Below are 144179 nucleotides of genomic sequence, written 5' to 3'. Positions count from 1 at the left end.
TAACATGCTGCATTCATCTTGCCATCAATTTTCACAAGATTCCCCGTGCCTTTAGAGCTCACACACCTCCAAAACATCAGTGACCCACCACCATGCATAACAGTGGGGATGGTATTCTTTTCACTATAGGCCTTGTTGACCCCTCTCCAAACATAGCCCTTTGGTTGTGACCATAAAGCTCTATTTTGGTCTCATCAAAATGTGCTGTGAGGCGTGTCAAGGTGTTGTCGGGCATAATGTAACCAGGTTTTTTTGTGGCACTGGCGCAGTAAAGGCTTCTTTCTGGCAACTCGACCATGCAGCTCATTTTTGTTCAAGTATTTGCATATTGTGCTCCTTGAAACATCCACACCATATTTTTCAAGAGCAGCCTGTATTTCTCCTGAGGTTACCTGTGGGTTTTTCTTTGTATCCTGAACAATTCTTCTGGCAGTTGCGGCTGAAATCTTTCTTGGTCTGCCTGACCTTGGCTTGGTATCAAGAGATCCCCGAATTTTCCACTTCTTGATAAGTGATTGAACAGTACTGACTGACATTTTCAAGGCTTTGGATATCTTTTTATATCCTTTTCCATCTTTATAAAGTTCTATTACCTTGTTACGCAGGTCTTTTGACAGTTCTTTTCTGCTCCACATGGCTCAGTATCTCGCCTGCTCAGTGCATCCATGTGAGAGCTAACAAACTCATTGACTATTTATACACAGACACTAATTGCAATTTAAAAAGCCACAGTGTGGGAAATTAACCTTCAATTGCCATTTAAACCTGTGTGTGTCACCTTGTGTATCTGTAACAAGGCCAAACATTCAAGGGTATGTAAACTTTTGATCAGGGCCATTTGGGTGATTTCTGTTATCATTATGACATAATAAATGGCTTCATATGATCACTATCCTTAAATAAAATAATTTCTTTTTTTTTTGCATGATCAGTCATATTTTCAAAATCAATGCCAAAATTTCAAAATTTCTGCCAGGGTATGCAAACTTTTGAGCACCACTGTATCTGATCATGTAATAATGGCAACAGGCCTAATTATTGAATCCTTATTTGTGTTTTTAGTTTACAGATTTATTGTACATCTATTTTAACCTTAGATACGTTTTCTTGCATTCTCTTAAGCAGAAACGTTTAATACAAAATTAATTAAGGGTCTTCCAATATCCACAGGTTTCACCTAAATGTATGGTATTTTTGTGTGCATTTTTTATTTATTTTTTGGTTGCTAACTGCATATTTGGTTATTATGCACTAAAATATTTTCATGTAATTGCATTTACAATGTAATTAACACAATTACAGAGGTATATAATGATTATTTGTGAGTTTTCACTGCAAAACAACCCCAGAAAACTGCACCATAATTTGATGACCAAACTTTCATTGTGGCAATGTAACTGAATATATTGTGACAACTGAAAAAGTGAATTTCCTGGATTCATTGTAACTTTGGAATGGTGCCAGTCCATCATGATGACGTTGTGGCAATGTCGCGGATCAATAGTTGTTTGTTGGTAACCAGTTGGTAATTTTTGCTTTTAATAATTATTCTATGTGTGGACATGCAGTATTCTAACCTATTTTATGTCCTCATTTGCCCAACTTTAATTTAGAGGCTATATAAACAGTTGTGCATATGAATAACGAATGCAGACTCAAAGTTAATGTACTTCATTTATTTTGACAGTGAACAGAGAAAAAAATGAAACAATAAAATAAATTGAAACCTATTGCCACAGAACTGCAATGAATTTACAAGCCTAAATGTCTTCTGTGCTCATATTAAAATCTACTTAGACTATCTTAACCCCTAATGCCTTGAATTACACTTGTTAATTTAATTTAAAGCCATTTTAAGGATAAATAAAAATGGTAAATGACTTCATTACAATATAATCTTTAGATCTACATATTTTTCAATAAATAATTATATAAAATTATAGCAAAAAATGTCAAATTAACCAGTTAGCAAAATAATTAAAAATTAACAATTAAAAATTGATAGATTGTTGTTGCTGTGTCCATCATGCATTGTTTTCTGAAATGGTGCTTGGGCCCAGCATTGCTGCTTGCAGCTATATTTATTATTATTATTATTCTTTTCAAGGTTTTTTGTGCTTTTGGGGTACTTAACATGTGTGAAATCTCTTGAAATTTTTCACACACATCAGAGTTGTCTGCCATTACAGCTGGGCAAAGTTGCAGGGGGGCTCTGTAGCACCACCTTGAAAATGGGCATGTAAGGGGGGTTCTGTAGTACTCCCATTTTCACCTACGGTCACCAAAATTGGTACATACAGTACTGTGCAAATCTCTTAGGCACATAAGATGCTTCACAAAAACATTAGTCTTAAGATGGTTATTTATATTTTCAGCTTTAGTGTGTCAATAGGAAATATACATTTTAGACTCCCAGACATTTCTTTTGCAAATAGAATAGAATAGGAGAACAGGGAGCCCTGCAACAGATGGCATGGTCCCCACAGAGCCTCCCACTGAATATTGAGTCAGTCTGGGATTACAAGTAGAGACAGAAGCAATTGAGACAGCCAAAATAGATAGAAGAACTGTGGCAAATTCTCCAAGAAGCTTGGAACATCCTATCTGCCAACAACCAAGAAAAACTGTATCCAGGTGTACCTAGGAGAATTGGTGCTGTTTTGAAGACAAAGGTGGTCACACCAAATATTGATTTAGCTTTTTTATGTTAAATGGACTTTGTATGACATTAATTGATAAATGAAAACTATTTATGGCATTATTTTTGAAGACATCCTCACTATGTAAATTTTTTTTGAAGTGCCTAAAACTTGCACAGTACTGTATATAGTTCTCATAAAGCCGAACAACTTTCATACTGACAGTCATTAGCTCTGCCCAACAGGAAGTCGGCCATTTTGGATTTTCTGAAAATTGCAGGCTCTGAACTTTTAAATACTCCTAGGTGATTCATAAGACTGTCACCACATTTAGACAACATTATGCCAAGACATCGAAGATGCTAAATTGCAAACAGATTTTTAAATATCGAACAGTGTTGCCATGGTGATGCACTAAATTATTGGTAAAAATAGGGAAACAGGAAGTGTCTCATATCTTCTGTGTGCATTTTGTGATTTAGATCAAAATTGAGTTGTATGTTTTTTCTTTGGGGGCTAATCACATGGATGGGGCTATTGTGGGTCACGGTCATAGCTCCACCAACTGGCAGCAGGAAGTGTGGCACTTACAATAGAGTTTGAAATAGTCCTCTTACATATACCCAAATCGCTTCAAAATTGTTTAGACACTGCTGATCAAAAATTTTGAAGGGATGCTTGATAGCTTTAATAGTGTTGTCATGGCAACGGATTAAATTACATGAAGTTGTAGTCAACCTGGAATGGTGGCATATATCTATTACACATAGAATGATTAGGGTCAAAGTTTACATGAATGTTGAGTTGTTGCTGTGTCCATCATGCATTGTTTTCTGAAATGGTGCTTGGGCCCATCATCGTTGCTTGCAGCTATATTTATTATTATTATTATTCTTTTCAAGGTTTTTTGTACTTTTGGGGTACTTAACATGTGTGAAATCTCTTGAAATTTTTCACACACATCAGAGTTGTCTGCCATTACAGCTGGGCAAAGTTGCAGGGGGGCTCTGTAGCACCACCTTGAAAATGGGCATGTAAGGGGGGTTCTGTAGTACTCCCATTTTCACCTACGGTCACCAAAATTGGTACATACAGTACTGTGCAAACCTCTTAGGCACATAAGATGCTTCACAAAAACATTAGTCTTAAGATGGTTATTTATATTTTCAGCTTTAGTGTGTCAATAGGAAATATACATTTTAGACTCCCAGACATTTCTTTTGCAAATAGAATAGAATAGAAGAACAGGGAGCCCTGCAACAGATGGCATGGTCCCCACAGGGCCTCCCACTGAATATTGAGTCAGTCTGGGATTACAAGTAGAGACAGAAGCAATTGAGACAGCTAAAATAGATAGAAGAACTGTGGCAAATTCTCCAAGAAGCTTGGAACATCCTATCTGCCAACAACCAAGAAAAACTTTATCCAGGTGTATCCTAAGAGAATTGGTGCTGTTTTGAAGACAAAGGTGGTCACACCAAATATTGATTTAGCTTTTTTATGTTTAATGGACTTTGTATGACACTAATTGATAAATGAAAATATTTATGGCATTATTTTTGAAGACATCCTCACTATGCAATTTTTTTCGAAGTGCCTAAAACTTGCACAGTACTGTATATAGTTCTCATAAAGCCGAACAACTTTCATACTGACAAGCATTAGCTCTGCCCGACAGGAAGTCGGCCATTTTGGATTTTCTGAAAATCACAGGCTCTGAACTTTTAAATACTCCTCCTAGGGGATTCATGTGACTGACACCAAATTTGTGCAACATCATGCCAAGAAATTGCAGATGCTAAATTGTGAATGGATTTTTGATATTTTTATAATGGTGTCGCCATGGCAAAGCAATAAATTTATAGCAAATAATGAAAAACAGGAAGTGCCTTATATCTTCTGTGTGCATTGTATGATTTTGATGAAAATTCAGCTGTATGTTTTGTAATGGGGGCTTATCACATTTATGTGGCTATTATGGGTCATTTTATAGCGCCACCAACTGGCAGCAGGAGGTATGGCACTTTTAACAGACTTTGAAGTAGCCCTCTTATGTTAACAAGAATTGCTTCAAAACTCTTTAGAATAATGTCAAGACACTGTTGATGTAAATTTGTAAAGGGATATTTGGTATCTTAAATAGTGTTGCTATGGCAATGCATTAATTGTTATTATTTCTTTCTTCCTATATTTGGGTGATTTTAAGGCACTTGGCATGCTTAAAATTTCATGAAATTTTGCACACACATCAGAGCTGTCGGCCATTAGGACTGGGCAAAAGTTTCAGGGGGGGTGTGTGCAGGGGGGGGCTCTGTAGCGCCCCCTTTAAAATGGGCATGTAAGATGGCTTCTGTATACCCCCATTTTCACCTACAGTCACCAACCTTGGTACATATATAGTTCTCACCAAGCCAGACAACTTTCATAATTATAGTCATTAGCTCTGGCCAATAGGAAGTCGGCCATTTTGGATTTTCTGAAAATCGCAAGGCTCTGAACTTTTAAATACTCCTCCTAGGTGATTCATGAGACTGTCACCACATTTAGACAACATTATGCCAAGACATTGAAGATGCTAAATTGAGAATAGATTTTGATATATCAAACGGTGTTGCCATGGCGAGGCATTAAATTATTGGCAATAAATGGGAAACAGGAAGTGTCTCATATTGTCTGTGTGAAATGTGTGATTTAGATCAAAACAGAGATGTATGTTTAGTCTTGGGGGCTAATCACATGGATTTGACTATTTTGGGTCACGGTCATAGCACCACCACCTGGCAGCAGGAAGTGTGACTCTTACAACAGACTTTAAAATAGTCTTCTTATATTTACCCAAATTGCTTCAGAATTGTTTAGAATAATGTTAAATGCCAAATGCATGTGTCCACCTAGCATTGTTTTCTGAAAGCCACCGGGTGGAAATGGACCAGTTGTGCTTGGGCCCGTCATTGCTGCTTGCAGCTATATTTTTTAATATTATTATAAATAGTACTAAATGAAAGATTAATATGGAGATAGGAAATAGGATGGGAAAAAGGCGGAATTGAACCTTGGAAGTCTACATGAAAAAAAGCAGAGTTTTACCATCATTACACCCCACCCCACTGTGACTACACAAGGGGCACAGTTTGTCTTCAGTTTCTGTTTTTCCACCAGCCTATTGGAGTGCAAATAGCTGCGCTGTGTGGCAGATACTATTTACACCTAGTGCAAATAGTCACTCTGTCAGCTCTTTTTCAATGAGAGGTTGCAAGCCAAATGGACAACGGGCGCAATCTGTGTATCTACCTGAATATGGAGTGTGCAACTTTCTCTTTTCTCAGTCTGCACATAGCGACTCATGCCACCCTAGAGAACATGTGGATCTCCAAGAGCTTGAAGCAGACTCATTTATAGATTTATTCATTTCATATTGGAGTTGCAGATTGTGGGTATTGAACAGGAACACATGGGAAAAATATAATTGGTAGGCTTGGGATCGATGCCGTTTCATGTATTGATAATCAGAGGATTTTCCTGATGATTATCAATACATATCAGACATTTTTCAGATATAAATATGGCTTCTCATTGCACGATAGCCTTTGTCTTTTCAAACATATTTCTCAACACAACTTTGGTAAAGTGTAAGCAGCAGGGGTAATTAAAATGGGTCATGCACCGGACACGTCTGGCGGACGTCATGACGCGTTCTAAAATTCAAAACATTTTCTACGAAGGGTATGTAAGCACACACCGCAGGCTTGCCATCTCCGGAGGCTGTTAAAAATTCTGCAGTGCCACGGAGCTCAACTCACATAGTTTTCCATTAAATTCAACCCAAATCATTATTAAAAGACAGATTATTTACTATAGTCTTTACTGGATTATATACTGTGTATAAGCATCGTTCATAGAGCCTACACAATGTATTTTCAGTTACAAGTATGTCTTTTTGTGGTTTGAGTGCTTGAATGAAAGACCTAAGGCTACATACAGAGAAATTTCATAATCAACGTCACCATTTCTAATCGTTCAGTTTGCACAGTTAGACCAGTTTCATACACTAACCTGCAAACTCATCAACGTCACTTTATTCATTCTTAAAGAAATACAAAAACGGAAGTGTGAAATTTCTGCGCCACTGAACGGAATTGAAAAAATAGCCGTTTGTTTTAAAAAAAAATATCTGAATGAGTCCCCCGTCTTGTTTTGGACAAACAAACAGATAGTGCCACCCCAACTCACGCCATTGGTTGAATCAATGTTATTGTGTCAGCATGGACGGTCACTCAAAACAAAAAGAGGTATTTTATAGCGCCACAGAGATACAGTTTAAAGTGTTAGAAAAAAATGTACCTACAAATTGCTTGCTTACACTTGTTTCTTGGAAAAATAAGCTGAGATAAGAGAACATATTTTAACATACTTATTGAACATACACATTGAAATCATCCAAAGCAATCTACAAAAAATCATTTCAAAAACACCTTCAATGAACATGAAGGACTGGAAAAGTAACTGACATTTGTATTTCCTCTATACATTGCATACTGTCATGTTCTAATGTCACACAATGTCCTTCCACACAATATAATTAATTGTCTTTGGTAAGTACAGCAACAGGGCCTGTTGAAGGAACCTCATTTTCTTTACCCATATACACAATGATTGAACGGCAATAACATTTTATTCGACTTGACTTCATTTATTAATGAATTATAAATAAAACATGCTTTTGAGCAAATTCCCCAATAGATAACTGATGCATACTCCATCAATCAGAATGTGAGAACAGAGAGTGTTGTGAAAACAGAGCTGAACAATAAGGTAGTGCTAACACAAACAACAACACTCATGGAGTAAGACACCTTACGTCCATTCCGGGGCTGAACGGGTCGGTACGTGTCCACCATGGCAGTTTCATTGTCAAACAGCAGACTTGAAAATGCAGTGAGCTGTAAGACAAAAATGAGACAACACATTTGGTCAACTGTGTGATATTCTTGCATGCTCAAGATGTGTTTAAATCCTTTATTTGTATCATAAACTACCTGTTCCTTGCTGAGTGGTATGGGTTCTTCAAATATAGTCCAGACAACAGCTTCAGAACAGTTTGGTGTGGTGAGGGACCCCTGGTAGCGAAAGTACCGCCCCAAGGTATCATGAGAGGGAATCAGCATGTCTAATGACATTGCTTCAAGTGTTGCATTGGTGCCTGAAAATAGAGGTTTCATAGTTTGTTATAAAGTTCTTTAATACAGTCTGTCTAAATAGCCTGTCTGAGTAATACTACATCTTAAAACTTGTCCTCCCATATATTAGACATATTATGACCTTTTTTTGACTATGTTTAGCACTGCTATATGTCATAAAAAAAACTTTACCCAGAACAAATAAAATAAAAAATGTATTAACCTTTGTATGTAGGTAAATAAAAATCTTACCAGGGAGTGTAATACTGATAAGAGAATTTATGATGGACTCATATTTCTTATTGGCTCTTTCTGATTCCTGTAAAATATGACCAAACAATGAGAAGCGGTTGTAGCTGTATCAAACTGAACCTGCCATTTAACAATAAAATAATTGTGTGCGTCTGTGCACGTTTATCAGTGTTGGGTGTAACCTGATTACAAAGTAATAAATTAATCGTATTACTTTTTATTCAAACAGTAGTGTAAGTCATTGCATTTTAAATTTGTTTAATCATATTACAGTTTCTGACTTTCAATTAAGTTAATTGCATTTAAGTACTTGGGTAACACATTTCTTAAATAATATTATTTAAGAAGAATACATGGAAAATATGAATTATGCTCATATTTACGTCTGTTTGCTTTTCTGTGAACTGAAGGGTCACTAAAACGTCATTGGTTTAAATGTGTGGTGCTGAGTATATGACTTGAGTGCAACAATGAACAAGGACAAAATATAGACATTTTGTATTCGTTTAGCAGAAAAACAAAAACTTTAAAAAGTAACGCAAAAGTAAAGTAAATAGAAATGTAATTACTTTTCCCATGAACAATAAGTTTTGTAATCCGATTACAATTTTAAAGAAGTAATTTGTAATGGATTACTTTTATGAGGAACTAAGCCAACGGTCTTTGCTTTTTGAATGGCCGAAGTGCCCCTAGTGGCTGAAGCCGGAACTACAGTTATGTGCTTGTGCAACAGTACTGAGACCCAAACTGTGTTCTTTCACTTCTTTTATTCATGCAATTATCTAATCAGCCAATCGTGTAGCAGCAATGCAATGCATAAAATCATTCAGAGACTGGTCAGGAGCTTCAGGTAATGTTCACATCAACCATTAGAATGGGGAAAAAATTTGATCTCAGTGATTTCGACCATGGCATGATTGTTGGTGCCAGACGGGCTGGTCTGAGTATTTCTGTAACTGCTGATCTCCTTGGATTTTCACGCACAACAGTCTCTAGAGATCACTCAGAATGTTGCCAAAAACTAAAAACATCCAGTGAGCGGCAGTTCTGCAGATGGAAATGCCTTGTTGATGAGACAGGTCAACGGAGAATGGCCAGACTGCTTCGAGCTGACAGAAAGGCTAAGGTAACTCTGTACAATTGTAGTGAGCAGAATAGCATCTCAGAATGCAAAACATGTTGAACCTTGAGGCGGACTGGCTACAACAACAGAAGACCACGTAAAATGAGTATATGTTGAATTTGTTTTTACCTTGTAAAAAAATCCAAGAACAGCCACTCCAAAAGGGTCCCCAATTGCCTCTTGCAGAGAATTAAACTGTTCTTTTATATGGACAATGTGAAGCTGTGGAAGTTAGATGCATGCTTAGCGCCTTACTGATTCACAATTGTATGAATACTGTATAACCTGTCAGAATCTCTAATACAGTGGTCTAATACCTCCATAGGATATCGCTCTCCATCTAAAGTATGTTCTGATCCAGGTCCACCATTCTTGCCCCAGTGCAGGTGAAATTGCTGGGCTTTGTAAGTGGTTCCTAAGTCGGCCTCAGTGATTACTGCAGTGTTTGGCAGATCAACTTGCACTAAAGACGGTAAATCATGCTTAAACTTCATTACACTGCTCTACAAAAAAAACAACAACTTGAAAATATTGTCTATAAAATTAAATTAATATCCAGCTTCCCAATTGGGTAAAAGTCCTTTACCAGGCATAGTTTTAATATGGAACATCATCATATTGAGCATTAGTAAACTTACCTGTATGCCCATTGTTCTTAATGACTCCACTGAATGCCTGTTGGTAGCCTGTAAACTGAACTGGGGTCAGGCGATTGTCTGGGAGAACTTGCTTTGTTACAATGTTAATGGGTGACTGTTTTCTGTCTCCACAGGTTATAACTACTGTTGCCCATTCATCCGGTCCTATACAAAAAATTGCTTATGTTATTTCTGCATGCATCATATTTTTCATGTAATTTTGTATATATTGTATTAAATGATGCACAATACATACCTTTGCATGTGTTGTTGCAAGTTACCTGGGACTGATAGCACCAGTCTGAAAACAAGTTTATGACCAGGTTACTAACTGGAAACTCTAATTTGTTGTCACAAAGCATTATTAATAAACAGTGTTAGGTGTAATGCATTACTAATTAATTAATTACTGTAATAAAATGACTTTTTCATTGAAAAAATTAAAGTAAGGATTACTCTTAATTTTTCAGTAATTTAATTAGTTACTTCTGATGTAATTGTGTTAAATACTGTATAGGCTATAGGACAATTCTATATAAAACAATAGTGAATTTAAAATTGAAATGTAACGTCTAATGTTAAAATATATGTTTTCTAATTTAACGCTGCCCCCTTAATTTCTTTGGCCAGTTCATGAATAATTTATTTGATTTTATAATATTTATTTGAAAGAATTAAAAGAACAGTTTCATGTCTATCCTTGTATTTTTCATCTGGTCGAGGTTGATAAGGGTTTTAGAAAGTAATCAGTAATAAGTAATGCAATTACTTTTCAGACAGAGTAATTAGTACAATAATATAATTACACTGTAGATGTCATTAGTAATTAATTACTTTTTTTAGTATAAATTACCCAACACTGTTAATAAAGACCTATGATCACACGTGTATATAATTCCGATTAAGATAAAGATATTTTTAATGCAGACACAGATCATTTGAAAGACCAAAAGCTATGTTTGCTGAAACAATACTTCCAAGATTTGCAGGTTGTGCTCTCAGGACAGGGATTTGACCTACTTCAACAGTAAAAGGTTTTATAACAGTAAATCTGTGTTTCTTATTTGAAATAATACAACATTTTAAGCAAAACATTTTGTCCACCTACCTGCGCTTGTAGCAACCCTGCAAAAAATAAGGAGTAGAATGGAAAGACAGAACATGTTCATCCTTAATGGTTTATCTGCAATGAAAAATTCCACCTGACTTATCACTAGTTCAGCTGAAAAATATGTGAATGTAATTTATGATTGTATACCTTGGTGGCACATTTTATAACAGCACTTACTCAGTGACCCCTCCTTTCACATTTTATAGACAAGTGCAATGGCGCGCAAAACCTGGTGATCATTGAACTTATGTTTGTATAAGAACGTGCCATGAAGATATTGGTTAATTGTGTTTTCAACGTATTCATGGAAATATATAAGTCAGGTTAAAAATCACAGAACAGAACATTAACTATGTAGAATTTACTCACACAGTACTATTTTAAATAGCTTAAGATCTTCACTACACTGTACAGATGGAAAAGGAAGAAATATTAAACACAAACATTTACCAATTGTCTTACTTTGGTTGAACTTACCTTAGCCTATGCTTTACAATTTAAAGCCAAACTTGTTTCAGGGTCTAAGAACAATGTGATATGTGGCAGGGGACACATTAAGGCATTAGTACTAATTACATATTGATTATATATTAAAAAATATAATAGTTGATATACACCTTCTTGTGATATGATGTCCGGGAACCAACCTGTAACCTTTATGAGCATCCTAGACCCACTGGTCATGGTAACCATATTACTGAGATGGTATTATTCAAATGCAAAGCTTCAAACACTATGTGAGGAGTGTGATATCTTGCTAATATAATTTGTCATGTCTGTGTTATAAAAGTTAATGTGTCATGCATAGACTCTGGAATACTTTAATCTAGTACCCATTATTAAAAAGATCTCCACCCAGAGCAAACTTTATTTTTTGTTTTCAGCTACCATCTTCCAAATCATTTCTCTTACATTAATGGTTAACATCGTTGCCAACATGGTAGAAGTATGCATTAAAAACAGTCAAATTAAATAGAAAATGTGGTAACATTTACAATAAGGTTCCATTTATTAACATTAGTTTACAAAATTAGTTAACATGAACTAACAATGAACAATAAACATTCATACATCTTAGTAAATGTTCATTTCAACATATAGTAATAAAAAACATTTTTAATCAAAAGTTGTATTCGTTAACATTAGTTAATGCACTATAAACTAACATGAACTAACAATGAACAACTGTATTTTGTTTTATTAACTAACATTTACAAAGATTAATAAATGCTGAGAAAAAATATTGTCCATTGTTATTTAATGATATCTAATGCATTAACTCATTTTAACAAATGGAACCTTATTGTAAAGTGTTACCGAAAATGTAGTAAACAAAGTTACATTTATACATTTATGTCTTCATAAATGTATTGTTACATGGATATGCAGCATAATGTAACACACACTCAAAAAATAAATGTATGATTTACGCATTTCAGTTTCAGTAATCTTTAATAATATACATTTAAAAAATGAAATATATTATGTTTTAGTAATTACATTTTGTTTTAAAATTACACAATGGAATTTTGTTATGAAATTGAAATGCGTGTATCTTAAAAGTAGGCTAAAATATTTTTTGAGTGCACTTGTAGGTTATCTTTCCATATGTCAGATGGGATAGTTACAGGCTCTAATCTGTCCAATTTACAGTTAGTAACCGTAAGTATCATAGTTGTTAGTTACAAAACTTGTGCCACCTAGTGGCAACTCTAGGTTAAAATATCTAGGGGGTCACACAACTTAAAAAAAAAAAAAAAATCTGAACATGCTGCTACAAAAGAGATTATATACTAAATACAAAAGCAAATATATAATTAAAATAATAATATAGTTTAAATATACTTATTTACTTATGGGATTGTCAAGATTGGTATGTTGTTTGTCTTTGAAATGTCTGAAATCATATGCTGACAATGGTTGAAAACAAAAAAAGATCATAAAATGTGTTCTTTATCATTCGAATGTGTGCATATTTTCCATTATGCTGGCACAATATGTTTTGATGTCTCTAGAAAGTGATTTAGGAACAATAAAAGTGTTTAATCAGTTCTTCCTGCATCTTAAAGCAAAATAAGATAATTGAATTAACCCTAATCTAAACATGTCTGTATAATACCCATCATTTCAAAAATAAGTGTAGGCCTATTACACAAGTCCAGACTCAACCCCTCCCTTATGCTTCATTGGTTAAAGTGTGAGAAAAAGTTTTACAGGACTGACACTGACACAGTTGTACAGGACAATAAAGTTCATGGTAGAGCTGATAACTAATTCATTCACACCAGTGGATTACTCAATGAGGGTTTTGTGTCTCTGATTAAAAGGAAGCAATCAACATCCTTTAGATTTGACCTTTAGATACAGCCTCCATCTTTCACAAGCTCTGACGCCAATGCATCAGAGACATTTGACGAATATGCAAATGTAGACTTTATTGAAGCTTTGAAACAAAGTTATTAATTTACCTAGTTACATTTCTCTGCATGGGATATCTCTTGATAGGATGTCCGTAAATTATGTTTGACTTGCTTAATAAGTATTTTTTCTAAGAATATTATCTTTGTACATCACAGAGATGTCTCCGCACAGCCCCCACTTCTGTTGGACAAACAAGAGTTTGAGATTTGTGTTGTCTAGACAACCAAGTCCATCTCGTGTACATCGTGTTCGGGGAAATTCTGCCGAGACGAGACAGTTGCCTCCTGTTTATGAAGTCCCATAAACTCAGGGGAGTCTGACAAGTGTCTGAATTCTAGCTTCTAAGAAAAGTGGGACCAAAAAAAGAGAGGCTCTTCTCAGCTTGTCTTTAATTGCATTTTGATATACATTGGATTTCACAGTCTCACAGTTGATAGTTTCAGTGCTATATTAATGCTTTAAAAGGTCTGTAATTTGGGCCAGCCGGCGGGCCCAACGAGAAAAAATAATGATCAAAATATTTAAAACTACAGTCTTGACCAACACAAAATAGATATTATTTTACAGCTTAGAAGATGTACTTTACAATGCATGTAGGTATTGTTACAAAAACTGAATAAATGCTTTGAAATTCGCAGACAAATCAAGAAGTGTAAAGTGCAAAGTTTTACTCAGATACCGTTGACATGATTGGAAACAAAACAAAAGCAGTTTTTTGGAGCTACCTCATTTACACCCTGAGATATGATGTAAAATCATAAAAATAAGAAAAAAGGACATTTTTGTCTCAAGGTTTTGGTGATTTTTCAGCAGTTTCTTAGGATAAGAGACTCATAATTTAACATGACCTATATCTTTAAAAAATGCAAATTTCTTCTTTTAAATGATACTAAACACTTGACACTTCATGTATTTTTATTTATTTATTGTTATTATTATTATTATTATTTTGTTTTTATATTTTTTGTCGAGTTATAAGCCTTTAATTTTGGGCACATTCAGAGCTTAAAGGGTTAAATAGCATCACACTGTTTACAATAAATCGGTAACACTTAACAATAACATTAACATTAGTTAACATTTCTTAGTGCATTAGGTATCAAGAATTAACAATGAACAATGCATTTTTGTAGCATTTCTTTACAGCAATATTCCAGGCTCAATACAAGTTATGCTCGATCGACAGTTCTTGTGGCATAATGCCACATAGGCATTTTATGCGCTTGTGGCATAAAAATCAAAATTACAGGGAGGCACTTATATGAAAGTGAATCAGGCCAATAATTGGAGGATTTAAATGAAAAAAATGTGAAACTTATAATTTTATAAAAGCACTTACATTATTTCTTCTGTTAAAACTCATGTATTTTTGAGCTGTAAAGTTGTTTAAATCATAACTTTTACAGTGATTTTAGGATTTTAGGGATTGTTAACATTACATCATAATCGTTGTAAAACTGGCTAGAACTTTACACAGAAAAGGTTAGTCAGTGATTTTATCACACTAAAATCATGTTAACACACATATTGTTTATGTAGTGTGCCTATATTAATGTTTACAGATTGGCGCCATTCACTGCTATTGTAAGTGCCTCACTGGAACCCAGATTTTTGCATCTTTTTAAAGAAAAGGAAGGGCAAGTCAAAATTATTTTTTGTGGTGATCAATATTATGCCACAATGCTGTTGATTGAGCTTTACTTGTATTGAGCCCGGAACATTAATATTCCGGGTTCAATACAAGTTAAGCTCAATCAACAACATTTGTAGCATAATGTTGATTACCACAAAAATTATTTAGTTGCATTAAGGCACTTACTTTGGAAATGAATGTGGTTAGTCCATAAACACTCAAATACACCATTTCAGAAGTATAGCCAAAATACGTAAACATTATACATGTTAACATGCCTAGCCTTATCCATGTAAAGGTATATCTAATACTGTGATTACAGGGTTTTTTGTCATGATAATAAAGCTGTAAAACTGGATATAACTTTACCCAGATAAAGTTAGTAAGTGATTGTATTACACTAAAATCATGTTAACATTTACGTCTTGTGGCCGTATTTTAGCATTTATGCACTGGCCCCATTCACTTACGTTGTAAGCATCTCACTATAACTGTGATTTTTGCTTTTTTGTAAGTAAAAGAGGGACGAGTCAAAATAATTTTTTGTGGAAATCAACATTATGCTACAAATGCTGTTAATTGAGCTTAACTGGTTTTAAACTTGGATCATACCTTTAACCAATAAAGAAATGGGAAGTTAGCAAGGCACTAATTTAAATGACAGCATAAACATGAATATACAAATCATATACACACATTAGTAGCACACTACACTCTCATATTTGAAAAAAAGTACACCTAATGTGCTGATGAAACTGTGGTTTTGCACAACATAGCAACTACCCCTCCCCCCAGGAACTAAAGAGCTCTACAAGTGGTGCCAACATAAATGTGCTACATCAATTTTAGCCAATGTGATGCAACTAATGCATACAAATTTTTATTTTAACATCTGTAATTGATGAGATTTTCTTAAAGCACTCTTTAGCTCTTTTGTAAGCAAATGAAATGTTAACTTAACAGACCCAGTGTCAGTCTACAGTATGTGGAAGCCAGATGCAACCTGATCACATGTTTACTAGACTTCCTCTTTATTTTTCTGTCTGATTTTTATGAATGCTAAAGACCAAGGGGGATATTCTGTCATTTCTGATGTACCTTTTTATCGGTTAGGATGCCCTTAAAAGGAATTGCTTTCGGTCTATCTTAGAACGAAATCTGCTGTAGCCCAATAGGCATGCTTTTTTGCTTCTTTAAGTCAGAGACTGCAGGGCCTCTTCCTGTGGTTTGCACCATGTGGCTTAAAAAGTGTTAAAAGGCCACAACTTCTTTGTCATTTCTCTGTTGTTTCCGGGATCAAGTAGGCAGAGATCTGGTAAGTCACTGCTCTTCGGTTTAATCTCAAATATTGCACTAATATTACTATTTACTGATATTTTTTATTAATATGAGTTGCATAGTATACTGTATGATAAAACCTGCTGAGAGTGATTTAAATACAATGATGCCTTGGTTGAATTTGGTAGAATGCAAATTAAAAAGTTATATACACACACACATATATATATATATATATATATATATCCAAAAGCACCTAAATATGGCACAATCAAATGTAAATTTTTCCATACATCTTGTCTTATATTCTTCTTATCCATGTTAATTGCATCATTTTTGATTGGGAACAGCAAATTGGAGGTAAATTACATTATTCCAGGTTCAGTTACGTCAGAATAGGACAATTCAGATGTAATGTTTAACTTTTACCTACTGCCAGACTATAAAAATGGGTGATTCTAAACTTCATTGTGGTTGACTGTGACGCACTTTGAACAAGTTGAAAATGTTTGAAGCTCATGCAGTTGAACATCCAATCATATTTAAGCATGACTTGACCGTTGAATTAACACCAATTCAATTGCTTTGCTTCAAAAAACAGGTTGAATAAATTGCCGTAAAATGAATAGTTGGACCACATGGAGAGAGAGGAAGTACGATTAGAGCACAAAGAGAAGAGGCGGGAACTTCAGAGGTACAGTGCAGTCACTCATAAAGTAGACAGCACTACTAAAGGTTTTTACACGGTGTAGTGTTTCCTACTTTATGGATGAGTGTACTGTTGGCTGCGATGGACAATCATGATCTTGTGGAGCTCCACTGATGCTGAATATGTACTTGAAATGTCCCATTTATTGCATAAATATTAATAAAGATTGTGAAACTGCAGTGATTGTAATGGTTTTTGTTTTTTTTATGTTAACCCGCATGCACAGTATGTAAATTACAACTTTAATGTATATTGAACAACTTTTAAATCATGACATAGGTGTAATATCTTGAGATTAAAAATGAAAGGAAATAGAAATAAGAGTAAAGAACAGGAAAATGTCAGAGTGGAATGCTTATAATTGGTTTTAGCTATTCTCATAAAAGTTACTTCAAAACAAGTGATACAAAATTGTTAAAATAATTCCAATGCAGTAACTTCATATAGGAAGTAATTACAAAATAGCTTAAAATCATAAAAAGCAACACAGTATGTACTGTAGTAAAAAATAAAAATAAAAAATAAAAAGACACGTACAATTAAAACTGATAATCATATAAATACCATTATCAATCATTTAAGGCTATAAAACACTAGCTTCCAGAAGCTCCAGTGTTAATCAGAATTAAATTCCTTGGAATTAATGTAATTAAATTATGATAAAAGTAGTGCATTAGGTGAGGAGCACACAACTGTCATGTCATATTACAGGCAACAAGACACTTAATTTAATATAAACAATAAAAAAAAAAAATGTAAAAAAAAGAAAAAGAAATGTACAAGTGAGAACTGGATTCAGTGAGGTCCCAGGACCTGATTACTCATTTCCTTTAATCCCAAGGCAATGCTTGTGATGGCACGAGTACTCGATAACCATGCTGATCTCCCTGGAATAAACACAAGACATGTATTCTTTCATTCATGAGCTGAACTCACAATTCACAACATGCATGCATGTTACTATGAGTCATAATACTTAATAAAATCCGTCTGTAACGAGTGCTGGCAATGGCAATGACGAAGACGAAGTGTAGAGAGAACCCAAGTGCAGTTTATTTACAAATGTGATAATCCAAAAAACCCTAACTACAAACGTGAAAGAAAACATAAAACATGAACATGGACATGGACTTGACTATGGCTTGACTTGACTACAAAGTTACATTCAATACTTGACAAAGACACAATGGAAAACATGAGGCTTAAATACATGGACATGGGGGTACATAAACCAATGAAAAAAACAGAACTGATAACAAGATAATTAAACAATAAACCAATGAAAACATGACACATGAACATGGAGGGAAAACATGAAATCACATGACAAGGGAACAGGAATTAAATTTTTCTAAATAAAAGACATGAATCAACAAAATACACATGACACCGTCACTGTCCATGTCTCCAAAAACATATATAATGTCTCCTGCGCGGAAGGGAAGCTTATCCTGCAGAAGATTTCAGCAGTGATTCAATGGCAACAATTCACTATTTGATATGATACGTAAAGATACGTAAAAGGTACAAACGGTATTGTATGCAGTACAGGTATTGCAATTAACCAGTTATTATTTTTGTATAGTAATAAGTACAATAAAATCAAGATTTGTAATTTTCTGAAGAAAGTGGTATGCGTTTGCAAGGGTGTTTTGGGTGGCTGCCAGAGAATGTTAAGCCTAAGACAGAGCACTTGTATTAAAATGAATTTGAGAAATTGGAACGCCTAATATGGTGATTGTAGAATAGGAATTCCCGCCTTACAGGTAAAAAAGCCAATCAACTCTTTGATAGAGACATCAGCTGTCAGTTAACTCAAGAATGTCCATGCGCTGGACCAGCCATTTTTCTGCGTGATCTGAGCTAAAGAAGCACAGATTATTCTACAATTGTTGTCAGATTTTACTGCTGATTTATGTTAAACTATGTTATTTTATCTACATTGGCCAACCATTCTGGAGATTTCAGTCTTTCCACATTCAAGCAGATAGGAGCTGTACTTGTATGCCGCTTGTATCAAAGTCTTTCTTGCAAGTCAGTCCAACGGCGGCCATCTTAGGAAGCTATTTCCAGTCATGAAAGTGCAGCTCTGATCTACTTGAATGGGAAAAGACCGAAATCTCCAAAACAGTCGGTCAAAATTACGATCAAAGAACATATTTCAAATCAGCAGTAAAATCTGACAACATTGGTTTTATAAATTGTGTTTCTTTAGCTCAGATCACGCAGACAAATTGCTTGTCCAGCTAATGTGCATGGACATTCTCAAGTTAAAGGTGCAGTAAACTTTTTTTTTCATGGAAAGATATGCAAAAAATGTTCCTTCTCCCTGAATGATATAACTGAAATAAGTGTCGTGAGATATCTCACCAGTCTCTGTTACATCACTAAACTGTGTAAACAAAATGTGACCGCGGGCCACGGTCTCTGACGCTTTCTGCCTGTCAATCATTTTGCGTGTTCTAATAGTGTTGTAGCTGCAGCAAATTATTGAGGCTTAATGCCATATTTTGATCCATATTTTGTCAGATGAGGTACTGTTGTGTTTGAAAACCATGGAAGCATGATTTGTGTTTGTCTCAACGGTATCGGTGCGGTGTTTTGGAAAGAGTGGGCATGGCTAAATCAATGGCTCAGTCTCGTGGAAGTTAGAACAGCTAAAATCGCTTACAGCACCACAGCTGATGTCTCCATCAAAGAGTTGAATGGCTCTTTTACCTGTAAGATGGGACTTCCTTTTCTACGCTAAAATGAAATTTTCCCAGATTGTATAGCTCGTATTGTATTGCACGTTCTCAAGTTGATTGACAGGCGCTGTCTGTATATAAAAGGTGATCGGCTCATTTACCTGTAAGGCAGTATTTTTTTTCTACATCCATTGACCGTTGGGCATTCCAGTTTCTCCCATTCAGTTTCTCTCATTCATCACTGCTAAATAGTCTCTGCTTGTATCCTTGGAAAATAGCTGCCAGGGAGTGTTCTTAAGATGGCCACCGAGTGGACTGACTTGTATTGAAAGGAATTTTGATGGATGCTAGGGTATTGCTATTTGGTTGCTAGGGTGTTCTAGGGTTTCCAGGTGGTTGCTTATAAGGCTAATGTCAAAAGAGCACACCCCCATGTCTCTATGACTTAATGGGTCCCTCCATAAATGTAAGCACAGCGTAGTTCTAGCGGGAAGACTAGCAATTGTACATCATCGCAACATTAGCTAGGTAACTCCTAGCCAATCACATGTAAGCCATTGCTTTATAAGTCTGCTCACATTCTATCACATTGCTGTTTCAGTTGTGCCAACACGTCAACCTCCACCACCCCACCACCACCAGTCGAGTCCCGTCCTGCACAGGGGTAGGCTCCTCGCCCCTGCCTCCTATCTCTGGCAGGATATGACGGTTCCGAGTACAACTTCTTCGGACCACCAGACGGAGTTTACGCCAAAGAGAGACATAACATTTTCTGTTTTATATTCATCAAATAAATGTCATCCTGAATTTCACTCAAGTCTGCAAGTCTTCCTGATAGAAATGTAAGTCTATGGAATTTTGGGAATTTGATTTGCTAGAAAAGTAATAGCACACCTCTCCACATCATGCTGCATGATTTGAGGTATCATCAGTAATAGTGATGCTTGAACATTCTAGTTATTTGGCAATCAATGTAATCTATATATTAATTATTGTAATATATTATTTATAATGTTAATCACCTCAATATCCATGTTTGGAGAACTTTCCCAAGGTTCATGATCAAAGATGGCCACCATCCTATGGACCTTCACACCATCTGACACACTAGAAGATTCGCTAGATGCTAAAATTAATAGTAGTCAAGGGTCAGATAAAATTCATACACACGTGACTTTTTTATTTTTAAGACACAAAAGACTTTTATTGTTCACATGAAACATCATGAGAGAACAAAATGGAATACTTGCTTATAGAGGGAGTCTCCTCTGGTAAAAACCCCTGTTGCAACAAATTAAGTTAATCTCTCTGTCTTCCACAGGAATCTCAGTTACCATGTTACTTGGCACAAAACCAAAGTGACCACCCAACTCTGCACTATAGAAGCCATCAGCATCTTTATCTCCATACACCTACAAGACAACATATCTCACTGTCTTTATGGGTTCCCATTACTGCATGAAGTGTAGGTCAACAATGATCTGCAGATTAAGTGTTTAAAAGATTACGAATAAGATCAAAAAGCTCACTATTCTAAATTCACTTATGGTACATTTCAGAATAACTGAGAAATAAGATGTGAAAAGAAAATAAGAAAAACAAATCTTCTTGAAATCTTCTTTACTTTGATGATCTGCCTTGTTCAAAAGGCAATTCCTCCTCCATTGTTTCAGGGTTTGGTGACATCACAGCAGGATTGTAGGAGAAATGAGCCACAAAGAGGCGCACATTTGGGTCATACATTTCCCTCTCGGAATCCCACCTCTTTATGTCTTCCAGTGTAGCAACCCTAAGACCATCAGGATATAGATACACATCGAGCCCAACCATTCCTGTTGTCTTCCTCTATGTCTGAGACTGTCCGAGTTCCAATTGATATCCCTTAAGTAAGCAGACAATTGGTTAGCAAACACCGTATGCTCACTGAACAGCTTTTGCACAAAGAGAGGTAAACAAGCTAATCTGCCTTGGACAAATCTCTTGAAGGAAATGGATAACCAAAGATGTGTGCCCATCTGGAAACTTGACATGTCAAACAGTTTTCAAGTTTTAAGGAATGGTCCACAAATATCTTTATTGTGTGGACAAATTCCACATTATGGACAAGATTTGGTGATACAGGAGGGGCTTTAAACAAATACTGAGGAGAAGGTATAATAATCTGATGTTGGATTTGGCCCAGTTCTGTCGATAAACTGAGGCATCCGTTCTGAACTGTGCCAAGTAGAGCTTGCTGTTAACTGTATTGCCATCAAGGATTACTCCTTGTATGCCCTTTTCACCTTTTCAGGACAGTCAATTGTGGACAACAAAAGTTTTGCAGCAGGGTGCAACTAAGGAGAACCATGTTTGTGGCTGTATCATATAAACAAGATGTCTTGGTCATCATGGGAGAGTCTTGACTCATTATTCTGCTACTGACTGGTAAGGTAAAACAGCAACTATGTGCACATTAACGCTGTAATCTAATTGTATTGTGTCATAAAATCATATGAAAGTGAATGGCGTTCCACTGAAGTAAGAAAGTCATACTGTTTCGAATCAATATGAGAGTGAGCAAAGGATGACAGAATTTGCATATAATTATGGGTGAATTATCCCTTTAAGTGTCCAAACTCTTTTTGGAGCCATTCCCTGATACAGTAGCACATGTACATCACCCAGAAGTCTATTTGATGTGTGTGGGGTTTTTTTTTTTTTTTTAAGTTGTTTGCTCATATGCAATACGTCTATAAGATGTTTGTCAATGAGTATGTCTCGGATGTCAATAAGACGTTCAGCAGTTATCTTCGAGACGTTTAGATTGTAAATTTGATCTTTTTAAAGGGATATTTCACCCAAAAATGAAAATGATCTCATAATTTAAAGTCATGCCATCCCAAATGTGAATGACTTTCTTTCTTCAGATGAATGCAAACAAAGATTTTTAGAACAATGTCTCAGCTCTGTAGGTCCATACAATGCAAGTGAATGGTGATCAGAACTTTGAATGTCCAAAAAGCAAATAAAGGCAGCACAAAAGTAATCCATACAACTCCAGTGGTTAAATCTATATCTTCAGAAGCTATATGATAGGTGTGGGTGAGAATCAGATCAATATTTAAGTCCTTTTTTTACTATATATTCTCCCCCTGCCCAGTAGGTGGTGATATCCACACAGAATGTTAATCACCAAAAACAAAAGAAGAAGAATGTGAAAGTGGAGCTTTATAGTAAAAAAAGAACGTAAATATTGATCTGTTTTCTGAAGACATGGATTAAACCTCTGGAGTCATATAGATTACTTTTATGCTGCATTTATATGCTTTTTAGACCTTCAAAGTTCTGGCCAGCATTCACTTGCATTGTATGGACCTACAGAGCTGAGATATTCTTCTAAAAATCTTTGTTTGTGTTCAGCAAAAGATAGAAAGTCATACACATCTGGGATGGCATGAGGGTGAGTAAATGATGAGAGAATTTTCATTTTGGGGTGAACTATCCCTTTAAGATGTTTAGCAGATGTTAATTCGATTGTGATGCTTTCCAGATAAAAAGATCTAAAACAGACATCTCGGAGATGTACGTGTGCTATCTGGGTTGTTTGTGTATGAAGGACACCAATGAGCCTTTCGAACTGTACCCATTTTGTAGAATGGCCCATAACAACATTCAAGTTGTTTATTATTGTCTCATGGGTCATGTAACCTTTCTAAGCATGGCTAAATTACCCATCATGAGCATGGACAGAACTACCCTGAGCATGGACAAAACATATTCATAATCCTACAATTTAAACATCACTAACACCCCCAAAAGCCACCCCTACATTCAGTAGTGAGAGAAGCAGTTATAGGGGTGACTCATTCTCCCATACTGTATTTGTTCTTTAAAGACCACTGATATGTGCAACCATCTTCCCTGATATATGGGCCTCTGGACTCCCTTATAAGGATTGTTACATCATAAATGAGGCACCCACGTTTATAGAAAAGTGACGTAGCCCTGTAGCGCTTGAGGAGGGGCGAGGGTGGCCCGTCGGCACGAGCGCAGACAGCGAGGAACAGCTGCAGAGAAGCTCTCGTTCATTGAATTGCACAGCATAGCTCATACAATATAACCATTCCCCCCAAAAACAAAACAAATTATATCGTATAAAACATAACCATCCAACATGGTTGACCGCGAGCAGCTGGTTCAAAAAGCCAGGCTGGCAGAGCAGGCAGAGAGATATGACGATATGGCAGCAGCCATGAAATCGGTAAGCCATTCTTTTGAATTTATTTCATTTTATTTGTGGGATATTATAGTTTGACCAGCGGTCGCTAAAATGATTATTTAAATGTAAAAGTGTTTTATTACGCAGACTAGATCATCTATGCCGCTTGAAAGTGAAATGGTGACTGATCATAGGTTGATTTGTAGTATAATAGGGCATAGAACGGGTCGAATATGTTCATATAGTGTCGTATAATGGATTTTTTGTGGTGTTGATCTATGAGAAATCAGTGCTTTATTAATGAGAATGCAGACTGTCTGGATCTTGGGCGGTGCCTCCTGTCTTTCCCGAACCAGCACTGAAATGAATGAGACGACATTATAAGGCATCAAAATCTGTTTCAGCATAGCTATTCACCATTAATTTCAGTTAAATGAATAGAAATGCAATTTATTCTTTAATTAAATTGTTGCTTTGCAAAACACAATGCATACTAAATCTCACAAATTCAATCTGTAGTCTATTATTTGAGTTAATTCTGTAAATACGCGTTTTATCGCTACTGTTCATTACCCAACCATGGTGTACTGTCGTAAATGCATTACATGTCCATTTTTTTATTTATCAGTAGCTATATGTAAATTCAGCTGTCTCTATTTTTTCTCACGCATCCTCATAATTTACTTAAGTTTTAACCACATTCCTTGTCCTCAAATGGGAGTTATTCAGATATTTCCTCTAAACCAACGTTAGAGGCAGCAGAATTCCTTCCAGAACCTTCCATCCTTGTCATATTGCAGTAAGGTCCAGGATTCAGACTGGATATTGCTCTCTGGTTTTAAACCCTCAACCTTATGTATTTTTAAGGTTTGTACTATAGGGTTTATATATATATATATATATATATATAGTGTGTATTACTTTGAATATTTTAACAGTATTCAAGGATTGGACATACAGGACAACATTATGAAATCATTCAAGGCCTTTAGGGCTTCTTGTGGAGGAAAAGGAAAACATCTGCATCTAAAGCTCCATTGCACCTTCACCGTAGGTATTAAGGAGGCTCCAACCCAGGCTTAGGGAGATTAAGGAGGGCCCCTCCATTTTTGCTTTGTCAAGAGCTGACATCACGCTTTTTTGCTCTGGAAGGGTGTCATCTTTCTCTTCTCTTATGTCTTGTTCAATTTAATGTTTTTTACGCATGGCGATACCTTGCTGACTTTATTACAAATGACAAGTAGACACACTCGCCTTAATACAATATACTTTTAAGTGGATTAAGCAGTAATCAAGTAACTGGAAATATATTACAAAGATCTACAGTGATTTGGAAATAAATCACGGTGATCTAGTTGTTTTCAGTCAGATAAGCTTTATATAACATACATGGTGTACATTGGTGTAAATGACATAGATTAGTAATTTATAACGTGGATCTGATGTGTTAGCTGGGATTAACCACTTATTTCCTGACAGTTTCATGGAGGACCATACATTAAAAAGCACCCTGACACAAGATTGTTTGGGTGTATTGATTGGAAAGTCTGATTAAAATAAATTAGTGTAGTGACAGACGCAATCCACAAGATCAATTTAGCTGAAATGGATGTATTATGTTACATCCATATTACCTTGGTCTAAATCCCAACTGACTGTTAAAAGGGAAAGTTCACATCCTTGCGGGGATTGTTTTATATCTAAATGCTAGACAGGCCCTTTTAGCTTCATGGATCAGTGGGGGAGATTTAAAAGCAGTTTGACTCTAAAGTTGCTTCGGTCTCGTAGATAAAAGCCCCTCCATTATTGATATGTTTGGCCAAAGAGACAAGCAGCCATGGCCAAGCTGAAAACTTCAGAATGGAGTGACATCATCAAGCTAGTTAGCTGGATTACAATGCGTGTCAATAAATGTTAAGGGCTGTATAGGTGAGGTAAGCCTTAAATAATCTTTAAATATTTGCATCTTATTGCAACATGGCTATTCATTTTCTCCATTAACCAACATCTTATGGAGTTTTGTGTTCCTTGACACAGTCGCCTTCGGCTTGCTCACTGGGGTTCTAAATACAATTATTATTTAATTACTTATTTTTATTTACAATCATATTTAATCAAACTACACAATGATGACTCTAAGAATTTATATACATTACAGTTTCATTTTCTGTTAATGCATTATTTTCTGTAAAGCTGCTTTGAAATGATGTGTGTTGTGAAAAGCGCTATACAAATAAAAATTACTTGACTTGACTATCAAGGAAACAAGGTTTCAGTGCCCACCACCACTGTCACTTTCTGTCTCAAACAGAGTGCCAATCAGTGTTAGACAGAACTAAGACCTGTGAATCTGGACATAAATAGTTATGAGTTCAGTATTTCCTCTTTTTAATAAACTTACCCTTTTTCTTTTCTGGGATTTCTACCAGTGTTCCACTTTTCCACTCTGATCTTTATTGATCTTTCTAAGCTGTCTTCGAATCAGCTTGTCTTTTGTATTCTCAGGAGATGGGGGCTTTATTTCACCAACTGATGCAATACATCTGGCTTTTGTGACCAAAATCGAAAATCAGAACTCTTGATCCGAGGCACATAGCAGCTGTGGTCTGTAAAGTGTTTATGACAGCATTGTAATTGCACATGGGTACATATAGTTTTCTATATCATGAACCATTGCATAAAAAACATAGTAACGTCTGACAATATGTAATCACACCACAAGGAGGGGTTGACATTGTGGCCTTAAAAACCAAAGTGAAGACCATGAGCGATCTCTAATATCTTTTTATATCTGATATATAAAATAGGGAATCAAAATGTAATTTCTTTAACGATAAGCAAATGCGTAGTATGATCTTTCCAGCTTGGCAAGTGAGAAAGGTCAGGGAGAAGGCCACTGTAACACATGAACTGCCACACAGAGATCATCTTAACTTACACTGCAGCTGCCCTGGGGTGTATGTGGGAACATTTTGCCTCCCGCCCCCTTTACCCTGCCCCCACCCTCAGTATCGCTGAAGTGATTTCTGCTCTTGTGTATTCTGTAGCGGTGCTCTGTTAGTCTGCCGCACAGTAGCAGTGGTAGATAGAGTTGAACTACTGTACAAAATGAGACGATTGCCATGGAAACTGCACTTGGCATATAGCTCTTGCTCATCCCCATGGCTGCACAATGCATTCAGCCAGCTGATGAAGCTCTGTGTGGATATTAGCATTATGCAACTGAAAAAAGTAAGGCTCAGAAAGCAAGTCATCTGCATTGTATATTCTTTATATTTTTATTTTATTTGGAGGTGGCAGCTTTTGCCCCATTTTATGTATTATTGATAAACACAGTATTAAGAGTGAGACAGGTTGATAGGACATGACCCAGGCCGAACTCTAATCTATGTCCCCCGGGGGAACCACAGCTCAACATGTCACTTGCACAAACCACAAGTTTCCACCAATGTCTGTCTATAGTTTGACCAAGTAGAGCCTAATTAATACAATGGAAGAAGCTAAACATTTTGTCCTGAATGAACTTAAGCACCCTAGGTGAACGAATCCTGCGTTTATACTATGCTTTGCGTTGTTTTACAATTAGTTTGTTTAGGAAAATAAAGAAAGAACATCACGTCCAAACCATGATACGTTTTAACCAATCACCATAACCAGTCACCAACGCTCTTTGACTAGCTGAGTGTTCTAGGTCAAGAATTTCAGGGATGTGCATGAATAGGAGAAATATCACCAAATGAACACCTTAGCAGAACAAAAGCGTCAGTTCATTTTGTCATAATTTTTAGGTGAACTAAAAAAAAAGCCTGTTCGCCCAATAAGTATAAATTGGTCTTAAAGGGGAAATCATATTTGTAATTTTCTTGATCAGTGTTCTGTGTCCTTTTCTTCAACTTGCATTCTACTTGCCTTGTCTCCATTATAGGTAACTGAGCTGAACGAGGCCTTGTCGAATGAAGAGAGGAATCTCTTGTCCGTTGCTTATAAGAATGTTGTTGGCGCACGCCGTTCATCTTGGAGAGTCATCTCTAGCATTGAGCAGAAGACCTCTGCAGATGGCAACGAGAAGAAGATCGAGATGGTGAGGGCCTACCGTGAGAAGATCGAAAAAGAGCTTGAGGCGGTGTGCCAAGATGTTCTTAACCTGTTGGATAACTTCCTCATCAAGAACTGCAGCGACACCCAGCATGAGAGCAAGGTCTTCTACCTGAAGATGAAGGGAGACTACTACCGCTACTTGGCCGAGGTGGCCACCGGTGAGAAGAAGTCCACTGTGGTGGAATCTTCGGAGAAGGCCTACAATGAGGCTCATGAGATCAGCAAAGAGCACATGCAGCCCACCCATCCCATCCGACTGGGATTGGCCCTCAACTACTCGGTGTTCTACTACGAGATCCAGAATGCTCCGGAACAAGCCTGTCATCTGGCCAAGACCGCCTTCGATGACGCTATCGCAGAGCTCGACACGCTTAATGAGGACTCCTACAAAGACTCAACCCTCATCATGCAGCTCCTCCGAGACAACTTAACACTGTGGACGAGTGACCAGCAAGATGATGAGGGTGGGGAGGGCAACAATTAAAAGTAGACCTCCCTATGTAGAAACATAAAAAAATGGCTGATGGACTTTGGCAGCAGCTTTTGCCATGGTTTCCTCTGCAGCAGCAGTTCTTTATTTTTCCACAAGTTAAAAGAAAAAATATCAAGGGTGGAATGGGGGGGGGGATGGGGGGGGCTTAAGTCCTAGTTTGAATATATACAGAAATATATATAGTTGAATGGGCCTCCCTCTTCTTGGTTCTCTTTGACGTTTGCCAAAACCACTGAAATGTCAGTCAATCAGCCGGCAGTGGTCGTTGTTGGTTTGGAATGGCAGCCTCACACTGGCAAATGGACTGATGCATTTCAAAGGGATGCTGCTTATTTATCTTTTGGGTAGTAGTAAAGCATTTCAAAAAGAGGGTTTGGTGCAATGGCATTTGAAGGAGAAATGGTGTTTTAAATGGTTCCAGTATAAGTCATGAGTTGATTTGTTAAGAGTTGTCCTGTATGCAGTAATTAAACAAACTAAAAACTATATACTAAGGCTCATCACCCATTGTCATTTAGCTGTTAAATGGAAGTGTGGTGAATGAAATTAAGTATTCTTTGAATGCATAAAAATAAACAAAAATCAGTTGCTTAAATAAAAAGTCATTGTCATATAATCTTTGCAGTGTGATACTACTGGAACCATTCACTTTATTTTGAAGGACAGGTTAGGAAGAAGACAGAGACTTGTCTGATTTAAATTAAATAAAATAAAATAAAAAAGAAAGAAAAAAAAGAAAAGAAAATAGGAAAATATTGCAGCTTCAAAGTTTGTGGTTTACTTCTGTGTTTAACTTATTTTTGCACTTGCCAATTATACTGTTTTGTCAGTGTAAGATAATTACAATGATACTATCAGTGATTCAATATTGTGCATGCTGGTGATGTATTTATACAATAGCTTGACTTTATTAACTTATATCTTAGATGTTATGTATTCCTATAATTGAAAAGTAAACTGGCTTCATATTGTTTATTTATAATTTATTAGTTTTTGTTTTGATTTGCTATTCCAAAATTGTGATTGTTAACAATAAATCGATCTGTTATGGCCATTGCCGTGGTGACATGGAATGTTTATTTCTTTAGCTATAGGCTGACATTCGGAAAACACTACTGATCACTTAATTGTACCAGTGTTTTTCTTGGTAAACTATAACCATGACATTGTTGTGCAATGTTTTGCTCTCTGAACAATATATGAGTGCTCTTCTTGTCATATTATGCACATTGAACGTGTGTGGTTTAAACAACAGTGAAGTTACAGAATCAGTGTCTCCGTGACCGATTCAGAACATGAACCATTAATTGTCTTTGGCAGTATTTTTTGATTAATCTTAATTTCCCTTTCTTTCTTTCATTTTTCATTTCTTCTTGTTTTACTTTTAGCTGTCTCCTGGGTGACAAATATCTTGAATGTGAATAATTATGTAGCAGTTGCACAAGAGCCAAAAGAATAACAATAAATACAATAACAATAAAAAATAAAAATAAAAAAAGGGCCTCGATACTGTAGATGCATCTTGTCAATGTAGTTCATTTGTATTGTTCTTAATATTTGGCTTATCTAAAAAATAAAAAATAATAATTACTCAAGAAAGAAAATACTTAATTAAACAAAAGTCAGTTCAGTATTTGCAATGTGTGATAAAACCCAAGTCCTGTCTTTTTTGGCATTGTATCGGTAACATTTTACAATAAGGTTGTATTATACATAACATAAGTTAACTCAAACGTTACATGAACTAACAATTAACAATACTTTTACAGCATTTATTAATCTTGGTTAATGTTAATTTCTACATATACACTAATATTTTTTGAGTTGAATACGTTAAAATTCGTTCATGCAATATGAATTAACAATGAACAGTAGTATTTTAATAAATTAATATAATCCTAGATTATTAAATACAGACAAAAAAGTGTATTGTTAATTTATGAGACCTTATGCATTTACTAATGTTAACAAATATGACCTTATTGTATACTGTTGCCACATTAGTTAATGCATTATGAATTATAACAACAATGAACAGTATAACAGCAACGGACAGGATTAATAAATGCTGTAAAAAATATTGTGTGTTACCATTGGTGTAAAGTGTTACCATTTGCTGTTTTAATTGCACCTTGTCATCCAGCTTCCAAATCCCAGTGCAGATTTACTATAACGCACCAGTGTTTCTTTAAAAGTACATTATTGCAGCGAAAATGTCAACAGGTTCAAACACCCTGTGGTTAATCCACAACGAAATATAAGAAGACCAAATTATCTTTCTATGCAGCACACCTACTATCCGTGATTAGTGTTCACCACTGCATTGCAGAGCTCACCTGCTTTCCACAACATAATAAAGTGCTTGACAGATGAATATGCCTCAATAAGGACGAAAATGTTTTGCTCAGAATCATTATTTCACGTTTAGTATAGCAATTACAACTGCACAAAGAAATGGCTGACTTTCATCATTTGAAGGTCGCATAACAAATCTGTTTGCCTTTAAACATACAGTATTCATTCAAATTCATTATCAGCATGACTAATTTGAATAGCCTAATTATCATGTCTTACCAGTGCTAAACTCAAATTAGATCTTTCTAAATAAATGTGATATGTTATTACAGAAACGTTGTATGTAGAACATCTGAAGCTACAGTTTGCGTTCACTTAATTTAAAATTGTGCATTTATTGTTTTATTAGCTATTTCTTTTTATTTTGTATTTTAGAGATAGAATCTTACAAATGTAAACCCTGAAATGCTAGATCCCTCAGCATTCTTCTGCAGCATCCTTCACCAACCCACACCCAGTAGAGCAAGAGATGAATTTCTCAGTTCAAAATGGTCCACAATAACAGCCAATAGCAGGCACAGTGCGCTGTCATATCCACCAATCCAGTGCATGTTGCTATGGCTGGAGCAAAAATATCCCCTTTCCTACTGGCACTGTTCAGACATCTAGAGCAACCTGCAAAGAGATAAACATCAGAATATCAGAGAAACCATTAAAATTCAAGGGAAACCTGTCTCCATGCATGCATTCACAGTGAGACTCCTGTAGACACAAGGAGCAAGCCATCATTTTCTGCTGCATTCTGATCTGATATTTTAACACTTTTGCTCTGGTTAAATTGTTCAGATAACCTTATGTAGCTGAGGATTTGTCAGTGTAGATTATCTTGTAATATGTATTTGCAGCTATATTTATTTCTGTTATAATAAATGTAACATAACTGATGTTTAATTAAATTCGTACTTCATGATTTGATATGATAAACAAGGACAATTACTTTCAAATTCAGTAGTATGTAATATATCTCTCTCTGCCCCTCAAGGGTGTTCACATTTGAAATTTAATCAGAAGAAAGATAAGAGAAGAACATTCATTAACACATAGACAGTACCATTGTATAAAACAGAGTGCCAAGGATCTGTGAGGTGCCATGGTCTAAGATCCCATCTTTCTATTGTAGAAATAACTTCCAAAATCAATAAAAGAAGATGCATTAATTTCTGTATTGGGAACACAACCATCTGTACATTTTGTTGTAAGGTGTTGGTTAATGATTTGTGGCCCTAGCTAGATTAAATCCAAGTTAACTTAATATGGTTGAAATCATTATATGCACACACACCTAACAGATAGGAGAAACCACAGCATCACATGGGTTCTCTAACCACTGCTACATCGATGACACACAGCTCTACTTGTCTTTCCAGCCCAACGACACCACAGTGACTGCTCAAATCTCAGCCTGTTTGGCAGACGTCTTGGCCTGGATGAAGGAACACCACCTACACCTTTACCTAGCGAAGACTGAGCTCCTCGTCTTTCCAGCCAACCCTGCTGTTGAACACAACATCACCATTCAGCTGGGTTCAACTACAATAGCACCTTCCAAAATGGTCAGAAATCCAGGAGTAACCATCGATAACCAACTCAATTTCACAGACCACATCTCAAAGACAGCACGATCAAGTAGATTTACACTCTACAATATCAGGAAGATAAGACCCTTCCTCTCTGAACATGCCACACAACTTCTTGTTCAGTCACTTGTCATAACTAGACTGGACTACTGTAACGCTCTCATTGCAGGCCTCCCTGCATGCTCAATTAGGCCCCTGCAAATGATCCAGTATGCAGCAGCACGTCTGGTCTTTAATTAACCAAAGAGAGCACGTTACACCACTCTTTGTCTCACTTCACTGGCTGCCGGTTGATGCACGTATCAAATTTAAGGCTCTGATGCTGGCATGCAGAACATTCACTGGGTCTGCTCCAGCGTACCTAAAATCATTCCTGCAGAGCTACGTTCCCACCAGAAGCCTGCAGTCGGCTAATGAGCGGCGCCTTGTTGAACCAACACAAAACACTTTCCCAGACTTTTGGTTTCACTGTACCATGTTGGTGGATTGACCTTCCCAACTCCATCCATGAAGCAGACTTGCTCTCTGTCTTCACAAAATGGCTAAAAACACATCTTTTCCATGAGCACTTAAGCATGCACTCATAAATAAAATAAAAAAAGAAATAATATAGATAAAAAAAATTATATATATTCTTGTTGCACTCTAATCTGTCTTGGATACTACTATTCTTATGCTTGTGAAGCTTTGCAATGCAGCACTTTTCATACTGCTGTCTCCTTAATATGAATTGCTTATGATGTATTATTTCTCTTTTGTAAGTCGCTTTGAATAAAAGCATCTGCCAAATGAATAAATGTAACTGTAAATGTAAACCAGGGCTAGATGTCAAATGTTTTACTCCAGTGAATATTTTCCAGGTTAGGTTAATTTTTGAATTTCAATTTTATACACAACCTTAAAGTTTTGGCTGAAAAACACTATTGAACATTGTGGAGCGGGACGTGGTCATGTGTCTGTCAGTGGGGAGTAAGGAAGCGGTAAGAGCCATCACCTGGTGATTATTGATGCTAAACACCTGTGTCTCATTTCAGAGACGGCAGAGATGGGCTTTAAAAAGGCCAGCGGAACGCCAGAGAGACAGAAAGAGTCCGAGCCCTTCTTAGCAAAGAGTAGGACTTGTGTAAGAGTTGGAGCTTTTTATAAAGATGCTAAAAGCAACTTACAGCAAAGTCTAAGACTGATTCTTAAGTGCCAATAAGGCTGTGAAATGTTGTAAAATAAGGATTACAATGATGTCGACCCAAAATTGCCGACCTTAAACTCTGAGTGAGCCTGCAAGGGTAATATGTCTCAGCTGGTATGACACAATTAATTCATTCATTCATGATTTAATACTACACATTATAAAAAATATTTTGAAAATAGGTTATTTTCTGTTGATTAATTCTTTGATTAATCAAATGAGCAAGCCAAATTTAATTTCCTGTATTTTAAAACATTATTCCACATCTTGCTGAATGTCATCCTCAAACAATGTGCAAATTGAAGGCTACAAAAAAATCAAAATGCAAAATCTTGCAATATAAATTGCATATGCTTTTTACATTATCAAAACAACATTTCTTTTTAAGTTTTAAATCATGAAATGAAATGATAATAAAAAAGAACTGTTCTAATCCCGTTACAGGTACGTTTAAGATTTCAGTTAAACATGGTTCACTTTAGTGGTAAATTTTAGGTTCAATTGATCAACAGTATTTTATAGTAGCACTCTGTTTGATTTAGCGGCATTGGTGCACACCGTAATGAGAGCCTTTTTTTTTTTTTTTTTTGCCTATTTGAAGTAATAATGCCTCGGTTGCTGTTTTGGACAAATTGTTTTGCGAAATGGAAACTTGCACGACTTTGAATTTATAATATTTACACTAAGAGTATATCAGTAAAATGTAAGTTATAAGCTGGGGTTTAACATCTCTCAAGGAAACTGCAGAAGGAATCTGTCAAAGCACCTGATACCCCACACAAAAAAAACAATGAGCTTTTTAAATGTTTTATATGTTTTGGTTTGGAATGAAAAAAATGTGCTGCAATTTAAAAAGTGTATTGATGGATTTCATTTCGCTCAACTACAAAACACATTTGCCCAAATTCCTCTATCATAAGTTCAACCAGTGGCAAATTCTCAGGGCCAGCAAAGCCTTCTCTGCTGGCATAACATGCCAAATGAATAAATATTTTTCATCCTTTCATTCTCAATCACCTTTTTGCTGATGTATTTTTAATCGCTTTCCACTCTTAATTAATCTACAAACAAATAGAGAAAAACAAAAAGTTTATCCAGTCAGAATTTATTTCTTGATGCTTACAAGCAAAGCATGACAACTGTTTCACAAATCGCATGCCCAAAGCAGCGCGTGAGTCTGAGATCCACCCCATTAGGCCTTCAGAATTTCCACAGAGTCCCTCAACAATGCAAATGAATGGGCAACTAATGTCAGATTGTCAGATTCATCAGCCATTCGGATTGATTTATTTGTTCTTGGTGGGTGTGATCTTTAGGATATGTCCTGGTCGAGGCCTTCTAGCTGGCCTTGAGTGATGCAATCACGCTTTAAGTGACGTAATTTGAAGGCGAAGAGCGTGAGATCTTGCTGACGATCTCATTGAGAAAGAGATCCTTATGGATTTACAAACCTGAGATGTTCTGCATGACCGTGTGAATGCTTAATTTATTAAACAGGAAAGCAGGACTGATTTTCACTTCAAGTAAATTGGTAAGTGCTTTTTGCATTGTTATAGCAACATCAGGAGTTTTCTAAGTGTAAATTAGACTGCTTGAGCATTCAGTGTCGGATCAAGTTTTGAAAAGTAATGCTGCATTCCATTCAACTCGGAAAGTTGGATTTTCCAAATTCCTACTTGGAAAAGTGCAATGGAATGCATCTTTAAGTCAGAATTACAACTTGTAGGCTCCTGCAGAAATTCTCAACTCCGATTTCGCCGAGATGCAGGGGCATGATGTCACACAAATATGTCGACGCTCAGGGAGATATACAAAGTAAGTGATAAATATTCACTTTATTAAATAATATTGATAAATGAGTTCGTTTCCACATTACATGATATGAAAGCTTGTTTAACAAACGCCTGCAGAAACAGGTGTATAAAACATTATAATCTCTTTTGATAATCGTACACCTGAAGCACAAATGCAAGCACTGCAACATTGTTTAGCAGTTGGGTTGCTAGGAGACATCTCTAATGAGAGTCAAACCCCTGCTAAGCTAACGGGAGTGTTGCAGTTCCGAAAATTGGGGAATAGAATGCATTTATGGTCGGAGATATCAAGTAGGAACGCAGCATAACCGTGTACCCTGACGAAACGAAATTTATTGCAAGCAACATTTAAATCGCAAATATTATTAGATAGATTTTTCCAGGTAATATAGACCTCCTTGGTAGATTCATATGAAAAATTATGATTTTTAATGTCTATTCGGAAAACTTTCATTTCACAAACTGTCATGCTGCAGTTAAAATTAGGCTTGCTTGATCATTAAGTGTCGTTTAAAGTTCTGGCTTTCTTGAGTGGACGTGTTTTTAAAAAGTCATTTGGTATTATAAGTTAGCTGCGACATAATGTATGATGCCCAAAGGCATAGGGTGTCTTGTTCATTGTGAAACTGTGTTTTCTTAATGGCATGAATCACACTGAAGGCCTCTAGTTTTAATGCATGGCCCGCCACTAAGTTCAACACATTCTTTCTTTATTCTAGACTCTAGAATGTTGTCTCTGCGGAACTCGGTCATTGTGCTACTCCTAACTACGTTAGGATACCTCTCCAGCACTCTTAAACAATTTAGGAGCTGAGACCAAGTCTTAACACATAAGAACCTTAATGAATCACAATTATTCTTAAGTCTAGGAATGAGAGTAAAATTGTGTCATTCTTAGAATTTTGACACACTTAGGACTAAAATTTTACTCTAAGTGGCTTATATGGCCCCTGATGGCTACAGAGCCCCACTGAAAATTACAGTCCAGACAATACCTCCTCTCCTTTAATATATTATAAATGTAAGCAACACAGTATTGCATTTGCTGACACTGAAAAGCTACAACCAAACAATGTACAGATGTCTATGCCATATAAACAATTGATTTAAGTAGGGTAAAAATGTTCAATAAAACTGAGTGCTTGAGGAGAAAAATATAACCCTGACTCAATAGACAACTCTAAATGTGTCATGGCCATTTCCGGATGTGAATGGACTCACATTGAGCATTACTGAAACAGGTTCTGCTGTAGCGAGGTCCTCAAGTACCCATGCAAGCAGCCCAAGAGATATCACCATGAGATATCAGTTTTGCTGTAGGCCAAAATTTGACTATTTCACACTTAAGATGAGATAATTATCTTAATTCTTCACTAATGTGGCAAAATTAGAACAGATGCAAAAGATTACTGTAATGGTTTTACAACAATAATTGTTCTTTTGAATGACAGAACAAGACCATCTTTATTCAAATAAGAAAGGGCTCTTTTAAATTACTTTTTAATATCGTTTCATCCCAATTTTGTAGCATCCATTGAATTGAAACACTGATATGGGTTAAAAGTTGAATGGAAATATAGTGCATAGTGTAATAAAGTGTCTGATAAACAATCTAAACAGTCTAAAGAAGGAAGAGTGGGACTGCAACACGTCTTCTGGCTTGCTTCATTATTGTTACAATGGCCCCAAAAAGTATTTGGACACTTTTGTATGTATGAATTTCATTGTATTAGATCAGGGGTTCTCAAATTGGCATGTTAGTTCTGAATGTTCAAGCTTCAGCCTCTGGGAGGGAACAGTCAGACATTTGGAAAGCATACACTGATTTTAGCAGACAAAACATTGAACATTTTGATTTTTCGTGGGATCAGTCTGGACAAAATTTTATGAGAATGTACCCCCCATATATTTTTCCAACCTAGTCTCGTAGAATGAAAGTTACTATAACTACATTGCAGTTTCCTAGTGAAATGAACACTAGAGACTCTACAACAACTATGCATTTTATTAACTTTCACACAAATCAGGAGGACAATGGCTGATTATGACTTTATAAACACTTATTTTCTCTCTGTTACTGACACACTGCTATGTTATGATATTGAAACACTTTTACTCTAACGCATCATCTAAAAAACAATACATTTTAATGCTTGTATTATGGACCCACCTACATTTACACACTTATTCCACACACTTGGTGCCCCTCGCTGGACATTTCACTGGGAAACTGCACGAAACGTGTAATGAAGCACATCATTTCTTATTGCAAAAATTTTGCCACTGTCACATAATTTCACATATTGGCAGATGGAGCTTGACCCTTGTGCACCCCTGATACGCGTGTCAATGCAGGCACATAAATCGGAGCACGGTGCCATTTAATCAGAATTGTTCTCTTCAGGGTCGCGATAACATCTATTGTGCTCAAAGACGCCTGAATCTTCGCTTCGTCATTGAATCTGCACACTTTAACAGTGAGTGGATTATTTTCTACCTCCTTGCTTGTGCTACAAAAAACAACGTATCCTTTATCACTTCTGTGCGTGAAACGCTATTACATTGTGATTGTTATGTTTTTTATTGAGTGTAAAGCAGAACTGCTGCTTGGTGAGACTGATTATGTTCACTGTGAACACATGAAACTCAAGATGCTTTGCTCGTGACTTGCCTTCTTTCTCAAGAACAACACCTCTCCCTCCCACCATACTCCTTCTGTGGATCCCGAGGGCGCGTGAGATCGGGATAAAGAGTAGGGAGAGTTTGAGGAGGATAAGTTGCCGGCACAAGCCTTGAGTGCCTCCCCGCCTCTATTGAGTTTGGCCTTGACGTTCTGTGTCCCACTATCGGCGTGCATGGTGCGATCACATTTGGCAGTTTTGATGAAAACGGAGACGCTATATCGCATGCAGCATCTGAAGTCGAGATCTGAAGTTGAGGCCTGGTCTTACCCAGCCGATGAGCTTGCTGGTTTTTCCTTCTGCTGGGAGGAAAACCGTATGAAATTTTCTGGTGCTGAGCTGACGCAGGTTTTCTCTCAGGCGGTCGAGAAGCTCTGGTTTGAGTGGCCCACTCTAAGTAAGCCCGGGAATGACCAAATCGGTGCAGTCCGGTGCCATTTTTCCCTTCTGCATGACAAGCTGGTCAAAATGTGGTGTTCGCCCTTCTCTACACAAATGCACGTTTCCAGTGCAGCAGCCTTCCCGACGCTGGACTGCGCCACACAAAGGGGCTGTACTAAGATTCTTCCAGTTAAAGAGGCAGTAGGGGCACACTTATGCCCCTCCTCTGCACTGAGTTGGAAAGCCAAGCCTGTGTACCCGTCCAAGTCATGCCGGCTTACGTACTCATTCGTAGGCAAGGCCTATGCTCCAGCAGGTCAGGCTGGTTTGGTGCTTGCAGATCTACCAGGTTGACTGGCTCAAGGACATGAACGAGAACAGGTCAGACACAGAGTCTTTTAAAGCGTTGCGTTTCGCCACTTAACTGGCACTCTAGGCTACTAAGATCACTGGCCAAGCCATCGGCAGATCTATGGGTAGCCTGTTGTCCGTGGATTGTCATTTCTGGCTCAATTTGACTGATACATGACAGGGACAAAGCTGTCTTGCTAGACGCCCTGGTGAATGGCCATGAATGCCTTCACTGAGTGGTTCCAAGCAGCTAAAAAGCAGTCATAAATGAAAAAGCACATCTTTCCAAGGATGCGCCGGTTTTACACTGTTAAAATATCTCCTTGCCAAAGGTGCGATAGAGACAGTACCAGCATGCGATGCACAGGATGGCTTCTACAGCCGTTATTTTCTTGTCACCAAGAAGATTGGTGGGCTGCGGCCCATACTGGACTTGAGACACTTGAACCTGACACTTGCGAAGTCTCAAGGTGATTACTCAGAGACAGATTTTGTCTTATGACCATCCTCTGGACTGGTTCGTTTAGATCAACCTGAAAGAGGCCTTCTTTCAAGTGCAAATAGCCCTTCGCCTCAGGATAGGTCTAGAATCTTGAAATTCATGTTCAAGGGGACTGCATACCAGTTCAAGCCCTGCCATTTGACTTGTTCATAGCATGTGCAGGGACATTCATGAAATTAGTCGATGTGGTGCTCACTCCACTGAGACTGAGCGGGCTCCTTGTTTTGAATTACCTTGATGACTGGTGGCACAGTCAGAGGAGTAAGCGTGTGAGCACAGGGACCTGTTGCTCACACTTTTGGAGCATTTGGGCCTCAAAGTCAATTGGGCAAAAAGTGTGTTGGTGCCCAGTCGGCAAGTTTACTTCTTGGGAATGAAACTTGACATGGTGACCATGTTGGCACTTCTGACCTATGAGCACACTCATTCTATTCTCCACTGCTTGACAAACTTCAAGCCAGACACAGTCACTTACATCTTGTAGTGAGGTGCAGCTGTTTAGCTGTGCTAGCTAATCGCAAATGCCTGTGTTTTATCAGAAGGTGTTGCACTTGTCCAGGCGACCAGATGCAAAACTGTCATGACGAATACGTCCAATACAGGCTGGGGATCCCTGTGTGATGGCATCCAGCCTTCAGGACCTGGACAGGTGTATGGGTGGCATGGCACATAAATCGCATGGACTGCTAGTAATCTTCCTTCACAGCTTTTCAGTCAGTCGTGCAGGGCTTTTACGTACTAATATGACAGAGAACACTGCAGTTGTCACGTACATAAACCACCAGAGGGGAGTATGGTCATGTCCAGTGTTGAATGTGGCGTGCCAACTTATCCTGTGTTGCGAGAGGCATCTCCTGTCAATATTTGTGATGCATGTACCTGGTCACCTGAACTGCAGCACATATTTTCTCTCGCATCAGGGAGTCAGACGGGGGGGAATGGAGACTTCGCATTCAGACTGTTCTGAGGATTTGGGAGGTATTCGTGAAAGCCAGAGTGGAACTGTATTCCTCCCCGGAGACCATGCACTATCGCCTCTGGTACTCCATGACTCAGGCTCTGCTGGGCTTGGATGCCCTAGATCACATAGGGCCAAAAACATGCAAGTATGCATTTATTTGCTGCACCAAGTGCTGTGCAAAACCACCCTTGGTTCCCGGAGCTGGTAGAGCTTTTGGGTTGTTTTCATGACCATGTCATTCTTTGACTTTTCAAAACCAGTGTGAAGAGAAATGTTTTAAATGTTCTACTACCATGTCAGCTAGTGGCTTTGCATTGTTTTGTAAGTCAACAACCATTCTGAACTTTTATCCCCACTGCGGTGTGGACGGAAATGTTTGTACAGTGTTTCACTACCCAGTATGGCTAATGTCATTGTTATGTTACCTAACCATGAATGGTTATTAAGGTTTCTCTCTTTTCTATTCCTATTTTTCAATGCCTTTAACTACCCTACTGACTAGTAGGCACTGCCTCGTGTGTGTGATACATTTCTGATAGTGTCAGTGTAACGATGCTGGCAATGACAGGCAGATGAAGACAATGATGAAGTGAGAACCCAAGTGCAGTTTATTTACAAATCCTAAACGTGAATCCAAACAAATGTGAAAGTACAAAACAAAGCGACATAAACATTAACTTGACTTGAACAACATTACACCAAACAATACCTGACAAAAGACAATGGCAAACATGAGGGCTTAAATAAAAGGACATGGGCAAACACATGACAATGACAACCAATAACAAGACTACTAAAAAAATTAACCAATGAAAAGACAAGACTAATAAACAAGATACTCAAACAATGAACCAATGAAAACAAGACACATGAACAGGGGAAACACATGACAAGATCACATGAGGGAACAGGAAATCACATGACATGAACACATGACTATAAAACAGGAACTAAACTAAAAAAAAATAAAAGACATGAACACAAAACATGAACAAAAACACATTTAAACGTGACATATGGTTCACGTTTAAAGGGGCACAAGGGGCAGCTCCTGACACCCAAACACAAACAAACAATAGTGTTCAATAGGGAGCTGGGGGGGGGTCCTTGAAACATGGCCAAGGCACAGCCGGAGGATCGGAGAGCCAAGGCACAGCCGGAGGATCGGAGAGCCAAGACACAGCCGGAGGATCGGAGAGCCAAGACACAGCCGGAGGATCGGAGAGCCAAGGCGGAGCCAGGTGACCGACAGACCAAGGAGGAGCTGGAGGGATGAGGAACCCCAGTGAAGCCGATAGGCTGGAGGACCGCGGTGGAGCCAAGGAAACGTAGAGCCGAGGTGATGTCGAGGAATCGATGGGCCAAGGTGGAGTCTAGGGCTTGGAGGGTCCAGGTGGAGTTGGAGGGTTGGAAGTATCCCTTGTCTGAGATGTCACGGGAGTGATGGTCGAGCCGGTGTCTTGGGGGGAACCGGCAGATCAGGAGAACTCAGGGTGGGCACAAGGGCGGGAACCAACTCCAGGTCTAATAACCCAGTGAAAGCTGGCTCTGGGACGGATGAGGCTTGCAACGCTGGCTCTGGGACAGACAAGGCTTGCAACGCTGGTTCGTTGGCCGTGCCAGGCGTGGGCATTGGCTCATTGGCTGTGGCAGGCGTGGGTGTTGGCTCATGGACCGTGGCTGGCGTGGGCGTTGGCTCGTGGACAAGAGGCGAGCCTGTGACGTGGCATGGAGCAGACTGAAGCTTGGCTGTGACATGGCATGGAGCAGACTGAAGCTTGGCTGTGACATGGCATGGAGCAGACTCAGGCGTGGCTGTGACATAGCCTGGAGTAGACTCAGGCATGGCTGTGACATAGCATGGAGTAGACTCAGGTGTGGCTGTGACATGGCATGGAGCAGACTCAGGCGTGGCTGTGACATGGCATGGAGCAGACTTGGGATCCAGGGCAGAAGGTGGCACAAGCTCTGTGACCATGACGTGGCACTCTGGCTCGGCGACCATGACGTGGGACCCTGGCTCGGCGACCATGACGTGGGACCCTGGCTCGGCGACCATGACGTGGCACTCTGGCTCGGCGACCATGACGTGGTACTCTGGCTCGGCGACCATGACGTGGGACCCTGGCTCGGCGACAATGACGTGGGACCCTGGTTCGGCGACCATGACGTGGCACTCTGGCTCGGCGACCATGACGTGGCACTCTGGCTCGGCGACCATGACATGGGACCCTGGCTCGGCGAACATGACAGTGGACCCGGGTTCGGCGAACATGACGGTGGATGGCTGCAACATGGCAGTCACTGTAGGATAGCATAGTTCCTCATCAGCCACTCCTACATTGAAAGATGAACCGCTCAGTTGTAGGGCTAAAGCCATGTATTGAGCCAGACTGAGGGTAATCCGACCATCAGGCACCATGGAGGAGACTGGCTCATTTAGCCCAAAATGGAAACAGTCCTTGAGGGCAATATCATTAAAGTCCACCATGTAGCAAAGTCCACAAAACTCCTCGACATAATCCACCAGGGGACGATTCCCCTGACGTAGGCGCAGTAGCTGAACTGCTGGGTTCATAGTAGGTCAGGTATTCTGTAACATTGCTAGCAGGCTGGAGACAGGACACAGGAGCAGATGATGAAGTGAGAAACCAAGTGCAGTTTATTTACAAATCCTAAACATGAATCCAAACAAATGTGAAAGTACAAAACAAAGCTTGACTTGCCTTGCCTTGCCTTGCCTTGCCTTGCCTTGCCTTGCCCTGACCTGACCTGACCTGACTTGAACAAAATTTCACCAAACAATACCTGACAAAAGACAATGGCAAACATGAGGGCTTAAATACAAGGACATGGGCAAACACATGACAATGACAACCAATAACAAGACTAAACTTATAACAAGACTACTAAAACATGAACCAATATTACAAGACTAATAAACAAGATACTCAAACAATGAACCAATGAAAACAAGACACATGAACAGGGGAAACACATGACAAGATCACATGAGGGAACAGGAAATCACATTACATGAACACATGACTATAAAACAGGAACTAAACTAAAAAATAAAAGACATGAACACAAAACATGAACAAAAACACATTTAAACATGACAGTTAGCTACTGACACTGCATGAAAACCGCTGAATTTCGGATGTATTCAGAAATCTACTATCCCGGAGTCTATGATTCCACAGGCCTGTATACATCAGATTATATACCAATTAGGATGTATAGTGACTGACGATTCCTTCTATATTATGGCCATTTGTTGCCATGGTAAGTAATCCCCTTAAGTTTTCTGTCAGGAGACTTTTTCACACCTGAGTCACATTTGCATTTCTCACCTTCTAGATAAAATTGTTCCCCCTATTGGTAATTTATCTCAAACTTGATTGGCTGCCCTTAAACTTAACCTACCCTTAAATCTTGACAACCATTGGATCACTGCATACACTGACTTTCATTTTATTGGTTACAATTTATTTAGCGTATCCCTAAATCTTGACAGCTATTGGGCCATTGCATGCATTGGCTTTAATTTTATTGGTTAAACTTAAAATTTAGCCCACCCAGTCCCAAACAGCATTTAGGCCTTTAATCAATGTTGACACAACATAAATGCTGAGACAATAATTGGGTTTAAAGATCTTTATTAAAAGGAAAATGTGAAATATGCAAAATATAACAATAATAAAATATACAAACATCTGAAACACAGTGTGAAGCTTCAATTAGAATTCAGTAAGCTAACTGGCATTTGACTCTGTCACTTGCCATCACACCAAAGTGATTAGTTCCAGTATAATGTGGGTCTGCATCAAGTCTCTTCTGTAGCTCCTGGAACAGAGCTTCTCAAAGTTTTTTTACCTGGTCTCCAGCAACTGCAAAACGTAACAGTCATTTAACTGCTGAAAACACGCACTTAATGAACTCTAACTGTATAATAGATTTTAAACTTACTCTTCTCTCTCTTTGCCACAATCTTGATTGAGTCTCTCAGCTCTGCCTTTCCCGGGATGAAAGTAGGAAAACTTCATCCTCATAGTCTTATTATAAGTCTTGCAGGACGCTTAAAAGACATCAAATATTGTTAGTAACAGAAGACTGGATAGGGAAACCAACATAAAAATGTATATTAAAAGATTGCAACATCAGTTTAAATGTTAATTTTTATAATCTAAAATGATGAGTTGAGTCTGGTAGTGTGGAGAAAAAATATTCTGTAGAAAAGAGGAACTATTATGTGAGAGATTATAATGTAGTTAAAATAATATGAAGTTAAATATAGTATTGATATTTAATACAGTATAAATAATCTGTCTTTCCTGGTTAGTGGATTATTTTAATGAAGATTTTTCTTTGAATGTTGCAGTCTGACAGTCTGTCTGTAGCATCTGTAGGTATGTTTAAAATGGCTCAAGTCTGACCAGAGATCAGAACAACAAAATTCTGTGCAGGTGGGGTGTGAGGTGGAGGTGTGTATGTGGGGCTGGTGGGTGCAGTCAATCATGAATAGTCAACAATAGGGGAGACCAGAGCTAGTTGTTACACTTGTTTCTCCAGTAGATATTTCTCAGAGTAGGTTAATTTTTTTAAGTCTTTTCTGTATAGACACACTTTAAAGCCTTCCCAGCTGAAATAACCACCATTGCTGGTCACCAGCTTATGTTGTATTTTGGGTGCTTGTCAGCCAGCATGGGATGTTAGTGTGCTGGAGTCTGCACCAGACTTTTAAACTAGCTTAACCAGCTTCATCAGAATGACCATGCTGGTCAGGCAGCTTTACCAGCTAGTTTTTGAAGGTGAAAAGCATGAATATGCTGGTCCACTAACTAGACCAACACCAAACCAGCATAACCAGCCTAGACCAGCATGGGAATTGCTGACATACTGGTTAAGCTGGTCTTTTTAGCAGGGTTGGCCGCAAAAAAAGCTGTTGACCACCTTCACGTTATTGCCCAGGAAAAAGATACACGTTGCAGCACACATTGACCTAACAGCGTGTTGTTGTAAAGGTAACTTGGTTGCACCCTCACCCAGACAGACATTTTTTGGGGGCCCTGGGAGGTATGGATATTGCAGGGCACACAGAATGACTCAGCAGGCTCTGCTGGTCCTTTTCTTTTCTTTTTCTTTTTTTTTTTTTTTCTTCTTCTTTTACCTGTGGCAGATGTGTACTTAGTACTTCATCTGTGCAGTTAAGCCAGACAAAAGAGAAGGTATTAGTAGTAATATCACTGTGCAAAATGGTTGAGATTTAGGCCTATATGATTCCTAAAGTTTAAATATTGTTTTTTTTATTGATTGATTTATTTATTTTTTATGGACACAGATAATTTTTTTAACAACAGAAATGTTTAGGCAGTTATTATGAATGATTCATTAGCCATTTAAATTAACTATTATGTCAGCACAAGTAGGTGTTAAAAATAAATACAGATAAATAAATAATATATTTTTTTCTGTAATGTCTGTTAAAAATGTTACAAATCACCACTGTTTGGTTAACAATTTTTAATTTCATGGTGTTTATTTTAGCATGTTTGTCTGTACAGTAATATAGTTCTCTGTAGCCAACAATAAGCCAAACTTTCAGTTATGTGCCTTCCCCTGTACTCTGAAAACACAGCAAGCTTGAAGCACCTAATACCTTTCACTCACAATTGCCAGTCATTAACATATAAAAGGCCCTCACAGCAGGACTACCATCAGTCTTCACAACCAGCTGAATTTCCTCTGTAAATTTCCGTCAGACTTCACAGTCCCATAACATGTCCGCTGAACTGAGGAATGTGGCTTTTTGTGGATGTTAACAGTTACATGTTACTTATGTCCATTTTTTCCCTAATACATCTGACAAACTTGAAGTTAAGTGGGAGTTTACTATTCCTGCATTTTTCCAGATTTGACTCTTTTCATGCAGTGTGACACAGCATCAAAGTGACCTATTAAGGGAACGGTTTGTTTACGACTGTAACCTTGGTTTCCTGAAAGTGGGGAAGAATGCGCTATGTACACTTGCTGCACTACAAATTTTTCTACTAACTTTTTGTTGAGACAGAGAGATGCACTCTTTTCCCTTTAGTTGAAACATCCTGATGAAATGGCACTATGCTTTGGTTTATATACTTGCGATGGTGCGCGCATCAGGGGCGAAGCCTCATGAGCCATCTGCTAATAGATTGACGTGATTTTATAGGGCTTCAGAGATCGTCACTCCTGGTAGGAGTTTACCATAGCGTCAGCTACTGATGCAGCGTCTCATTTCCTCCTTTCAGGGAACCAGTGTTACAGTCATAACCAGACCTTTACAGTCATAACCGTACATTTATTACATGAACTAAAGAGGTTTTCTACAAATCTGACACCAAGAAATTGCCCAAACTTGTGTGATGTTGGATGTTGAAGTTTTGTATTTTGGTGGTTTTATTATTTGTATCTCAGCTAATTTGTTTTAGTTTTTCTTTTCAGGACAATAGATAAAAATCAAATTTATGAAGTGCAAAATATTTCAACATGGCAGTCAGATGTGTCAGTTGTTTTTGTGATTTCATTCAAAATTGTTTTAATTTTCATTTAACCACTGTTTTATGATGAGAATAATAGGTCAAAATCATTTTAATATTGTGACTCTGTATGTCTAGCTCTTAATGTATTTTAAAGGAATCTGGTTTCATACTAAGGTCTACTGCTAAATGAATTCTGTTGCTATTCTGCCATCTAGTGTTAGCTATGTGTTATAGGCTAAGTCTGAGAAGAGATACAACAGTCACAACATGCATATCAAGAACTTACATACAAACCCCTGATTTTATCTTACATTCACATAATGATAAAAACTTGTGAGCATTAATACATTTTCACAAGCTTTAACAACCATCTCAGTGCATCTTTATGAAACAGTATTATGTTTTGAATGCTAGTAAACTGGTTTGTCCCAAGCAGGCAACTGATCTGCTGATCATTCAATGTTCCTGGTAAACAGCATGGTGATCCCTGCTGGAACCAGCTTAAACCTAGTCTTTTGGCTGGTTTTACAGAGGTTTGGGGCATATGTCAGCTGGTTAGGCTCGGAGACCAGCTAGCTGACCAGCTAAACCAGCTAAGCAGAAGCTTGGACAAGCTGGGAGTCCATCTCAGAGCAGATGATAAACCATTTTAAACACTATTTTCAGCAAAATGGCCACAGTTACAACAGTTGCTCCTATACAAAGATGTACTGCGACAGAACAATGTTACAATGATGGTTTCACTTATAAATACCATGGAATGATTACCAATGATTCTGCTCTAGCTTCTGTAAATGCTTATTGTAAATTTTGAAATACATTCATGCATTAAGTGTGGCTAAAGTGTCGTAATACATCTTGTGGCCATTGTATATCAAGTCTGCAAAGAGCACTTACTAATGGACTTTATCACCCAGTCCTTGTTTTTCAAAATCAGCATGCACCGAAAGGCTGCCAGTCACAGAAAGGATCCCTGGTGAGTTTTTATACTATCACTAGAAGGATATTGTCTCTCAGCCATTAAGTCAGTAAAGTTGAGTGTTCACTGAAAGCAGGCCTCCTACCCAACCCACAGGTTATTTATAAGGTCTAAGATGGTGAGAAAACACCATTAACCTGGAATTAATGCAAGTGTAAGCACTGGTTTACTGTAGCTACATTATATGACAATGGTGATTTTCCTCAACATCATGTTTCTTGAATGAGGAACTTGTTTTTGATGTTTGTTCAATGTAATGTTACTGTATTATACAATTTCTTGGATTAGTAGCAGCAAGTACACAAGTAGTCTTAAACACTTCCATACACTCATAGGCCTTAAATAACTGTGCACTGTAATTTGCTAAAGTGTCAGCTATATGATAAATTAGCAATTGGACAGGTAAGCAGAGCCCACCTTGGAAAATATGACATCAGGAAGGCACATGAAGGTTTACCATGTTGGGTGCATTGTTTGGATAAATTGTTTTATCAGTGTTTTGTGACTGACAAGTAAACCTGTTAGTTAAACATTTACCAATATCAAGTCAATTGAGCTAATGGACTGCTTTCTCACGTATCACTCAGGAAGATATTTAAATACATTTAAAATGCAGCCTGATCGTTATCAAGTGGTTGAGAATATACATTTTGTAATGGGAAACGCTGTTCTAAATAGCTCATTTGACAATAGGTAAATTGGCTATTGTACACATCATAAACTTAAAACTGAGTATGGCTGAAGGTTTCATAATTTAAAGTGAGTCCTACAAAATGGCAAGCAGAAAACCACTATATTGCACAGTATCTGTTACCTCAGTGACCTCTGCTTGTGATCAAGCTTGCCAGGTTTATGTATAGAATACTTTGGAGAGGTACCACAAAGTGGGAATCTAAATATGAAATAAAGGAATACAGTATGTCTGCATTCTGTGTCCTGAATAACACAGGCGGAAGCTCTGATATAAAAAGCCACATGCTAAAATCCACTGGCCCATTTTCTTTAATTATCCAGTCCAGTATCAAAGTTCCTTACAGCTGCAGACAATTTCTTAGTATAGCCACTTACACCAGCCTGCTGCTTATCATGCAGGTCATAGTCAATAAAACATTCATTACTTTTCTGGGAATTTCAAGGTTAAGCACTGTACATAATTGTAGTGAACCAATTAAGGTAAGAAGTGAGTATATATCTGCAAGTCATTTAGAATTCATTTTCTTTAAATTCTGTGCCAATACACAATCTTCACTCTCTGCTATAGCCTTCAACACTAGGTCATGAAATCGGGTGTTGATGAAGACCAAGATCAACTTGACAATAAACAATAAAGTCATTTTAAACAGTTTCATCAGTTTTACATGCCAGTTTACTATGTGTGTCATCTTCTGTTTAAATGTACAACAGTATCTGAGTGAGGCATCTACAAGGTTGAACTTTAACCACTGAAAGTTTAGAGGTGAATTTGCAAAGCAAAATATAATGACCCGAATATTACCTTTTGAATAATAAAGATGACATTTAAAAACAAAAAAATTCAATTGAAATATTCACAGCTTAAATATACGACCATATGCAACTGTCATTAATATACTTACATACACAAAACATGAACCTAGTAGGAACATAGTTTGCCTAGCCACAAATTCCAGGCCATGCCATTAGTTTGGTTAAATACATTTGTTTTTGTATTATACTAATGGGCCATTTAGTCTTTATATCACTTTCATATGTCAGCTGAACGTTATACTGAGAAACAAATGCCTTGTGACATATAAAAACACATGTAATGCCTGGCATAATCAACTTTAATATAAGTAACTGTTAGCTCTATCTAACATGATGGGTTCTGTAATTCTATCTGAAGATGCATTTCTGAAGACTCATCCAATTAACAGTATTGAACACCCATGGATATTTGAAGAATAGAGTGAAACAACAGTGAACATGTCTGTCAGGGCCATTATGGACCTCTTATCCTGACATAAGATCTCTCTCAGAGAGTTATTTATTTAAAAAAAAAATAAATAAATAATAAAAAAGAGAGAGTATTGTTGTTGCTAACCATAGAGCAACCTCAAGGGGGCGCTAGTGTATATTTATATGTACTTCATACTAATAGCGTGCATTAAATGGGTCTAGGGCCATACACTCTGGTGGAAGTGCATACACTGATCTGAAGTGCTGGATGAAACCAAGGTCTTGAGTATGCTTCTCTCAGAAATAATTCTGCCCACACTTTCCCTTTAATTTAAATATTACAATTTTCTTTAATAAACATTTAAAAAAAAAAAAAAAAAAAAAAAATGCTTAGTCATTTCCTACAAGGTGTTGTTTGGTCAAGGAAGGAATGACAAACTTAGACAGGTTCAAAACAAAATATCCAGGGGCTCCAGCTACACAAACAATCATTCTGTTATCCAGAAGACCAAATAAGCTGTACAACAGCAAAACCTGAAAAGGAAAATGCATTTTATACAACACATCAACTTTTATACATCTCATGAACAATTATGCCGTTTATAAGTTTATGATCTCTAGTCTCATATCAGACACAAACTTGTTTAATATGCATTTAAATTGAACAATCTTAAAGTTGTTGACTACTGAATTCATGTTTTTACTGTGACACACTTTACATTTGGCACTTAAACTTAAAGGGATAGTTCACCCAAAAATGACAATTCTCTCATCATTTACTCACCGTCATGCCATCTCAGATGTGTATGACTTTCTTTCTTCTGCTGAACACAAACAAAGATTTTTAGAAGAATATCTCAGCTCTGTAGTTCCACACAATGCAAGTGAATGGGTACCAAAAATGTGAAGCTCCAAAAGCACATAAAGTCAACATAAAAGCAATCCATAAAACTTAAATATAGATCAATATTTAAGTCCTTTTTTACTATAAAATTCTCCTCCCTGCCCATTAGGTGGCGATATGCATGAAGAATACAAAAACAAAAGAAGAATGTGAATGTGAAAGTGGATATTTATAGTAAAAAGGACTTAAATATTGATCTGTTTCTCACCCACACCTATCATATCACTTCTGAAGACATGGATTTAACCACTGGAGTCGTATGGATTACTTTTATGCTGCCTTTGTGCTTTTTGGAGCTTCAAAGTTTTGGCCACCATTTACTGTTTGGACCTACAGAGCTGAAATATTCTTCTAAAAATCTTCGTTTGTGTTCAGCAGAAGATAGGAAGTCATACACATCTGAGATGGCATGAGGGTGAGTAAATGATGAGAGAATTGTCATTTTTGGGTGAACTATCCCTTTAAATGCTTTTACTCTAGTAAAAAATAATTATCACCAGATTACTGTGACAGACACCGGTTCCTTAAAGCTTTTTCTTATATCATGTCATACCTACAGTATATAGCATTTAATAGGTAAAAGGGCATGAAATTGTCCAAAGAAATTCCTTGCAGATGGGACATGCATCACAAAATTGGATGCTTTTTTTCTCCAGGCATTTGCAAATTCAAGTGAAAGTTTCTTAATAAGGTTCTCCAGTTCTCCTTCTCTGCTCCTGACACTATTACTCCCTCTGCTGTTGGGGAGAACCACATATAATTGTGAAATATTTATTAAGCTTGAAATACTTTGAAACTTATTGAGCAATAATAGTTTTTGAGATCTATTCTGGCTTTGTCACATCACAGTTGACAGATACCAACCTTTCAGTCTCGTGGAATTAGAATGGCTAAAATCGCTTTAACACTTACAATTAGTTTTGTTGGTGTAACCTAATTTATTCAGGTTGATTCAGTGAGGTAAAATAAAATTTTTGACTTTTTAATTTTGATGTTAACACAAAGCACATTTTTAGGTTAACATTTTTTCTTTGTATGTTTTCACGGGTTTATCTGTTTGTTTAAAAAAAAAAAAAACAGCATAACTTTGATTAAATTATTCCATAGTTTCAGTTTATAGAAAGATTATTCCAGATGAAAATTGTGGTAAAGAGTTTTATTTAAATTATATGTTTCTTTTTATCGTGACTCACTTGTATGGGAACTCCACTGGCATGGTCCTGATTTTATCACACAAGCCTAAGATGTATTCATCATAAAATGGACACTGCACAAAAGAGTATTAACAGATTTGCATTTGGTATGAACCACATTCTAATATTAGTGACACTTTACAATATGGTTGCATTTGTTGACATTAGTTAACATGAACTAACAATGAACAATACTTTTACTGCATTTATTAAAATTGGTTAATGTTAGTTACAACATCTACTAATACATTTTTAAAATCAAAAGTTGTATATGTTAACATTAGTTAATGCACTATGAACTAACATGAACAATTGTATTTTTTATTAACTAATAAATGCTGTAGAAAATGTATTGTTAATTATCAATGTTAGTTCATGATACCTAATGCATTAACTAATATTAATGAATTGAACCTTATTGTAAAGTGTTACCCTAATTTTAAAGACCTTACCTTTCCAAAGACAAAACAGAATAACTTCACTCCCATTGCCCATACATCTAGAGCCTGAAACCAATTACAGTTGAGAAATTTAAATGGGAATGCATCTTTAATGTTTGTAAACCCTTTCTGCTAAATCTCTGCTCTTGGTCAGTGAGAGTTTCAGGTGCCATGAAAGCTGGTGTTCCTGCACTGTCTGACAGGAGAGCATCATTCCCCTCAAACTCATTACTGACACTGAAATCTACTATCTTGATGTGTCCATCATCCCCCAGCAACAGATTTGAGGGTTTGATGTCTCTATGTATGATTTTCTGATAGTGTACTAAGAAAATCATTCATAAAACAAAGAATTAGCACCATATATTGAACCACTTTTCAAGATTATATATGTCATCGGCAAATACAGTCCTAGTTAAACACCATTGAACAGGGAAACTCACAGTATTCAATTCCTAAGATTACATCTCTGAAGTAGAAATGGGCCATCTCCTCAGTTAAGGGATTGTCTGTGGGGACCTCCATCACGGGACTATAGGGCCAGGTGAGAGTTAAAAGAGAAAAACTAATTAAAGAAAAGCAGATTCTGTATATGTGTGATAATGATCTATAGGGAAATACTCACCCTTTAGGTACCAACTCAAATACTAGGAAAAGGATAAACAAATGAATAAAAGAATAGATAAAAAAATAAAAAGTAAACATTAAAGTAATGTTTTCTATATCACAATTTACTGACTAATGGAATAACTCACCCATATCCAAGTTATCCTCAGCTGGGTCATCAAGAATAACTTCTTTTTGGATACCAACTTCATAGCCTGCAATAATAGAATATCTTAAGAAATTATGTTATACTAATATACAGTGCTGGGTAGTAACGGATTATACATATAATCTGGATTACATGATCAGATTACAAAATTACCTGTAGTTATATTAAATTACATATTAAAATACTTGTAATCAGATTACAGTTATTTTTATGGATTACATGATTACATACAGTTGTGCTCAAAAGTTTGCACACCCTGGCAGAAATTGTGAAATTTTGGCATTGATTTTGAAAATATGACTGATCATGCAAAAAAACTGTCTTTTATTTAATAAACATTTCTGAACAAGAAACATACTGTATATTGTAAAAACAGACAATTCTGAATGTAATAAAGCTGAAAGATCTAAAATAATGTTTGAATTTGTGGTCATATCTGAGTCATAGACTTTAATAAAATTCTGTGCAATTGCATTCAAAGATCAAACATTTTATTGGTGCAGAAATAATAAAACACTTAAATAATCAAAAACACTATATTTTGTGGTGAAAATAAAGTGGGAAAACTGAAGTGGGACACGTAATCTTAATAATCTATGTGTATTTTCTACCATTATTAAAAATCAGCATTGAGTTAATATTAAATTTGAGTGGAATGACATTGATGTAGCCATTTGGATCATATTTTTTTTAAACAACGGCAATGATAAATGATCAGAAATTGTCCCACTTTACCTGCATTCACACTGTGTTTGGTTGTATATGCCTATTTGAAATTGTTTTCAATATTTTACAACACACATTGCAGCGACCACAAAGCATAAAAAATAAAATAAAAAAAAAACTTGCATAAGTGGATGACCTTAAGCAAAAAAACAATATTTGTCTAAGTGTTAAGTTTTTCCTACAGTATGAGTAAGGGTTGTAATTACTTACATACAGCAGCAGAAGTTTGCATTGCCAGACATTGTGTTGTTGCATGATTTTTTCTTCTGCTCATGTTTTGGCTCATGGTATTGGATTAGTTTTAGACTGTTTTTGCTTTATCCCATATCCTAAATTGTTTTTTTCTCAATTTAGAAGATAAGCTCATGGGTCTCAGGGTTCATGTGCCTTTTCCATTTTTATAAGTTAATCTTTAATGTAAACATCTATAATTGTTTTAATATGTATATATATATATATATATATATATATATATATATATATATATATATAACTAAAATTACATTGTGCCATCTCAAATAAAATAAATAAATAAATAAAAATAAATGTTTGAATATTTATGCCTTTAGGAAAGTAACAGGGTGAATGTAGCAATTACTAGGCTTATACACTGAAAACAAAAATGATTTTGTGGTGAAGTAAATATAGCAGAAAAGATTAAGTACTTTCTACATTGAATAAGTTAGTTTAAGCCTAAACTTGAAAATAGTTCAAACATGTAAATTCTACATTCAAACATGTAAAAATTAATGCTCTAGCTTACAAGTAAATATTACTTATGACTGTTTGTTATATTATATTATAATATAAATATATTATATTTTATATTACAATGTGTCATCATGTATTAATCCTAAAGTACAAAACCTTGTCATACTTATTTGCTGATTTGAGTAAATAAAATAAGTATATTTTACTTCACTTTTCAAAGCAGGTTTTTCCAGCATGCACTGGGCTTGAATAATTAATGAGCTTGCATCGTTTTACTGTTTGCGAGTTAATTTACACAATTTTTATTTTTCAAGATCAAAAAAATATCTGTTGATTGTCACTGTCAGGGTGTTTTGAGCTTCAAGTGTTGAGGTTTGCGTGTGCAGCCTCAGGTCTTGTGTCTATATTCAGAATTGTGAGGTGATGTTGCCTCAAAGACTACATAGCATGCATAAAGTTTCCATGCAGGAGGCTTCCGTATGTCATGTAGTTCATAATTAAACATATGTTAGAAAGGAAAATTCAAAACATGGCATGTGCTAATAAGGTGTTTATTTAAATTTTACTAAGTTTATCTAAGCACTACTAAAATCATATTTTAAAGTAAAATTTACTGAATTTACTAAAATGTTCAGAAGAAAAAAATTATCTTTCAATTTATTCAATATTATGCTATAAACTTAAGTAGATTTTACTTAGACTTAGAAAAACTTAAGGAATACAAATTGATTAAACCTTACTAGTCTTTTTCCGCCCCAAGTGTGCTCATGGTCATGAGACTGCAAAATGTTAATTAGAAAGAGAATTTAATGCTGATATTTCTACAAATATCCAGTTGTCAATCATGAATTTTACTAAAGAATATCATGGTTACCATGTAAGATTGTCCCCTTCTGACAGACTTAACAAAATATTAGATAGAGTGATAAAAAAAGAGGAGACATTTACTTGATCTTGCAGTGTTAGCTTATATATAATTATTATATATAATAACACTAACAAAGTGCCCAACGTGATCTGCTGTTGTAGCCCATGTTGTGCATTCTGAGATGCTATTCTGCTCACTACAGTTGTACAGAGAATTTATCTGAGTTACCGTTGTCTTTCTGTCAGTTTGAACCAGTCTAGCCATTTTCCGTTGATCTCTCTTATCAACAAGGCCTTTCCATCCACAGAACTGCCGCTCACTGGATGTTTTTTGTTTTTAGCACCATTCTGAGTAAATTCTAGAGACTTGTGTGTGAAAATCCCAGGAGATCAACAGTTACAGAAATACTCAAACCAGCCCATCTGGCTCCAACAATCATGCCACGGTCGCAATCACTGAGATCAGTGGCGATTTTAGGGGGTGGCCTGGGCCACCCCTGAAATCTCATTGACCACCCTAGAACTGATTGGTAGTTCATCATGTTCATCAACACAAGAATGAAGAACCAATAGAAACACCTGTCAATCAAAAAATGACATTAATTAATTAATATTTGTTTTATTTATCACACATATACAGGGAAATTCTTTATTGTCCCCCCACATATCCCAGTCAGAGTGCAGGGTCAGCCCTGATACAGTGCCCCTGGAGCAGATAGGGTCAAGGGACTTGCTCAAGAGCCCAACAGTAGCATCTTGGCAGTGCTGGGGCTTGAACCCCCAACCTTCTGATCAGTAACCCAGAGCCTTAACTGCTGAGCCACCACTGCCCCTACAACTCAGGTCATTTGTTGATTTAGAGCCACACTGACCCAGGGTCAGTTTTATATTTCTGACCATTATAGTAGTGGTAGGACTGAAGCTGTGTGAGCTGATCTTTGATCAGTGGGGGGAGGGGCAGGCCGCGGGTGGCCAGGTCTGGAGTATAATGGTCAGTCAGAAGCACGAAGCTGACACGAGCTAGCATCTACTTCCCATGAGTTGACGACGTCGATTTGTGGTCAAAAAGAAAGCTGTTATTTGAGAGGTATGTTCATCTAATCTAATGTTTAATTTATCCCGAATTTCCATGTGAATGTGAAAACATTTTTTCATTGTTACAGTAGCTACGTTAAAGAGTAAGCTAGACCCTACACCACATTCAGCATGTTATCTTTATATTGACATGAAATATGAAATGCCATGTTTTCTGATTTAATGACGGAGGTGTGTAAAGCGTTTTACAGATGTATATGTTCAATAGCTAAAGTTATATATATGGCTAACCTGTGTGTTTGTGCTGTGACTGTACTTTAAATCTTTACATGAGGTATTTAAGAGCTCTTTATGTGTATTATTGGTCAGTCAGACCAATAAAATCTTCAAAGTTTTTATTATTTGACATTTTAAATATGCAGAGGCAGGGCAAATTGCACTTAAATGCTGCAAATGAGTTCACTAACTATTTTATTTGGTAATATTCAAAGTAATTGAAGCTATCAGAACATGTGGAAAATAAACCTGAGTAGACACTGTAAATAGAGTTTTGTTTTTTACTGTATTCAGAGCTCAATCTGCAATTTTGGGGTTTCCAGACAGACACCTATAAGCCCTCCTAGCCAATTTCACACACTGATTTGTACCCAATTTGACAATATTTCTGCTGGACAGTGCAGTTATAGCTAATAAATGAATGAATAATTGATTGAATGATTGATTGAATTGCGCCTCAATCAGTTATCACCTGTACTTGTATCTTTTTATGATTATACACTAGACCTGATGTTATACGCAGATTAATTCTCTAAAATGAGCTCGTTAAACAGGCTGAAAGAGGGTAAAGGAGAGCTTTTGTTGGCCTGTTGGCTTCTTTTTTCTCTGGATATTACTTTGGTTACATCACTGCCAGTATGTAACACTGTCTGCAGAAGCTCAAACTGGGCAATTTTCTCATCTGTCAGCCAAATGCTAAGAGCCTTTGGGCAGCTCGGTCTGACAGCCATTAACTTACCCAGACAACAAATGATATTGGTTTATAAACAGTATAACTAAACATTGACAGCACAATAGATAAGGAAATACAAAATTCTTTATTACAAAAATAGTTGATTACTGTAAATAAACAACTTTTTTAATGCTTTCATAATTCAAAATTCCTGTTCAATGTGTCATGTATCAAATAAATAACCATTTAAGAAGTCAAACAATGAACATATTTTACATATAAAAAGCGTGCACATCATTTTGAAGAGTGCACTAACTCCCTTCTGTAAACTTTGAAGCAAATATTTTTGCAATTCTTTTGGTCTCTTCACTCCTCTGTAACGGAGTGACGGTGGGTCTGGGTCGAGTCCTTCTTCGATATAGATTACCAGGATTTAAAGTCTCCTAAAAGAATGCATTGTGAATTAATAAGTCAGAATAGCTCTCAAGATGTAAGTTTTTACTTTACACATGAAAACAGCAATCTGTTAGACAGGATCATGGTAACACAGTTTCTCATAACAATAATATAGCACCAACAGATTTGAAAAGTGGAGAAAATGACCACGAATGTCACATTTGAAACAACAATTCTATGAATACAGAGATTCTGGTGGCAAATATCAACATCCTTGATCACAAGGTTGCAGTTTTAAAGACTTTTGGTTATAGCACCCCCTAGCAAAGGAAGAAACTTTGAGGGAAGAAGTTTGTGAAAGGAAATTTGTGAACTTTGGATATTGTGATCAGAAGAAGGTCCAAAAAAGTAAATTAGTCATTATGGGCCATGGCCGAAAAAATGCATTGACTCATATCAAATGATTCTATGAGGAAAAAATAGTTTTGATCAATTTTATCAGGAGTGTGATGATACATGCCAAATTATTAACAGCTACATTTATTAAAAGGGTCATGACATGCCCTTTTTATTATTTTATTATGTTCCCCTTAAGATTCACTTATGATATCAGTAACATTTTTTGCACAAAAAACATATTTTTGTAAAACATGATAATTTTACACCCTCATTCTCCTCTCTTTCAGAAACGCTCAGTTTTGGTGTTGCTTTTCCTTTAAGACTTGACAATAAATGCCCACTGTTATGATTGGGTCCCTGCTCTTGACTGACATGTTCTCTATTTGCCATCTCACCACTACTGGGCGGGCTACAGAAGTGATTAAAGGCAAAGTAGGTGTTGATGTGTTGTTGTGGAGGCAGTCAGATGCAAATGTCTACCACAGTGTTACATCACAATGTGGAGGAAGTAGAGAACAAGTTGTTTCAACAAATGCTCTTTTTGCAGAGAGGAAAAAGTTTTGAGTTCTGAAACTTACAGTGAGTTTTTAATAGTACAATGACCTCTTATATGTCAAAAGATCAAGGAAAATTTGGTTCCTCATGTCATAACTCCTTTAAGGAGAGAAAGTAGGTCTGAAAACTCAAAATGGTGGAAATATTTTCACAGGAAAAGAAATGGAAAACCATGAGTGAATTGTACCAAAAGCCTTGGATGCGCTTGATAAAGTGGCTTTCAGAAAATTTGAAATGATCAAACAGTAGCAGTAGCTCTAAAGTAATTCTAAAAAGAGGGAGAAAATACTCACAGATTCTGTGGATGAAGGAAACACAGGTGCCATCCTCAAAGCTCTCATGGATGCCTCCAGATGGTGAGCCGACAAGAAGAAATTTGGAATCTCTGCAGGCTCGTAACTGCTAGGATGTAGTTTAAGTAAAAATATCCCAGATTCCATACAATTAAAAGTGGTTGAAAAGAATATTCCTTTAAATGCAAGTTAAGCTCTATCAGCATTATCTGACATTGTACGCTTGCCCCACAGACTGTCAATGCATTTTTAAGCTTTTACAAACTGAGGCACGAGTCAAAATAATTTTCTGTGGTAATCAACAGCATGCAAATAGATACTGTCAATGGGGCTTGTATTTAACCTAGAATACTCATTTAGACTAAATATGGATCGTTTTGTGTCAGACATAGCTTGTAAGGATACGGTTTTGTTCTCTTCTCATCTGTTTCTGAGTCAGACTCTGTGGTAGGAGATAAGTTTGGTCTTTCATCTCTTTCTTCAGCCCCACTGTTCCTTTGGTCACAATCCTCAACCTCACTAATATTACAGAGAGCACAGTCTCTATCCAGACCATCTGGAGATTGCTGCTTCTCCCCATCATCTGCGACAATATCCACTTCACTCCTAAATGTATCAAGATCCGTTTCAGATCTTTCACCAAGGTCTGAATCAGAATCAATGCCATGCGATTCTGCAGTCAATGACTGTGATTTAATTCCTGGTAAGAGTTCTCTGGTGTTTCTCTTCTCTCCTTGAGCGTGATGCTCCACTAATTCTAGACTCTCCAGAGATCCCATATCTGGGTCAGACAGTAGGCTGGTCCAGGGGCTGGTTCTGTCTGTGACTGAGGTGACCTCATTGAGTGTTCGAGGCTGTATCAAGGTTTCCTCAAAGTCTTTATGGTCATCTTCCTCTTTATCCTCTTCTTCACACTCATCTTCATCTCCATCTTTATCAGATGGGCTGTGATGGAGTTTTTCTTCTTCTGGAGGTGCTTGTGACTGTCTGGTCTCTCTAAGAGTAAGAGAGCTGATAGGGGAAGCACCATCTTCCAAAACCATTTCGGAATGTTTATGAGAGTTAGGTTCTGTCTCACAGCTCTCAGATTCTGATAACATCAGTTGATCAACCCCAGAGTGTAAATGCTCTTCAATCACAGCAGGTGTATCTGAGGTTTTATGGACGGTTGCCGTTTCTTCAGTCTGGTGGTCACTTAAGCCTGATTTTAAAAGAGAGCCATAAAAATCAACGTACCAAAATAAACAGTAACACACATAATTCAGCAAAAGGTAACAGCTCACCTTTTATGATATTATTGACCTCTCCAACCAGTTGACTGGACTTCAGTAGCAGTTGCGTGGTGTCTGTCTCCAAGTCCCTGTGGTGCTCCTGCCTGGAGGTACCTCTCAGCTCGCTTAGCTTTGGGAATGCTGGAGTCGACAATTTACGGCTGAAATATCTTTGGATATCATCCAGCTCACTGAGGTTTTTCCTTTTGAAGACAACAAAAAAAACCTATGTTTACATGCAGCCTAGTAATCCATTAATAATCCGACTGATAGGCCAATCGGAATGAAAAGCCTTTGCATTAACACCTCAATTTGAGAATAAAAAAAATATTCAATAGAGCTTGATCCGAATTAAATATCTGATTGAAAGATGTGATGCAGATCTTAAATAATATGTATTTGCTATATAAAACTTTGAATCCTACAATCACAATCAGATTCAAAAGTACTTTCCTTCCTGCATAGTGCAATGCATAGTGCCTGCTTCCAAATACAGAGATGTCTAGTTATTGGAATAGCAATGGTCATGACACCAATATGTTTAGAAAAACACTTACAGACCACATACTAGCTTAACAATTTTACCTACAGCATGGTTCTCAGACCAAATCAGTGAACATATCTGTGAACGAATCAGTAAACAGATCAGTGAACAAAGCAATGAGTGAATCAGTGAAAAAATCTGAATCAATCTTTTTAGTAAACAGATTGAAATCACTGGGATGAATCAATATCCTCATTACTCTGCAGGAAGAGAGAGCGAGAGAAAATGAGAGAAGAAAAACAAACAACGCTGATGAGTGGGCAGATACAGGATGAGTGTAAAAAAGAAAAGATAAATGGAGGGTGAGTTAAGAGGTGTCAGCCTAAAAGTGAACAATAGCGTGTGCATGTTCATACAATAATGAATAAACACAAACCGTTTTAACTAATAACTAGTGCTGTCAGATGATTAACATTTTTAAAATCACAATTAATCACATCATTTTTTGTTAATTGTGATTGATCGCAGATTTTGAAAGTGCTGAAATTTGACACTATACACTGATGAGCCAAAACATTATAACATTCACTGACTGATATCCGGTTGGTCCTCAGAGTGCTGCCAAAACAGTGCCGACCTGCCGAGGAATGGACTCTACAAGACCCCTGAAGGTGTCCTGTGGTATCTGGCACCAAAACATAAGCAGCAGATCCTTCAATTCCTGTAAATTGCGAGGTGGAACCGCAGTGGATCAGACTTGTTGGTCCAGCACATCCCACATATGCTCAACTGGATTAAGATCTGGGGAATTTGGAGGCCTGGGCAATACTTTGAACTCTTAATCATGTTCCTGAAACCATTCCCGAACAATGTGTGCAGTGTGACAGGGCTCATTATCCTGCTGAAAGAGGCCACTGCAATCAGGGAATACCATTGCCATGAAGGGGTGTACCTGGTCTGCAACGATGTTTAGGTGGGTGGCATGTGTCACACTGACATCCACATGAACGACCAGACCCAGGAACGTTGCCCAGAGCATCACACTCCCTCCACCGGCTTGTTGTCTTCCCACAGTGCATCCTGGTGCCATTACTTCCGCAGGTAAACGGCGCACATGTACATGGCTGTCCACGTGATGTAAAAGAAAACGGGATTCATCGAACAAGGCAACCTTCTTCTACTGCTCCAAGGTCCAGTTCCGATGCTCGCGTGTTCATTGTAGACACTTTTGACGGTGGACAGGGGTCATCATGGGCACTCTGACCGGTCTGCGGCTATGCAGCCCCATATGCAGCAGGGTGCGATGCACTGTGTGTTGTGACACATTCCTCCCGTAACCATCATTAAAATGTTCTGTGACTTGTGCCATAGTAGATCTTCTGTCAGTTCGGACCAGACGGGATAGCCTTCATTGCCCTCGCGCATCTATGAGAATTGGGCGCCCAACACCCTGTCGCCGGTTTGTGGTTTGTCCCTTGATGGACCACTGTCGGTAGGTACTCAACGCTGCGGACCGGGAGCACCCCACAAACCTTGCTGTTTCAGAGATGCTCTGACCCAGTCATCTGGCCATAACAATTTAGCCCTTGTCAAAGTCGCTCACAATATTAATCTGCCGGTAGACTGTGGCTATTCACTTTGTTACAGCAATTGTGAAGTTGTGTTCATGATTCGCATCAGAGCGTCAACGAGCGCCACTTAGAACTCACCATGAAAAGCGCTTACAGACAAAAACTTCTCATTCTACATTTTGGTGATAGTTAAGATTTGGTGTTCTTCTGTGGTAATTAAAATGCAACTTACATAGGCTAAAAAAATACTTGATTTCTATCACAAGTCCCATCTGTGCTTGTTTTGTACATTAAATAGTGCTAAGAGTTCTCATTCATTTTATCACTTACAGGGAAGCGCTGTCAGATATTATTTATTTACTGAGATAGAGCCATGGAGGTTGTTATCACAGGAGAGAGCATAATGGTCAAATAGCGTGTTGAGACAGTACTGGCCATAGAATGTCTATGGGACTGCCGCGTTATCCTATTTTATGCTATGATTGTAGGCTCGTCTTGGTAGAAGGGCTCTGGGGCTGTTATGTGTGGGTGTTTGTGGTGTGTGCGTCAGTGTAATTACTCCAGGCAGACACATTACAAAGGTTCCACCCTTCACACCAGAGTTTATTCTGTATTTACGATAAATGCGTTAATAGCGATTAAGAAAAATTAACGCATTCAACTTTTTAAATTAATGGCATGCATTAATGCGTTAATTCTGACAGCTCTACTAATAACACACAAATTATTGTATTGTTCCTGTACATATTGAATACATCATTCAAACATTCACAGTGTAGATTGGAAAAAGTTTGTGAACCCCTAGGCTAATGACGTTAACAAAAGCTAATTAGAGTCAGGAGTTGGCAAACCTTGCAACCAATTAATGAAACAAGACTAGAGGTGTTGGTAAAAGCAATTTTGAATTATAAAAATGATTGCTATTTTAAAGAAGCGTCTGCTGGTGTGCACCATGCCTCACAAAAAAGAGATCTCAGAAGACCTACGATCAAAAATTGTTGCTTTGCATAAAGCTGGAAAAGGTTACAAAGTTATCTCAAAGAGCTTAGATATTCATCTGTCCAGAGTTAGACAAATTGTCTATAAATGGAGACAATTTAGTACTGTGGCTACTCCCCCTAGAAGTGGTCGTCTAGCCTCAAAGGTCACTCAGCAGAATGCTCAATGAGGTAAAAAAGAACCCTTTAGTGACAGCTAAACACTTGATGGAATCATTGGAACTGGTTAACATCTTTGTTCATGACTCTTATATAAAGGAAAACATTAAACAGGCATGGTGTCCATGGCAGGACCCCATGAAGGAAGCCGCTGATTTCCAACAAAAAACGTTTGCCAAAGACTACCTTGACATTCCACAATGCAACTGAGAAAATGTTTTGTGGACTGATGATACTAAGGTTGAATTGTTTGGGAATAACACACAGCACTAAGTATGGCGTAAAAAGGGCACTGCATATCAACATGAAAACATCATCCCAACGGTGAAGTACAGTAGAGGGATTGAATTGATTATGGTTGCCAAAAAATTTGCATGAAAACATACAATGAGAGTTAGATAATTCATTGATTAACAGGGGTGGGTACCTGAGGGCAGTGAAGAGTGTTGAACTGGAAGAGTGGGAGTCTCCATCCAAAGAGGAAAGAGAAGCTCTTTCGCCTTCGTGCAAAGTCTGATGGAACAACCTTACATTGTCCATGTGCTCGTCGTGACGATCTATAACACCGGACCTAACAATAGATCCCCATAGGCATTACTTTAGTAAATCTGATTGTAACACAGGCTCTTTATAATTTTACTTGTAATATATACCTATCAGAGAATGGTCTTTCAAGTTGATCAAGAGGTGTGCTGATCCTCTGCTCTGAGAATCGACTGATGTGGCTGGGGAAGTTGCTATAGGTTGCTGTGGTTTGATAGCAGAGTGGCAGAGCGCTAAACAGAGCCTGCAAAAGACACATACACATTACCATGTGAGAAAACTGCATTCACTTTTTCAGGTGAAAATACATATACATGTACTTTTGCAGCAGAGGCTTTTATCCAAAGCGAATTACACCACTGAAGGTAGTGATGTTACTAGTACCAGTACTTTGGTATTAGGGGTGGGAGAAAAAAAATAGACTCTCCGATGCATCGCAATTCACAAGAAGCATTGATCACAAGAAGCATCTGCTGGCGTGGACCATGCCATGCAAAAAACAGGTCAGAAGACCTACGATCAAGAATTGTTGCTTTGGAAGCTGGAAAGGATTACAAGGTTATCTCGAAGAGCTTAGATATTCAACTGTCCACAGTTAGACAAACTGTCTATAAATGGAGATGATTTAGTACTGTGGCTACTTTCTCTAGATCAGTGGTGTAATCCTACCAAAAAAAGTGGTTTACTATTGCCCAGTCCCTGTTCGTCTGACAAAACAAATTTGTAAATGGGGGTAAAATAGAAATTCAATGATTTAGCATTTATTTTTTCAAAGATGTTTGCCGTGCAGTTTTTGGGACATGAGAAAATGACAGTGCAATAGAAAAGGATTTCAATGATTTAAAACTTTACTTTTAAGCCCACAGAAGTGTGTAACATTATAAAAAGTCTTTATTCTTTTTAACAAGCCTATCAAAATTATAATCGGGTGAAATTAAACAATATAAATACCATACACACTTGTAATGGGGACTTAAATTACACAAAATTGTAGGAATGACCCATATTTACAGGCGTTCCTGTGCGACATGCTGCTTTACATTGAAAAACAGCTCGGACGGATGCAAAAACGCATTCAGTGTGAACGTCCCCTACAAAACTTAAAATGAAAAATGCTTTAATACAACGACCAGGAAGAAGAGAGAAAGGGAGAGAAAAGGCTTAACATGAAAACAGTGTTTTTCTCCTTGGATTAGTGTCGTTTTGGCAGTAAATAGTGTTTATCATAAAGGAAATGTAAGAAAATCACATTAAGTGTATTAACTACACCTGTACTACTGTGCTTTTATTTTGAATTAATGCAGTAATGAAGTTTTTCTTACCTCTCTCTCTTTCTCTCTCTCTCTACCAGAAAGAGCTCTGACATATGCAGTAAAATGTAATGGCATGTCATGAATAGGTGCATTTACTGGTGTTTTAAAATCCCAATGGTGGGAAACAATTAACATGCACTCAAATGCTACATGATTTTGACAAAATTATCTTGCTTCTGACAGAAAACACACGCTGATTGTCATTGATCATCCATGTAAAGCAACATCCGATATCTCACACAACTCACACAAAAGGTGCGTGCGTTTCAGGTCAATTTCTCTCGAACAAAGAATCTCCAGTTTCACAGAACAGCATCCAATACAGTTAAAGGGAAACTAACGACAGGAGATAATGGACCTCTGAAGCAGCAAAACAAGTGGCTATACGCAAATATTGATCCTTAGAAGTCGTTATACGCAAATAGCCCTGGGAAAAAAGTAAGCATACGGCTTATACGTGCGTATGGCCCCGACTACACCACTGCCCTAGACGTGGCCGTCTAGCCAAGATGACTCAAAGGGCACACCGCAGAATGCTCAATCAGGTAAAAAAAAACCCCTAGAGTGACAGCTAAAACTTAAAGGAATAATTGGAACTGGTTAACATCTCTGTTCATGACTCTACTGCCCACATAATCACATAATTTCAATGCAAATCAATATTTCATGTCCATTTATTTATTTGGAAGTAGCCATGTAATAAGCATGATAAATGTACAGTCATTCTGTTTTTTTATCAAAAATAAAATCCTTCAGGGTGATACTAGTCAGGGTTTATTTTGCGATAACAACCAGCTGACTTTGCAACATCCCTTAAGCAACCACCCTTGACATTAAGGTAGACATGTTCCCCACCAATATTTACAATAATAGTCGATCAGTATGGGGTTTTCAATTCAATTCTTAAACTTTGATGAATCTTGAGCATTTTGTTACCTCTTTGTTTCCTGGGAATTGAACCCATGGCCTTAGCATTGCTACAGTAGCACCATGCTCCACTTGAGCTAAAGGAACTTTATTAAATGCTGTTATTTATTCTCACAGATCATGGTGACAACTCATTGTAAATATAAAACACAATTTACTTACACTAGAGTCTGGGGCAGTGGTCTCGGGTACTGGTTGTCTCTGGCCGCGTAACTCCTGTACTGCCCTCAGAGGAGACACAGATACCTTCAGCTGTCCCTGACACTGCCCACTGAAATCTGTGATATTGTACCAGCCACACACTGACTGAAAACCCGATAGGAGTGGTGACAGGTCTACAGATGCAAATCCAATCACCCGCTCCACCTCTGCAAGGGAAAATAACAGATTTAAAACAGATACAAGGAAACGTGAGTGGTGGTTTTCAGAGCAAACCCACCGCCAGCATGCTACGGTGTTGTGGGTGGTTGCCAGTAGAGGTAGACTGATATATTGGTTTTACCGATTAATCAGTGACAAAGTCGCTTTTTGGAACTATCGATTATCTGCAAAAATCTATGGTGATAGTTGCTGATAGCTTTTTCATAATTTCATAATTTCAAAATAATAGTCCCTGGTGTGTTTCGGGCTTGTTTACACATAAAAGTTCTGTGTTATGCATCAAATCCAATTATTATTGGTATTTTGATTAAATAATAAACTGCATTTGGGATTTTATTCATTTTGGAAAGAATAAGATTTGTTTTTGGACATTCTATAAATCAATTTTAAAAACTATCGGCCGATTAATCGGTTATCGGCCTTTCCCACCACTTTAGTTATTTGTGTTGGCAAAATCTACTATCGGTTGACCTCTAGTTGCCAGGGTGTTGCTACGGAGTTGTTAAGGTGTTCTAGGGCACTATGAGTCTCTATATGGTCCCTAGATAGTAATTGTGATGCTTACCTTAGCAAACACCACAATTAAACTGAACCACGAAAGGGAATAATGACAGTGAGAAGTGGCTGGGTATGTGGTAGTGCTATTTGGAAATCTGTAACATTACCTCCTTTATGCCAAACTTTGAAAACCAGGGATTGCTGGGGATCCAAAAGAAGCTCCTTTGAAAGCCTGAAACACAGCAAAATTTAATTTGTTCTTAATATTATGTCTATTTCTAGGGGTCAGATGATGAATGTCATATAGATGAATGAATTTGCCTGCATTCTTGTTGATGGTCCCAAACAGGGCAGACACTGTCTTTAACCAGTGCTGTGGTCACTGTTCCAGAAGACTCAGCAGTGGCATAAGAGACACAGCAACTGGGTAAACCTCCATCCCGCTCAGCAAGAGGACAACCTGAAGATGAAAACAGTGCTAAAACCTTACAAATTTGATTATTCTCACTCCTGTATGTAACTTAATCTTGAGTAAATTGTTTAATAAAGTAGAACCAAAGATTCATAGCATACGCATTATAAGATTCCCACACTTTTTGACCGATTAATTTCCATTACTTTTCCATGACCTTTCCAGTCATTGTTAATTATTGGATTTTAAAAATCACTTTTATTCAACCTGATTCACTAATGAATCATTCAAACCAATTCATTGAAAAGATCATAACTACAATTATGTGTATTTACTATAGTAAATTCTATAACTTTTATTTTTAGTGGATATTTTTACCCCTTAGACTTAGATGCATTGCTCTGTCCACAGTAATGTTGGCTATGAATGTGTCCTCAGTGCTGACTTCTGTGGTGGAGGATGGTGGAGGCTCAGTGCTTATGGCTGATTTGATTAGCTGTCTGCTGGGAGATTGAGATGGTCTAGACAGCACTGTGGTGGGAATGCTTTCATCCCCTTCATCCTCTCCTGAGCTGTGAAGATCTTCAATGTGTGAAACAGCTTGAGATTCATGTGGTATGGAGTCTGTAGTCACAGTGATATGAACTCTGAGCGCGGCACCACTTAGGTTCACAGCAGAGCGTTTAAACAAAGGATACACACCTATCATGAGAGAAATGCATCCGTTAGTCAAACAGAAATTAATCAGTCCTGAGATGGAAGACATAATGTGTGTTGAAAGTATTTGGTCAAATGTAAGCAAAAAGTTTGAAATGTCCCTTTTAATGAAAAACAGGATTTTCCTTGCTTTTTTGAAACATCAAATTTAAGTAAACCTATTTAAGGAATCATAGGTTAATGATATATGCCAATGGATAAACAAATTTCCATAAATTTCAAGGATCAAATTTATTATAATAAATCTGGTAACAGGCTTGACTGGTTGAACTTGACGAATGCACTCAACACTAAATTGAATAAGTGTATTTACTTGTCATTAACCAGTGATAACAGCATTATGGATCACCGATCTGATGTCACAAACATAAGCATGTTGAAATTTCTGCCCATGTAAAATGACTGTTCTTAGTGCAATAAATCTTGATTAACATTCTAAGTAAACTTAAAGGGATAGTTCATCCAAAAATGAAATGCCATTATACCATGTCAGATGAATAGGACTTACTTTCTTCTGCAGAACACAAACAAAGATTTTTAGAAGAATATCTCAGATCTGTAGGTCCACATAACGCAAGTGAATGGTGACCAAAACTTTGTAGCTCCAAAAAGCACATAAAGGCAGCATAAAAGTAATCGATATGACTCCAGTGGTTTAATCCATGTCTTCTGAAGCGGTCCAGTTGGTTTTGGGTGAGAAAATACCAAAATATAACTCCTTTATCATTATAAATCTTGACATCAGCTCTTTGGTGATCATGATTTTAAGCTTGATTACACTTCCTAGTGCAATCTAGCCTGCATGCGTCAAGCACTAGGAAGTGCAATTGAGCTTGAAATCCTGATAGTGCCTAAAGACTGCAACAGCAAGATGTACAGTGAAAAAGGAGTTACATTTTGGTCTGTTCTCACTTTAGAAGACATGGATTAAACCACTGGAGTTTTATGGATTAATTTTATTCTGCCTTTATGAGCTGTTTGGAGCTTCAAAGTTTTGGTCACCATTCACTTGCATTATATGGACCTACAGAGCTGAGATATTCTTCTAAAAATCTTTGTTTGTGTTCAGCAGAAGACAAAAATTCATAAACATCTGGGATGGCATGAGGGTGAGTAAATGATGAGAGAATTTTCATTTTTGGGTGAACTATCCCTTTAAGGGGGAAAATGCTACAAAAGGTGTCAAATATGGCGCCTTAAAGAAGAATAAAAAATAACAAAAAAACAAATATCTCTACCGCTGATTGTTTGGTGGTGCTTCAAGCTCGTAGCAAGAGCAGAGAGGTCTACAAAGGCAGAGCCCAGCAGACGGTCTGCATTATGAGGTCGGACTCTCTTCTCCTTCCCAAAAGCCACCCACAACTGCACCTCCAGCCTTTCCTCCCTCAGGTACCAGTGCAGAGGCTGAGTCCTCCTCAGAACCACACTTCTGCTCCCCTGAAATGCAGCTGTGGCTAGACCTTCTTCTCCATCGTTCTCCTCCAGAACAGGATGTCTAAGTTCTGAGCAGAAGGTGTGCTGGTCGTACAGTTTGTATCTGTAGTAGCAGTAGGTGGAACGCTGTATGTCTTCATGACCTGGTAGCAGCAGGCAATGGATGGGCAGCCACGCTCTAGGCATGGAAATAGATAATGCCAGAGTCTTTGTGCTGGTTATCAGAGCATCTTCATCATCTATATCTGCCTCATCTTCACTGTCTTGCCCCACATCCCAGCCCAATCCACGGGCCGAACTGATTACACGCTCTCTATCTGCGTGATGGGAAAAGTTAATGGAGATTTCAAGCCCCCCTGCTGAAGACGGCTTTTGAGATGATGTCGTGTTCTGAGGTAGAGAGAGACCGTACCAGCCAGATATGCCTATAAAATAATAATAAACAACAAAAAAAACATTTAGCTGGTTATTTACTTCAACAACACAATCCAATAAAAGACATCTAAATCTTGTTTATTAAAAAGAAAAAACCACATACCAGTTCTTTTATGAATCAGATCTGCAAGCTTGATTTTCACAGTGCCCAAGACAGTGTCCTTGGATCTTGTTGCATCGACCACTAAAAGAAAGAGAAAGAGAAAGATAGTTTTTTATTTAATACTTATGGTCTTTTGTAATCCTAGTCCTATGTGTTAACATATAAAATAGTTTTTATTCTGCTGTGTCAGGGTAATAAGAAAGTGTGCACACTACTAAAAGTGTAATATATGGAATATATGATCAAGTTACTATGCAAATATCCATTTAAATGGATGGGTTTGCTTATGTTCTTTTTATTACACTTTATAATTTAAGTAGTGTTAAGATAATACACAAACTAACACATAATAATGTTTTTATCATTGTATATATCTTAAGTAATATTCATGTTATTATCAGTTAACTATATCTTAGTTATAACTATACATTAGTTATAACCAGTGTTGGGTAAGTTACTTAAAAAAAAAAAAATCCACTACAAATAATTTATTACTTCTCTAAAATTGTAATTGAATTACTTTACCATTTACTTCATGGGAAAGTAATCACATTACAAATTACTTTGCTTTTAAATTACTTTCTAAAAAAAAAAATTGCAGAATAGTTTGTTGTTCCGCTCAATGATTTTAAAAGAATGTCTATATTTCCTCCTTTTCATTGTCGTTGTCCCTTCAGCTGTCACAGAAACACAAACAGAAGTACGTATGAACATGATTTAAATAGTTACTATACTGTATAAATAATATTATTTTAGAAATATGTGTAACCCATGTGATTTACTTAAAAGTAATTAACTTTGAAAGTCAGTAATTGTAATCTGATTACAATAAATTAAAATGCCATATATTAAAATACGTTTTGACAACAAAATTAATTAGATAACTAATTACTTCATAATCAGATTACACCCAACACTGGTTATAACTATACATACTGTAAGTATTATTAAGTATTGTTTAAAAGAGGAAAAAGCACCACTGTCAAAAATTGACATTTTGACAATTGGCATTTGATAGAATTAAAGGACAGCTGGGTTAACTTGGCCAGCATCTGCGAAGAGCATCAAAACCTAGCATGGGTGCAGTCAATATTTTCCCAGTTTATTAACATAAGTTGTGTTTAAATGCATAAAAACTGTATGTTAAATATGTTCGAGTTTAGCAGCGAAGGATATTTTACAGAGCAGATAATGACTTGCGCTGTTCGCAGATCAGCATTTCCCTGTAAAACTGAAACAGTCTTGCCTCCTTCCTGAAATGGAAAAGATGACTAGTTAGAACATATCCCATGCTGGCTGAAACAAAAGTTTTGATTAGTTGTTTCTTTCTTGCCCGTGCCTTCAGGTCAACATTCCCAAATCTTGAATCCCATCGCTCTATGTGCTTGAAGGGAGAATCTTTGTATACATTTTAAAATAAAAAAAACACAATTCCCTCAATGGTGCTGCAACATAGACTCGATAGTTTAAGACGTTTTGGGTGAAAAGTCGGCTTGTTATCCTGGCGGCCTTTGATTACGAACATATAATTACTTATTTTAGGTGGGCATATGGCATATGCAAACTCTTTAAAAACAATTACACAGCAGTGGAGAAGAAAAGACTGACCGCCTTGCTGTTTTTGTCATTTATAGCTCTCACAAGATAAACAAACAAAAAAAAACACAAACACGAAAACGAAAACAAAACTAAACAAAACAAAGTAATGTTTTTGTGACAGAATTTATCTGATAGCATTACTGGAAGTCAATCCTAAAAAATGTTGACAATATAGGACTACAACAAGAGCCTTAAGGCCAGATTATACTTCCAGAATTCGGATTGCGCTCGGTCGACTACATTGCCTTTCAAAGTATACTCTTTTGACGGCGAGCGAATACAAACGAGTTTGATGCACATTAAGACTGCTTTGTGATAAGACTGCTCTTTTAGTACAGTCAATGGCAGGAACATGCGCAGATGATGCACACAGACGAGGACTGTCCATGTGTCCAGAAAATCTGGGCCGCACCCGGACAGTCCATGCAGATTGTTCTAATGACGAAATTTGCATCACACATACTACATGCGTCCCGATCAGCAACACGGACAACCGAAGTAAACTTTGGCCTTTGGTCTTCTTTTCCTGTCTGTTAACTCACCTTTGCGCGTGTCTCTGTTGTAAATGGTGAATACAGCCACTGCGTCTTGCAGCAGTTCAGCCAGACTGACGCTCTCCCCGCTGTCTCTTTGAACTACCAGGTTACAGCAGAACTCTGTATGATGCTCAAACTCTGGACAGAAACTTCTGGCTGCTACGCGTGTGCTTCGTACGTCACTGTCCGGCAGGAAGGACAACTGCATGGTGACAAAGGAGTTGACTCCTACTTCAGAGTAATACTGAAGTGCACTGTCTTTATCTGCAAGAACTCTGAAACACAGTAGATGTTGAAAATACAATATAGACACAAAATATGGGCCCTATTTTAAGAGCGCTAGCGCTAAGCGCAGCACTATGCTATAAGTCATATACGCAAAGTCAGTGGGTATGGCCAAGAAGTTTTGGTATTTTTGTGCAAGCATGAACTAAGTTTAGGAAAGAAAATAAAATAAATATGGACTTACGTTATTTTGTGCATTAACTGCGTTAACTTCCTGTTGAATGTCAGTCATATTTCTATGACATTGACATGCTCCTTTTGTATGCATGGAAAATGTGGTTCTCAATTGGATTTATGCTCCGTTAAATTATAGAGAAAGTATTATTAATCATTTTCATCTACTGACACAAATCATGGCTAGTATTAACAGTGATTGTATCGGAACGCACTTCACAAAACAGTGAAGCAGACCAGCATATAAATCTAGCAATGGAAAGTCATATTCTTTTTAGTGAATTGGTTTAATCTAACAGTTTATTTACAGGAACTGGTTCAAGATTCATCAATCAAAATTAAATGTTGCTTTTTCTCACTATATTTTCAACTCAGAGTAGCTAGTTGCTTTTTATTGGTAGTTTGTAGTGTAGCTTCATGTAACTACTTTTTCAAAAAGTGATAATAACTAGTTTAACTACTTTAATAAAAAGTAGCTTGTAGCTTGACAAGATACAGTTTCAAAGTAGCTTCCCCAAACCCAGGCTGACATGACAGTAGAGTGGGATACTCACTTTGCTGCAGCTTGCAGCCCGGCTGCTCTGTGTAACTGCATAACCAAAATCACTCTGCGGGATGGCAAGACCCCACTCTTCACTCCAACACTTTTCAATGGTCTGGACTTGTACTGAACGCTCACTTCAAGCAGTCCTACAGTCAAACAAAGATATGCAACAGTTTTCCTGTTTATTTAAATATGCCAAATGTCACTTTACATGTACTTAGTTTAAAAATAATGATACTACCTGAAGACTGTTGCTGTACGTCAGTTGGTCTGTCAGTTCTTGGTACCAACGGGAGGGAGAACAGCTGTGTATCGTTTTGACCCTGCTTCTGCATTGTGACCATGGCACACAGTTTGGACATTGGCAGCAGCCCCCTGGCTACCAGCTGGTCTCTGCCATTTGGGTAATAATACCTACAAATGTTTTTAACAATTAAATAAATACGTTTTTTTATATTTTATATATATATTTATTTATTTATTTAAATATTTTTTTTTTTTTTTTTTTTTAAGATAACTTTTAAATAGGGATGCTCCGATCGATCGGCCACCGACCGGTATCGGCAGATATTCACATCTTATGACTCGATCGGTAATCGGTAATTTGACGATCACATAAACCGATCTCTTATGCCGCAAAAGATGCGTGGCTCCTTGGCATCACGGATGTGGGGAATACTGGCGTAGTGTTGTAAGACAATAAACTTGATTTAGCAGTTAAGAACGATGTAGTGGGAGAGGTATGGCTAATATGAAAATGTTGTGTACTGTACTGTTAATGTGGCGTTTCACACTGACAAGACAAAGGGAAAACAGTGTGAGCTTTTCAACTTTTTTTGACAGCAAAAACTAAGCAAAGTGAAATTACTGGGAAGAGGAAAATTCAATTAATAGTGACAGTGTACAGAAAGCTTATATATAGCCAGTTTTGACTAAGTTCTTTTCAAAAGGTGAAATGATCGGGATCAGGTGATCAGATGACAAAAAGATCGGTATTGGCTATAAAAATCCTGATCGGAGCATCCCTACTTTTAAATAATAGTCCATTAGGGGTGGGCAAAATAAGCAAAGATATGGCCTATACCAAAATGTTTGTTTAAAAAAAGGTCAATAATGATATACATCACAATATATAAAAAAGATTTTAATGGAAAAGTTATTATATATAAACATAATAAATAAAATATATAAAAAATTTTTTAAAAAAAGTTAAACTATTTTTTTATACATTTCTAGCAGTGTATTTATTCCAACCGACAACGGCATCTTTAAAAATACATAAAAAACAAGGTTTGTGTTGGTTTACCTGCACCAAACCTCAAACTGCACTCCTCCTCCATTCCTTAGCCCTTGATTGGCCAGTGAGCCGAGCAGAATTCTCTGCACTGGGACATCTGGAGAAGCGAGCAGAATGTGGGTATCAATATGTCCAAACACTGGGTCAGGCACACAGAGAGTGGTCTCAGTGCGGAATGCCTTGAGATCCACATCTATGAAAAAACACATTTGGTTGCACAGAATTAAAAAAAGACATTATAAAAAGTCTGAATGCAGTCAACAAGAAAAACGCTTACTGCTTTCAACAACATTAGGATCCATGTCTTCTTGCGACTCTTCAGTTTGTGCAGGGAAGAAGTACTGGATGTAGCAGTCAGCTTCTCCCCACACTGTGGATTGTATAGGCATCAGACCCTTGACTCGATCTATTCGGACTATGAAAACATGCTCACGAAGAACATCTGCTGAAGCACTGCCACTTGCCTACAAGAACATTGCACACACATAGTGTCAGTCTGTGTTAAAAGACATTAATTTAAAGGAATAGTGGACCCAAAAGTGACACATTTTTACAAATGTGGTTGCGTGAAGATGTGTCGCAGCAGGTTTGACATCAAAAAATGGAGAAGAATGAAATTTGAGAGCTATAATGGAGCAAGATTCCAATTAATAACAACTTAAATTTGGTCTGTTCCTCATACAAAGCTATTGTATGACTTTAGAGGACTTTTAAGAAACATAGCACACAAGTTGTATGGACTACTTTTACAGTGTTGTTTCTTTTGATTTGTTTTTTCCTTTAAAGCGTTTAAAGATTGACAGCCCCAGGTCACTATATGCTTATATAGGAAAGAGTTGAGTAAAATTCCTCAATTTAATATGGGTCATACAGGTTTGGAACAACATGATGGTGAGAAAAAGATGACCAAAAAGAAGAATTTTTTTATTTTTTGGTGAACCATTTCTTAATAGAAACAATCAGAGACTCTTTAGGTGAGTGTTTTAAGTAACGTGAACTAGCCTTTTTTTCTGTGTGTGTCCGGTGGTCTAACATGTGAACTGGTCGTGGCAGCGGTGTTACGCGGGTCAGCTCATCTCGCATTCGCTGTAGTGCTGTGATCTGCTGAGCTAGACCCATTGCTAAACACACACTGAGGTTCCCACTAGTGCTTCCAGTGAACACGTCATTGACAGGCATATAACTGTCCACCCCAACCACTGGATACTGAGACTGCAAGAGCAGCTTGGAGATCTTGGGGTCTCTGAAGACAAATTCCAAATTACACTTTTTAGAAATTACATTAAAAAAAAAAAAATTATATATAAAGTATTACCAGAAAAAGTATTTCTTTTTTAACGTACATGATATAGTACATGCACGTGTCAAGATTTACATTCTAATGCCTACCTGAAGGACATGTAGAACTGGTGGAGAGGTAGTTTCACTAAGCCTAGAAGTTTATCATGATCTGATTTTCTGGCCCTCAACCAAACCTCAATGACCATTACATTGTTCTTCATTCTCTCCAACAGTCTGGAGGTCAGTGCGATTGGAGCCACCTACATGACATTAAAACTGGGGTTAAAAACAAAAAAAATAACTTTATTTTGAACTAAATGTGAGCGATGCAAAACATGGTGCCACCGTGTTCTGAGTGGTTGTTAGCACATTGCTGTACAGTTGCTACGGTGCTCTGGGTGGTTACTTACTGGCCCAAGTCAAAAGAGCCCATCCCCAAGTCTCATTCTGACATTCTGAGGTCCCTCCTTTAACGCAAGTAGTCTATGGGATGTTTTCGCCATTGACTGTACCTTATCCTTTACATATTGCAATGCTAATGCCATGCAATATTGTCACGTATAATATTATATTATATCCCCCACTAACTAATAAGGCCAGAAAACCTCCCATATTTCCCCATAGTGCTGCATCAGTCCAAATGCACTAACCTGGACAAAGTTAAATGTTGGATGTTTTTGTCCCCAGCTGATCGCCGATTGAGCAGTCTCATCAGATCCGAGCAACTTACAACTCAAGTAGAAATTGGGCTGCATAGGTGCACAATTAAAATCTTTCCCTTCAGGGACCATGAGCAATGTATGAAGCAAAATCTCAGTCTCCTCCATTTCCTGTTGCAAAGGCTTGTTGGGACAGTTCTGGTGTCTGGGGTATGGCGATGTAGATCGTGATCTGGTTTGAGGCATCAGGATACTCTGGACTGGATGAAGTCCTGCACTAGGAGATGGGTCTCTCCTGTGATTACTCACAAACAAACTCTTCTGTCCATCATCCTTTTCAGTCAGGCAGGACATGGGGGCTTTTTGCAGATTCAGCCCTTTCCTTCCAGGCCTTTTTTTGGTGGTGAAGTCATTCTTGTCTACCGCTAGTTCAAATGACACCTTCAAAAAAAAAAAGAAAAACACTTTGCTAATTCTTTTATAACTATTATAAATGCAGTTTATGAGCTCATATCAAATGAGAGACTACATGAAATATTTGTACTTTTTAAAATGAATTTGTAGCACCATTTAAAATGAAACTGTGAATGCAGAAGGTTGAAAAACTAAAAAGAAAATGGTGACCAGTCACATGACCCAAGATCTACACTTTTCCTTTTACATTCATATAAATTGTAACCTCAAATCTTGACACTGATTTACATAAGTTCAAGGATATGTAACAAAATTACATATTTAAGAACTGAACCCCTAATATACAGAGGCAAGAAAAAATATGTGAACCCTTTAAATTAGCTGGTTTTCTCCATTAATTGGTCATAAAATATGATCTCATCTTCATCAGTCACAAGTATAGACAAACGCAACATGCTTAAGCTAACAACACACAAACAATTATAATCTTTCATGTCTTTATATTTACATTTATGCATTTGGCAAACACTTTTATCCAAAGTGACTTACAGTGCATTCAGTGTATACTGTACATTTTATCAATTTGTGTGTTCCCTGGGAATCGAACCCATGACCTTGGCATTGCTAGCACCATGCACTTCCAGTTGAGCTACAGGAACCATGTCTTTATTGAACACATCCAATTAAACATTCAAAGTGCTGTGGAAAATGTGAATGAACCCTTGAATTTAATAACTGGTCAATCCTACTCTGGCATACACCTCAACCAAGCGTTTCTGGTAGCTGTGGATTAGACCTGCACAACATTCAGAATTAATTTTGGGTCATTCTTCCTTACAGAACTGCTTCAGCTCAGCCATATTCTGTCTTGTGTGAATGGCTCTCTTGAGGTCATTCCACAGCATCTCTATTGGGTTAAGATCTGGGCTCTGACTGGGCCACTCCAAAAAGTGGTGTGGTGGTGGGGGTGTGGTTAAGTGCCGGTTTGTGAATGGAGAGCGAGATCAGGAGATGAAAACGGTAAGGATCATCACCTGGCAATGATTGTCTATAACAGCATCATTTGTCATTTGTCATTGCAGTGAGAGTGGAGACGGGCTTTTAAGAGCGAGCCAGATGCCAGTGAGGGAGAGAGAGAGCTGCATGGAGCAGAGTGCTCCAGAGTGCAATTTGTATTGTGCTGAAAAGCATTCATTTGAGTGTGACCACTGAAAAGTGGAATATATATAGACTGTGAAGCTGTGGGAAATAAAGCCCTTTTGAGTTGGATCTCTCCGTCTCCCGCTTCCTCCCTTGTCACGAAAACTAAGAACTTTGTTACACTGGTGCTGAAATCCAGGAATTAAGGGAGGAAGAACGTCGCCATGGATCCCTCACCTCTAGAGGACGTGGTCAAGACCCTTGCCTGCATCCACCAGATGCAACATCAGGACCTCCTCGAGCTGCGCACTGTAACAGGTAAAGGTTGGGAAAGGAGGCGGCGGGAACCAGCTGAACAGTCAACACAAACTTAAATTATATAAATGAACTTAAAACAACATAAAACAGACACACATGCAGCGCGGCCGCGTGCATCTCTCTCTCTCTCTTGAACTGGTACCTCCAGCTCCCCTTTATCTCGCTCTCCCACTGATCAGCTTATTCAGTGCCGGCCGTGCACCCTCACGGCCCGGCCACGCCCTCCTCCTCGTCAAGTAAATCTTCTTTTTTTGAAGCCATTCTGTTGTTGATTTATTTTGATGTTTAGGATCATTGTCCGCACAGCCATCCTGACATTATCCTGTAGGATATCTTGATAAACTTGGCATCATCGAGGGAAAAATTAATTCCTATGTGGTCCAGGCCCCAAAGCAGCAAAGCAGTCCCAAATCATGATGCTCCCTCCACCATACTTCACAGTTGATGTTTTCATGTTTGCATGCATTGCCCTTTTTACACCATACGTTGTGCTACGTGTTCTTCCCAAACAATTCAACCTTAGTTTAATCTGTTTACAAAACATATTCCCAGTAGCATTGTGAAGTGTCAAGGTGGTCTTTGGCAAACTTCAGGCACAAAGCAATGTCTGTTTAATGTTTTCCGTATAGTAGACTCATAAACAAAGATGTTAACCAGTTCCAGTGATTCCTTCAAATCTTAAACTGTCTCTCTAGGGTTTTTTTTTTTACCTCATTGAGCATTCTGCGGTGTGCCCTTTGAGTCATCTTGGCTGGATGGACACTTCTAGGTAGAGTTTCCACAGTACTAAATCATCTCCATTTATAGATAATTTATCTAATTGTGGACAGATGAATATCTCAGCTCTTCGAGATACATTTTTAACCCTTTCCAGCTTAATGCAAGCATCAATTCTTGATCGTAGGTCTTCTGAGATTTTTTTTTTTTTTTTTTTTCTTTTTTTGCGAGGCATGGTCCACGTTATTAGATGCTTCTTGTGAATAGCAAACTCAAAATGTTTGAGTGCTTTTTATAAGTAAAAGTAGCTCTAACCCACACCTCCAATCTTGTTTCATTAATCGGGATTCCAGGTTTGCCAACTCTTGACTCTAATTAGCTTTTGTTGATGTCATTAGTATAGCTGTTCACATACTTTTCCAACCTACACTTGGAATATTTGAATAATGTATTCACCCTGAACAAGAACAATACAATAACTTTTTTATTAGTGTGTTATTAGTTTAAACAGATTGTGTTTGTTCATTATTACAACTTAGATGAAGATTTTAAGACAAATTTATACATAAATGTAAGTAATTCCAAAGGGTTCATATTCTTTTTCTTGCCACTGTATACTTTACCTTTAGCGGACCAGCTGCCTGTTTTTCAGTGTTTCCATCTTGTCTTTGAACAGGCAGGGCAGCAGAAATGTTCAGAGATTCACTCTGCAAAAGAGTGCTCAGAGGAAACGTTGCTGTTCCAATAAGAACGGGCTGAAATGTCAAACAAGAACATGATCAGGCTTTTAACAGCTAAAATTCACATAAAAACTTTATCTTTGGAGTTTCTTTGATAGTGATTGCATATCATGAATTTCACATATCACACTTACTGTCTTTTGAAAGCTGTTTCTGGAGTAGATCTTGAATGAGATGTTCATCTTCCACCAATGTTTAATAGATGACCTACTGAAACTCACGGGAAACAAACTTTGATGCTGAAACGTCACCACTGAAAAAACAAAAATGAATGGCCAGATTGTTTCAGTACTTCTTGGTTAAGTTTTGTTTTGTTGAAGTTCTCTAAATTGTTTGTACTCACCGCCCTCTACAATTTTACTAGAGATGACTTTCGTGAACTCTGAAGGCATTAGACTGACATCATCATATTCGGTAGAGACCAGTGGGAAGAGGTACTCTACAATATAAGAGCTACAGAAACATGACAAATACATGTAAAATTAGTTCTGCAATGTTTAATTTCTAAACATTGTCTGCAAATTTGTTCTGTCAGTCAATTAAAATTTTTAAATTGTATGATTTTACATAGTTAATCATGATTACATCACAGATTTAAGAAGTGCTGAAATTTGACTCTACATATACTTCTGTTCCTGTCAAAATGCATTTATTTCCTTTTTTAGGAAAAAATAAATAAAAATTGTAACAATTATGTTTTATTAACATTTTCCAGACAAAGTATTCCACAGTGATAGAAATGCAGTATTCCACAAAGACAGAAATGCAGAATAGCAAAATTCAAGTAACATTAAACGTTTCCCAAAGTGGAAGATTGGCTTATTCAAAGAACTAGTCCCCATAGGTTGAGTATTCATTACAATGGGCATTAAATATCTTAAACCCACAGCCTTCACAATAATAAATGTTGCAATCTACTTTGCTACAGCAGTTGTGAAGCCGCATTAACATGATTCACGCAGCTTTGAATTCTCACGCAGCTTTGAAAAGCACTTGCAGAAAACGTATTGTTTTGCATTTAGTGCTGGCACTGTCCACGTAATGATACTTCATCCGAATTGGCCAGTAAGACGGAAGCACAATGCGAGACTTGGAAAATGCGAGTCATGTGAATGCGCATGTGAAAGACCCATCTGGGTTTGTTTTGTACAAAAATAATGATTAAGAGCGTCCTTTCTCCATCACTTGACACAGAATTGCTGTTGTGTGTGTGTTTGTGCTGTGTGCATCAGTGTAATGAGCCCGGACACTTCACAAAGGTTGTTTATTCACGGAGCTGAATAAAATGTCAGAATCTAAAATTGGTAAATGCATTAATCACGTTAAAAAAATTATGCGTTAACTAAATTTTTAATTGATTACATGCATTAACACATGTTCATTTCGACAGCTCTAATGGAAATACAAAATACAAAAAGGACGTACCATTTCTTTGTTGTGAGGGGGCGAGGTGGTCTTCCTTTTCTTGATGTGTTAGAACTTGTGTCTTTGGGAACTTTTATCTCACTGATGTTAACTCTGGCAAAACGAACATTGCCAAGTAAAGCTATCTTATCCACACTCAGGCCAGGGAAACCATCTTCTGCTTCTGAATCAGAATCCAGCCTTCAAAAAATGCAAAAATTAAAATTACAAGCAATTTACAAAGCAGTACTAATGAACAATAGCAGTAAAAATAGAACTATTGCTATGCCTTTACAAAGATGTGAAGCTATTTTGAATTGTACAGCACTTTAGCTCAACTGCTGTTGTTTTAAAATGTGCTATATAAATAAACTTTGACTTGATTAACTTTCATTTCAATAAAATTTTTTCTCTTGGTAAATGAATAAGTAATCAGCAATGATTCTTGCATTAGTGTAACTAACCGGCCATTTGTATCTAGGCATGTGTGCACTGTCTTCTCTACAGTGCCTTTCCTCTGGTGTTCCTCTTCCAAACATTCATCTGATATCTGTAACAGGGAAAATAAAAAACTATAAATTTACACATGAAAATGTTTGAGGAAGATACATATGAATAGAATTGCACATAAGCATTGAGTTCATGCTGAAGATCGGTGTGTTGTATGTCAGATGTCTTACAGGAGCTTTGTAGAAGAGGTTCTCCAGAAGACTTTGATCATATTGGGGGTCATTGAGCTCACTGTCCATAAGCACACTACTGTGATCAGAAAGAGACTCTGGAGGAGAACCATCTCCATCCCAGAATGGCAGCGGTGAGCCACTAACACTGAGAAATAATGGGGTTACAGGCATTTAGCAGAAAAATATTTATGTGTATGCATATATATATATATATATTAGACACTGATCAGCCACAACATTAAAACCACCTGCCTAATATCGTGCAGGTCCCCCTCGTGCCGCCAAAACAGCTCTGACCCGTCGAGGCATGGACTCCACAAGACCTCTGAAGGTGTACTGTTGTATCTGGCACAAAGACATTAGCAGCAGGTCCTTTAAGTTGCGAGGTGGAGCCTCCATGGATCGGACTTGTTGGTCCAGCACATCCCGTAGATGCTCAATCGGACTGAGATCTGGGGAATTTGGAGGCCAAGTCAACACCTTGAACTCTTTGTCATGCTCCACAAATCATTCCTGAACAATTTTTGCAGTATGGTAGGGCGCATTATCCTGCTGAAAAAGGCCACTGCCATCAGGCAATAACGTTGCCATGAAGGGGTGTACGTGGTCTGCAACAATCTTTAGGTAGGTGGAGCCTCCATGGATCGGACTTGTTGGTCCAGCACATCCCATAGATGCTCAATCGGACTGAGATCTGGGGAATTTGGAGGCCAAGTCAACACCTTGAACTCTTTGTCATGCTCCACAAATCATTCCTGAACAATTTTTGCAGTATGGTAGGGCGCATTATCCTGCTGAAAAAGGCCACTGCCATCAGGCAATAACGTTGCCATGAAGGGGTGTACGTGGTCTGCAACAATCTTTAGGTAGGTGGTACGTGTCAAATTAACATCCACATGAATGCCAGGACATAAGGTTTCCCAGCAGAACATTGCCCAGAGCATCACACGCCCTCCGCTGGCCTGCCTTCTTCCCATAGTGCATCCTGCTGGCATCTCTTCCCCAGGTAAATGACGCACACGCACCCGGCCATCCACATGATCTATAAAAAAAAAAAAACGTGATTCATCTGACCAGTCCACCTTCTTCCATTGCTCCATGGTCCAGTTCTGATGTTCACGTGCCCATTGTAGGTGCTTTTGGCGGTGGACAGGGGTCAGCATTGGCACGCTGACCGGTCTGCGGCTACGCAGCCCCATACGCAGCGAGCTGCGATGCACTGTGTGTTCTGACACCTTTCTATCATGGCCAGCATTACGTTTTTCAGCAATTTGTTCTACAGTAGCTCTTCTGTGGGTTTGGACCAGACGGGCTAGCCTTCACTCCCCACATGTATCAGTGAGCCTTGGGCGCCCTTGACCCTGTCGCAGGTTCACCGGTTGTCCTTCCTTGGACTACTTTTGGTAGGTACTAACCACTGCATACCGGGAACACCCCACAAGTCCTGCCATTTTGGAGATGCTCTGAGCTAGGCGTCTAGCCATCACAATTTGGCCCCTGTCAAAGTCGCTCAGATCCTTATGCTTGCCCATTTTTCCTGCTTCCAACACATGAAATTCAAGAACTGACTGTTCACTTGTTGCCTAATATATCCCACCCCTTGACAGGTGCCATTGTAATGATATAATCAATGTTATTCACTTCAGCTGGCAGTGGTTTTAATGTTGTGGCCGATCACTGTACAGTTGAAGTCAGAAGTTTACATACACTTAGGTTGAAGTCATTAAAACTCATTTTTGAACCACTCCACACATTTAATATTAGCAAACTATTGTTTTGGCAAGTCATTTAGGACATCTACTTTGTGCATGACATGAGTAATTTTTCCAACAACTGTTTGCAGGTAGATTGTTTCACTTTTAATTGACTTTATACAAATTCCAGTGGGTCCAAAGCTTACATCCACTAAGTTAACTGTGCCTTTAAGCAGCTTGTAAAATTCCAGAAAATGATGTCAAGCCTTTAGACAATTAGCAAATTAGCTTCTGATAGGAGGTGCACTGAACTGGAGGTATACCTGTGGATGTATTTTAAGGCTTCCTTCAAGCTCAGTGCCTCTTTGCTTAACATCATGGGAAAATGAAAAGAAATCAGCCAAGACCTCAGAAACAAAATTGTGGATCTCCACAAGTCTGGTTCATCCTTGGCAGCAATTTCCAAATGTCTTAAGGTACCACGTTCATCTGTACAAACAATAGAATGCAAGTATAAACACCATGGGACCACGCAGCCATCATACTGCTCAGGAAGGAGATGCATTCTGTCTCCTAGAGATAAATGTAGTTTGGTGCGAAAAGTGCAAATCAATCCCAGAACAACAGCAAAGGACCTTGTGAACATAACCTGAAAGGCTGCTCAGCAAGGAAGAAGCCACTGCTTCAAAACCACCTGTGACGAGGAGGAGGGCGGGGCCGGGCCATGACTATGCACGACAGGCCCACAATTGGGCTAATCAGCTGAGGAGAGGAATAAATGCAGCCGGATGTGGCAGTTCGGGAGAGAGAGAGCCACACGCAGCTGCCGTGTGTGCATTTATGTTTGTGTCTTTTGTTTAAGTTTTCATTAAAATATTACTTTGATGCTTTGTCCAGTTCCCGTCTCCTCCTTGCCCATTCTTTATAATGTTGCATTGGTCCCGAAACCCAGGAAGGAGGAGGGATGCGCTGTCGTGGAGTCCTCGCCACTGCCGTCCGCCCAAAGGAGCAGTTGCTGCCGGCTGCCTGGACGCAGAGGAACGACTGCCCTCAGCGAGGGGAGTAGGGGCTCGCTACCGGCCGCCAGAATGTGGGGGGGCATTCCATCTGCCAGGGGTCGGAGGACTCGCTCCTGTCCGCCCGGGAAGGAGTGGCTGTCGTCCGCCAGAGGGTGGAAGAGAAGGTCGTGGACCATGCGACGGTGTGTCTGGGAACCAGCGAGCAATTTTTTCTCTCTCTCTCTTAATGTCCCTCCTCTTTTTTTTTTTTTCTCCCCTTGTCCCCCTCCCCAGCTCTAGAGAGGCAGGGAGCAGCCAGAAGGGCAACGCCCACCCCCCCAGAAAGGAGGGGGGAGTGTCACGAGGAGGAAGGTGGGGCCAAAATTCCAGCAACTTAATGTGAGAAGCTTGTGGAAGGCTACTAAAAACATTTTGACCCAAGTACAAACAATTTAAAGACAATGCTACCAAGTACTAACAAAGTGTAGGCAAACTTCTGACCCATTGGGAATGTGATGAAAGAATGAAAAGCTGAAATAAATAATTCTCTATTATTATTCTAACATTTCATATTCTTAAAATAAAGTAGTGATCCTAACTGACCTAAGACAGGGAATGCTTTCTACGATTAAATGTCAGGAATTGTGAAAAACTGTGTTTAAATGTATTTGGCTAAGGTATGTAAACTTCTGACTTCAACTGTATATATAAGAAACAAAAAGTCAAAAACCAAAAAAATCTCTAAAGTAAGTAAAACTTGGCAACCTTCCCAGAAGCAGATCCACAGCCATGTCCTCCATATTGGCTCTTTGTTGACTTGCTTCTTCAAGGTCGTGAGAAGGATGCTGGAGTTCTGATTGAAGGATGTTCTCCAGAAACTGTCCTGATGAAGGTCTGGGTGGCCTTTATGAGGAACCAGGTGTTAATACAATTTATCATCTATAGTACACTCTTCTATTCTGTAGTCTATCTGGACCTTTCATAGGCATGCGAGGAAAATATTGTGAATGTAGTTCATACAAAGCTTTAGTGTTGTCTCTGGAGATGGGCTGGGGAATGTCCTTCAGAAGTACATCTGACTCTACATCAGTGTTCAAGGCTGAAACCACCATAGCATTTCTGAGTTTGCTACCACGCTCAAGAAGAACTGGAAAATACAAGGCACCAAACATTTAAAGGGATAATTCACCCAAAAATGAAAATTCTCTCATCATTTACTCACTCTCATGACATACCAGATGTGTGTGACTTTCTTTCTTCTGCTGAACATAAACAATGATTTTTGATGATCTGTAGTTCTGTAAGTGAATGGTGACCAGAACTTTTAAGCTTTGAAGTGGTTAAATCTATGTCTTCAGAAAGGATATAATAGGTGTGGGTGAGAAACAGATCAATATTTAAGACATTTTTTACCATAAATCTCCACTTTCACATTCCTCTTTTTTTGTTTTACATTCTTTGTGCATATCGTCACCTACTGGACAGGGAGGAGAATTTATAGTACAAAAGAACTTAAACATTCATCTGTTTCTTACCTACACCTTTCATATCACTTTTTAAGATATAGATTTAACCACTGGAGTCGTAATGATTACTTTTATGCTGCCTTTGTGATTTTTGGAGCTTCAAAGTTCTGGCCACCTTTCACTTGCATTGTATGGACCTACAGATCTGAATATTCTTCAAAAAATCTTTGTGTTCTGCAGAAGAAAGAAAGTCATACATCTAGGATGGCATGTGGGGTGAATAAATTATGAGAGAATTTTCATTTTTGGGCAAAATATACTTTTAAAAGAACAAAACAATAAATAAATACTTGATTCATTATATATCCTGTAATTGATTAAATATTGTCATTTGCATGTAAATCACTGTATATTTGTCTTCAGAGCTTCCAAATCGGCAATAGATATCTCTAAGGGATTTTTTTTTTTTTTTTTTCTCTGAAATGTGTCACTTTGGTTTTCAGTGACATTGCATAGGTTGTAATTTTTACATAAAATGTGCAAAAAGTCTGATATGATTTATCTTTGTTCAGTTTTTACACATCTCAAATAACTGCTGTTTTAACAGGGGTGTGTAGACTTTTTATATCCACTGTACATATAATATCTTGAATTTTGAAAATGGCTCAGTATAAATCTAAATATTGTTAATATGTGATCAGTGACAAGATGATCTATGACACCAAGAATTTAAGCCACGGTTTTGTGTCTTCACAAAAATGTGACAAAAATACCTGACAAAATGTCAACAGATGTTTGACCAGAAACAACTTTAGGTTTTCCACTAGAGGAAGATGGCACGATGTTACTGCTTTCATGAAAGTACAGGTAATCCTTCCCCCTAAAACAAGAATTAATAAAGATTAGAGATATCCAATGCAATATATTTTATTCCACAATGGTCTCTCAACAATCCAAAAAGAATTATAGGAAGCAGGAAAGGTTTAAACAAACAAACCGGGGCATGTGGCCAGACCTGCCATCAGCTGTCTTCTTCTCAGTGTTACTCGGGAGAGGCTGATCCAGTGATGTCAGCACAGGCATGTTCTGGTCAGTTATTAGCGCAGGAGCCTGAGCACCAAGGCTCATATCTGTCACAGGTACTGAACTACTGCTGTCATATCCTTCCGTTAATGGTTCGAGAGAAAGTGCGACCTAGGGTGCAATAGTAACACACAAATAAAATGTCAACCAACAAAAAATGTAAACATAATCTAAGAAAACACAGAACTAACACAACGTGATCAGCTGATGAATAGAAAAGCAAAATCAACCAATGTGTAATGTGTGGTCATTTGGTTGAGCATCTCACCTACCTGGAGTTCACCAAGTTTTTCAGATGTTGGGGAAATGAGAGTGAAATATCCATTTATGGAGTGAGACAAAGAGAGTCGGGCAATCCCAGGGATTTGAGCTCGAGCGATAGGCAAATGATCAACCTTTGTAAGCACATCCAGCAGCAATGAGCCCATATCTGTGAACAACACAATATTGTTATATTAATCACCACAACAAATGAAATGGCCTGTATGCTTCAAATGAGTAAACCCATACATATGGAAATCAGCCATATGCTGTCATGCTAATGTCTCATTTGAGATAATGTCAAATGTCTAATCCATCACCTGTCAGATAAGACGTCAGCTGTTTTGGTCCACATTTTACAGGAAAGCGGGCTGTGGATTTAACTCCTTTCTGTTCAAGATTTCCATCTCTGGGCCTAAAGAAGGTGCCGTTGGAAGAGTCTCCCCACCATCGCAGTCGGATTAGAGTCACAGGAGGAGGTTTGATGATGGTCCACATCACTTTACTCACTGTCACTCTGAGGAAACATCTCAGCTGCCCCTCCACTAGAGGAGGAATGCTGGTGGATGGAGACACATCACTGAGCACTAGGAGGATTCAAAATAACACTGAGTGAGCAGTTATGAAGATATTTATGTAAACAGATAACAGAAGAAAACAGACACTTAAAGCAGACTTTTCCAAACTTCTAAACATTTGATAAGCCGTTCAAGTATTAAACAAATAGAAGCATGACACATTACACTATGTTTCAAAACCAAGTGAGCTGTCTACTTAGACTACACACTAGCTTTTGAGACAGTCTTTAACCTCTCTAAGGTTAGTGGTTTTAAATAGCTCTGTTGGATTAGCGTTTAACAAACAAATAACTACCTCCGAACCAATGTTAGTTACCTCTTTTTCTGTTGCTGAAGCCCTTTGAGGGTTTCACCTTTTTATTCTTCATTCCTCACATCGAGAGTGTTCTCAATAAATATGATAAATCACTCAAAGCTTTCATACTTTGACAGTTGTGTTCATAAACATACTACCGCTGAGCAACGACACGACCAATCAGATCAAAGGCACGACTTCTTCTCTTCGTTTCGATAATCAGTCACACGATTTTCTAGCGCCTCTAAGGGAAGAAAGTGGAATTACATGGCGCCAATTTACTGTATAACTGAAATGTTACATATTTGTGCTCTGATACCTCAGAGGGATGAACAAAACTGACACCAAACATGCAGCTAAACATTTAGTAATCGTAATCCCAAGAGGTTTAAAGTCATGCTCCTTGTATCAATTTAACTTCCATCCACCAAAGTATTGAACAACATTCATAACATGCTACCTTATGATGTTATGCAAAGTAAATAAAAAAAGAGGAGGCAATAACTGACACTCATTTTTTTTTAACTGAAATAATTGTGTAAAATTTTTACTACAAGGTGCAGGCACAAATGCTGTCGATTATTTCTACGTTCCAGCAATAAATGATTCACCTCTTTTGAAGTGGATAGCTGACCTATCTTCAGGATTCCCACTCATTTGACCACTGAATTTCCTTGACTTTTCCATGAACTTTCCAGGCATTTGTGATTTCTGTATTCATATTTTTAAAAATAATTTTGATTCAGACCAATGTTTATGAATACAGTTGTTAAACGGAATAATTAAATGGACTTTTTAACTAATTCATTGAAAAGAACTGACTCAAGAGACAAATTGAATGACAAACCCGATATCTTCATTGCTTGTGGACATGTTTTATACACAAAAACAATGAAATAAATCTAGATCATAAAATACTTTTGAGTAGTGAAAAACTTGAAAAATAGACATGTATATTTACTATAGAAATTCCCATGACTTTTAAGATTTCATTCATTTCTATGACTTTTCCAGGCCTGGAAAACACCATTTTAATATTCCCTGATATTTCCAGGTTTTCAATAAACCGTGGGAACCCTGTATCTTACTACATATTGGCTTTATATGTGACAGTCAAACAAAATTTACTAGTGTTTTTTTTCTTAAAGGGGTCATGACATGCCTTTTTAAATTATTTAAATTTATTTTTTGTGGTTCATTTATAATAGTAGTAAAGTTATTTGCACAAAAAAAAAAAAAAAAAGTCATATATTTTGTCCATTTTCCACCCTCATTCTGACAAACTGTCAGAAACGCTCGGTTTTGATGCTGCTTCTCTGTTTAAGACTTGACAGTAAACGCCCACTGTTATGATTGGCTCTCTGCTCTTGACTGACCTGGGCTGCATTTTCCAAAAGCATTGTAAGCCTAAGTAGATCATAGAAACCATTGGCGCCAGTGGTCTCTACGATCAACTTAAGGTTGCGATACATTTGGGAAACGTAGCCCAACTCCATCTCACTGCTCACCGTTGTTGGGTGGGCTACATAAGTGATTAAAGGTAAAATAGCAGTTGATGTGTTGTTGTGGAAGCGGTCAGATGCAAATGTCTACCACAGTGCGACATCACACTGTGGAGGAGGTAGAGAGCTCATCGCTTTGGCAGCTTGGTTTCAACAAATGCTCTTTTTGCAGTGAGGAATTTTTTAGTTAACTTGCAGTATGTTTTCATAGTACATTGACTTCTTATATGAAAAGTTTGATTCCTCAAGTCATGACCCTTTTAATTTTAGGAAGACCTGTGACTGCAAGTCATAAAATAAGAAGCTGCTTCATGACAAGTGCTCTATTGAATTACTTAATAACCTCAATCAGTCTTGTTCTGGAACAATTGGATTCAGAATAAAAAATAAATAAAATGACTCAGAAAATAAACTAACCATATCACTTGAACTGGTTGATTAACCCTGGTGAATCCTGGCTCATTGGCATTTTACATTTGTTTAGAAAATGTATCACAGTGATAAAATTGGCCTCCAATAACTCCAAAGTGATGCTTGTGTTTGGCAAATAAGTCAAAATATTTCTATTTGGTGAGCCCACAATCCAACTGGAACTAGGATATAAATGATCTGAGCCCTATTTATGGCTCAACATGACTCTAACACAGTAATGGTACTAACTTGCAAATGAAGTTAATCAGTTAATCATTTAAATGTGGGAAAGAAGTGTAGGTTACACTTGTTATTTTTGAAACAACAAATTCCATAGACAAAAGGAGATAGAACCCAAGTTTTTACCGCAAAATAATTTTAATACACTATAAAAGATAAATACCATTCGAGAATATTTGGGTTTTAACTGTACAAGTACACTGGTCACAAAAGCTCAAGTAAACAGACTAATTGAATTGAAAAGTAGAACATTTATTCTTCAAACAGCATCACACAGTTATGGAAAACACAAAAACATATTTAAGGAAACCAAATACTTTTGTTAATAATAACTAATTACAAGCTCCCTGACCCTTCCCAGCAATCTTTTTTGAACACTCTAAAAGAGCATTATGGATGTCTTTAGCACATGAAATCTGTGATTTGATCATACTGAGATACTGCGAGTAAGACAAAGACTCTGTCTGCACTGTGTCTGGCTTGGTGGCTGTAGGAACGAGATTGGGAGAATGCTTTGTGCTGTCGATGCTCTGCGAGAGGCACTCGTGGGCCAGCCGCTAAAGACAAAAAGAGGACATGAAACTGTTAATGGTAAGAAGGTGAACCATGGTTTACAAATAATAAATAAAACAATCAAGCGATCAATGTTAACAATATTTCTTTATTTACCTTCTTAAAGTTTTACTGAAATTAAGTGATGTGTCCTTTGACTTGACTTTTTTGTCATATAAAGTGCTGCACAAAAGAGCATCACAGTACACATGGAAACACTGATAAACAATATTCAGTACAACAGCACTCTTGCTTGCGAGATATTGCTTAAACATTATAACTATTATTATTGTGAATATACATTTTAGTGAATATTGCACTTAACTAATATATATATACTGTATGTATATATATATATATATATATATATATATATATATATATATACACGCATACATACATACATACATACAGTATATACATACAAACACACACACACACACAGTGCCTTGCAAAAGTATTTAGACCCCTGACCAATTATCTCATATTACTGAATTACAAATGGTGCATTGAAATTTCATTCTGTTTGATATTTTATTTTATAACACTGGAACTCAAAGTCAATTATTTTTAGGTGACAGTTTTATGATGGGAAATAAAAAAACTTACATATCTTGCTTGCATAAGTATTTAACCCCTGTGCTGCAGAATCTGCCAGGTTACACCAATGAAAGAAATTGCCCTAACGAGGACACAGTTACTTTACCATTGGCATCCACCTGTGAATCATTAAAGTTGCAATCACCTTTTCTGGATAAAAAACCCATTGTTGAAGGATCATTGGTCAGACTGTGAATCTTAAGGAAAATGTAGACCAAAGAGCATTCCACAGAAGTAAGAGATAAAGTAATAAAAATGCATAGATTAGGGAAAGGGTACAAAATAATATCCAAATGTTTGGATATGCCAGTGAGCACAGCTGGATCAATAATCTGGAAGTGGAAGCTGTACCACACCACCCAGGCACTGCCAAGAAAAGGCCGTCCCTCAAAACTCAACGCTCTAACAAAAAGGAGACTTGTGAGAGAAGCCTCAGAGAGGCCAACAATCACTTTGAAGGTGCTACAGAGTTCAGTGGCTGGGAGTGCACCAGTCAACATATCAAGAGCACTGCATAACGCTGGCCTGTATGGGAGGGTGGCAAGAAAGAAGCCATTACTCAAAAAGTACCATCTGAAAGCACGTCTGGAGTTTTCCAAAAAGCATGTGAGTAACCCCGCTGCGATGTGGGAGAAGGTTTTGTGGTCAGATGAGACCAAGATAGAGCTTTCTGGCCAAAACTCAAAGCGCTATGTGTGGCGCAAGCCAAACACTTCCTATGCCTCAAGACACACCATCCCTAAAGTGAAGTATAGTGGTGGCAGCATCATGGTGTGGGGATGTTTCTCATCAGCAGGGACTGGGCATCATGTTAGAATTGAAGGAAGGCAAAATATAGGGAAATACTGCAAGAGAACCTGCTTCAGTCGCTAAAAAACTGAAGCTTGGGAGGAAATTCACCTTTCAGCAGGACAATGATCCTAAGCACAAGGCCAAAGCAACACTGGAGTAGCTCAAGAACAAAAAGATAAATGTCCTACAGTGGCCCAGTCAAAGTCCTGATCTCAATCCTATTGAGAATCTGTGGCACTATTTGAAAATTGCAGTCCACAAGCATCACCCAACCAACCTGAACAACCTGGAGAAAATCTGCCGAGAAGAATGGGCCAAAATCACTTCATCACTGTGTGCAAAGCTGGTACATATGTACCCCAAAACACTTAAAGCAGTTATTGCAGCAAAAGGTGGCTCGACCAAATATTAACGTGTGGGGGTTGAATACTTATGCAAGCAAGATATTTCAGTTTTTTATTTTTCATAAAAATATTTCCAATCAAAAAACAACGTCACCTTACAATAACTGATTTTGAGTTTCAGTGTTTTAAAATAAAATATCAATCAGAATGAAATTTCAATGTACCATTTGTAATTTGGTAATATGAGAGAATTGGTCAGGGCGCTTTAAGTCCTCGTGGTGGCATAGTGACTTGCCTCAATCCGGGTGGTGGTGGACAAATCTCAGTTGCCTCCGCGTCTGAGACAGTCAATCCGTGCATCTTATCACGTGGCTTGTTGAGCACATTACCGCGGAGACCTAGCGCGTGTGGAGGCTCACGCTATTCTCCATGTATCCACGCACAACTCACCACGTGCCACACCGAAAGCGAGAACCACATTAGCGACCACGAGGAGGTTACCCCATGTGACTCTACCCACCCTAGCAACTTGGCCAATTGGTTGCTTAGGGAGCCTGACTGGAGTCACTCAGCACACCCTGGATTTGAACTTGCAACTCCAGGCATGGTAGTCAGCGTCTTTACTTGCTGAGCTACCCAGGCCCCCTTAACTATAAAATATTAACATATTTCTGTCGCAAGTTGAATCATGCTTATATTTTGACATGAAGGCTTTTCAGGTTGTGTATTTTTTACGTTAGGTTCACCAAAGTGTGATTATTAAAGCACAAAATGATGCGATTTAATTATATAAACATAGTCTGCAGGCAATACTCGCTTCACAGTGAATGAGCGCTCTGTTCTGTCACCTGCGCACAGCGCGTGTGATGCTCTTAATGCTTCTTAATTTTAGCACATGAGCAGTTTCACAGCACATGCAGGCAGTACATTTATTTAATTAAGTTGCATTCTTGTGTGGTTGAATAGTCATACCAGGACCTATCACGATTTAAATTAGATTAATTGTGCATACATTTTTTCCCAAATATGTCAAATTCAAACAGTTATGTAAAATTTGTACATTATTACAGAATCTGTAATATTTCTGTTATGCTAATTACATTATTGAACAAAAAAGTATGAATCCATCATCAGCAAAGAGATTTTTACAGTGGAAGGGTGAAAAATCAGCATGGTGACACAATATCACAATTATTTTTCCAATGGAATCAGGGTCATTGACAAATAAGGGTGTATGAGTTGATAAAAATTAGAAATATTTTTAAAAATCTATTTAAAACACATGTGCCAAGTTCGTAGACTTGTACTCTGAGTTAATGTTGTTTTTACAACTTTTTGGACTTTAAAAATGTCATGTGGAGTAACCATCAAATAAAAAGGTAGTAAATACTTTCCTTGAAAACATGTATGCAATTTAATCACTCATTTCCAAAACATTTTCAAGCATATGTTTCAAGGTGACAAATATTTTTTACAAATATCATAAACTTTTAAGTCAAGAATATGAAGATGTTTTCTCATGGTTACACCAAATGACCTGAACCAAATGTGCCTTTTCATTAAAATTTCAAAATATTGATATTTAATGATATGACAAAATAATTGTTTGTTTTTAAAACTTCACACATAGTCTTGTGGGTCTAAAGAGATCTTCTGTTTTATGATTTTTGTCATCTGGTAAAACTGCTACCTATGTTGGTTAAACCACATGACTTTGATTTGGTGGACAAAAGTTCTTCAAATATTTATAAAATGTTAAAATAAAATTGTTTCACTGCTTATTTTACTGAGAAATAATAACAGATTATTCAACAACTCATGCAAACATTTCTTTTTTCAAGAATTTCAGCTTTGAATGAGAATTTTTTTTTTATTTTTTTTTTATTGTCTCTGGACGTTTACTCCACATGATATTTTTGACTTTAAAATATCAAATGCCTTTGAACTCAGTAATTAAAAACATGTTCACACAGAAGAGGTCTATCCAAGTAATTGTTTTGTGTGAATTTGTAATGTATTTTTGAATAATTCATTAGTCGTGGACAAAAAAATGAGCATCACGTCATTGACCCAACACATTATATCCCATAGCATAGCTGAATATGGGTTTCTTACCAGACAGAGCTCCAGCTGATCACAGAGAGCATAAAACTCCTCAAAACTCTTGTCAAACCGCTGCATGGCTGCATCATTACCCTTCCTAAAAAATGTAAGGTGAATTTTGTTCATTTTGGTATTATTTTTTGTCCACAAAACATTTATGGCAGTGATTGCTTAAATGCATTACACTGATCAGCCACAACATTAAAACCACTGCCAGCTGAAGTGAATAACATTGATTATATCATTACAATGGCACCTGTCAAGGGGTTGGATATATTAGGCAGCAAGTGAACAGTCAGTTCTTGAATTTCATGTGTTGGAAGCAGGAATAATGGGCAAGCACAAGGATCAGCCAAATTGTGATGGCTAGATGACTGGTTCAGAGCATCTCCAGAACAGCAGGTCTTGTGGGGTGTTCCCGGCATGCAGTGGTTAGTACCTACCAAAAGTAGTCCAAGGAAGTACAACCAGTGAACCGGCGACAGGGTCATGGGCACCCAAGGCTCACTGATACACGTGGGGAGCGAAGGCTAGCCCGTCTGGTCCAAACCCACAGAAGAGCTACTGTAGAACAAATATCTGAACACGTAATGCTGGCCATGATAGAAAGGTGTCAGAACACACAGTGCATCACAGCTCGCTGCGTATGGGGCTGCGTAGCCGCAGACAGCTCAGAGTGCCAATGCTGACCCCTGTCCACCGCCGAAAGCGCCTACAATGGGCACGTGAGCATCAGAACTGGACCATGGAGCAATGGAAGGAGGTGGCCTGGTCTGATGAATCACATTTTCTTTTAGATCATGTGGACGGACGGGTGCGTGTGCGTCATTTACCTGGGGAAAAGGCAGGCCAGCGGAAGCAGTGTGATGCTCTGGGCAATGTTCTGCGGGGAAACCTTGGGTCCTGGCATTCATTTGGATGTTACTTTGACACGGACCACCTACCTAAACATAGTTGCAGACCAGGTACACCCCTTCATGGCAACATTATTCCCTGATGGCAGTGGCCTCTTTCAGCAGAATAACGTGCCCTTCCATACTGCAAAAATTGTTTGGGAATGGTTTGAGGAACATGATGAAGAGTTCAAGGTGTTGACTTGGCCTCCAAATTCCCCAGATCTCAATTCGATTGAGCATCTATGGGATGTGCTGGACCAACAAGTCCGATCCATGGAGGCTCCACCTCGCAACTTAAAGGACCTGCTGCTAATGTCTTTGTGCCAGATACAACAGTACACCTTCAGAGGTCTTGTGGAGTCCATGCCTTTTTGGCGGCACGAGGGGGACCTACACTATATTACACAGGTGGTTTTAATGTTGTGGCTGATTGTTGTACACTGAAGGTGAAATTTTCATAAAAACACCCTTTATAAAAAAGCAATGTGGCAGTGCCATGTATCAGATGTTAATGCTCTGATATATACCACAGTACTTAAGTATGATCCTATTCATATTTAAAAGGTACTCCAGAGAATATCGAGAGGACTCCATGTCCAAAAATGGTAGAACCATTTTATTAGTGATTTTGTGGTGCTTTATGTCAATTGACAATTCAGCACTGTTTCATGTGAATGTAACTTACTCCGTTGTTCGTTGGCCGTTGTCGATTGCAGTATTATGTCCAAAATTTAGGGAAGCAATGGTCATGACATTCTGAAAACAAAAAATGGAAATATAAGTTCTTTATCACGTTTTATATCATGACAATGGTGTGTTTACATCCCAAGCCCCTTATAATACTCCCAACTAACCTGTAAACTCTCTTTGAGCTGTGGAATCAACATCTTGAATCTGTGAACGGGGTCAAAATCTTGCTGTTGACTGAGCTGTTGTTGTGGTTGCTGCTGCGGTTGAGTCTGCTGTAAAATAGCCGCTTGCGCTACCAACTGAGGATTGTTAGAGCCCATCTGCTGCTGCGACGCCATTGTTGATGTGAATAGTAAACTCGACAACTTCCGCTCTGACACAAATAAAGAGTTCCACCAGAGGGCGCTTGTGCTGCATTACAATCTCAAGACGGATTTTGTCTGATTGAGGACATTTGTTGTCAATACAGTATAATCTTTTATTTCTGCTGATTCAGAAAAATATAACCTGACATATTAATAGATATCCGCCCCATACCTCTGCTCACAAACGACTGTGATACGTTCATTCTGACCAGCACCGAGAAAAGCAACTTTTACCACGTGACACCACTGTCCACCTCAGTTGCAGTCTGCAAAGAAATGCACATGGCTGTCTGGACAATCATTTTCACCTAAATAATGACACTGAGAAGCTTTAATAGCCGATGAATCGAAAATACATAATAATTATAAAATATAAAAACATAGAAACATGATTGAAGTATCTAAGGTTCTAAGTTGAGTTTTTAAAGGCAACCTGTTTGTGTGTTGCTTCAACAGAGAAACCATTCAACTGTGTTGTATGTTGTTTCTTTTATTTTCTTTCATATTAGTTTACTTTCATTCTATACTGTATATTCATTTATATATTCATTATTCATTTATAATTTGAGACAACGGCATCCAAGGGCACAGCAGCCGTGGGGGATATGGGGGACCCGTCCCCGCACTCTTTAAAAAGGTGATTTTGTCTCCCGCACTTTTTCAAGCTAAACCCATACCGAGTCCAAGTGGATTTGTATACAGTATTATTTGCGTTTTGTTACTTTGAGCTGATTGAGTGACCATCCAGCCAATCACAGGTGAGTTTCATGAGCCGAAACAACCCTTACGTAACAGGCCATCAGTTAGACAGTCTAATCAACGCGGCTCCGTTCATTTCTACAAAGTTGCTTTCAACAATGCTCATTTACCCTTGTTTTTTATCGGCATTGATGTTGATCTAAATTAATAATCTAGAGATGAGGAACAACAAACGAGAGTTATTTATTGGCGTATCGTTCTTGACTGGCAGCATTACGCGAAATGCACAGCAGAAAAAAAAACAAAGGACAATCCTTCTTTTAAGCACACATTGTAAGTGGAGTTTATATCAGCGTATGAGTCTTTGTTAAGTTAGGCTTTTTACATTATGTTTGTGAGGTAATAGTTTGATCAATTGTTTTTGCCAAATTAAGCAGATAACTAAATTTGTGTTAAATATGTAAAGCTATTTTTAATATCAGCTCCTGTTTTTTACCTCTATGTTGGTCTGCAGACAAACTGTAGGAAAAAAGATAGATCTGCTGTGTTGTTAGAACACTTAGGCATTTTTACTGAAGTGAATAGATATGTAGACATGCTTTTTTATACATGAAAACGTACGGACGTTATTGAAACTCATTATAATTATAAGACTATTATTGTTGTCTTTTAATAAAAGTCATTCTCAGCAGCTCACAAACTGTAGGGAAATGATATATTTGCTTTGTTCTTAATAATGCTTAAAACCAAAGTCTCTTTGTTGGTCTGTAGACATACAAATTCTAAAGGATTAAAATTTTCTTTTGATCGTTGATTCAGTGACTAACTCATTTGTCATCACCTTCTGGAATCACCAGAAATGGTCACTGAATCATTAAATGGATCTGAATGCATTTTGGTGAACTAGTGAAAACACTCGAGCCAATTGGATACATTTAAATCCCACAATGCACAAGCACAGAGTAAAAAAATGATATTGTGCACATGCACGATTGCCATTATTGTAACTGATTTAATAATTTATTCAGGACCAGCTTGTGCTCAGTCTTTCATTGTCAAAATTGTCAATTGTGAAACAGAAGCAAGTGCTCCGCAAGATGCCCTTTATTTTTGCAGCTAATTTTGCAAAATTTTGCAATTATTTTGCAATACTTGAATCTTTAAAACACTACAAATATTAAAAGTATATAATATGTATGTATTAATATAATACTTATATCATACTTATATATTAATATATACTGTAATATATTAATACTGCACTGTAAGTGTTGGGTCTGTGCAAGCCACCTACTGACAGCTATGCCCCTGACGGCATCATATTTGGTTAGTGCATGTGAATGCAACATGAAACGCAAAAATAAAAGCACAACAGTGTAACTTAAAAAAAAAAAAAAAAACGTTTTTTTTCCATTTTGAAGATCTTCATATATAAAAATGAATTTATATTTTTGTGTATAATGTTGAAAAATCGTGGATTACATATCATAGGGTTTGCACGTTATTACCATGTTTATGCATTGCCGTATACTCAGGCCCCAGACGGTGGAAACCTAGACCGACTGCAGTTTGTATACTGGGCACTTATACTCTAAGTGTGGAAGATGCACTGAACTACATTTTTAAAGTGCCTTATCCTACCTTTGCAAAGCAGGCAGCCAGATTTATGCCCTTTGATTTCTTCAATGCTTTCAACACTATTCTGCATCATCAAATCTTGAGAACAAGGTTTAAGATGTATTTACCTGCAGAATACTTTAGAGACAGGAGGCAGTTTGTGAGGTTACAGAATTGCATGTTTGAAATGGTAGCTTTCTTTGTTTCATCAACTGATTCTAAAATCCTAAGAGTTTGTCTATAAATCTGTGTCTGCTCTATAGAGTCAAAAATACATGTGGTGTTGGTCTTTTTTTTAATATATATATATATATTTACTATATGCATATAGTGAATCACACTAAAATCAAAGTCATGGCAGGAGAATAAACTAAAAACTACATAATAAGTGCCTTCTAAAATCACAGCCAAGGTCATTGTCTGTTCCATGTGCTGCTACTGATGAAGATGGCTGGCATGATTTAGGTTGTGGTGTGGATGCTGAATGGATCTTAGCACATTATTCACCATTATGTCTTTGACAACAGTGTCAGCACTGGGGGCACTGCCAAATGCCAGGGTCTTAAATCTTGCATCCGATACTGCTGCCTTTGCTTTTGTCCATATTGACTCCACTGATTGAAAGTGTTGCTCGTTTGTAATAAGGTTGTTGATTCATTCAGTTGCTGTACGGGATGTCAGTCTGTGAGCTCTCTTTATAGAAAAGTCATCCCAACTGTCACTGGTGTGATCTTGAGAGGTTGTAACCACTTTTTCTACTGACAGTTCAATAGATAAAGGGCCTGAAGGCTAGAGCAGATCCTACTCTTTCACAGTGCTCATACAGCCATGAAGAATGTGCTGTTCTACCCTGTCTTTTTCATCATGTAAGCTACATCACAAGCTTTCCCGTCTGTTGCTGGATTGTTGACAGGTTCTCTATGGCCTTTTCAAACAAAGTAAAAAGTAGGCTAAAAGAAAGTGGGATTAGCTTTAATTCTTAGATTGACTCGCCGGTCAATTTGACTTATTTGAACTTTTAACACTGATTTACATCAATTTAAAGTTTTTGGCCTGAAACTTTATGGCATCCTTTACAGAGGTGATCTAAACTTGGGCAATATATATTTTTAAATGTCATGTTTTTACAAACAAAGCAATAAAAAAAAGGACCTACTTTGTACCTCCAGGTCAATTTGAATATAAAAATTACATGAAAGCTGTAAAATCGTAAAAAAGTTCAAAATTTACTTTATAACTACATTCATACATTCAGATCTCTATATTGTGGGTGATGGTGTGGAAACCGTCTGTTTTTAATACCACGGTATACCATCATACCATTACATCCCTGGTCACACCTGAAGATTACCAGAGAGGGTAATGATTACACACAGAAGGTGACAGAGAAAAAATATATATATATATTTCTAGTTTTTGCTGCCATCTAGTGGAATGATTTAAGACTAAATGTGGAGAGATAGAGCAAACAGAGCATTTGTTTCAAGCTTTTGAAATTAAAGGGTAAGTTCACCCAAAAATGAAAATCCTTTCATGATTTACTCACCTTTAAGCCATCTTAGATGTGCATGACTTTCCTTCTTCAGCAGAACTGAAGTGAAGATTTTTATAAACACAATTCAGCTCTTTTTGTTCATACAATGCAAATAAATGGGTGCCATCAGGCTGTTGGCTATTTGATGGTCCAAAAGTCATATTTAGGCAGCATAAAAGTAATCCACACAACTCCAGTGGATCATTTAATGTCATTTAATATCAGAGATTTTAAAAGATACAGTATACATTACTAAAATGTTTAATCTGCATGCCAAATCTGTGTTTCAACTGCAGGGAGTCGGCTTGTCATCAAATGCGCAACATTTACCTCATCTAATGCCCGTAGTTCATTATAATTTTTTTATTTTTATTAAATGAACCATTAGTAAATGGAAATATAATTAATTTACTTGGGATTTTTTTATTAATTTTATATATATATATATATATATATATATATATATATATATATATATATATATATATATAATTTATTTTTTTTTCACATAATACCGTCATTAAGGAAAAGTCAACGGTATGGAAACTGTCTGTTTTTAATACCACGGTATACCATCATACCGTCATACCATTACATCCCTGGTCACACCCAAAGAAGATTACCAGAGAGGGTAATGATTATACACAGTTTATAGAGAAATAAATTTATTATCCACTAAACCAGCAAAACGTGTTGTTAGAGTGACTAAGGAATCCTTATTTTTATCCCAGTCATCACGATCACCAACTGTAGGGGAAACCAACATATTATTACCAAAGTATAAAAATACATCAAGTTTTTTTTCCAGCACCTACAAATAAATATCATTTGATAAAGATATGAGATATGAGATATGATAAAAAATCTATTCAGAAGGAATACTTAAGGTTTTGTCCTGGTCAGTCTGTATTCCAAAGCAGTCACCAAAACTGTTTGTGAATAGATCTGTTATGGACTGGACTGGGGATTTTGGATATATAAAAGTATAAAAAGTATATTTTCTGGCTTTGATTTAAGATTTAAAACCCTCATTATAACTATAGAGAGTTTGGTCTCTTCATTGACGTGAAAGAAAATAATGCAATATGTATGTATTTTCATAGAGTTTTGCATGTTATTCATATGATAAAATCAGAAGTCTTCACTTTAGCTGTCACCTTTCCTCTCATTTGCTATTAACTTTGGCCAATCATTGTCTAGGTATGCCCTGCTGACCAAACAAACAAACACAGTGAATACACCGGCCTAGTTTGGTCACCCAGGCTGGTAAAGTCCTATTTTGTCTTGAGCTTGAAACATACTTTTAACTGTACGACTTGCTGAATTCACATCTATGTTTCATCTATTAAATATTTTGGCGTACATGTAACAGATTTGAAACACTTCATTTGTTGAATGTGATTTTATAGGCTAAGCCTCTGAATGGCTCAATTTTTCTCTATGTACACCTTATGCACCACAGAAACTAGCACGCAGCCATCTTGAAAATGTTGTCTCTGAACTTCCGGTCTAGCGGTTCTATATAGATATCTATGGTGTTGATGTCAAAGTGTAATTAGCTAGCAAAGTGGATTTACAGGTTGTAGAGTTGTCAACAGCTATCATGAGTATTTTCAGGGGTGTTCAGGGGATGTCTTAACAACTGGAAGCAGAGAGGGGAGATTTTAAAACAAGAGTACTTCATTCATAAATCCATAAGATTCTACCTTCACACTGTGGACGTACTGATTTGTGCTCATGAAACTCCAAGAGACAACACAAGTCATTAAAAATATCTCTGTAAGACACCTCTGATCATCTTCTCGTGTCATTCACCCATCGTGTTATAGTTCAGGTATGCAGATTTTAACCACATTTATAGCATTATACCCTTGTAATTACCAGATTGTAACCTACAAAAATTTCCTCATAAAGCACTCAAACACACAAACACACACAAACACAAACACAAACGTGAAAGTTTATGTTTTATTTTATATTCCGTTCACAACCATTTTATTCACATTTAAGACTCTTAAAAATATAGGGTGACAAATTAATTTAAAAAAGTACAACTGTCATTTTCTTTAATGTTATGAACTTGCATGTGTAATAATATGAGCTGTCACTGTTGGAAATTTCATATCAACTACACATTTTAACTCAAATTATTAACAAGTTGAAACCTAAAAATTAAGCAGAATTACACGTATAACAATGAAACGCTTGTATTATGAAAAAGTGCAGTGTGTAGCTGTCTGAATGTGATCTGCCAGGTCCAGTTTACCTCTGCAGGTGTCAGAAAAAACGAACATTTAGAGTGACATAAAAAACACCTCACGAGCACAAAGTGATCCGTGACAGAACAGAAGAAATGTAATGCTTCGGGGTTTCAGCCACTGCAGGAAGTTCCTTTAGTAACCCGGATGTACACAAAACCACGTGACAATTTCTACACGTGTGGGGAGAGAAAGATGTGAGTACAGCATGTCGCGAAATGCCATGAATTCATTTAAAATGTATTGTGGAATGCTGTTATAAGTGTTCATCGGGAGTGAGAATATATTTCTGTCAACAGTACGATATTTTGATCGTCTGGCAGCCAGCTTGGATTTACAGGAAACTTCAGCTTTACATGTCTGTGTCCCTATATGTGTCTCAAATATTAACAGCATTTACAAACATGTTTGCTGAAGAAGAATGGACCAATTCTCCATCACCAGATGGATCAACTCAAGCTGTTGTTAATGCAGTGTCACCTGTTACTGGCAAGGTATGTTGTCAGTAGCATATTAGATCCTTAGGAACATTATTACTTAATTTTATTAGATGTTTTTACAGCTTTCCTCTTATTTAAATGTACTATGCCCTTTCATTGATTACAGTACACTTTTATCTAAAATGTAGCTTAAAATTAACCTAGCATGAAAAGTAGCTTGTTTTCAAATGTAAAAACCAAGCTCAATAGACAGAATTATTGGCATAATTTTGTTTAAATAATAATAATAAAAAAAAACTTACAATAGAATTGAATGAGGCCAGTCCAAAATGTTAAAATATAAATGGTTTCAAAAGTATAGTCACAAGGTGGAAACATTATACATTTTAACATAATTTTAGTGGGATAAAATCACCTACTAACCTTATCTGTGTAAAGTTATATCCAGTATTACAATTACACAATGCCGGGAGACCCTGTGAGCCATTTTATCACACTTAAATCATTATTGTCTTGTGGCTATAATTTTGAATCAGAGAGTATTTTAACATTTATGGATTGGCACCATTCACTTCCATTGTAAGTGCCTCAGAGTAACCCAGATTTAAGCTTGCTTGCTTTTTATTTTATTTTATTTTTTTTAAAGAAAAGGAGGGACCAGTCGAAATTATTTTTTGTGATTATCAACATTATGCCACAAATGCAGATTTTTATTGAACACAAAATATTCCTTTAAGCTCAATCGATAGCATTAATGGCATAATGTTCACCACAAAAAAATAAATAAAAAATGTGACAAATTAGTGGTAATCAACATAATGTTGCAAATGCTGTTTAAAGGAATAGTTCACCCAAAAATGAATATGTGCTGATAATTTACTCACCTTCAGGCCATCCAAAATGTATCTGAGTTTCTTTCTTCATCAAAACAGAATTTAAGACGTTTAGGATTTCATTTCAGGCCTCCTCCTTTAAACAATGCAAGTGTATGTACTCCATTTTTTGACGGTCCAAAATGCATATTTAGGGTGAATCAAAATAGTCCACATGACTCCAGTTGACAAATACATTTCTTCTGGATGCAAATGATTGATTAATTTGAGAAACAAAACAATACTTATATACTTTTTAACTACAAATTTTTCACTTCCGTACATCTCTGTGACGCTCACTGAGAGGTGTATCGGGCTCAAATAGGTAGAGTTGGGTGAAAAACTCCATCTCCTCTTCTAAAATCAAAATCCTCTGACATCATGTTTGAAGTTGTTTTGGACTGTTTTGGTTTGTGAACGGCGCTTGGTCTGTGCTCTGTGCGAGTTTCTCATGTAAACAATGACGCGATTCTTGCCTCCTGCGCCACGTGACACGTGACCTTACCAACGAGCTTACGTCATCCTTCTCATGAGCGTGTAGAAGTGAACATTTGTAGTTAAAAAGTATATAAGTATTGTTTTGTTTCTCAAAATAATAAATCATTTGCGTGCAGAAGAACTTTATTTGTCGACTGGAGTCATGTGGATAATTTTGATTCACCCTAAATATGCATTTTGGACCGTCAAACAATGGAGGACATGCACTTGCATTGTTTAGAGGAGGCCTGAAATGAAATCCTAAAAGTCTTAAATTCTGTTTTGATGAAGAAAGAAACTCAGATACATTTTGGATGGCCTGAAGGTGAGTAAATTATCAGCAAATTTTCATTTTTGGATGAACTATTCCTTTAAGTGTGTTATGTGCTGTTAATGTGTTGTGTAAAATGTGTAATAGTAAATAAAACAGCTCATATAATATTTAGTCTGACCTCTTGAGATTGACAGTCAAAAGTTTCTGGAGGTTAAGCACCTCCATTCACTGATCATTTGTTAAGTCCTATTTTGTTCCCTGTTAATGGAAAACTACTAAAAAGCCTCAGTGTAAAATCTTGCTAACTATAAATTGTTTTCCTCTGCAATTTTAACCCAACAGGATAAGGTTGTGCGTAAGCAAAGTCTTTTGAGAACTTTGCAAACGTTGGGGTTGGTTCCAGAATGGGAGACTGGGAAACATTTTGGGGAGAGTGATGAGGAGACCGAGGATGCCCCTGTAGTCAAAGCGAAAAAGAAAAGGTGCAAAAAACGCAAAAGAACCTCGAACATTAATAATGAAGGGAAACAGCAGAAAGAACCTGAGCTGCCCGAAACACCTGTGAAGAAGAAGAAGCCAGTGAAGGAGATCATAAAAGAAACAAGTGAGAGCAAATGCTAAACAGTCATTTATATGCACACACTCTTACCTGTTTGTGCCTATTTACATCACTGTCATGTGTTTACAGGTGCTAAGATGTCACAAGAGTCCAAAAAGGAAGGAAGTGACAAAAAAGGAGCTCTAATTGGTAAAAAAGAAAGTGAAACAGAGAAAAGGCTGAGCAGAAAACAGTGGAGGAACAGGATAAAGAACAAGAATCATTGTAAGAACAAATATTTACCGAAAACAACAGGGGCTGATAATGCCAAGGCCAAAGAGGAACCCTTAGTTCAAACACAAGATGCCACAGGAGTACAAAAAGTGCAAAAAAATGACAAGTCATCCAAAAAAATGAAGAAGTCTGGCATTTCTTTTGTCATGGACCACGCTGAAAATTGCAAGGACTCGGTTTTTACAAGGATGAGCTCTGATCATGTCAAATCTATGGCACATGAAACTTCTTGTACAGAAACTAAAATAATAGATGACTCTCTTAGCAACAGTAAAGTCTCACATGAAGTGGGAGATAAAGGGAAACCATGCAAAATGTCGAAAAAATCCCATTTACAGGCAGACAAATTGCGTCGTATTTTAAAGTTGCATCATACTCAGGAAAGTAATATAGCCACAGAGGAGCAAGAAACAAAGGACAAAACAGTGAATTCTAAGGGTGATGAAGAGCAAATGCCTCTTGATCCTTCAAGTGCTTTAAGGTCAAAGATGGAGAAGCGGTTAGAAGCCGCTCGATTCCGCCACATCAATGAGCTGCTTTACACGTCAACCAGCGGTGAAGCCAAACGCATGTTTCATCAGGACCGTGAAGCCATTGGGATTTATCACAGGGGTTACACAGCACAGGTTCAACACTGGCCTGCAAACCCTGTGGATTCAATCATTTCCTATATTCAACAAAGGTTAGAGAACTTGCCTCTTGTAGATTTCCAACAGCATAAGAATAAGTTTGGTTCTAATTAATTACTTTATTTAGTTTCTTTTTGAGGAAGGTATCAGATGTATTAGTGCCACACAGAATTGCACTTTACCTTACAGTTTAGCTACTTGCCTCTTACAGGTTTTTAACATTCCTGGTCTCAGTTTGTTATTAGGATGACACCTTATGAGTTATGGTTTTCTCTGTTTTACAGACCAGCTTCTTTAGTTGTTGCAGACTTTGGTTGTGGGGATTGTAAAATTGCACAGAGTGTAAAGAATAAAGTTCATTCTTTTGACCTGGCTCCAGTTTGTGAACTTGCCACTGCATGTGACATGGCAAAGGTTAGTAATTACAGAGATAATTTCATCATATAATACACTAAAATGCCTTGAATTGTAATGTCGGTAGCCAAATTAAACTCACAGTAAGGAATCACTGTTTATTACTTTTCACAGGTGCCGCTTCGTGAGTCCACGGTAGATATTGCTGTGTTCTGCCTTTCTCTTATGGGGACAAATCTTGGGGATTTTTTGGCAGAAGCAAACAGAGTGCTGGTTATGGGGTAATTGCATTCCATTTCATTCAATTTTATCATTGTCAATGTAAAGTTTATCAAAAAATACCAAACCATATGTCTAGGCTAAGGCCTTACCTATCTCCTCATTTTCATTTTGTTTGTAGGGGCATTCTTAAAATAGCAGAAGTGGCCAGTAGATTTGAAAATGTGCGCTTGTTCATTGGTGCATTGTCACGTTTGGGATTTAAGTTAGTCAATAAGGTAAGGTGCTGTTTACTTCAGTAAATACACACTCATTGAGCACTTTATTAGGAACACTATGGTCCTAATAAAGTGCTTGACATGGTTTCTGCTTTTGTAGCCCATCTGCCTCAAGGTTCGACGTGATGTTCATTCTGAGATGCTATTCTGCTCACTATAGTTGTACAGAGAGGTTATCTGAGTTACCGTAGCCTTTCTGTCAGCTCGAACCAGTTTAGCCATTCTCCGTTGACCTCTCTCATTAACAAGGTGTTTCCGTCCGCAGAACTGCCGCTCACTGGATGTTTTTTGTTTTTGGCACCATTCTGAGTAAATTCTAGAGACTGTTGTGTGTGAAAATCCCAGGAGATCAGCAGTTACAGAAATACTTAAACCAGCCCGTCTGGCACCAACAATCATGCCATGGTCGAAATCACTGAGATCACTGAAGCGGGTTTCACCCAGGGCACCATACAAGCTAGAACCGCTACTGGTTGATGAGATGTGCATGTCATTTGCTGCCAGATGGATCCAGACGCGCTGCTCACTAAACACTAAAAACAGTGCTCTTTCAGCAGCCAGATATTTCGTTATGCAGCTGCTATAATAATCTAGACCAACAAAGTCCCTTGTCGTTTATTTATGTTCTCCATTTGAAAACATCATATGTTTTTAATTAATTTGGCCTATTATTGTTATTATCATTATCATTATTATTAATGTAGCTGCTGCTTCTGTTATTATAAAAAATGGAATGTTATTATAGTTGTTATATAAAACTTTTGCACACTTTTTCTCTGTTGGGTCCTCTTAATAAATAAATGAATTAATGTGAGATTTTTTTTTCCTACTAGAATTCAAGCTATATTTGAACTTTTATAATATTAAGATGAAATAAAAAATGTAATCAGATTAATTTAATATCGGTTATCGGACATGTAAACATATAAATAATCGGTATCGTATTGGTTGTAAAAAATCAATATCGGTCGATCTGTAGTTTATTGTGCCAACTTAATCGTTTTTCTAAAGGCTGTGTTATATACAGGCAAACATTCAAAAGAGCTGTTTTCAAAAATATATTCAATAATTAGAATAATACTACTTCCTACTTCATTATCATAAGTGATTGTTAGTTGCCCTAATGCGGTATTAGGAATGGAAAGGCAGGAAAAATGTTCAGTGTTGCAAACTAGATTTTAGCTGTCCTGCAAGTATGCAAATTAATAATGGAATATATTGACAAAAAAACAAAAATGTTCTTGTTCTTCTGTTTTCAGTATGATAGCAATGGTGGACAGCCACAGATAATAATTGAGTAGGACTGTCTGAATTAATTACATGATGTGCCAATTAATTAATCAAATTAATCACATATATCAATATTTACTGAGAAAGGCCCCCAAATAAAGATAATTTAGTATGTAATAATATAAATAATTCTAAATAAAATATGTAGTTTTATAATTCAACACACACACACACACACACACACACACATATACAGGTGCATCTCAATAAATTAGAATGTCGTGGAAAAGTTCATTTATTTCAGTAATTCAACTCAAATTGTGAAACTCGTGTATTAAATAAATTCAATGCACACAAACTGAAGTAGTTTAAGTCTTTGGTTCTTTTAATTGTGAGGATTTTGGCTCACATTTATCAAAAACCCACCAATTCACTATCTCAAAAAATTAGAATACATCATAAGACCAATAAAAAAAACATTTTTAGTGAATTGTTGGCCTTCAGGAAAGTATGTTCATTTACTGTATATGTACTCAATACTTGGTAGGGGCTCCTTTTGCTTTAATTACTGCCTCAATTCGGCGTGGCATGGAGGTGATCAGTTTGTTGCACTGTTGAGGTGGTATGGAAGCCCAGGTTTCTTTGACAGTGACCTTCAGCTCATCTGCATTTTTTGGTCTCTTGTTTCTCATTTTCCTCTTGACAATACCCCATAGATTCTCTATGGGGTTCAGGTCTGGTGAGTTTGCTGGCCAGTCAAGCACACCAACACCATGGTCATTTAACCAACTTTTGGTGCTTTTGGCAGTGTGGGCAGGTGCCAAATCCTGCTGGAAAATGAAATCAGCATCTTTAAAAAGCTGATCAGCAGAAGGAAGCATGAAGTGCTCCAAATTTTCTTGGTAAACGGGTGCAGTGACTTTGGTTTTCAAAAAACAAAATGGACCAACACCAGCAGATGACATTGCACCCCAAATCATCACAGACTGTGGAAACGTAACACTGGACTTCAAGCAACTTGGGCTATGAGCTTCTCCACCCTTCCTCCAGACTCTAGGACCTTGGTTTCCAAATGAAATACAAAATTTGCTCTCATCTGAAAAGAGGACTTTGGACCACTGGGCAGCAGTCCAGTTCTTCTTCTCCTTAGCCCAGGTAAGACGCCTCTGACTTTGTCTGTGGTTCAGGAGTGGCTTAACAAGAGGAATACGACAACTGTAGCCAAATTCCTTGACATGTCTGTGTGTGGTGGCTCTTGATGCCTTGACCCCAGCCTCAGTCCATTCCTTGTGAAGTTCACCCAAATTCTTGAATCGATTTTGCTTGACAATCCTCATAAGGCTGCGGTTCTCTCGGTTGGTTGTGCATCTTTTTCTTCCACACTTTTTCCTTCCACTCAACTTTCTGTTAACATGCTTGGATACAGCACTCTGTGAACAGCCAGCTTCTTTGGCAATGAATGTTTGTGGCTTACCCTCCTTGTGAAGGGTGTCAATGATTGTCTTCTGGACAACTGTCAGATCAGCAGTCTTCCCCATGATTGTGTAGCCTTGTGAACCAAACTGAGAGACCATTTTGAAGGCTCAGGAAATCTTTGCAGGTGTTTTGAGTTGATTAGCTGATTGGCATGTCACCATATTCTAATTTTTTGAGATAGTGAATTGGTGGGTTTTTGTTAAATGTGAGTCAAAATCATCACAATTAAAAGAACCAAAGACTTAAACTACTTCGGTCTGTGTGCATTGAATTTATTTAATACACGAGTTTCACAATTTGAGTTGAATTACTGAAATAAATGAACTTTTCCATGACATTCTAATTTATTGAGATGCACCTGTATATATATGTATATTGTGGCAGGAGACAAGTAGCATTTAGACAATACCAAAAGTTGCTTTAAAGTCAAAATAGCGCTGTTATTGACCAACTTCTGTTGGCACTGTTTTTAATTATTGGTCTATGTACTCATGCATCAGATGGATGCTTTTGGTGCATCTCACTTTGGTTGCATCACATCTCATTGGTTTTTAGAGTCTCTAGTCATGAGCACTGTTTTTTAAGGATGCTGTGTCAAGTTAAACCTTGTTTGAAACTTAAAAAAAAATAAAAAGCATCTCGAGCCACCTTGCATTCTATTTTTGTCAGTCCAGCCATCTTTGAGCAGAAGAGCAAGTCATCTGTGGAAGGCTGTGCTGTGTGATTTTGTTAGTTTGATGAGATGCGTTGCTTTTGCAGCTTGAGTTGCGCTGACTGCTCCCTACTTCCACAAATATGCAAAAATGTCAAGGTCGTTATTAAGCATGAATTGCTGTAAATGCTTGGAACATTACTTATTATAGCATTTACTTAAGTTTGGGCCAAGATTAATTGCATAAATCTTTTAACGTGTAATTTTTCATATAGTTAATTGTAGTAAATTTACCCTTGAATGCATGGGTGTTTTGCCAAACATTATTACATACTCGGGTCTTTAGCGAACCGGCACATATGTCTATCACAAATGGATCTACAAATTGCCCAGACAGTTTCACATTTTCAAAACTTTTTCAAGACAATTAGAAAATAATAGAATAGGTTCTGATAGATTGTTTTATTTTTCATATGTTGAAGAGATGATGCAACAAATATAGAACAGGATTCATAACTTTACACACTGAAATTTCATGAGACACATCTGGCTGTCAAACACATATTTAGCTACACATAACACATAGCTACACATGTATTTTCATTGGCACTTTTTGAGTCTAAAAATATGCACAATTTATATAATTTCAGTAGTACATTAAAATGACAATAACCAAATCATACTGTTCATGTGTTACACTTGCTATAGTTTACTTTCACATTGCTTCTTCATCAAATAGCAATGTCAAATGAAAATCAAGTCAATCACTGAAACATCAGCACCACCTTGAGTAAGAAATAGCATGTATAATACAGTATGTATATGTACACGCATATGAAATACTGATAATTCACCACTGTCACACACAAAATCAACGTGATATAGTATTTATTTGTATGAATTTAGTACTCTTTTGTCTTGTAATAAACTAAGAAATGTATATCATGTGATACTAAACTTATGTAGATATGAAATAATCATAAAAATATGATTTATGGAAGTGCAAATATTACTGGTACTATTACATATCTTGGGTCTTTTATGACCCTATACACTTTTGGTAATTAAGCAGTTATAAAGCAAATAATGTGTGTTTTTTTTTTTTTTTTTTTTACAATATTCAGAGAGAATTGTTGTGGAATGCTAAAGAGGTTTGGGCATAACTCCAAAAAATTTATGAGGTACAGGGGGTGGAATGAGGTCCCGGGTCACTAATGACCCAAAGTATGCATTAAAGGGTTAATGTGTTAAATCGATAGCCCTACAATTTAGTAATAATCATTTATTTTTGAATGCATGAGAGCTGTTTATTTAATGTATTTCTTCCATTTATTTTTCTTTAGGACACAGAGAACAGCCACTTCTACTCCTTTGAGTTCATTAAGACAGGAAAAGCACCAGAGAATGCAAAGAAAGCAGGGCTTCAACTTAAACCTTGTCTGTATAAGAAACGATAAATGTTTAAGAGAGTGATGGTGTCTTATTTTAATTAGCTTCTACTGTAAAGGGTTATGTTGTACTTTTTAGGACATTTTTTTTCTTTCAGAAATTAATTTAGTAAAAGTTTGTACATCAGTATAACAGAAAAGTACATTTTATAAAGCAGGATATAAAATTGTTTGAGGAATTCTGTTCATTGTTAATTATCTTGTAGGAAATGTTAATAGTTGTATTAAGCTTTTACCAGATAAACACACTCACTCTATGTATATTTGAATTGAAAGGCAATTCCTAACATCTAAACAAATTAAGCAAGAAGGCCAATTCTGTTGCAGTAATATTAGAGGCAGATTTATCATTTAATTCCACCACAATATACAGCATGGTCACCAGAGGGCGCTACAATGTTACAGATTTCACTCAGTTTGCAAGGTAGAGGCCCAATTTGGACAAGATTGAAGAGACCATCTTGACTTTAAAACAAATTGTAAATCAACACAAATCAGAACAATTTAAAGAGATAATAAAATATTTATAAAAAAAAACCTCAGAATCTTCATACATACATTGCTACTTATTTAGTACAATACCAAAGCATAAAGCTGAAAGTAAAACCAAGCTATTTCACTGTGACGTGTTACCTGACAATCAGTATTAATAATTGAGGAAAAACAATAGCTGAAAAAAAAACCAGAGAAAAAACAAAACAGAAAAAAGAGAAATGTTTTCATATTTAATTAAATTGCAATGTATATTTATCACAGTTGTAATAATTGGATTAAAAATACAGTTGAAGGAGGCCTTCTTCTTCTGCTTTAAAACATCTTGCACAATTTTGTCCCTCGTAAAACCCAACAGGTACCTCACACAGTGCTTTTAGCATCAAAAACAATAGAATAGCGCACAAGTTCAGCATAGTCAGGTCCGGTCCCGCCTGGAAGCACCGTCTTTTCTGAGCTGCGAGGATCCTGCATCAGGGCTGCAAGAGACTCGCACTCTCTCCTGTTTTTCTTTTGCAATAAAAATGAAGTAAATGTAAATGAGCCACTGATATCTTACTGAACAAACAATTATAATAGTTACATAACACATGAAACACATGAAAAGTACCTTGTTTGATGAGTGACTCCAGCTTGGTTTACTAGAAATAAACAATTGGATAAGACATGCACATTTATATTGGTCAGTTTTGTTGTAAAAACAATACATCAGATACTTTTGAAATAAAAAAAATAAATAAAAAAATTCGACATCATCAGTCTCCACCACTGAGACAGGAAAACTTTGTTTTCGCTGAGTGAATAGCAAGTTGTGGTCACTGTGGTGTTCCTGCCAGCCTGCACAAGCCACAGTGTATCCTGTTTATGAACGCTGTGCATGTCATTGGTCTAGGTAAGCTACCTCGTTTCCTGTTTGCCTCATTTCTCTCACCTGTATTGTAATATCCAGCAAAACAGTTAATTTATCTGGGCTTGTGAGAAAATGAGGCTACTCACCAAAGGACACACAAAACAACAATCAAGATCAGTGTGATTGCTGCGGCCGAAGAGAAGCAAATGGTGATGAATATCACTGTGCAGAATGAAACAGATAGAGAGTTCTATGATTTGGGAAGCTTCAAGGATTATAAAACAAGTGCAAGACAATACTCCACTACACATCTTTATAGATAAACTATCTTGCCAAAAGTATGTGGACACCCCAGTCTAATTAAAGGGTTTGCCTATTCCAGTGTTTCCAGTGAAGACAAATCTTAATTCTACACTATACAATGACATTCTAGAGAATTGTGTAACAGTGAGCCAGGGAAGGCTTTTCAGTAGATGTAGTGCAGGGATTTACTCTAATTATAGGTTAGGCACTGATAGTTGGGCGATGGGATCTTGCTCGTATTTGCCGTTCCAATTCATCCAAAGGTGTTCACTGGTGTTCAGGTCTGAGTTTTGTGCAGGGCAGTCAAGTTGAAAGCACGCAATTCTTTAGAATGTCATTGAATGGCGCAGTATTAAGATTTGTTCTCACAGAAATTACTGTAATAGCTAAACCTGTTAATTAGAAGGGGGTGTCCACATATGTTTGATCAGATATCATAGGACTGATGTTTGGTATACTCACTGTGTTGAGTCTCTTCACTAGTTACATCCACCCGAAGGGAGAATGTAGCCTTGTGGTGGTGGTACGAGACATGGCATATGTACAGCCCTGCATCCAGTTCAGATATTGCATCTGGAAAAACCAATGCCATGCCCTCTGTGCATGCTGCTGACCCGTCTTCCCTGGTATAAGAAAGCAGAGGCACATCTTAAGGATCCACATTAGTAATATATACTAAAAAACCATGCCATGTTGAGAAGGTTCTACTGTCTGTAATTTCTAGTTTAATATTTTATTTATAATTTCATATTTCCAATCATTGTTTAATGTTGATATACAGTGGCAAGAAAAAGTATGTGAACCCTTTGGAATTACCTGGATTTATGTTAATTAAACTAAACGAGATTGGAGGTGTGGGTTAGAGTTATTTTGAATTTTAAAAAGCATTCAAACATTTTGAGTTTGCAATTCACAAGAAGCATCTGCTGATGTGGACTATGCCTTGCAAAACAGATCTCAGAAGACCCACGATCAAGAATTGTTGTTTTGCATACAGCTGGAAAGGGTTATAAAGTTATCTCGAAGAGCTTAGATATTCATCTGTTCAAAGTTAGATGAAATGTCTAGAAATGGAGACGATTTAGCACTGTGCTACTCTCCCTAGAAGTGGCTGTCCAGCCAACATGACTCAAAGGGCACACCGCAGAATGCTCAGTGAGGTAAAAAAGGAAGAAACCTAGAGTGAGAACTAAATACTTGGAGTCACAGGAACTGGTTAACATCTCTGTTCATGAGTCTACGGAGAACATTAAACAGAGATGGTTAATCAAATTAATCAAGATATCATACAGGATAATGTCAGGGTGGCTGGGTGCCAGCTGAAGCTCAGTAGAAGTTGGGTGATGCAGCAGGACAATGACCCTAAACATCGAAGTAAATCCACTACTGAATGGCTTCAAAGAATAAAAATCCACCTTTTGGAGTGGCCTAGTCAGAGCCCAGACCTTAACACAATACAGATGCTATGGAATGACTTCAAGAGAGCCGTTCACACCAGACATCCTAAGAATATGGCTGAGCTGAAGCAGTTCTGTAAGGAAGAATGGTCCAGTATTCTGGAGGTTGTGCAGGTCTAATCGGCAGGTCCCGGAAACGCTTGGTTGAGGTTATTGCTGCCAAAGGAGGATCAACTAGTTATTAAATCCCAGGGTTCACTTACTGTTTCCACAGAACTGTGAATGTTTAACGGGATGTGATCAATAAAGACATGAAAGTTTATAATTGTTTGTGTGTTGTTAGCTTAAGCTAACATTGTGTTTGTCTATATTTGTGACTTTGATGAAGATGAGATTACATTTTATGACCAATTAATGCAGAAAACCAGCTAATTCCAAAGGGTTCACATACTTTTTCATTTCTACTATTGTAATTTATGAGTAAATGCATTTATGCCACCTCTGTGCAGCATGAAAGAGTCTGTGTAAACACACCGCTTTGTGGTAGCTGTATGCTGCTTCAGATGCAATTTCTGTGCCTTGTGGCTCCCTTAAACCATATATATAAATAAATAAACAGTGGGATCCTCCAAGACCTTTGAGCCAGTTGGATATATAAATATAATGCATAAAAAAATAAAATAACGCAATTACATAAATTCTGTAATAAGGAATTTTCCTTCCAATGGACCAATTCAAGCTCAAAGTAGCACCTTCATGTTTTTGCAACTTGCAGTCAGCAAGGGGCAGTTAGCACAACTCTAGCTGTAGAGGCAACAAACGTCTCGGTTACTGTCATAACCTCCGTTCCCTGATGGAGGGAATGAGATGTTGTGTCGATGTAGTGACACTAGGGGTCAATCTTGAGAGCCCGAGACACCTTCAGGTCTTTGAGAAAAGGCCAATGAGAATTGGCGAGTAGAATTTGCATGCCACTCCCCCGACATACAGGTATAAAAGGGAGGCTGGAATGCGGTTTCATTCAGGTTTTTGCACTGAGGAGCCGAGACAAGGTCCCGGCCATTACAGCGGTGGCAAGAGGGACACAACGTCTCGTTCCCTCCATCAGGGAACAGAGGTTACGACAGTAACCGAGACGTTCCCCTTCTGTCACTCACTCGACGTTGTGTCGATGTATTGACAATAGGGGTCCCTATATGAAACGCCACAATGGCTGAACTGTGTTACATGAACTGCCGATGCAGGTGTAGGCAAGCTAATATGAGCGTAGGAACAGATGCACTCGGACTGCACGTAGCCTCCCCAGACGCCCCAAAATGTCATGTAATTCCCAACAACCCTGGTGGTGGGGGGGGGGGGGGGGTGGAGGAGACGTATCTAGTATGGGAGCAGGCCGTGCCAGGTATTCTCTCTAAGTTTTTCTCTCCACAGAATATTAGATTCGGCTGGGGCCTTTAAATGCTCATAAAATGCACCAGGGAAGGCGTTCTTTTCCGTTCCTATTCTTTGAGGGGGAAAAGACCCTGCAGATGCCACACCCTGCCCTGAAGGGGAGGGTAAAAAAGTGGCGAATACGTCATATGGGCCTAAGGCCGCACATGGAAGAGGCACGGCGGTAGGTCCTGCCCTTCGTAGGGGAGGAACTCTACAAACGCAGTGACCGGGGCAGAGAGGGCTCTGCCAAGGGAGACGTGGGTCTACTGAAAAATGGAGACTGTACTGAAGATAAATTAAAGGAGGTTACCGGGGAGCTTACCCCATTACAGGGCATGTTAGCACATGTACTGGGTCCGACTACGAATTCCTCCGCTGAATTCGTGAGCCAGAGGACTAGGAGGAAGGATATCCAGGGTTCACAGGTCATGAACACGCATGGGAGAGAAGAGCGCACGGCTTCACCTCGTGGAGGAGAAAGGCGCTATACACAAGCGGTACACCTGGCCAGCTGCACCGCATAACGAAACGTACCTGTTTGTACCTGAAAGAACACGGGACGAAACAAGCTCAACCTGGAGATTGTAAAATCTCACGAAGGTATTGGGTGTTGCCCAGCCCGCTGCTCTACAGATGTCAGCTAGAGAGGTGCCATTGGCCAGTGAAGGATGCCACTCTCCTTGTGGAGTGTTCTCGAACCCGCAAGGGGACGGGCACAGACTGGGTCTGGTAGGCCAAAGCGATGGCGTCCACGATCCAGTGGGCAAGCCTCTGTTTGGAGACAGCGTTCCCTTTCCGCTGTCCACCGAAGCAAACAAAGAGCTGCTCAGAGCCTCTAAAGCTCTGCGTGCGATCCAAGTAGATGCGCAAAGCACGCACCGGACACAGCAACGATAAGGCTGGGTCTGCCTCCTCCGGGGGCAGCGCTTGCAGGCTCACCACCTGATCCCTAAAAGGGGTCGTGGGAACCTTGGGCACATAGCCCGGTCGGGGTCTCAGGATCACGTGAGAGTCTTCCGGACCAAACTCTAGGCACTCTTCGCTGACAGAGAACGCTTGCAGGTCCCCGACCCTCTTGATGGAAGTGAGCACGGTCAGGAGGGCAGTCTTCAATGAGACGGCCTTTAACTCAACTGACTCTAGGGGCTCGAACGGGGCTCTCCGTAGGCCTAAAAGGACCGCAGAGAGGTCCCATGTCGTGGTGTGCTGCTATAGCAGCTACATAGACCTTGAGAGTGGAGGGGGACAGCCACCCATCCAACTTCTCTTGCAGGAAGCAAAGCACTGAACTGACTGCGCACCTCTGGGGGTCTTCACAATGGGAAGATTACCACTTAGCGAAGATACGCCACTTCAGAGAATACAGCTGCCTTGTAGAAGGAGCTCTGTCCTGAGTGATCGTGTTAACCACTGCGGGTGGTAGACCAGTTAAGTCTTCCACGTCCCATCCAGGGACCAGACATGGAGATTCCAGAGGTCTGGGCATGGGTGCCAGAGGGTGCCCCATCCCCGAGAAAGAAGGTCCTTCCTCAGGGGAATTTGCCAGGGAGGTGCTGTCGTGAGGGGAGTGAGATCCGAGAACCAGGTCTGGGTGGGCCAATACGGAGCCATGAGAATGACCTGCTCCTCGTCCTCCCTGACCTTGCAGTACCTGTGCAAGTAGGCTCACTGGGGGGAACGTGTATTTGCGCAGCCCCCGGGGCCAGCTGTGTGCCAGCACATCTGTACCGAGGGGAGCTCCCGTCAGGGCATACCAGAGCGGGCAGTGGGAGGATTCCCGGGAGGCGAACAGGTCTACCTGTGCCTTGCCGAATCGACTCCAAATCAGCTGCGACCCGAGGCAGCCGCGCTGAGGGGACCCTCGAAGCACTTACCTTGCTCTGCATGCCTGGCGTAAGGTGGGAGGAGGAGGGCTTCTCGGGCCGTCCTCGAGACTCGTCACCACCGACCGGCCGGGGGTGTGGTTTGTGTGATGCAGCGGGGCACGCAAAGGTGGGGGGCCATGTTCGTGAGGCCCAGGCTGCAGGCGCTCAGTGTCCGGTAGCCGTGGGGATGGTGACCATGAGCACTGGCGGTGTGACCTGAGGAGAGAGGAAACTGCTCTTTTTTTGACAATGTGGTGCGAACAGAAAAGAAAAAGGGAACAAAAGGTTTTCCTCCCGGCCATCCACCGAGGGATGGAGTGGTCTGGCTACCAGCTCCGGAGTTCCCGCAGACATCTCAATCCTCGGGTGTCCCATCTCAGGGGTGCTTGGGAGCCCTCCTGGGGGTCTTCACGGCCAGCCGAGAAGCGGGGGGTGTCCCTCTCCTGCGGGGGGCTCTACGCCAAGGGCTGGGCTCGGGCTGGGGCGCCGGTTGAGTTTGTATCGCCGAAGGGGGATGCCCTTGGCGAACAGACAGGGTGCGCACTCTTGAGCTGCGTCGGGGCAAGATGTGCTGAATGGCCTCCTTCTGTTGCTTCATCGCCGAGAACTGCTGGGCGAAGTCCTCGACGGTGTCGCCGAAGAGGCCGACCTGGGAGATGGGTGCGTTAACGAACCCTCATCTCGCCCAGGTTCAGCCACAGGTGGTGCTCCTGGACCACAAGCATGGACATCGTCTGCCCGAGTGCACGCGCTGTGACCTTAGTCCCACGGAGGGCGAGATCGGTCGCCGAGCGCAGCTCTTGTAGCACACCGGGATCAGAACTACCCTCGTGTAGCTCTTTCAGAGCCTTGGCCTGATGGACCTGTAAGAGGGCCATGGTGTGCAGGGCGGAGGCGACCTGACTGGCAGCGCTGTAGGCTTTAGTCGCCAGAGACGACATGTCCTACAGGCTCGAGAAGGGAGTGCTGGGCGACTCCGCCAGGTGGTGGCGCTCAGCGGGCACAGGTGTGCCGCGATCGCCTTATCCACCTGGGGTATCGTGGCATAACCCTCAGCCGCAATGAGAACATGAACCATCCACGAACGCTTCCTCAACGTGATTTTGGCCCAGGCACATGAGGCAGTGATCATGACCGTCAGAGGCGGAGAGGTAACGACCGCATCCAGGAAATGCACTGAGACGGAAGGGCATCTTTAAAAAGACGCGTCTTTAAAAAGACGTTCAACGTCACTGTGCCTGCTCTAAGAGAGGAAATATACTCTTTTAGAGGAATTCAACTCTTTTAAAGCGCTGTAGAAGCGCCCAGGGGCATAGTCTGCAGTGGAGTGCAGAGTGGAGAGAAAGCCGCTGGAATGCGGCGTATATCCAACAGCACACACTTCTGAAGAGGTGAATGGATCAGTAGTAGTATTCAGCTCGCTGAAATACAACCGCTTGGCTCCGAAAAAAAATCTGAATGAATCCGTATTCCAGCCTCCCTTTTATATGTCGGGGGGAGTGGCATGCAAATTCTACTCGCCAATTCTCATTGGACTTTTCTGAAAGATCTGAAGGTGTCTCGGGCTCTCAAGATCGACCCCTAGTGTCACTACATCGACACAACTTCGAGTGAGTGACAGAAGGGGAACCGGCAGTTCAAAGACAGCTTGATGGAGCAGAGTGCAGTTTTTGAGGCATGTCAAGATGCGTTTTCTACATTTACTTGACACAGTGTCATGAAAACACAGCATTTATGGCTAGAGACTTATTCTGTCTGATTTTAAGGTGAAGCTACAGTTTTTGTAAAAAGTATATTAACAAAAGGGCCTAACTACAATGAAGCATAATCTTCTTTAAAATATACTATATAATTATCAGCATTAAAGAGATAGAATGTAAATAACCAAAAACAAAAGAAGAAGAATGATAAAGTAAATGTGAATGTGGAGATTTACAGTAAAAAAAGGAATTACATATTTATCTGTTTCTTACCCACACCTATCATATCGCTTCTGAAGGCATAGATTTAACCACTGGAGTCTTATGGATTACTTTTATGCTGTCTTTATATGATTTTTGGTCCTTCAAAGTTCTGTCCACCATTACCTTCCATTGTATGGACTTACAGAGCTGAAATATTCTTCTAAACATCTTCATTTGTGAAGAAATAAAGTCATACACATCTAGGTTGGCATGATGTGGGTGAGTAAATGATGAGAGAATTTTCATTTTTTGGTAAAATATTCCTTTAAGCAGCACTGAACAGATACACCATTATGTAAATAAATGACTCGAAAACATAGTAGTGAACAGCAGCATTTAACTAAATATTATATATCTATATTTGTGGGCAAATTTTGGCACCAAATTACTGTTATCACCTGAAGTAAGTTTACTGTTTATGTGATGTGTCAAGTACAATAGAATATTCTTGAATTTTACATACTGATGCAGTAAAGTTTAATTAGCCCCTTTCTTCTCAATTTTTGCCCTTGGGTGTCTGAAAAATCAATGTGCTGAATTTAGGTTTCAAGAGAGTGCTGGTGGACTGTGCCATTCTCCATGGTATTGAAATGACAAACATGCTCTTGCTGCATCATTGATGGGTGTCAAATGCTACCAATGTGTGAATGCTGTGTGTTGAGCATAATTTGAGCATCACTCAGCATACCTGTAACACTGAGTCTTGTACGATGGTGCATTGCCATGGGCTCTGAGAAGTATCTTCTGGTTAAAGAGGTTTTCTTGCAAAGTAAATCTATGTTCATGTTGCCCATGAGTTCTACGATCAAGTGTGGTTTTATTTAAAATCTCAATAGATGAGATAACTGTGTGGAAAAAAGCAGATTGCATTCAGCAAATTAAAACAGCCGTACCAATTCACTGAATGAATGTCAAAGAAACTTCAGTTTCTTCTTTAACAAGGCCCTTTTTATGTTGAGAAAATACAATTATGCTTACAATATTTTGGAACAAGTTTTTGTTGCCTCTCAATGTTGCCATGCTCATTCTGGATCAAACAAATTAACTCCTTCCCCTCATATTGATCAAGTTGAAATTCGAAGGTTGAATTGACTTGTACTTTAATTCCATTGTACTTGGCCTGAGCAGGTGCCTGAACTATGGTGTCTACACCAGGAAGGACCCAGGAGATGTTGGGTTTCAATCCATCACCACTGTACTCACACACAGCATACCAAAGATGAGTGTATCGCTCTTCTCCTAAAACCAAGCGGCTTTCAGATGGCCCTGAAAGAAAAGAGGTTTTAGTTTGTCATACATTGTTCCTATTATATAGTCTTAAACACAAGCAAAGCATTAATCAACACAGCAAATGTACGTAAACAGTATACACTGTATATAAATGTGTGGTCTATAGTTGTGACTTAGTTGTAGATTAAATTCATACACAAATCCAAGGGTTAACATACTTTTCCCTGCAACTGTAGATCAGTTACAGTTTCCCAGTGATAAAATAATGATGTTACTTTAACTAATGAATGAATTTAAAATACCTAAAGATGGGAGGTCAGTGCTCTTATTCTCTGGTTTCTCCAACCCTCTGTGCTTAACCATACAGGTCACGGTGCACCCGGAAAACAAGTAAATTGGAACTTGTACCACACTCTTAGCAGTCACCATATGACTCTCCTGATTCTCAGACTTTGCGAACTCACTAAAACTATTGTCACTGCCAAAGCACTCTGTATTCCAGGTGATAGTTGCTGCTGGACTCTGACTCTCCACCAAACACACCAGCTTGGAATATGCAATGCCACTTTGCCATTTAATACTGGACTGCAATGTTATATTCGGTGGTGCTGCAAAGACAAAAAAAAAAAAACACTGATGGTAAGGGTTAGGATCACATCACTCGGTTTACTCGCGGCATGGATGTGCCGATTACAGTGTATGTACAGTGAATTATTGCTGAGAGCTTGAAAGTCAAGGAGCATTTACAATCCAAACACTCTATTTTGCATATTGTTGGGTCATGGTAATACGACAGGAATAGTTTGCCCAAATTTTTATTATTAGAATTATTAATTACGATTCATGCTCTATATTCCTGTCATGTGTATTCTGTTGATTCATGTCTTTTATTTTGAAATTCTAGTTCCTGTTTCATGTCATGTGTTCCTGTTTCCCTCCATGTTCATGTGTCATGTTTTCATTGGTTTATTGTTTAATTAGCTTGTTATGAGTTCTGTTTGTTCATTGGTTTATGTTCTCCCATGTCTTGTATTTAAGCCCTCATGTTTGCATTGTCTAGTTGTCAAGTATTGAATGAGAATGTTGTTTTGTAGCCAAGCCAAGCCAAGCCAAGCCAAGCCAAGCCAAGCCAAGCCAAGCCAAGCCAAGCCAAGCCAAGCCAAGCCAAGCCAAGACAAGCCAAGCCAAGCCATAGTCAAGTCTAGTTTATGTCAAGTTCATGTTTTTGTTAAAGCCATGTTCATGTTTATATTTAGTTAGGGTTTTTGGATTTCACGTTCTGTAATTAAAACTGCACTTGGGTTCTTCATCTCATCATCGTCTTCGTCATTGCCATCATTGTCAGCAGTTCCAGCATACGTTACAGAATACTTGACCAAACCATGAACCCAGCAGTTTTACTTCTGCACCTACGTCAGGGGAATCGTCCCCTGGAGGACTATGTTGAGGACTTCTGCGGTCTAGCCAGCCAGGTGGACTTTAATGAGGTTGCCCTCAAAGACTGTTTTAGATTTGGACTGAATGAGTCCATTTCTTTTTTGATGCCTGGCGGTCGCAGTTCCCTCAGCCTGGCTCAATATATCGACCTCGCCCTACGGTTCATTGGTTCCCCGTTCACTGTGGGGGAGGCGGATGCCGAGCCAGAGTTCCACGTCATGGCCGCCGCCGAGCCAGAGTTCCACGTCATGGCCGCCGCCGAGCCAGAGTTCCACGTCACGGCGGCCGCCGAGCCAGAGTTCCACGTCACAGCAACGCCTCAGCCTGCTCCATGCCACGTCACAGCAATGCCTCAGCCTGCTCCATGCCACGTCACAGCAACGCCTCAGCCTGCTCCATGCCACGTCACAGCAACGCCTCAGCCTGCTCCATGCCACGTCACAGCAACGCCTCAGCCTGCTCCATGCCACGTCACAGCAACGCCTCAGCCTGCTCCATGCCACGTCACAGCAACGCCTCAGCCTGCTCCATGCCATGTCATAGCCACACCTGAACAGTGGGACCTGGAGATGGTTCCCACCCTTATACCCACCCTTAGTTCTCCTGAGCAGGCAAGGGGAACTTTCGGCCCTCTGATCCTGCCTGGACCCTCTGAGCCCTGGACTTCGCCTTGGCCTGTCGGTCCCTCGACATTGCCTCAGCTCGGCATTCCCTCAGCTCCACTACGGTCCTTCAGCCTGTCGGCTGTGCCGGGGTCCCTCGTCCCTCCGGCTCCTCCTTGGTCTGTCGGTCACCTGGCTCCGCTTTGGCTCTCCGATCCTCTGGCTGCGCCTCGTACCTCCGATCTGTCAGCTTCACCGGGGACCTCCTTCCCTACGGCTCCACCTTGGTCCTCAGTCCCACCGGCTCCACCTCAGTCTTCCGATCCCTCAGCTCCGCCTTGCTCCTCCGAGCCTCCAGAACCGCCTTGGTCCTCCCTGCCATCGGCTCCACCCTGGCCCTTCGAGTCTTCGGCTACTCTCCGGGCACCACGTTCCATGGCTCCGCCCCTCGAGCCTCTCACGGCTCCACCTTCCATGGCTCCACCCCTCAAGCCTCTCATGGCTTCACCCCCCACGGACTTTGCCCTGGTCCCATGCCCCTCGCCCTTTCTTGCCACGCCCCAGGCCTCAAGACACCCCCCCCCCAGCTCCCTACGGAACTTTGAATTTATGTCATGTTTTACGTGTTTTGTTTATGTGTTGGGGTGTCAGGAGCCACCCCTTAGTGGGGGGGATATGTCATGTGTATTCTGTTGATTCATGTCTTTTATTTTGAAATTCTAGTTCCTGTTTCATGTCATGTGTTCCTGTTTCCCTTGTCATGTGATTTCTGTTTTCCCTCCATGTTCATGTGTCATGTTTTCATTGGTTTATTGTTTAATTAGCTTGTTATGAGTTCTGTTTGTTCATTGGTTTATGTTCTCCCATGTCTTGTATTTAAGCCCTCATGTTTGCATTGTCTAGTTGTCAAGTATTGAATGTGATGGATGTGAATGTTGTTTTGTAGCCAAGCCATAGTCAAGTCTAGTTTATGTCAAGTTCATGTTTTTGTTAAAGCCATGTTCATGTTTATATTTAGTTAGGGTTTTTGGATTTCACATTCTGTAATTAAAACTGCACTTGAGTTCTTCATCTCATCATCGTCTTCGTCATTGCCATCATTGTCAGCAGTTCCAGCATACGTTACAATTCCAAATCAACTGAAGCCATAAGAACACATTGTATGATGAACAAAACAGAATTTAAGTCGTTACTCACTCTCAAATCATATTATTAATGAACTCTGTGAATCAAATATGGTGGCTATGTCGATTACATCAAACCAAATTGGTCATTCCGACATGATGTTTGTTCATGGTACGTGAAGAAAACCAGTGAGGTTAAATGCTGCTGACATATCTGCCATATTCGATTTATTAATTAATTAATAGTTTTTATTGACAGACCGGAGTCACTATGTACTTATTATACGAAGTTTCAAAGGTTTGTTTGGAAGTAGCTTGTTCATCTAGGCCTGTCAATCATATACCAGGTAGCCTACTGTATATATAAGCGGATTCTTCCATTGCACCGGTGCCAATTCTTCCAGCATCGCTCCACCTCCCAATCTATACCTTTAGTATATTTCATAACGCCCTTACCAATTATTTCAAAATTGTCTTTCTATTTCTTGCTTTAAATCAAGGTCACATTTACCTTCACACAGCAAAATTCTGTGGGCTAAATACAGTCATCTCAATGGGAATTCACAGTGCCTGGGTAGCTCAGTGAGTAAAGACGCTGACTACCACCCCTGGAGTTGCGAGTTCAAATCCAGGGCTGCTGAGTTACTCCAGCCAGGTCTCCTAAGCAACCAAATTGGCCCAGTTGCTAGGGAGGGTTGCGATTAGTGGTTCTCGCTCTCAATGGGGCGTGTGGTAAGTTGTGCATGGATTGTGGAGAATAGCATGAGCCTCCACATGCTGTGAGTCTCTGCGGTGTCATGCACAACAAGCCATATGATAATATGTGTGGACTGACTGTCTCAGAAGCGGAGGCAACTGAGATTTATCCTCCGCCACCCAGATTGAAGTGAGTAACTGTGCCACCACGAGGACCTAAAGAAGTAGTGGGAATTGGGTGTTCCAAATTGGGAGAAAAGGGGATTAAAAAAAATCTATGGGAATTCACGTGATGAACCAGTTGGCGAAGAATTTCCCCTCACGTGTTTAACATGGAATTGAAGTTAGGTGAACTTTGGCAGGCGAATGCACCTTTGATGCCCCAAAATACTCTCTAGATAGGCAGCTCAATTGATTTTGCAACACAGCCAGTAATGTCTAAAAACATTAAAGAATTTAGAGACATTTATTATGATGATTGGAGTCTCATTGCCTTACCACACTTGGAAAGAGTCAACCATCGTCCCTCTTTGCCCGTAAAAAGGGGATGTTCAACTATGCACTCAATTTTGTGTTCACGGGGCATGCACATGGGCACAGTCACCACACTTCTGACAGAACATGATCTGTTACAGGAAACAACATCAGATTGAACTGTACTGTTAAGTTCTTGTGGAAGGATCCAGGACACGTTTGCTGCAGGAAAACCATTGGAGGCCAAACACTCAATGTAAATGTGGTCTGAACTCACATTGTGATTCAAACTAATATTAGGGGCGAATGTCTCTGAAAAAGACAAACAGGTTATGTTAACCATCTCTATATACTGTAGTTGTAGTGTGTGGAAATGTGTTAATATAGCAGATTTTGTACCTGGCAATATGACTTTCGGATTTACTTCAATTTTCATCTGTAAGGAGGCCAAATGTCTACGATAAGAAGCCTGACAGATGTATTGTCCTGCATGGTGCTGTTCCTCAATAGGTCCTTTGATAAAAACATCACTGCCAACAACATCCACATCCTCAGGCAGTGGTTGGCCTTCCCTTAATCAAAGAGATACATTAGTGCCGAGCAGACATTTCACAATTTAGTTGAGTGTCTTTATGCTGTACTCAACATTATTGAATCTAATATTTCAGTGTAGTATTCACAAATTATGGAAAATTTTAGATGACTATATGACTTTTTTTTAAGGGGATGATATACTGTATGATATTAATAATTCTTACTTGGTACAGCTGATTTTATAACTTGGTACAATGCCCAAAACATTCATACTGATTTTGACATTAGTGTCTCCTTCCTCAAACACCAATAAAGTCTGATTTTCACCACCATTCATAGCAAGACTATGATCCTTTAACTGAAGGGAAGAGAGATCTGGGAAAAAAAAGGATTTAAAAATGAAACAAACATTCTACTTATGCTAATATATTTAGTTAAAATTGTGCTAGTACTCACAGTAAGTTGGCAAAGTAAGGGTCCTCGTGCTTATGAAAGGAAGAAGCATGTAGCCAAATATGCAAGTGATATTTTCACCCTGATACAGATCTGACTGGAACTGGAATGAACTAATAACTGAATCTGCTTTTGAAACATTTCTCTGTAAAGGTGGTGCATTTTTTAATTCAGGCAACATCCATGTGATGTTTGGTTGAGGCCTCCCCCCTGTCGCTGTGCAGATGACTTCTTGAAAATCTTCTCCCCCTTCCTGGACCAAGACTGTCTCCATGGTCATAACAGGAGAAACTATTAAAGTGAAGAAAAGTGCCAATAAGAGCAGGTGAAGAAATCTATCTAACAGTCTATTCTTTTTTGCGAAAACAAAGAAGTATATATGGGAGTTTATTCGTTGGGTTAAATAAGCTGCCTTTTGAGTTTTGGGGAGTTTTAGCAGCTGTTGCATTTGTTTACCAAGCTGTTGGAGATTCTAGCTATAACTCCAAGGTACAATATTCTCAGTTCATGTAGGCAGGAAACTTGTATGAACTATAAAGGCTATTGTTGAGATTCAGAAAATATATTTGTATATATTTTTAAAAATATCTTTAGTCCAGTTTCTTTTTTTTTTTAATAGAAACATCTCTATGGTGTACCTTCAGAGTATATGATGTTTGTGGTTGGACAGCTGCTGAAAATATAAGGCTTCTACAGGAAACACATGCAACACCCACATAAAGAGCAGACAGCAGGAGAATACCTAACTTCATTTCTCAGATCTGTTTCTGTCTGTTTAATCCCAAACAAACATAGACCATGCACAAGAACAGAAAAGGCTTTTTTGCATCAAAGTTCCTTTTCAAGGCAAGTCAGTCTACTCGGTGGGCATCTTAAAGGGATAGTTCAAACAAAAATGAAAATTCTCTTATCATTTACTCACCCTCATGCCATCCCAGATGTGTAAGACATTCTTTCTACTGTAGAACACAAAGAGTTTTAGAAGAAGATCTCTGCTCTGTAGGTCCTTTCAATTGCAACTGTTTAACACTTTGAAAACCCCTGGATTAAACCATATGAGTCATATGGACTAATTTTGTGCATTTATGGCCCCATTCACTTACATTGTATGGACAAACATCAAATCTCCATTAAAATTTTTATGTTTGTGTTGCACGGAACAAGGAAAGTCATAGGAGTTTGAGACGACATAAGGGTCCAATAAGTAAATGATGAGAGAATTATCATTTTTGGGTGAACTATTTCTTTAATTCGGGAACACACCCAGGCAGCCATTATCTATGGATTCAAGTGGCATACAAGTACAGCTCATTTCTACTTAAATTGGGAAGGACTGAAATCTCCAAAACAGTTGGTGAAGATTACGATAAAGAACATATTTCAAAACAGCAGTTAAATCTGACAATAGTGGTATCATAAATTCTGCTTATTTAGCTCAGACCATGTCTATATCTAAAAGGTGATTGGCTCTTTTACCTGAAAGGCAGGACTTCATTTTCTACACTCACCAATTGCGTATTCCGACTTCTCCCATTAATTTTAAAACAAGTGGTCTGTCTCAGCCTAAACATTCACTGACATTTTGTCTTTCAGTTTCTTATGTACTGATTGTGTACTTGTCAAAGCAGAACTTACCAAATGTGTCCACCTCTATGTTGGCTCTTTTAATTCCAGGAAAAGTTGGATGTTGGATGATACAGGTGACAGTACTCTGATTATTCATAATAAGGGGGAATCGAAGTACACTTATTGAACTGGTTGTGCCATTGAAATGAGTTGTATTAATCATGTTCACAGAGAAGATGTCATCTCTTGGAAGGGCACCGGAGATCTCCCAGCTAATGAAAGCCTCGGGCTTGGCATTGGCTGCAGAGCAACTGACAGCTTGGTAGAGGGTCCCGTTCACTACCTCCTCCTTCACAGTGATATCAATATCAGGCCGGGCTTAGAGACAAAACAGAGATATTAATGACTTTTGCAGGATTATGTAATCATAACATCAAGTTTAGCATCACTCAGTGGACATTTTATCTTAGAACTGCCACAATAAATGTAGGACTCGTGTAATATAAGTTTGCTAAAATGTTGCCAAAGTGATGTAATTTTCATGAAATAAGGCTCAATTTTCTTTCTTTCACAGAAAACAGGAGTTATTTTGCAGAATGTCCTGGCCGCTCTTTTCGCATTCACATATATTAAAATTTGCCGTCTCAAGATACGTCATGCCAGGTTTGATGGCATGTGACAAATGAGAACCAATGATGATGTCATTGATGTCAAACTTGGCCCCTTAATGCCCCATCAAGCCCCACATTTTAATGCAGGCTATGTGAACACTGAGATTTAAGAGCTAAATACATTTTCAGCAAATGAGAATTTAAATTACAAAAATTAAATTGGTCTGTTCTTTACACAAAGCTATCGTATGGCTGCAAAATACTTGGAAGAATATAGCGTCCTTTGGACCACTTTTATACTGCTTTTTTGTCATTTTTGCAGTCCAATGGCCCCATTCCCATTCATTTTAATTGTCTGGAAAACAGTGATAAGGACATTTTGCAAAAACTTTTCCTTTTCTGTCTAAGGCCACACTATTACATTTTTGTTTGAAAACACATTCATTTTGCTATGTTTATGACTCATCCATACTGGAGCAGCATTTTCCTCCACTGAAAACGGAGACCTTAGAAAGCACACTCCATTACCACATACTTTGAAAATTATGATGTTTAGAAATTGAAATCTGAGTTTCCATAAGAAAACAGATTTGATTTGACGTGGCCTATGTTGCATCATTTAATGAAGTGGATCATTTCCATTCAAACTTACCAATGATCTTGAGCAACATGTTGTCCTTTGTTTCATCATCATCAGAGTTGAAGACGCATGTGTATTCTCCCTCTACATCAAGACTGGTTACGTTCAGCTTTACAGTGAGGTTGGTAACTGATGCAGGAATATCAAAGTTTTCTCGGTTGAAAGGAATGTTGTTGTATTTGTAGCCTGCCATTTTCTTGGCACTCTTTGAAGAATCGAGACGGTTCCAGGAAGAGAACATGATTTTACTTTGCCCAGTGTACAGACAGTGCAGGTAGACCTCTTCCCCCAAAATCCCTGTCACAACTTGGCCAAGAACCAAGTCTTTAGGCACTGAATCTATAAAACAAGGGGAGCAATGTAAATCAAAGATACTTAGAGGGTGTGTTTTTGTTTACAGAGACAAGATTTAATGACATAGTCCAACACAGTAATCATTATGAACACAACTAAATTTATTTGTTGTTTACTTACTCACTGTCCCCTGCAAACCCCACATATATAAAGCACAGTTGGGGGAAGTGTCAGCTCTTGGCACTCATGAAAAACTTTGACAGATTTCTTCAGTTGTGAAAGGGCAGCCAACAAATGCATTTCTCGAACATGTCCATTTAACACTCCCTGCTATTTTGTTAAATGAAGGGCATAGATTAAGAAACCTACTTCTTAAAATTGAAGGACTTTACACAAATTCTCACTTTGTAGAACAGCTAAAATCACCTTAAAGGGATAGTTCACCCAAAAATAAACATTCGTCCATGTTGTTCCAAACTCTTATGAATTTTTAGGGACTGACAGTCTCAGTCACCATTCACTTTTATTGTATGGCAAACAAATGCAATGAAAGTGGATGGTGACTAAGCCTAACATTTCATTTTGTGTTCCACAGAAAAAAAAAAAGTCATATGGGTTTGGCCCAACATGAGGGTGAGTAAATGATTTTGACTTTTCATAGTTTTTGGTGAATAATTACTTAAGCTCAATTTTTAAACTGGGAAGTTTTGGCCGATCAGGCCTTTTCTGGAACAAACAACAAAAGTGACATCACATGAAGCGTGCATAGAGTCTAGGATGGATATCGAGTTTCTCTGATTTCACAAGAGGAAGCAGGTGTTTTTGGTTTTTCAGTCATGTGACAGTTTTTTCCAACACAGGTCTTCTAAATGTGTGTCGTGGGCTGCTGTAAACCACAAACATACTACTGTATCTGATTCACAGTCACATTTCACAGATTAACATTTGAACACAATTTTTGTTCAGAATCACAGCTGTTCAATGCGTCATCACTACATTGATTTGATGATGTTACAAATCAATGGCATGACTGGTAATAACATTGTCAGCATGGAAATATTATATTAAAACATATGTCAACACATACAAATCAGGAAACATACAATCACAATAGCCAATTTTCATTCACCATGATATCCAAAACATATTGCATTCTAAATTGTTTTGTTTACTGAAAAATGCAAACCACATTTGTCTAAGAATTTAATCTTTTCTAGGGATCTAATTTAAAAAAATTTTTTTTTTTTTTTTTTTTTTAAATGCCCCTGTATTTATTAGTTTCAGAATGAAAGGGGTATGTGGTTACATCCTTGATGTCTACATTAGGCCAGTGGAAATGCCTAAAGCAGTATTTTTAAAGAATCTTCCCAACACGGAGCTATACTCATTCCACTATAACCATTAAAGAAAGCATCACATACAGTTGTGCTCAAAAGTTTGCATACCCTTGGAGAATTAGTAATATATGTACCATTTTTAAAGAAAACATGAGTGAGCAGGCAAAACACATTTCTTTTATTTCTTATGGGATTCATATTCAACTGTAGGTTATAACAGAATGGCACAATCATAAAACAAAACATGACAACAAAGTTAAAAAATGAAATGACCCCTGTTCAAAAGTCTGCATACCCTTAGTTCTTAATACTGTGTATTGCCCTATTTAGCATCAATGACAGCATGCAGTCTTTTGTAATAGTTGTCTATGAGGCCCCAAATTCTTGCAGGTGGTATAGCTGCCCATTCCTCTTAGCAAAATACCTCCAGGTTATGCAAAGTCTTTGGTCGTCTTGCATGAACCGCATGTTTGAGATCTCCCAAGAGTGGCTTGATGATATTAATGTCAGGAGACTGTGATGGCCACTCAAGAACCTTTTTCTGCTGTAACCACTGGAGGGACAACTTGGCCTTGAGCTTAGGGTCATTGTGGTGCTGGAAAGTCCAAGAGCGTCCCATGCGCAGCTTTCGTGCAGAAGAATGCAAATTGTCTGCCAGTATTTTCTGATAACATGCTGCATTCATCTTGCCATCAATTTTCACAAGATTCCCGTGCCTTTAGAGCTCACACCCCCAAAACATCAGTGAGCCACCACCATGCTTCACAGTGGGGATGGTATTCTTTTCACTATAGGCCTTGTTGACCCCTCTCCAAACATAGTGCTTATGGTTGTGACCATAAAGCTCTATTTTGGTCTTGTCACTCCAAATTACAGTGTGCCAGAAGCTGTGAGGTGTGTCATGGTGTTGTCGGGCATATTGTAACCGGGCTTTTTTGTGGCATTGGCGCAGTAAAGGCTTCTTTCTGGAAACTTGACCATGCAGCTCATTTTTGTTCAAGCATCGTCATATTGTGCTCCTTGAAACATCCACACCGTATTTTTCAAGAGCAGCCTGTATTTCTCCTGAGGTTACCTGTGGGTTTTTCTTTGTATCCCGAACAATTCTTCTGGCAGTTGTGGCTGAAATCTTTCTTGATCTACCTGACCTTGGCTTGGTATCAAGAGATCCCCGAATTTTCCACTTCTTAATAAGTGATTGAACAGTACTGACTGGCATTTTCAAGGCTTTGGATATATTTTTATATCCTTTTCCATCTTTATAAAGTTCCATTTCCTTGTTGCGCAGGTCTTTTGACAGTTCTTTTCTGCTCCACATGGCTCAGTATCTAGCCTGCTCAGTGCAACCACGTGAGAGCTAACAAACTCATTGACTATTTATACACAGACACTAATTGCAATTTAAAAAGTCACAGGTGTGGGAAATTAACTTTTAATTGCCATTTAAACCTGTGTGTGTCACCTTGTGTGTCTGTAACAAGGCCAAACATTCAAGGGTATGTAAACTTTTGATCAGGGCCATTTTGGTGATTTCTGTTATCATTATGATTTAAAAAGGAGCCAAACAACTATGTGATAATAAATGACTTCATATGATCACTGTCCTTAAATAAAAGACAGTTTTTTTGCACGATCAGTCATATTTTCAAAATCAATGCCAAAATTTCAAAATTTCTGCCAGGGTATGCAAACATTTGAGCACAACTGTACATAAAATTCTGTACAGCAGAAACAGTCAAAGTTCTAAATAACAATTTATAATAACAACAACACATAATAAGCCACTTTAAATGCATAATAAATCTAGTTATTGTGCTCAAGGGGATATATTCTTGCAGGGTGTGTTCTTAGTAATTCACCCTGTGAACATTATTACCTTATACTTTCTGAAAACTTTCTACAGAAAATGGTCAATGGCCACAAATTTTCTCAGGAAATGTATGCTCAGTGAGAATATCCAATAGTTACACTGATTAAGATGAAATGCACAGGTTATATATGCTAGTAATTTAAATTACTCCATCCGAAATCTGTCCTAATATCCAGCTTACAAAAAACATGCAAGCTATTCAAAAGTGCAATGAGATACACAAGCATCATTTAATATAAACATGTTAAAATTAAGCCAAAAAGGATTAAACCTGATAGGACATTAAACCTACCTTGTATTTTCCTGCTGTGTGCAAGATTCAGCACCATTCCTAAAATAAAAAATATTGGAAGCCCCATGTTGAAGTCATCAAGGAAGGCAACTGGAGCAAAAACACTTGTACGTATTTGTCAGGGTGTGTGTATGTGTATGTGTATGTGTTTGAGTCTGTCAGACTTTGTGTAGCAGAAGGGGTCAGAGTCAGCTGGCAGAGGAGTGTTTGAGTGTGTGCTTCTCACCCCAAACCCAAAAATAGTCAAGCTCTGAATAACCCACAAACTGTCTGTCTACACTGCCTTTTTAAATAATTTCTTCAAAATGAATCCCATGCCCATTAATTGTGGTCAAAGACATGATAATATAGCATCTTTCCTGGTGAAACAACCTGGTCTGACCTTTCAGTAATGATTAAGTGCTGTGTTTAAAAATCTAAAACAATCACAGACTTAAATGATGTGCCACTAAAGTTTCTGTCTACATCTTGATGACATTTTGCTGGCAACCGTTTAGAGACGAGTCAAAGATATAGGGTAGGATTGGACAGATGTCCCATTAAGATATGGCCCATTAAAATGGTTAAATAGCTATCATAAATATGACCATTTAGATTTGTCGAAAAAAGAAATTCTCATTGCGGTGCAACAGCCAAGAAAGCTTTTCAAATTTGAAACCTGTCACTAAGGATAAAAGCTTGTGCATTTACATGCAACAGTTAATTTGCCAGTTATCATTCTTAGTAACACATCCACTTTCATTATGTCCCATTTGAGAAAGTAAATTGCAAGAATGAAGGCCACCACTTAGGAAACTACACTAAAACTGTTGACTCATCAGATGATGGGGTACTGAGATGATGTCTGAGGTTTCAACGACATTTTTACTCATTCACTTGTCAAGGAGACAGAAGTTTCAGTCCACGACAGACACTTCACTTGAGGTTTCTCAGTTTCCTAATTCAAAAAGTAGGCGGCAGGAGCATATACTGTTTGTTCTGCAGACAGATGAAGAGAGCGTTACTTACTATTAACATTACTGTGCACAAAATCACATAATTGTACAGTATGTTTTGCTTTCTGATACAAAAATGGATGAAAATGTTCTTTAAAAAATGATAAAACGAGGTAGAAAAGTCTCAAATGAGCACAGAAAGACATACATTGACACATTGACACACATGTTCAAACATAGACACACATGCTCACACAGATTTACACCACAGAATGACAGTTATCAAGGTAAACAGGAAGACCATGAGACAAGCATCAGCCTCAGCACTGGGTTTTGTCAGTCAGTGTTAAAATCTCCTTTAATGGCATTCAGTGGAACTTGTGCAAAATCATGTTTTCCCATCCTGGTGTATTTATTACCTTCAAATTAACATTTGTAATGCCATTAAAGACAGTCATACAATTGCAAAAGCTAGAAAAGATGTTAATTAGCTCGATATCACTAACACATAACATTCCACAATCAAAAAAGTTTTAATTTACAACTATTAGTTTGGGCATTAATTAAAAATACAGAAATTGACTTACCACCTGTGTTGTTCTAATATACAGTACTGTGCAAAAGTTTTATGCACTTAAGATGTTTCACAAAAACATTTGTCTTAAGATGGTTATTTATATCTTCAGCTTTAGTGTGTCAATAGGAAAAATATATTTTAGACTCCCAAACATTACTTTTGCAAATAGAAAAGATTAGAATAGAAGAACAGGGTGCACTGCAAGAGATGACATTGCCCCCACAGAGCCCCCCACTGAACATCGTGTCAGTCTGAGATTACATGAAGAGACAGAAGCAATTGAGACAGCCTAAACAGACAGAAGAACTGTGGTGTATTCTCCAAGAAGCTTGGAACATCGTATCTGCCAACAACCAAGAAAAACTGTGTCCAGGTGTACCTAGGAGAATTGGGGCCGTTTTAAAGGCAAAGGTGGTCACACCAGATATTGATTTACCTTTTTTTTTATGTTTACTGGACTTTGTATGATGTTAATTGATAAATGAAAACTATTTATGGCATTATTTTTGAAGACATCCTCACTATGCAACATTTTTCACAAGTGCCTAAAACTTTTGCACAGAACTGTAAAACAAGAACACTATGTAGGGGAGAGTGGGGCACAAACAATTGCGGGACTAGTTGTAACACACCTAGCTTAAACATTTCCACACACACTGGTAAGACGAAACTTCATTTGTTTACTTGTTGCCATATAAACACTGTGTAGAGAAAAAATTGTGGAAAAATTAAAAAAAAAAAAAAATTTGGAAGATATTGCAAAAAGTTAATTTTACAGTAGCAAATCTCCAATCTGTTAGCTAGCATCTTGCACAGTCTTTTAATTCTTAGCTAGCAAGCAGAAGTGACCAGCCAGGTTTAAATCCCTGTTTCGCTGATGGGGCAACGTGCCCCAATTAGAACAAACTATATGCAATTCCATGCAGTCAGATATTTAATGTTCATAATTCCCCTTTGTGTGTGTGTGTGTGTGTTGCTGTGTATTCATTGTCAAGCAGTGTTGTAGTCAAGACAACCTAAACCGAGACCAAGTCAAGACCAAGACCAGAGTGTATCGGGACCAAGACTTAGGGAGCCAAATTGTATTACAGAAGATTTGTCTGACATCTCTCAGACAGCCACAGTTTCTTCTCCTGTCTCCCGCATTCACTTTCTTGGAGTGCGTGTGAAGGGGGGCGGGGAGGGGTGACAGCCGTTAACAGCAACAAAAATGTTAAATTAGAAATGAGTCAAGTTATTGCTTGCATTTGCAGTTTTGCATCCAGTCACAGTAATGACGTTAACAAATAAATCAGATGACACACAGGCAATTTAGTGATATCCCCGCAGTTGTGGTCTTGACCGGTCTTGAAATAAAATCCCAAGTCCTCTTTGTCTGAGACCGAGACAAGACAGAGTAAAAATGCGGTCGGAAAAACAGAAAAAAACAAGGAGGTTTAAGTGTTTGGTATCATTTTAAAGAAAACGTATATATATATTTCTTAATAATTTGATTATGATAAATTCTGAGACTCTCAGCCTAAGAAATTGCTGACAAATCTGGAAAAAAAAAGAGCCAAAAATTAACTTTTTTTCTTCTTTTTCTGACTTGACATTATATATCTCAGGGTGTAAATAAGGTAGCTCCGAAAAACTGGAAAAAACTTTTTGTTCCCAAACATTTCTCCTATAACTCAGTAAAATTTTGTGTTTATGTGACAAAGCAATCAAAAGTAATAGCATTACAAAACATAATAATTCCTAGTGTCCAAAAACGTGTCCTAAATCCTCTCCAAACAAATATAACAAAATAATTTTACATAAGAACTAATTACACATGCAAATACAACAATGAAGGTATACTCTCTCTCCAAAGCATGCAGGCATGAGTAACGAGATCTCATTCAGTTCCATTCTTGTGTCATTTGAGCCATCACTGAGTCTGTGTCATGTACTTGACGCCATCTCCTGGTGGCCATATGCAATTAGAGTGAACGTCCCTCTCTGCCCATATTTGGATGACTTCCACTGCTGGTTGCCGCGATCTGAATCCTAATATGATTGGTTTAGTGTTCAGTGAAGCTGATCCAGGAAAGCTAACTTTTTTTAGCCGGATAGCACATTATGTGCTGTTGGAACATTGTACTTTGTGTGGATTATCTAATGATCTGATTATGTTGTGTGTGGGCTCGTTTTAACGGGAATCCCTTCCTCTAAGAAATGGTATGTGATATTTTATGTTCTGTTTATTTTTTGTGAAGGTATAAGTAAAAACACTGCAAATAAGCAACACCTGTTTACATGTAACATGTAAGTCAAAGACGTGTACTTAGCTATTACTCGCTATATATATTTTGTCTGTGAGAAAAACATAGACTGGTTGTATTCAACTTTTCGAGAGCTCTCCAATGACATATGACACATGGCTATTTGATCAGTTTGATGTTTTTACTCATTACAATAATATGTGTGTAACAGTATAAGGATGGGCAAGGAGGAGGCGGGAACTGGCTGAACAGTCAACATAAAGTTTAATCAGAAACTCAACTTAAAACAAATGTAAACAAACACAGACACATATGTAACGTGGCCACGTGCGTCTCTCTCTCTCTCTCTCTCTCCTAAACCGGCATCTCCAGCTGCCTTTATCTTGCTCTCCCGCTGATCAGCTGATTCAGCGCCGCCGTGCTCCATCATGGCCCGGCCACACCCTCCTTCTCATCACACTCCTCCCCTGCCCAATTCAGGCCGGGGCACAACCGGTCTGATTAACTCCCCCCCATCTCTGGAGGAGAGACACTGCCCTTCCGGCCATTTTGTCAGCTGGTGGTCCACCCCGCCTCCTGCGAACCTGGGGGAGAGATGAGGTGTGGGGAGAGGGAAAGGGCGAACGGAAACACAGAGAGGGAGAGAGAGAGAGAGAGAGAGGAGAGAGAGAGAACAACTTGCACGGTGGCTCGCGGACGCGCTGTCGCCCGGTCCTCAACCGCTCCTTCACCCTCTGGCAGATGCCAGCTTGCTCCTCCCCAGGCAGACGGCAGTGAGTCCTCCGACCCCTGGTGGACAGAACCCCTCCATCCCCAGGCAGACAGCCACGGCTGCTCCCCTGGCGGATGGCAGCAGCGATGACTGCACAACAGCACATCCCTTTTCCCTCCCGGGTTTCGGCACCACTGTAACACATAAAGGACGGGCAAGGAGGAGGCGGGTTCCAGCTGAACAGTAAACACAAAGTTTAATGGAAACTTAAAACCAACATAAACAAACATGCAGCGTGGCCGTGTGCATCTCTTTCTCTCGAACCGGCACCTCTGGCCGCCCCTTATTCTCCCGCTGATTCAGCACCGGCCATGCTCCATCACGGCCCAGCCACACCCTCCTCCTCGTCACAATGTGCAGTGCAAGATTATTCATAAATGATCAAAACAGAACACTTCTGATTTGTCTGCAAATTTCAAAGCACTTCAGTTTTTGTAATAATGACTACATGCATCGTAAAGTAGAGCTTATAAGCTTTAAAGCCATACCTATTTTGTGTTGGTCAAGACTGTAGTTATTGATATTTCTGATTAAAAAAAAAATTCTGTACAGGCCCACCAATGGGCACATCTGAGTTGCATTTTGCTATTATTATTATAATTTGTTTTTTAAATAATGATTATGATTCATGCAGTTTTTAAGACCTTATATTAATTGAGAAACTATATGGAATATTTGAACTTTGAAAAATGTATGTTGCACAGGACCATTTAAAATCTGTGGTATAGTGAAAACATAAAACTTTTGGCATAATATATATAATAAATATAAATAATTATTTAAAAAATATTTTATTTTTTGTGTGTACTTAGAAGATAACAGGGAGAACCATCTGCACATAGAAACATCTAGTACTGAGGGACATTCTGCCATTGATAACAGATGGCAGATGATGTGGTGTCCACTTGGTGCTCTTCAGAGGAAAGAGTGTGCCAAGCCCTTGCACATCATGCCTGGCACTGTGGGCCCTCAAATGCAAACTAGGAAGCTTTTATTATGCCAACAAGCACTGATGTCCTAACATTGGGGAGTCCACCGTTTCCTCAGCCAAGGGATGATATCAGCAGAACACAGTCAGCTTTTGAGAAATCGTGAAACTCAGATTTGTGTGAGCCTGGGGGACTCAACACATTGAGAGATGTTTATTCACATTACAAATAATTCACTAAAATTGAATAATGCATTCGAATGTATCAAACAATTCACTCAAGCCCAACAGGCACCATAAAATATAAATATCAAACGGTCAGGAGAGATTAAACATTCATGAATGAATCTGGTTACTTACGGTTTGTGGTCGGGTCCACTAGTGTATTTCTGCCCCATCTTTCAAAACAGTTCCTTTGCAAAGCTTGAATCATTGTGACTGGTTCACAAGCAATCCACGCTGATATGAGCCAAAAACACATACAGTATAACACACGGTGAAATGAACAAACACATATAATCCGCGGTGAAATGTGCCACACAGACATTATACAGTACACTGAGAAATGTACCACACACATATAATCTTGCTCTTTCCTAATGTTGTGATGCTTCAACAGAGGACAAAGCAGAGATGTTGGTCTTCACAGCCACAACATCTCACATCTTCCATATTTGTTTACACACAGGACAAGACGCGTTTCTGACAACCATGACATCTCACGGAATGCGGTTCTCACTGCCAGCAGCAGCAGTGGAATGGAGCAGAACGAGACATGTTTTTAGAAGTAAACTTTTTCCGCTCTTAAAACGCAGTGCACATATCCGAAAGTGCATCAAAGCGGTCAAAGACATCCATCTAGTGCATGTTTACATTGACCAACAATTAAAAATAGTGCAGATGGCCACAGGAAGGTGTCCAGGATGCGTTTATACTCAAAACAGCAAGATGCAGCGCATCAGAATGAAACAGAAAGGGTTCCTTTTTATGCTGTCCTCACAACTGCATAACTCTGTAGAAGCTAGATAGCTAGCGAACAAATACACACAAAAACAGTTGGTCCCTTCCAGAACATTTACTTCTGTGATTGCTTCTTTTCCTTTTTCATATCTTTTTCTTTGTAAAACTGAAATACAATAAACAAGAAATGAAATAATAATTTGTGCATTAATTAGTTTTGATACACATATGAACATGAGCGTGTGCTGCCTACACATGCGTATACACATGATGGAAAACTTTCTCAAATTATCACATTACATCGATCTCAAATACACTGTCAAGAACAAATATTATGTCACCACATAATACTCTTATAAATCGCTTACAAATAATCACAAAAACTTACATTCAGACCTTTCACCAAGGCAAAGATATCTGCGTGCTGAAATGTAACCGCTGCTGCACGTTCACTGTTACAAAACTGAACCGAGAATGCGAATGTGCAGCAGAATAAAGAAACAACTGAAATACAGATAATGACCACAAGATGGGGCCAATATAACATGACTAGATAATGGGCAGAACACTTTTAAAAGTTTTAACTAAACAAAACGGTGCGAGATGCATGACAACGGTCAAAGACGTCAGTCTAGTGCATGCTTATATAGAAAAATAATTAAAAATCATCCAAATCGGCACATGAAGGTGTCTTGTGTAAGTCCCTGTGGGGATGGGGGTGTGGTCCTATGTCTGTCTGCGGGAGAGAGAAAGAGAGAGCGGTGAAGGTTGTCACCTGGGTTTCATTATCTCTAACAGCTGTTTCTTGTGGTGGAGGGAGACCTTAAAAGAGCACGAATGCACCAGAGAGGCACAGAGAGTGGCAGAGGCGAGTGGTGTCTGCATGTTTGCCACACAAAAAGCCTATGTTTACCCTGTGTTGTAAAAGACAAACAAAAAACCCTTTTGTTCAAGTTGGCTACTGAGAGACCTTTTATATTAAAGTTTTGTGTTGAAGGAAGAGTAAATAAATACTCACCCTAACATTTCGCTCCCTCCTGACTTCTCCATTACCCAAAATCTCCCACTTGTTACCATTACTCTATAGAAGAGTCGCACAGTGACTGGGCCAGCCCAGTAGTTCTGGTACCTAAGAGCGACGGGACGGTCCAATTATGTGTGGAGTATCGGAAAATCAATGCGGTTTCCCAATTTGATGCATACCCAACGCCCCAGACTGACGAATTGCTCGATCGGGTGGGCGTGGCTCAATTTTATTCGACACTGGATTTAACAAAGGGTTATTGGCAGATCCCTTTAACTTCAATCTCCTGAGAAAAAAAATATTTTTCCACACCATTCGGTTTACACCAATTCATTACTCTTCCATTCGGTTTGTTCAGGGCCCCCGCTACGTTCCAACATATCATGGACAAAGTTCTCAGGCCACATGCAGCATATGCCGCTGCCTATTTGTATGATATCATTATCTATAGTAATGATTGGCGGCGGCACATGCAACATCTGCGGGCTGTCGTTGAGGTCGTTGCGATGAGCGGGTCTCATGGCCAACCCAAAGAAGTGTGCAATTGGGCGGGTGGAAGTTCAGTATCTGGGGTTCCACTTGGGTCATGGGCAGGTGCGGCCCCAAGATTAACAAGATTGTGGCGATCGCGGCCTGCCCAAGGCCCAAGACCAAAAAGGAGGTGAGACAGTTCCTGGGGCTGGCTGGCTACTACCAAAGGTTTGTGCCTAGTTACTCTGACATCACCAGCCCGCTGACTGATCTTACTAGAAAGGGGGTCCCCGATCTGGTCCAGTGGAGTCGTGCCAACAGGCTTTCTTGAAAGTAAAATCAGCACTTTTTGGGAGGCCACTTTTACATGCTCCTAATTTCTCTCTCCCTTTTATCAGACAGATGCATCCAACAGGGGGCTGGGGGCAGTGCTGTCGCAGGAGGTGGGGGGGGAGGAACAGCTGGTGCTGTACATTAGTTGCAAGCGCTCTCTGAGGGAGACGAAGTACAGTGCCATTGAGAAGGAGTGTCTAGCGATCAAGTGGGCCGTCCTCACTCTCCAATACTACCTGCTGGGGTGGGCCTTCACCCTCTGCTCAGATCACACCCCACTCCAGTGGCTCAACCGCATGAAGGATACCAACGTGCGGATCACCCGTTGGTACATGGAACTTCAGCCATTCAAATTCTAGGTGATCCACAGACCGGGGGCACAGATGGCTGTCGCTGACTTTCTCTCCCAAAATGGGGGGGGGGGGGGGTGAGTTGGCAGGCCAGATGGTTCTCTGGCCTGAGTCGGGTGGTGGGGGTATATGGGGATGGGGCCGTGGTCGTGTGTCTTTCTGCGGGAGAGAGAGAGCGGTTGAGGGTCGTCACCTGGGTGTTTCTTGTTACAGTGATGATGAAGGGAGACTTTAAAGAGCACCTATTATGGTTTTAAACATACCTAATTTTGTTTTAAAGGTCTCATACAATAGATTTACATGCATCCAAGGTCAAAAAACACTTTAATTTGCTCATCATTTAAATTGCAGCATTACCTTTTTCCCAGTGTCAAAAACGACTCGTTCAATTATCTGTTCTAAAGGATTAATTCCAAACTCCTCCTTTCAGAGAGCCTACTCTGCTCTGACTGGTCAGATGTCACAGTCTGTTGTGATTGGTCTACCGCTTAGTGTAGTGTTTGAGGGCGGGTCAAAGCTGTTCACGAGCAGCCAATGAAGACCAGAGGCGGGTTTTTTGTTACCAAATTACGTAGGCTAGTACAGGAAGTAAGTCTGGAATTACTAACGACTCATTTCAGGTGTTCAGAATCGGTTCTTTCTTTTGGGACTTTTTTACATTCACAAACAGCTATATAACACACTACTTGAAAGGTTACATTTGAAAAACCATATTAGGTGCTCTTTAAAAGAGCACGAATGTGCCAGAGAGGCAGAGAGATTGGCAGAGGAGAGTGGTGTCTGCTTGTTTGCCACACAAAAAACCTATGTTTACCCTGTGTTGTAAAAGGCAAACAAAATTGGCTACTGAGAGCCCTTTTATGTTTTATACACAGAATCAACAATTATCCCCCACTATTACCCCTCCCTCTCCCAATCCCCAACCCCACCCTGGCCCCCAACAACATCCCAGTGGTCATATATGATTATAGACACACACACACAAAAAAAAAATTAATAATAATAATAACCACACATCCAGAAACACCAGATTCCACCCCATAAACAAGTTCAATTTCCCCAGTCTTCAAAATGACACTTCTTCAAAGGCTGCCACACTCCCCATCTCCGAGCACCACTCCTGAAATGAGGGCACTCCAGCCAACCTCCATCCCCTTAAAACTAGGTGTCTGGCAATCATGACACTGGTTAGGACCCAACTCTTTATGTGTCTATTCTCTACATTGATGACCACCCCATCGCCCAAAATGCAGAGTCTGGGGCAAAATGAAACCAGAGTGCCCAATACGTCACACACAAAACTCTGAACCTTCAACCAAAACTCCTGGATCTTAACACACTACCAAAAGACATGGGTTATGTCTCCATCCTCTGATTGGTATCGCCAGCAGGTGGGTGTGTCTTTAAGACCAAGTCTATACAATCTAGAGAAGGTCCAATAAAATCGATGTAAAATCTTGAATTGCATAAGGTGCACCCTTGCGTCCCTAGATGCAGACTTGATGTTTTTTAGAATCCTAGCCCACTCTCCCTCCTCGAATACAAGTTTAAATCTTTCTCATATAGTCTCTTGATAGAAGTTAAAGCTCTGTCCCCAAAACTCTGAATTAGTAGGGAGTAATACATTGATGCCTCATGACCTTTTCCAAAAACAGTAATCACCCCTCCCAGAGTGTCTGCTGCTTTAGGGGGGAGTATGCTACTCCCAAAAATAGTACAGAGCAGGTGGCGCAGCTGTAAATACCTAAAGACCTGAGATCTGGGAATCCCAAAATGTTGAACCAAATTTTCAAAGGATCTCAACACTCTGCTCTCATATAGGTCACCGAGTGTAGTAACCCCCCCCACCCCCCAGTGAGCCAAATGTATGAGACCGAACACATAATAATAAAGCAAAATCTTGGGTAGACCTAGCCCACCTTTGTCAATCGGCCTATGCAGCTTAATGAAATGTAATCTGGGACGTTTACCATTCCAAAAGAAGGGCTTCGCTATGC

The 144179-nt window shown here is 38.5% G+C and overlaps 6 protein-coding genes and 1 pseudogene across 11 annotated transcripts; 2 read left to right on the top strand and 5 right to left on the bottom strand.

Annotated features, from left to right (window-relative positions):
• Nucleotides 1-7402: 7402 nt before the first annotated feature.
• Nucleotides 7403-10191, bottom strand: LOC127422123 (carbonic anhydrase 4-like). Its single transcript, XM_051665478.1, has 7 exons — nt 10086-10191; nt 9830-9994; nt 9509-9654; nt 9321-9413; nt 8069-8135; nt 7676-7839; nt 7403-7579 (listed from the first exon to the last, which is right to left on the bottom strand). Exons 1-7 carry the CDS (start codon nt 10189-10191, stop codon nt 7403-7405), a joined length of 918 nt encoding a protein of 305 aa, XP_051521438.1.
• A 6124-nt stretch (nt 10192-16315) lies between these two features.
• Nucleotides 16316-22090, bottom strand: LOC127422122 (RIMS-binding protein 2-like; annotated as a pseudogene).
• A 1566-nt stretch (nt 22091-23656) lies between these two features.
• Nucleotides 23657-29520, top strand: LOC127422319 (14-3-3 protein gamma-B-like). Its single transcript, XM_051665744.1, has 2 exons — nt 23657-23908; nt 27792-29520. Exons 1-2 carry the CDS (start codon nt 23822-23824, stop codon nt 28446-28448), a joined length of 744 nt encoding a protein of 247 aa, XP_051521704.1. The 5' UTR covers nt 23657-23821; the 3' UTR covers nt 28449-29520.
• Nucleotides 29521-57404: 27884 nt separating this feature from the next.
• On the bottom strand, nt 57405-88522 carry LOC127422330 (C2 domain-containing protein 3-like). 3 transcript variants are annotated; one of them, XM_051665769.1, is made up of 33 exons: nt 88359-88522; nt 87785-88051; nt 87476-87633; nt 87118-87314; nt 86894-87000; nt 85675-85801; nt 85420-85557; nt 81960-82107; nt 81744-81829; nt 81301-81480; nt 80219-80328; nt 80010-80128; nt 79759-79890; nt 76538-76987; nt 75996-76147; nt 75609-75849; nt 74884-75070; nt 74616-74799; nt 73551-73723; nt 73320-73455; nt 72313-72581; nt 70172-70252; nt 69438-70058; nt 67861-68184; nt 67392-67530; nt 67238-67302; nt 66354-66559; nt 64062-64195; nt 63836-63979; nt 60209-60399; nt 59331-60126; nt 58926-59034; nt 57405-57725 (listed from the first exon to the last, which is right to left on the bottom strand). In XM_051665769.1, exons 1-33 carry the CDS (start codon nt 88408-88410, stop codon nt 57594-57596), a joined length of 6555 nt encoding a protein of 2184 aa, XP_051521729.1. In that variant the 5' UTR covers nt 88411-88522; the 3' UTR covers nt 57405-57593. The 3 variants fall into 3 exon arrangements, with proteins under 3 accessions (XP_051521729.1, XP_051521730.1, XP_051521734.1); XM_051665770.1 differs by having other exon boundaries at nt 58926-59031; XM_051665774.1 differs by having other exon boundaries at nt 87136-87314.
• A 2294-nt stretch (nt 88523-90816) lies between these two features.
• LOC127422523 (mediator of RNA polymerase II transcription subunit 29-like) lies at nt 90817-96829 on the bottom strand. The gene is made up of 4 exons (XM_051666115.1): nt 96632-96829; nt 96463-96533; nt 94894-94978; nt 90817-91047 (listed from the first exon to the last, which is right to left on the bottom strand). Exons 1-4 carry the CDS (start codon nt 96803-96805, stop codon nt 90823-90825), a joined length of 555 nt encoding a protein of 184 aa, XP_051522075.1. The 5' UTR covers nt 96806-96829; the 3' UTR covers nt 90817-90822.
• Nucleotides 96830-103088: 6259 nt separating this feature from the next.
• On the top strand, nt 103089-112291 carry LOC127422456 (ribosomal RNA-processing protein 8-like). 3 transcript variants are annotated; one of them, XM_051665985.1, is made up of 8 exons: nt 103089-103137; nt 103334-103434; nt 105346-105607; nt 105692-106517; nt 106749-106878; nt 106993-107099; nt 107219-107315; nt 112017-112291. In XM_051665985.1, the coding sequence occupies exons 2-8, from the start codon at nt 103345-103347 to the stop codon at nt 112128-112130; spliced, it is 1626 nt and encodes a 541-aa protein (XP_051521945.1). In that variant the 5' UTR covers nt 103089-103137; nt 103334-103344; the 3' UTR covers nt 112131-112291. The 3 variants fall into 3 exon arrangements, with proteins under 3 accessions (XP_051521945.1, XP_051521943.1, XP_051521944.1); XM_051665984.1 differs by having other exon boundaries at nt 103112-103137; nt 103240-103434; XM_051665983.1 differs by having other exon boundaries at nt 103109-103434.
• A 156-nt stretch (nt 112292-112447) lies between these two features.
• On the bottom strand, nt 112448-133720 carry si:ch211-149e23.4 (uncharacterized). Of its 2 annotated transcripts, XM_051665963.1 has the most exons (14): nt 133587-133720; nt 129806-130132; nt 128612-128920; nt 126980-127267; nt 126748-126898; nt 126389-126561; nt 126014-126301; nt 121959-122264; nt 121405-121692; nt 121115-121271; nt 114229-114389; nt 113610-113685; nt 113224-113254; nt 112448-113123 (listed from the first exon to the last, which is right to left on the bottom strand). In XM_051665963.1, the coding sequence occupies exons 1-14, from the start codon at nt 133651-133653 to the stop codon at nt 112977-112979; spliced, it is 2769 nt and encodes a 922-aa protein (XP_051521923.1). In that variant the 5' UTR covers nt 133654-133720; the 3' UTR covers nt 112448-112976. The 2 variants fall into 2 exon arrangements, with proteins under 2 accessions (XP_051521923.1, XP_051521924.1); XM_051665964.1 differs by lacking the exon at nt 126014-126301.
• Between the last annotated feature and the right edge of the window lie 10459 nt (nt 133721-144179).

The sequence above is a fragment of the Myxocyprinus asiaticus genome, chromosome 31 (assembly GCF_019703515.2).
Source record: "Myxocyprinus asiaticus isolate MX2 ecotype Aquarium Trade chromosome 31, UBuf_Myxa_2, whole genome shotgun sequence".
NCBI lineage: Eukaryota > Metazoa > Chordata > Actinopteri > Cypriniformes > Catostomidae > Myxocyprinus > Myxocyprinus asiaticus.
The sequence above is the reverse complement of the archived record's forward strand: the minus strand, read 5'-3'. Positions and strand labels throughout refer to the sequence as shown.

Excerpts from the sequence above, each read along its gene's own strand:
- si:ch211-149e23.4 (XM_051665963.1), bottom strand. The coding sequence starts at position 133,653 with ATGGGGCTTCCAATATTTTTTATTTTAGGAATGGTGCTGAATCTTGCA. Across the intron at positions 126,562-126,747 it reads TATAAAATCAGCTGTACCAA|GGAAGGCCAACCACTGCCTG; the intron begins GTAAGAATTATT and ends TCTTTGATTAAG. Across the intron at positions 122,265-126,013 it reads GTTGACTCTTTCCAAGTGTG|CACCACCGAATATAACATTG; the intron begins GTAAGGCAATGA and ends TTGTCTTTGCAG.
- LOC127422523 (XM_051666115.1), bottom strand. The coding sequence starts at position 96,805 with ATGGCGTCGCAGCAGCAGATGGGCTCTAACAATCCTCAGTTGGTAGCG. Across the intron at positions 96,534-96,631 it reads AGCTCAAAGAGAGTTTACAG|AATGTCATGACCATTGCTTC; the intron begins GTTAGTTGGGAG and ends TTTTGTTTTCAG. Across the intron at positions 94,979-96,462 it reads AACGGCCAACGAACAACGGA|GAAGGGTAATGATGCAGCCA; the intron begins GTAAGTTACATT and ends TACATTTTTTAG.
- LOC127422319 (XM_051665744.1), top strand. The coding sequence starts at position 23,822 with ATGGTTGACCGCGAGCAGCTGGTTCAAAAAGCCAGGCTGGCAGAGCAG. Across the intron at positions 23,909-27,791 it reads TGGCAGCAGCCATGAAATCG|GTAACTGAGCTGAACGAGGC; the intron begins GTAAGCCATTCT and ends TCTCCATTATAG.
- LOC127422330 (XM_051665769.1), bottom strand. The coding sequence starts at position 88,410 with ATGAAGAATAAAAAGGTGAAACCCTCAAAGGGCTTCAGCAACAGAAAA. Across the intron at positions 85,558-85,674 it reads AGAGACAACACTAAAGCTTT|GCCACCCAGACCTTCATCAG; the intron begins GTATGAACTACA and ends TTCCTCATAAAG. Across the intron at positions 72,582-73,319 it reads GGGCTGCAAGCTGCAGCAAA|AGTTCTTGCAGATAAAGACA; the intron begins GTGAGTATCCCA and ends ACTGTGTTTCAG.
- LOC127422123 (XM_051665478.1), bottom strand. The coding sequence starts at position 10,191 with ATGCTTTGTGACAACAAATTAGAGTTTCCAGTTAGTAACCTGGTCATA. Across the intron at positions 9,655-9,829 it reads TAAGAACAATGGGCATACAG|TGCAAGTTGATCTGCCAAAC; the intron begins GTAAGTTTACTA and ends TACCGTCTTTAG. Across the intron at positions 9,414-9,508 it reads GAGAGCGATATCCTATGGAG|CTTCACATTGTCCATATAAA; the intron begins GTATTAGACCAC and ends TAACTTCCACAG.
- LOC127422456 (XM_051665983.1), top strand. The coding sequence starts at position 103,297 with ATGTCTGTGTCCCTATATGTGTCTCAAATATTAACAGCATTTACAAAC. Across the intron at positions 105,608-105,691 it reads GGAGATCATAAAAGAAACAA|GTGCTAAGATGTCACAAGAG; the intron begins GTGAGAGCAAAT and ends ATGTGTTTACAG. Across the intron at positions 107,100-107,218 it reads AACAGAGTGCTGGTTATGGG|GGGCATTCTTAAAATAGCAG; the intron begins GTAATTGCATTC and ends TTTTGTTTGTAG.